Source organism: Triplophysa dalaica, chromosome 3 (assembly GCF_015846415.1).
Source record: "Triplophysa dalaica isolate WHDGS20190420 chromosome 3, ASM1584641v1, whole genome shotgun sequence".
NCBI lineage: Eukaryota > Metazoa > Chordata > Actinopteri > Cypriniformes > Nemacheilidae > Triplophysa > Triplophysa dalaica.
The window spans coordinates 24967875-25091292 of record NC_079544.1 but is presented as its reverse complement, the minus strand read 5'-3'; the positions used below and the strand labels follow the sequence as shown (position 1 = coordinate 25091292).

At 39.2% G+C, this 123418-nt stretch overlaps 3 protein-coding genes and 1 long non-coding RNA gene across 7 annotated transcripts; 1 reads left to right on the top strand and 3 right to left on the bottom strand.

The window, feature by feature from the left end:
• Window positions 1-24829: 24829 nt before the first annotated feature.
• Window positions 24830-27289, bottom strand: LOC130418157 (cortexin-1). Of its 2 annotated transcripts, none has more exons than XM_056744136.1 (2): window positions 27231-27289; window positions 24830-25616 (listed from the first exon to the last, which is right to left on the bottom strand). In XM_056744136.1, the coding sequence occupies exon 2, from the start codon at window positions 25301-25303 to the stop codon at window positions 25052-25054; it is 252 nt and encodes an 83-aa protein (XP_056600114.1). In that variant the 5' UTR covers window positions 25304-25616; window positions 27231-27289; the 3' UTR covers window positions 24830-25051. The 2 variants fall into 2 exon arrangements, with proteins under 2 accessions (XP_056600114.1, XP_056600115.1); XM_056744137.1 differs by lacking the exon at window positions 27231-27289 and adding an exon at window positions 25944-26079.
• Window positions 27290-31426: 4137 nt separating this feature from the next.
• Window positions 31427-45095, bottom strand: LOC130417853 (uncharacterized). Its single transcript, XR_008906227.1, has 4 exons — window positions 45007-45095; window positions 32914-33083; window positions 32527-32594; window positions 31427-32007 (listed from the first exon to the last, which is right to left on the bottom strand). It is a non-coding gene; the product is annotated as an uncharacterized LOC130417853 (long non-coding RNA).
• rab11bb (RAB11B, member RAS oncogene family, b) lies at window positions 33481-45347 on the top strand. Its single transcript, XM_056743684.1, has 5 exons — window positions 33481-33756; window positions 34813-35008; window positions 42319-42512; window positions 43613-43693; window positions 44999-45347. The coding sequence occupies exons 1-5, from the start codon at window positions 33717-33719 to the stop codon at window positions 45142-45144; spliced, it is 657 nt and encodes a 218-aa protein (XP_056599662.1). The 5' UTR covers window positions 33481-33716; the 3' UTR covers window positions 45145-45347.
• Window positions 45348-52489: 7142 nt separating this feature from the next.
• Window positions 52490-116607, bottom strand: pip5k1cb (phosphatidylinositol-4-phosphate 5-kinase, type I, gamma b). 3 transcript variants are annotated; one of them, XM_056742816.1, is made up of 17 exons: window positions 116267-116607; window positions 101178-101209; window positions 100206-100298; window positions 99624-99754; window positions 99192-99309; window positions 95696-95848; window positions 94134-94433; window positions 93844-94049; window positions 75613-75696; window positions 73379-73427; window positions 70439-70523; window positions 70190-70351; window positions 69574-69706; window positions 64777-64815; window positions 64525-64638; window positions 57966-58242; window positions 52490-54182 (listed from the first exon to the last, which is right to left on the bottom strand). In XM_056742816.1, exons 1-17 carry the CDS (start codon window positions 116355-116357, stop codon window positions 54180-54182), a joined length of 2070 nt encoding a protein of 689 aa, XP_056598794.1. In that variant the 5' UTR covers window positions 116358-116607; the 3' UTR covers window positions 52490-54179. The 3 variants fall into 3 exon arrangements, with proteins under 3 accessions (XP_056598794.1, XP_056598796.1, XP_056598795.1); XM_056742818.1 differs by having other exon boundaries at window positions 116234-116345; XM_056742817.1 differs by lacking the exon at window positions 52490-54182 and adding an exon at window positions 60098-60291 and having other exon boundaries at window positions 58105-58242.
• Between the last annotated feature and the right edge of the window lie 6811 nt (window positions 116608-123418).

The following is a 123418-nucleotide window of genomic DNA, read 5'->3' as shown; positions in this document are numbered from 1 at the left end:
GTTTGGGCACCTCTGTGTTAGATCTTACTTTTCTCTTCACTTTAACAGACACACACAGCAGTAGAGACCAGTAGAAGCCATGTTCAAGCATATAGTACCAGTAATGTCCGTCCTGCACTGGCTGGAGGAGAGAACACAAACACAGGACCTTAATGAAACCAGTTCATGACCGCTCATGACCGAAGAACATGACATCACTTTTGAAACACTACACACGACCCATGTGTATGGACAGAGACTGAACTGAGAGAAATAAATTATGAGCTTGATAATGAGTTCCGTGTTGTGTTTATTGTTAGATAAGGTGAGATCACCTGTTTAGGATATCCCCTCCAACAGTCTCTCTGATCCCACAACCAGGACGTCTAGAAGGAAGAGGAACATGTGATCGGTTATTCGCAATGAAACCGTCAGATCGCATTAACAAGAAAAATGACTTCTTAAAGATGCACAACAACAGAAGAGAACTGAGACCCAATGTTGAGTTTCACGCATTTAAATCACTAAACCTCATGCTTGTTCAAACGCTATGGGATCTAAAGCGCTTTTTATAATTTTGCATTGTAGGAAAGCAGCTTTATTAAAGCAGTTAAAGCATACTTTCTTATTTGTAGTTTAAAAGAAGTATATAAATAGCACAATTGAATAAACTTTTTTCATAAGGGCAAAGAGACTGCTCTCATCGTGTTGAATTGTTTGAAAAGTTACAGACTTGGTTTAACTACAGCGGACACAGCACAAAAACTAGGCCAACTGACTCTCATTGACCGCCAATGTCCTGCTTGCAGTGACACAACATTAAAACCTCCTCAGGATACTGCATTACTAAATAATTTCTCAGTAGGAGTAAAATCTTTCCGTGACGGGTAGAGCTGTCATTGGACCTGTCACTCCTGCCTCGCGACCTGCCACTGTTTTATGTGCTTGCCTCGCGACCTGCCACTATAATATTGTGTAGTCTAGCGACTCGTCACAGTTATATTTTCAAGTTTTGGGACCCGTTTTTCCCGCAATGGTATGAACCGCGCGTAAAAGGGGACGCAGAGAATGAAGTCCTGTCAGTAAAGTTATATGTCGTACTGCAACAAGAGGCATCCATTATTCATTAAAGCAAAAACACTGTTCTTAAAATCTTTTAATCATGATTTTTAATGTTATCATGTTTTTATTTTACTTAACTGTATTAGTTGGCTGTACTTGTATTATTATTGTTTTAATAAAACACCTGAACTGCAGCTTCAATTATATAAATTAGAATTCACATTATTATCAAAATATTATCATACATGATTTTAGAAAATGTATCAATTTGTAAAAACAAATGAAAGCATCATAATGACCAAATACTAATTATAATAATGAATGAAATAATATAACAAAGAGATGACACCAACAATTTGAACTCTTTTTTTATTTTGACACTTAACCCTCTTTCTGTCGCCGTCCCGAATACGGGACACCTGTGTTTACTTCAATATTGTCCATGTTAATTCTAATCAAATCGTGACAAACTATATACCGTCTGAAAGGTCTAAGAGTCTAGATTACAGATATAAGCAGTGTTTGACAAATTAAATTATGAAGGAGTCATTTATTTTTTTATGAAAAAAGGGCACATAAAAACTGTATTTTTATATTTTTGTTTTCATTCACGTTTCAATTAAAATTTGCATCAAAAAGTGAAAATATTAGTTTATATTATATTTTTTTATATAATATAAAGTTTGGAAAAAGTAAAAAACAAATGTGTGTGTGTATATGTTTGTATTTGGTCTGTGGTGTCAGGTGTCATTTCAAGCAACCTAGTGACCTTTGGGAATCAACCTATAGATCGGGTTTTGAAAATGTCTCCTAGTGGCCATTTGTCATATTTCACCTAAAATAATTACAGAAACCAGATTACGTCTCGGGTTACTTGGCTGTAACCCTGTTCCCTGAAAAAGCGGGAACGAGATGCTGCGTTTCAAACGCTATGGGAGAACAGTCTTTGTTCGACGAAGCACGTGTGTCAAACACGCCAAAAATTATTTTGGCTTTAAATAACCTCGGCAGGTGACGTGGCTAATTACACCCGCACCTGCCGGTTATAAATACGCGTGAATGTGGACGCGTCATCAGGTTCCAACTTTGTCTGAAAGGACGTCCGGGCACGCCTACAGTGCGGCATTGAGGCGCAGCATCTCGTTCCCGCTTTTTCAGGGAACAGGGTTACAGCCAAGTAACCCGAGACGTTCCCTATCAAAAGCTACACTCGATGCTGCGTTTCAAACGCTATGGGAACGAGAATACCAACGCCGCCGCACTGGAAGTGTCTGGACCCCCCAGGTTGTGTGACGTGTGTGCACAATCCGAGAGGAGGTCTCAGATACGACTCTGGGATGTAGACTCCAGGACACGTGATCCAGGCATGGACATCCAGACTATAAAATCTAACAAATGTGTGCGGAGAGGACCAGCCCGCCGCATCACACACTTGCTGCAAGGGGACACCTCTTGCTAAGGCCATAGAAGATGAAACCCCCTTTTTGGAATGAGCTCTGACTCCTAGAGGTGAAGCTTGACTGCGCGCCTCATAGGATAGAGCAATAGCATCCCTCACCCAATGTAATATTGTTTGCTTGGTTGCAGCCGCCCCTTTGTTGCGGCCCCCATAGCATATAAAAAGTTGCTCTGATTTACGCCACTAGCTAGTGCGGTGGACGTAAGTCTGAAGAGCACGTACTGGACACAGTAGGTGTAATTGTTCCTGCCCCGACGTCGTGAATGGCGGAGGGCATAAAGGCCTCAAGCATAACCGGATGCACGGTGGAGAACGGAACTTTAGGTAAATAACTCGGGTGAGGATGCAGAATAGCTTTGACCATCCCAGGGGCAAAAAAAAAACAGGACGGCGAGGTTGAAAGCGCCTGCAAATCTCCGATTCTCTTAAGAGAGGTGATTGCCATTAGAAAAACCCTTTTAAAGGTCAGAAGCCTGACAGGCGCTGACTCCAAAGGTTCGAAGGGGGCGCTAACTAGACCCTCGAGCACTGTCGTTAAGTCCCATGGAAGGAATGTCCCTCTAGAAGGAGGCATGAGCCGCCTCGCTCCACAAATAAAGCGGGTGACTAAAGGGTGTTTACCACAGAAACCCCCTCAATCAGGGCGTGGCAGGCCGAAATGGCGGCCACATAAACCTTGAGTACCGGGGCTTGTCCCTGAGGACAGTTTATCTTGCAGAAACTCCAACACTGAAATGATCTGGCAGTAATTGGGTCTAGATGGTTTGCCAATAACCATTTGTCAACATCGCTCCGTGTTGGGGCATAGCTCCTTCTAGTGGAGGAAGGCCTAGCACTTAGAATAGTCTCTACTACATCAGGCTGAAGCTCGACATCTCTCAGCTGGTGCCCTTCAGGGGCCAGGCATGGAGGGTCCAGAGCTCAGGATGGGGATCAAACACTGTCCCCTTCGCCTGAGAGAATACGTCTCTCCTGACTGGCATCGCCCATGGCGAGTCGTCAAGGAGGGATACTAGGTCTGAGAACCAGATTCTGGTTCGCCAACGGGGAGCCAACACTAAGAGGTGCGAGCCCTGTTGACAGACCTTTGCCAGGACTCCAGGGAGCAGAGCTATTGGAGGAAATGCGTAAAGACGCAGTCTGGGCAACGTATTGACCATCGCGTCCAGACCCAGGGGAGCTGGATGAGTCATAGAAGTAGAGGGAACTGTGTTACGTCTCCTGCATAGCAAAGAGTTCCATATCCGCTTCATAAAATATTTCCGGATTTGTTTGACTATTTCGGGGTGGAGTTTCCATTCCCCGTTTGTCACAGCTTGTCTGGACAGCAAGTCTGCTCTCTCATTCCTATGCCCCAGGATGTGAATCGCTCTGAGACAAGAATTTGCCCTCTTCCCAGGGCAGGATTTGCGGGCCAAGTTTGTTCAGGTGGCGCAACCGCAGCCTGCCCTGTTGATTTATGTACGAGACTACTGAAGGGTTGTCCCCCCGCACTAGGACATGGTAGCCTCGTAACTACCGGAGGAAGTATTTCAGGGCCAGAAATACAGCCATCATTTCGAGGCAATTGATGTGCCAATCGAGAAGATGACCTCTCCAGATCCCTTGGGCTGGACAGTCATTTAAGACCGCACCCCAACCCATAAGGGATGCGTCTGTCGTTAGCACCTTGCGACGACAACACGGACTGAGAGTGGGACCTAAAGTCTGAAACCGAGGTCTGTACCACATAGTAAGGGTGAGAAGCCCCTGGCGCATCACCCTTGTCTGCCTCTGGGGGTTGGCCCTTGAATAAAACCCCCTGGCTTTGAGCCACAACTGAAACGGTCTCTTGTGCAGGCATCCCAGAGGTATCACCGTGGAAGCCGCCACCATGAGACCTAAAACTCTTTGAAAGTGATGAGTAGCTTTCTGGCCTAGCCTGATGCTTCTCGGGGTGCTCAGGATGGATTCAACACGTGCAGGAGATAGTTGTGCCTGCATCGCGGTCAAGTCCCATATTGTCCCTAAATACATTGTATTTTACGGGGAGAGAACGCTCTTTGTGGCGTTGAGTCTTAACCCGAGAGTTTTGAGATGAGATAGGACGACATCCTGATGTCGAAGCGCTAACTCGCAAGACTGAGCTAAAATTCAGCCAGTCGTCTATGTAATTCAAATGCAGATGCCCTGGAGTTGCAGGGTGCATTTTGTGTATGTGCGGGGTGACAAGGCAAGGCCGAATGGAAGAACCCGATATTGGTAAGCTTCGCCCCCGAAAGCGAACCTCAGGAATTTCCTGTGTTGTGGCAGGATCTCTTTATGAAAGTATGCATCTTTCAGATCGTTCTTCACGAACCAGTCGTGGGACTGAATGTAAGACATAATCATTTTGTTTGTCAACATTTTGAACATGTGCGTCTTCGGACGCAATCCCCCATCCCTTTTTGGGATCTAAAATATACCAGCTTTAGTAGCCTAATTCTGTCTAGTAGGGGAACACATTCTGTGGCCCCTTTAACCAGCAGAGTTTGTAATTCTTGTGCCAACAGATTCTTCGCTCCGGTTGCATGGACGTGAAGACCACGCCGTTCGCGGAGGGCGATATGCAAATTTTATCCTGTAGCCCTGGTCTACAGTACTTTCAACCCATGGAGAGATACCTGGCAGTGGTTTCCACGCTGCCAGCTTTTCTCCGAAAGGGGTATCAATTCTGGCACTTCTCATTGGGGGGGATGCCGGATGTATGGCGGCCTGAGATATGGCAGGAGACACCCAAACATCTAGCATTCTTTTTGAGCCCGCTAATCCCCGAAACGCCCGATGGCGGCGGTGATTGCAAAGCGGCCCTATGACGGTGCCGAAGGGGAGCCTCCAATTACTCTTGGAATTTTAAGAACCCCTCCTCGGGGGGCAAACACCCCCAGAGTCCCGGGCACACATCTCAGGATCTCTTCTTAGAAGAGATGAGGCACCTCAGGTCCGACCCTCCCGAGGTGGCCTGAGGGGCACGGTGGGCCGCCCCCCTGCCTCTGCGAGGGGGGGGCGCGACTCGCCACACTCTGCCGGAGGACCTTGTGCCTCAGGTAGACTGGACCCACCTGAAACTGTGTGCCTGGTTGGGACTGGGGAACTTGTCCGGAGTGGGTGGCAGACACTCCAGACACTTGGGCACTGCAGGGCAGATATTTGACAACGCTGTTTCGTCAATCAACCCGCCAGTGCTGACATCATCCAGTAGGTCAGCCTGGTACGCCTGCAAAACCGCCATGTTGTGCAGGGCAGCACCAGCCTGACCCGCTGCCTGAAAAGCCTTTCCCACCAGCGCAGATGAGACTCTGCAAGGCTAGGTGGGAAGAGAAGGCTTTTCCAGGGACGACGATGTCCCAGGGGAGAGATAGCTAGCCAGCGTCTCTTCCACCCTGGGCATCGCAGTGTATCCCCGTGTCCCTGCGCCAACGACGGTCGAATAAATCAATGTTGATGGCACGAAAACACGGGAGGAATGAGGTTTCTGCCATGAGCGAGACAGCTCGCCGTGGAGATCCTCAAAGAATGAGAGAGCCCGATTTTGGGGCTCATCCTTCCAGCCACCCGGCAGATATCTGTTGTTGAGCTTTGAACTCTTGGGAGCCTCTTGTTCCCGCGGCCAGTCGAGCTTTAACCTGTCGACTGACTTGGTTACCACCCCGAGTAGATCCTCAACCGCTTTAATATCGCGAGAGGAACGCCCCGAGGCGGAGCTATCTAACCCCGCAGAAACAAGGGAAACCTCGTCCTCCGCCGGCTCAGAAGAAGTGCCGGGGCACGCTTCAGAAGCGGACGCGAGGACGCCGCGGTTCGGCGAATGCACGAGAGAAGCGGACGTATCCGTCTCCCGTGCCTCAGGAAAAACAAACCGCGAACCACAGGGTGAGGAAGAGGTGCTTCGGTCTCGTTTAAAAAAGGCGAGCCGAACACGCAGAACTCTGAATTCAAAAACATCACAGAGTTCACACTCTCCCTCAAGTCCCTGGGCGGCATGGTCAACCCCCAAGCATTCAAAGCAAAATTCATTCTTATCGAAATCGGAGAGGATCCTCTCACAGGGAGGAACACATCTTCGATCCGAGTAAGTCATGGTTTTATTTTCCTTCTCTTTACACTAGGCTAAGTAACTCCGAGAGTGCTTGGTCACTAGTGTAAGAATCTTGGTTATATCTTTTTTTTATTTTTTTATATTAAAGATTTTGAAAACAACAAAGAGGGAGACTTCTCCCTCACAACACACGCACACACAAAGCGGTCCTTGAAGACAAAAGAACCTGATGACGCGTCCGCATTCACGCGTATTTATAACCGGCAGGTGCGGGTGTAATTAGCCACGTCACCTGCCGAGGTTATTTAAAGCCAAAATAATTTTTGGCGTGTTTGACACACGTGCTTCACAACCGGTCGAACAAAGACTGTTCTCCCATAGCGTTTGAAACGCAGCATCGAGTGTAGCTTTTGATAGGGAACAGCAGATATCAAGATGAACATTTGAAGACTACTTGTTTAGACCTATGGCTTTTACTTTTTATATTTTTTTGGCCACATTTTTTTATTTTTATATTTCATAAAATAAAATTAATATACAGCTCATTTTCATAACAATACATTTAAAATACAATACTTTTTAGACACATAATTATAGTTTTATTTTTTAACTTCGACAATAATGCTCCTAGTATCTTTTTTTTAAAAGAGACCAACCATATGTCCCTACTCCAAAGCATTCAATAGTTACAGCTGTTTAAGTATGCATAGTGCATTTTTTTGTCTTTGCTCAAAATATGGACCGACAGTTAAACTTGCACAGATGAGATGCGACGCGCGCTCCATTCGTGGAAAAACTGGCGGAATAAACTAAACAAACAAGTAAATAAAAGCATGGTTGGGCTGTTTGTTTGCTCTCGTATGCATCGGAGTTTCAGGCACCTTAACAGCGAGAGATCTTGTGGCAGGCGTGACGCTAAGTTGAGGCAGACGCGACGCTTAATAGCTGACTGGACGCGCGGTTCATACCATTGCGGGAAAACTGCAATTCAATTCAATTCAAGTTTATTTATATAGCGCTTTTCACAATGTGTATTGTTTCAAAGCAGCTTTACAGGGGCAAACAGGAAAAATAGAAAAATTAAAACACAGCACAGTGCATGGTATTTATACAACGAGTAAGATCATTCTAATAAATATCTAATTTCTAATTAAATAAATAAATGAATGAATGCAGTCTCCCGGTGAGCAGGCCAACACTGCCCTGCTGTGGCGAGGAACCCAAACTCCAATGATTGATTAATGGAGAAAAAAAACACGGGAGAAACCAGGCTCAACCGGGAGGGCCAGATCCCCTCTGACGTGTCATAGCTGCACTCAAACTGGTGACATGTGATTTTAGTTTAGCATTTAATACCAAATATTGTAACTTCAGCATTAATAATACAAATAGTCCGTCTTTTGCTCTTGGTTGGGGATGTAGTGGTCTGAGCTGGGATGGTCCGATGGTCATATTTCTCTTGGCTGGTGGTGGAATTGCCTTAGATGGAACTGGGACGGTCAGTCAGTCTGCAGCTGTAGCTGGCGTAATCTCAAATTGGGGATGGGCATCTGTCGGTCGTCTGGACATGGTGGAACTTCTTCCTACCTCGGGATGGGCATCCCGAGGCAGAGGCGGAAAGAGAATAAAGAGAATAATTAGCGTAGCTGCTGTTCATTAACTATGCATTAAGTGAAAGCTTGGCTGAAAAGATGTGTCTTTAATCTAGATTTAAATTGGGAGAGTGTGTCTGACCCTCGAATAGTATCAGGAAGGCTATTCCAGAGTTTAGGTGCTACGTATGAAAAAACTTGTCCCCCTTTGGTGGATTTTGTTATTCTAGGTGTTGTCAAAAGTCCTAAGTTTTGAGATCTTAGAGAGCGTGATGGGTTGTAACGTGATAAAAGCTCGGTTAAGTAAGTAGGTGCTAAACCGTTCAGGGCTTTGTAAGTAATTAAAAGAATTTTAAAATCTATACGATACTTAATGGGTAGCCAGTGGAGCGATGATAAAACTGGGGTTATGTGATCGTATTTTCTTGACCTAGTAAGAACTCTGGCAGCTGCATTCTGAACTAACTGTAGTTTGTTTATCGATGATACAGGACAACCACTAAGTAGAGCATTACAATAGTCGAGCCGTGAGGTCACAAATGCATGAATAAGGTTTTCTGCGTCTGCAACACATAACCTATTTCGTAATTTGGCAACATTTCTAAGGTGGAAGAAGGCTGTTTTTGTGATATTTGAGATGTGATTTTTAAATGACAGGTTGCCGTCTAATATAACGCCTAGGTCTTTAACTGTATTTGTTGGAGAAACAGTGCAGCTTTCAATTTGCAGGCTGTAGTCGGAGATATTCTGTTTACTTGATTTTGGTGCTATAAGTAATATTTCTGTTTTGCTAGAGTTTAAAAGGAGGAAATTACTAGTCATCCAATGTTTTATGTCCTCGATGCACTCTGCCAGTTTGGATAGCTTAAAGGAATCATCTGGTCTTGATGAGATATATAGCTGAGTATCATCTGCATAACAGTGGAAGCTAATTCCATGTTTTCTAATAATGTTGCCGAGGGGCAGCATGTATATGGAGAGAAGCAAGGGTCCTAAAACTGATCCCTGAGGTAATCAATAATTTACTTGCGTAAGATTTGACGATTTCCCATTTAAATGGACGTTCTGATATCTGTCTGTTAAGTAAGATCTGAACCATTGCAGTGCCTGTCCCTGAATACAGATATAATTGTGTAAACGATCTAGTAGTATTTTATGGTCTACAGTATCGAAAGCACTTAGTCAAGCAGGACTAAGAGTGAGATGTTACCTTTATCTGAAGCAATAAGGAGGTCATTTGTAATTTTAAGTAGCGCAGTTTCAGTGCTGTGATGCGGTCTAAAGCCAGACTGAAACTTTTCGTTCATGTCATTATTTTGTAGGAAGGTACACAGTTGAGTTGACACTACTTTTTCTAGTATTTTAGTGAAGTAAGGGAGATTTGAAATCGGTCTATAGCTTCCAAGTTCATTGGGGTCTAAGTTTGTTTTTTGATAAGAGGCTTAATTACAGCCATCTTAAAGGCTTAATTGACGAGTTGATTATGTTACAAATGGGCTCAATTACAGCAGGTAGTAACTCTTTTAGTAAAGTAGTCGGAATGGGGTCTAATAAGCATGTCGTCGGTTTGGATGTTGCAATTATTTTAATTAAATCTTCCTGATTTATAGGAGAAAAACACTCTAGCTTTTCTTTTTGGATGACGGATGAAACTAATTCTTCCGACACACTTGGAGGTTTGGTTTTAACTATGTTGTCTAATATTATTTCGATTTTCTCAGTAAAAAACTTCATGAATTCATTGCTACCAAGGTGCGGCGGAATACCCATGTCAGGTGGAGTCTGTTTGTTTGTTAGTTTAGCAATTGTACTAAATAAAAACCTAGGATTGTTTTTGTTATTTTCTATGAGGTTACGGAAGTGCTCGTCTTTTGCCGCTTTTAGTGCCTTTTTGTAACAGCTTGCACTCTCTTTCCATGCAATTTTAAAGACCTCTAATTGGGTTTGTTTCCATTTGCGCTCCAGTTTACGCGTTTCTCTTTTTAAGGCGCGAGTGGTGTTATTATATCATGGTGCTTTGATCTTTTCATTTATCCTTTTTGACTTCATAGGTGCGACCGCTTCTAATGCATTAGAGAAAATGGTGCCCATGTTGCTGGTCATGTCATCGAGTGATTCTATATTAGTTGGAAAGGTTATTAGAGGAGTCAGATCTGGCAAGTTCTTTACGAAACTATCTTTAGTAGTTGAGGTGATTGTTCTACCCTGTCGATAACGAGATATACAACTGATTTCTGCAGTGCGCAGTGTACATGTTATAAGATGGTGATCGGAAACATTGTCGCTTTGAGGTATAATATCGATATTGGTTAGATCGGCTCCGTGAGATATAATCAAGTCTAGGGTATGATTAAGGCGATGAGTAGGACTATTGATGTATTGTGTTACACCACAAGAGTCTAGTAGTTCTTTAAACGCCACAGCTAATGGATCGTTAGCAATATCTACGTGGATATTAAAATCTCCAACAATCAGTACTTTATCGACGTTAACCAATAGATCCGATAAGAAGTCTGCGAACTCTATCAGAAAATTAGTGTAAGGCCCAGTAACCAATGTAAGAGAGACCAATGGTTTTTTACTTTTATTTGGAACAGTTATGTTCAACGCAAGCACTTCAAATGATTTAAATGTATGCATTGTTCTCCGAGTAACGGTGAGAAAGTCTCTAAAGATTGTTGCGACACCACCACCTCGACCAACCGGACGTGGCTCATGAATATAACCGTAACTTGGTGGAGTAGACTCATTTAGACCGAAGTAATCATTTGGCTTAAGCCAGGTTTCAGTAAGGCAAAGTATATCAGAACTGTTGTCTGTGATCATTTCATTTACAATAACTGCCTTTGGATTTAGTGATCTAATATTAAGTAGCCCAAACTTTAGGCGTTGGTTTTGCTCATTAAATATATTGTCTTTTGGTTTAATCATGATAAGATTTTTTCTCATACTTTTAAATAAATTATTATTTGGTTGTATTATTCGGGGGACAGACACAGTCTCTATGCATTTGAAAAAAGTTACATTCTTAACTGTAACATTCTTAACAGTTGGGTGAGAAGAACACAGACTATGGTTAAAATTTGTACTTACTAGTCACATGGTGCGTAGCGTCTTTGAGATGTTGTCAGACAGAATTTCCGCTCCAATGCTGCTGGGGTGCAGCCCGTCGGGGCGGAAGAGCCTTGGTCGCTCCCAGAACAGATCAAAATTATTTACAAAGAGCAGCTTCTGTTCAATACACCATGACATTAACCAGTTATTAAGCGTAAATAGTCTACTGAACTTTTCGTTCCCTCGTCGGTAAGTAGGAAGCGGCCCTGATACGATGATCCTCGCCGTGGGCGATGCGTTGCGAACAGTATCGACCAGACTCCTGAAATCCCTCTTCAGGATCTCCGACTGCCGCATTCTCACATCATTCACCCCCGCGTGCAGAACTACGGCTCCCACTCTTGCATCCTCCTTCAGAATCACAGTTACCTGCGCAGAGACATCGAGAACACGGGCGCCAGGAAAACAGGAAGGAGGCACGTAGGTTCCGGACGATTGAGTCTCCGATGACCAGTGTTGGATTTCGTCTTGCAGAGGGCAGCGTAGCGATTTCTCGTAGAAATCTCGAAGACCGGTGGCGGCGGTGGGGGAGGGGTCATCGCTCCGGTCCTGGATTTCGCCTCTCGCCGTGTGTGTGCAGGTGTGAAGTTCATTTCGGCTCGCCGTGCTCTTGAAGCCTGGGATCTGTGCATAGAAACACACAGAGTAGAAGTGATAGGAGTATTACAATCACGTCGAACACTTACCGCAGCTTTGCGAGCTTCAGCCCGGGATGTTTCCAGCGCTGTTTTACGTTCTCGCAGACGTGTTTGCCTCTCGAGTAGATTGTGGATCTGCTTCTCCAATGCTTCCAGTTCTGACTGAAGTGCGAAGAAAGATTCATCATCTGCACTCAAAGGTAACGTTAAACACATATCTGAATCATTAGCCATTAGTGATGTCATTATGACAGGCTTGCACACTGCAACTGCTTTCTTTAAGTCCCACCAGAGGTTCTCAATCGGATTTAAGTCTGGTGACTGCGATGGCCACTTCAAAATGTTCCAGCCTTTAATCTGCAACCATGCTCTAGTGGACTTGGAGGTATGCTTGGGATCATTGTCCTGTTGAAAGGTCCAACGTTTTCCAAGCCTCAGGTTTGTGACGGACTGCATCACATTGTCATCCAATATCTCCTGGAGAGATATCTCCAATATCCTACTGAAGAGAATTCATGGTACCTTGCACAAGCTGAAGCTTCACAGTACCTGCAGAAGCAAAACAGCCCCAAAGCATGATTGACCCCCCGCCATGCTTCACAGTAGGCAAGGTGTTCTTTTCTTCATAGGCCTTGTTCAAACATAGCGTTGATCCATGGGCCCAAACAGTTCTAATTTTGTTTCATCAGTCCACAGAACACTCTCCCAAAACTTCTGTGGTTTGTCCACATGACTTTTGGCATACTGCAGTCGACTCTTCTTAATCTTTGGGGACAGCAAGGGGGTGCGCCTGGGAGTTCTGGCATGGAGGCCTTCATTACGCAGGGTGCGCCGTATTGTCTGAGCAGAAACTTCATTACCCACATCTGACAAATCTTTTCTCAGTTTCTCAGCAGTCACACGGGGACTTTTCTCGACCAGGCCACGACCAGGTAGCGTTTCAACAGTGCCCTTTGCCTTGAATTTGCGAATGATGCTTCCTATGGTGTCTCTTGGTATGTTTAACATCTTTGCAATCTTCTTATAGCCATTGCCCTTCCTGTGAAGAGTAATCACCTGTTCTCTTGTCTTCCTGGACCATTCTCTTGACCTCACCATGTTTGTAACCACACCAGTAAATGTCTAGAAGGAGCTGAGTATCACAGTCATTTTAAAGCTGCCTAATTGGTGCTTATTAGGCTTTATTGCTGCTCCCTGATATCCACAGGTGTTTTCAATACCTGATTGAAAACACTTCATTGAACCTCTGTTCTTCAGAGTGGTAGTCTTTAAGGGGTTGAATAATTATGTCAATGAAGAATTCACAAAAGAAACATTTACTACTGTATTACAAAACTAATTGATGTCATTTTAGTTGCATATGGTTCTTTAAGAAGTCCTTCTAGGATTTCATTCTGAATACAGTTACAAATGTACACTAAATTCCCTAAAACCATTTACAGCATTGGGGGTTAAATAATTTTGAACACAACTGTAGGGGACGTAGCCTATAGCCGACTCAACCCCTGAATAAGAGAGGTGTTGTATGCACCCTGCAAAAGTCCACCGCTATCCAAGTCGTGTTAAGGCTACAAATACACTACAAGACTTTTGCTCAGATTTTGCCCAGATTTTCAGTCTGGACTTGTTGCAGAAGGTCTGCTTCAGTCTGCAGATTTGATCAGTAAGTGTGTTTCTATCTGACACTTTCCGAAAGTCTTCAAGTGTATGATGTCTAAATTTTCTCAGATTTTAAAAGTCTTAGTGTATTCTGGCCATTAGTCTCATTCATAGATCATATGTTTAACGTCGACAATAATGTTATGGCCCATCAAACAATCACTATTAATTGCTTCATGTGGATTTTTAATAAATTAGACGTTCATTCACTGTGGGAAGTTAAAAAATTGCAATTTACATAGAGCAGATTTAATGCCAATTGCAATAAAATGAGAATAAATTACCTGCATGAAATTTTGTGGCATTTATCCATAAAGTCCCAGTGAAATTGAAAATGACAATGCCTATTTTTCTCATGAAATATTCCAGCGTTTATTGTAAACAGTTTATCAATATGGGTCATTAATCAATGTGCCCTCGTAATCTTCAGTTAATATATGAAAATGCACTTCCTTCCTATATTGACTATCCATCTTAAATGATGTTAGACGGCTTGGGCGGAGCATCCGTTAACTTCTCCCCTTCAACTGTCAGGCTGCCAGGTCGATTTATAAAAGCAACGGCTGTTTTTATACATCCAATCATATCGCACAGAAAGACGAAAGCCACGCCCACTACCTTTCTCATTAGAAATTCCATTTCACTGGGAAATGCGTTTAAATACGAAATCAAAAAGATCGCAACTTCCGGTTCACGGGTAATTATAAAGGCCTATATACAGGGATGCACATAAGTGGTGCGCAGGTGCGCGTGCGTACCCAAAATAAAAAATGTGCTTTGTAAATAAATTTACACCGCTCATTTGCGTACTGACATGGTTGAAAGTTTTAATGCACAAGTACAATCACAATCCCAGTTTTAGACTTTAGTTAAATGGACCCTGGGTCTAAATGATGAAAAAAACCAGAGTATCTGTAACTGCGCCTTTATCGGTCCTGCTCTCATTCCTAGAGAAGCACGCGTATGGGATTAGAATCCCGCCACAAGTATTGCAGGCATATTTAAAAGTATAATAAGCGTAAATCAAAAAATTGAAACCGTGAAACAGAACTTTAAACATATTTTAAATGATATTGGACAAAATTAATATATAAAGACAAAGTTGTTCAAATCGCAACCAAAATAATGTTCTCCTTGGTTGTTTTTTCTCATTTTCGTGTCCTTTGATATTTTCTGCTAATATTTAAACTTTTTCTACGCTTACGTTATTTTTTCCCTCGCTTGGTTTTCCACGTTCTGCGCTTGCATTTCCAAAAACTGCAGTTCTAGTTTCATGGTAATTAGGGCGGGCTTTTGCGTCACCATTGGTCCACTAGTTCTAGATTGACAGCTCCTCCTCTAGCCAATCAGTCGAAGATGGTGTTGACGTCACTTCATACGCGACTCAAGGCATATCCTTGGAGGTGGATTATAACTGTTATCTGCAAATCCCGGACAAGGTCCACAGGTAATTGAACATAATAATATGGTTACTGAGTGTCAGATACACTTCTGTTATGAATATGCTCTGCCCGGTTTACCAAGTAATTTGATATCCGATTCCACCATATAGTCCGATAAATTAACATACATGTGTCCCGTTAGCTGGGTTTATAGTTTAATAAATATAGTTTATAGTTGCTATAGTTTACAGTTACTTTATTAAGTTATTTAATATTATTGGCTTTGTATTTAGTAATGAATACTGCATTGTTGTAAATGTGATGATGTTGCTAGCTCGTGACAGTGATAATGACATGCGAATCTTAACTCATTTAGACGAGCGCATGATTCAGCGTCTTTTCTCACAGTAGTGCATTAAATCAGTAATAAGTGCTAATTGAACGTAGTGTCACCGGGGAACAGATGTGTTTTGTCAGTTTTGTGAATTTTGCTCCAATGCAAGGAATTATATCAACTAGTGTGTACATAGGAAACGATTTAAACATTTATGAACACAATTGAACTTAATTATATCATTATTGAGTGTCAGACACACTTCTTATATCTGTTATAAGTACTCTGAGTGAAGACTGAATTTGTGTAAATGTGTGTGCTGCTACCTCATAACTATGATTATGCCATTCGCAGCTTAACTCATTTAGACGAGCACATCGTGTAACGTTAGCGTCTTTTCTCACGCTTTTCTGGGTGAAGGTAACATTAGTTGACTACTGTTGAGACATTCTGGCTGCTAACCATTTATCGGTAATAAACGTTATCCAGGGTAACTGCCATTTAAATGTTATTGCAATGGTTTCATAATTAGACCCATTTTAATTTAAGTTGCAGTCTTGTGCTCAAATTGTTTACAACACTTGTTAAAACTAAAACACATTCAAAAGATATTTATTATTAGTTTTGCTTTGTATGATTCATGTCACTTGTTTTTCTCTAGGAGAGCAGTAGTTCCCCATGTAACATTTTGAGTTGCATCAGTGCTAGGCCTCTTGCATCAAGACATCCACGGTTTGCTGGATATGTTAATACAGGGGTGTCCAATGTTGGTCCTGGAGGGCCTCAGTCCTGCAGAGTTTAGCTCCAACTTGGTTTAACAAACCTGTTTTGAAGTTTCTAGTATGTTTTGTGAGACCTTGATTGGCTGTTCAGGTGTGTTTGATTAGAGTTGAAGTGAAACTTTGCAGGACACAGGCCCTCCAGGACTGACTTTGGACACCCCTTAATGGAAAGGATCTCTGCAAGAGACAACACAGTAAGTTACATTTCTTTACCAGCATTGTCTTTTTTGAACACGTTTGTAATTCTGTCGACTTGCTTTTTGCATTTTTTCCAGCACGATGTTGACTACGCCCTCAGCCACGTTATCCTGAAATTAGTGCAAGAGTGAGTTCCACAGCTTTTGAAAAACGGAAGATCATAAGCTACTTAAATATTTCCTTCAAGAAACATGGAGATGGACTTTGCAACGTATACTGCATCTAAAAAGACTAGAAGGCTATCCAAGATATGACTTTCCTCATCAGAACAGCATGAATGGCGCCATCTAATACAAGTGCATGACCATCAATTTAAGATTGTCAATAACTCATTTCAACATTTATTGAGTGGATAGGATCAGTGAATCTATACATATCAGTAAAAACAACCTGCTAACTAAAACTTGAACTCGGATCAATGTTGTTGTGTCATGACCAACAGTTTCAGAAAGCTAACAGACAAAGTTGAAACTTTTTTACAAACATTGATTGATTAAACTTGTCTGGATAACTTGAATGGACAAATGTGAACTTTTGAACCACCAAAAAAGACAATTATGTCGCGGCTGTAATAATTTTTCTAATTTTATTATTGTTTTAAGTATATTGAATTAAAGTACTCTATTAAACCAGTCTCATTACGTTCCTGTAGTGATGTTTGCTTTTTTAATCACCTTTATAATGGTGTTAAATTACATAAAAATAACACAAATTACATTAATAATAGTCTGATGCTGTAAGATTCAAGTTGCAACGGACTGCGTCACAAAATTGAAATAAGTAAATATCTCTGAAATGTAAGATTGGTTGTCATGAACTGAGCCATATCATGATAACGTACACTCCATCCACATGAGGGACTGTTACTCTAGTGTTTTTCCTGTTCCAATAAGTCCTCAAGCGCTGTCTTGCTCCAAAAGGTCCTAGGATAAAAAATATACAAGTTGAAGTTTGCATTGTTCTGTGCATTTTTAATCATAACATGAACACCTGGTTTCAAAGCTGATTGGGTTAAGATTCTGCTTTAAACAATGTCCATCTCTTTTACACACTTTGTCTATTAAGAAAGACTGTTTTAAATGTTTAAATCGTTTCCTATGTACACACTAGTTGATATAATTCCTTGCATTGGAGCAAAATTCACAAAACTGACAAAACACATCTGTTCCCCGGTGACACTACGTTCAATTAGCACTTATTACTGATTTAATACACTACTGTGAGATAAGACGCTGCATCACTAAACCCAGCTAACGGAACACATGTATGTTAATTTATCGGACTATATGGTGGAATCGGATATCAAATTACTTGGTAAACCGGGCAGAGCATATTCATAACAGAAGTGTATCTGACACTCAGTAATGATATTATTATGTTCAATTACCTGTGGACCTTGTCCGGGATTTACAGATGACGGTTATAGTCCACCTCCAAGGATATGCCTTGAGTCGCGTATGAAGTGACGTCAACACCATCTTCGACTGATTGGCTAGAGGAGCTGTCAATCTAGAACTAGTGGACCAATGGTGACGCAAAAGCCCGCCCTAATTACCATGAAACTAGAACTGCAGTATTTGGAAATGCAAGCGCAGAACGTGGAAAACCAAGCGAGGGAAAAAATAACGTAAGCGTAGAAAAAGTTTAAATATTAGCAGAAAATATCAAAGGACACGAAAATGAGTAAAACAACCAAGGAGAACATTATTTTGGTTGCGATTTGAACAACTTTGTCTTTATATATTAATTTTGTCCAATATCATTTAAAATATGTTTAAAGTTCTGTTTCACGGTTTCAATTTTTTGATTTAAGCTTATTATACTTTTAAATATGCCTGCAATACTTGTGGCGGGATTCTAATCCCATACACGCGGTACTCGCAGACTCTGTGAATGTCGATTTGCACTGCACTGCTCTGCACTGCACCTCGAAAAAAACACCACTTCTCTTAAACTTTCAAAAAGGTCAAGCTGTTTAAACTTGACACTTGCACGCAGCCCGTGTTTATCAATGTTATACTCGATCCTAGATCCGCACCGCAAGTTTCCATGTGCGCTCGCAAATGCTCTCAAACTTACTTCTCAGCAACCCTTCAAAAAATATAAAAGGTTGTCGTTTTAGTTTTTAAAATTGGTGTTGAATATTAATATGAACTTATGTAAGAACTAATACATTTTCATTGTATTTTTAGGTTTAATTTAAAATAATATAAACATAGTTGGGGGGCACGGTGGCTTAGTGGTTAGCACGTTCGCCTCACACCTCCAGGGTTGGGGGTTCGAATCCCCCCCCAAAAATGCATGAATTTCCCCGATTTGATTACATGGTGAAGGAGCCCCGCCTCCACTCTTGCGGGAGGGCCACCGCAGTTTGCGTTACGCCACTGAGTGACATTGACTGTGTCAGACAGTAAACATTTAGTGTAAAATATTAAAGTGTAATACCTACTTCTCTTAATGGATCCTCCTGAAGGCTTGTGATAATCTTTGTATGTTAATAATGTGTTAGAGTACATTATTGTGCTATGTTAAGGATGTGTGTGACGTCATTTCTATATTTATATAACAGTGATGAATTTATGAACTCCTTCACTAGTAAAATCCAAGATATTAGAGAAAAAAATATAACAATGCAACCAGAAGTGAAACCCGCTGAACAAACTAACTACAGCAACCCTAAGGAGAAATTGCAATTATTTTCTACCGTAGATCACGATGAACTGTCTAAAATCATTAGATTATCTAAATCAACAACATGCATGCTAGATCCTATACCTACAAAACTACTGAAAGAAATGCTCCCAGAAATTATAGATCCTCTTCTTAGTATTATTAACTCATCTCTGACATAAGGACATGTGCCTAAAGCATTTAAGGTGGCTGTTATAATAAGGCCCCTTGTCAAAAAACCCAAACTCGACCCTAGAGAACTAGGGAAATACAGGCCTATATCTAATTTACCTTTTATATAAAAAAAACTAGTTTCAACTCAATTATGCTCCTTCCTCCAAAGGAATGACATTAATGAAGAGTTCCAGTCTGGATTTAGAGCATGTCACAGTACAGAGACTGCTTTGATCAGAGTTACAAATTATCTGCTTTTTGCGTCTGACCGTGGCTGTATTTCGTTATTGGTGCTGCTAGACCTTGGTGCTGCATTTGACACCAATGACAACAGCACACTTACAAAAAAGTATGAGCATATAACCCCGGTTTTGTCAACCTTGCACTGGTTACCTATAAAAGATCGCATTAACTTTAAGATCTTGCTTATTACCTATAAAGCCCTACATGGTCTGGCGCCGCAGTATTTGAGTGAATTTCTATTGTATTACAGTCCTCCACGTGGATTACACTCTCAGGCATCCTGTCAGTTGGTAATGACTAATTTCAAAATTAAGTGCAGGTGGTAGATCGTTTTCTTATCTAGCACCTAAACTTTGGAATATTCTTTTCTGCACTGTCCGGAAGGCAGACACACCCTGTCAGTTAAAATCTAGACTTCAGACGCATCTTTTTAATCTTGCATACACTACACTTCCATAATATTAATCCTCAAAGGATTTAGGCTGCATTATTTAGATCATCCGGAAACAGGAACACATCCAACAACAAATGATGTACTTGTTGCATCAAAGAGTGCAGAACAGTACTCTACTCTCAGCCAGTCTTGTCTCTTTGTTCCAAGGTTACCGCAGGATGCAGTTCATGCCCAGACCTGATGGCAGAGCTGAGAATGGGAAGCGGTGACCTGACAAGAGCTGAGATGATAGAGCTGGATAAAGGACGGGGCGACTTGACACGATTTCACTACAACATTTCAAATGCTATTAGATTGTTAATGATAATCTTATTGATATATTATTGACCGTATTAATAAGTTAATTTTTTTTAATTAGCCTTGTTGTGCAAACACTGTTGAGCTTGTGCATAGGCAGCAGCTTTTGCCAGAGGGGAACTGGAATCCTCTCGTTGGGCCTGGGTTCTCCTGAGTTTTTTTTCACGATTGGAGTTTAGGGTACCTCGCCACCGTTTGCATACTGTTTTGCACTATTTGCCTGGCCGGGGGGGCTGCTTTAGAATTCAGAAGTTTTACATAATTAATATTGCATATAGGAATTTATAGTCCGTTTAATATTTGACCTGTGGTTCTCTCTCCTTTATCTCAAATGTGTGCTTTTACTGTGCGTGTGTGCGAGTGTGTTTGCATGTGTGCGTCTATGTCAATGTGTGTAAGTATGTATGCATATTGTGTGTGTGGAGCATTTGTCTTTTGTGTTTTCACCTTTTCTCGTTTTTACAGGTATATGACCTTAGTTGATTTACTTATATTCAATGTGTCTCATGTACAGCTGCTTTGTAACAATGAAAATTGTAAAAAGCGCTATATAAATAGAGTTGAGTTGAGTTATTTGGTGTGTGTTGTTTAGGCTATTGTGGTAATGTTGTTCAATGTGTAATTATGTATAATTCGTGATGGTGTCTGTTGCTGAGTATTACAGCGTATGGATGTGTATGAAGGTGTGTGGTGTTGTATTATGGATGTGTAAGTGTGTATGATGTGTCGGTAATAATGCGCAGTCCTGTTCACTAAGCGACACTAAACGTCTTGAGAGAATCCACCAAACGCCTTTGATTAGCTACGTTGAGGTCAATAATTCATAAATAAATAAATACAAAATACCTTCCCTTTGCGTCGCTGGATTTGTCTTCAGATAAACGTGCCGAATAAACGCTGAGATATCTTTCTCTGTCTCCAGTGATGGCTGTGGGTGTGTCGCAACGTTTATTGGTCCAGCAGAAAACGTTAAGAGAATCGACTCATTCAAACAGTTTTTTTTTATGAATTTGTTTAAAACGAAACAGCACTTAGTGATTCAGTCAATGAAAACGTGTGTTGTTTTCTTCTTCTTTCTAGTTGTTACTAGTACGAATACAATACACGTCTACATTTCGAACATACGATCCTACAACAATTAAATACATTAAATATTACCAAGAAATTATTTAAATGAGCAATTATTTTGTGAGTCTGAAGCTTGAGGTGTGTGGAGACTTCACAGGTAGTTCCTTTGATGAACAAATGATATCAGAATACACAGCAGACAACAAACATGATGTGTTTAAACCACCAAAATATGTTTTTGTGTTATATTTAAATTGTTATACCGCAACATTTTTAAAGTAGCCTATATAGTTTACAATGGAAATGAATTTGATCGTGCAGTGCTGAAAAATGTAATTACCAATTTACTACGAACACCATAAAAACCATTACGAAATTCCTAGCATGTTTGGGGTCTTAATCCATAATGCTATAATGGTTTCCACCAAAAGAACCCAACCCATGATCACTGAAGACCCACAGAGACCAATACAATTTCCATGAAAAGAATACAATTCCAATTATAACCATAAAACACATTTCTGTGATGGTTTCGAGGTGAGCCTAAATGAAAGTAAAATGTGAAAGTGTATTACGGTTCAACTGCAATGCATGTCTTACACTTGAAGCTTGCACCCATGTGACACGTGTGACGTGAAGCATTCACCTGTGAATTTTCGGTGTGTGTGCCAGATGTGACCCTGTGATTAGACAGACAGTAACCTGATACAATAACATCTTCACCATTGATAACATGTTCTGCATTCTCCTCTGCATATGTGATGTTAAATTACACACACAAACGCTGACACTGAACACAGGACAGGTGCTGCTGAGTGTAACCCAATTTGTCTCTTTCACTGCACACATAACATCTTACTGTGTCACCCATCTTCCAAGATCAACTTGAATGTTAAAGAGTCAGTAAAACTGAAATCACGCATGTACACACGCACGCACTCACGCAGAAACACAATGCCTAAAATTATGCTCAGAAACTATGATGTCTTATTTAAGTTGTTAAATTGGATTGAAATGTGAAAGGTACCTGCAAGTGTTATTTATATTTTTCATGAGATTTACCTGCAAATGAAGAGAAGGTAAGAGAAGGTAATATGCAATGTGATATTCTGCACTTGCTCTGCAGAAAACAGATCTTGCTCATTAATATATATTCACAGCAAACAGAAATGAGTTGAAGTTCATTTTGTTAAAGAAGGAACTTGTTCTGGTGAAGTCAAGCAGAACTCTTTTGAAAGTCTAAAGTGATGAAGGTCAAACAGAAACATGTTTGCTGGATGGTTCACTTTATCTCTGGAGTCCATTTTTTAAACATTTTTTTTAAATGAATTATCATAACATATATGTGTACTTAACAACATTATTACCAAATGAAAATGAAGATAAAACACAAAACAATTGAAATACTTTAAGACAGTAACATTTTACAGCCTGTGGGAGTTATGTGACACATGCCGTATTGCATGTTTTAAGGTTTTACAGAGCTCATTTTGACCGCTAGATGGCGCTAGTTGGACAGTAATGCAAAAGTACATTATGTCAAATGGAAGCGAATTCATGCAATGTGGAATTTTATTCAGCTGTCATGTCAAAGAAATTGACACCATCCATTTAAATTAATGTTACATTAGTACTTATTCTTTTTATTATTGTTATTATAAGTATAGTTATAATAATATTGCTGCTGATATTACTAAAAGGGACAGTTGACTCCATAAAAAATCGGTCATCATTTACCGATTTGAGTTCCTTCTTGAGTTGTCCCAAATCTGTTTAATTATTTTGGGTCTAATGAACACAGAGAAAGATATTTTGAATATTTTTTGTAACCAATCAGTTCTTGGCCACCATTGACTACCATTGAAGGAAAAATTACGATGGTACTCAAAAGTGCCCCAGAACTGTTTGCTGTCCTAAATTCTTCAAAATATCTTCTTTAACAGAACAAAGAAATGCTTAAAGAATACTTTCCTACTATGGTCATGGTGGCCAAGAACTGTTTGGTTTCAAGCACTCTTCCAAGAATCTTTCTGTGTTCATCAGAACAAAGACATTTAAACAGATTTTGGACAACTCCAGGGTGAGTAAATGATAACAGAATTTTCATTTTTGGGCGCTTTACTAAAAAAAAGTTAAACAAAAATAAAAAAATAAAATAAGTTTTGCATAAGAATTCATGTCAATAGTCAAAAGTCAGACTTTTGTTGGATATAAACAAATAATAAATAAATATACCAAACCCCTTATGCCATACTCACAATAAAGTGATGGATAAGGATTACATACAATATAACTCTAGCGCTACAGCCAGCACAACATTTGTAAACACTCACTAATGAAGCATTTTTTCTATCCATGTGTGACATACAGGAAGCAGGATTGGAGCATCTGAAGAGGTTTATGGAAGCGAGCTGGTTAATTCATATCCTCCGAGCCATGAGGAACAGTCAATACCTCTGTGATTTAAAGCATACCTGAATCAATTATACAATCAATTGTGTCTTCTAATCAGAGCTGCTGTACCCTCATTTACTGAGACCAAAGCATCTCTGTTTTCACATACAACAGAAAATGATTTACTACCTTCCTGTAATGAATGAAGCAGTGAAAGAGATAGCAGCAAATTACCTTTCACCCCGTCAGACTGATGTTTGTGCAGGTTCATAAAAACACAGCACATCAAGCTCACCCGGATCATTTTGATCATATATGACAGGCCTGTATATAAATGCAAAGGGGCAATATTGTTTTCTATATTTACCATGAAAATGATTCTGGTGTTCCAGATGTTAAGAACAGAAATTCTGCTCATAGGGACTATTGGAAATGTTTGGCTTTGTTCATTTAACAAACGCATTCTGGATCTCTTAAGGAGCACAGAGACTTTGCTTCCCCCGGGAAGCATCCAAAGATGTGCCTGATTAGTCCAGTGGGAGAAAAACATGCAACACACACACAACACGAGTAAAAACACACACACACACCAAGACTGACCAGCAACTCAATTATTGAGCACACCGTACATAAGGGTATAAAAGGAAGCTGGCGGCGGTCATTCAATCATCCTTTGGGCTGAGGAACCTGAGTGGTATCTCCCGGTCGTTACAGCGGACCGCCAAATTGCTTGTGGCATGAAGACACAACGTCTCGTTCCCTACATCAGGGAACGGAGATTACAGACGTAACCAGGACGTTCCCCTTCAGTCGGTCTCTCGGACGTTGTGTTGAGAGACAGATTGGGGACCTTTCTTTACACGCCATGGCACTGAGCCGTATCACAACTTTAAGCGGAGCGACACTGACTAGCTTGGCGAGTCACAAGTGAGTGCTACAGCAAGACGTTGTCTTCCAGTGGAACAGTAGTGGTCATACTGAGAAGCCTGTACTAACAGTCATCACAGACAGAAGCGTTCGCCTAGTGGTGGGGGCTCTAGCCTGCAGGACGGTCTCTGACCGCCGGTGGTAAGCCACTCAAGGTCTCCTCGCCCCTATGTATAAAACGTCATATATTTCTGTCAAAGTTGTATATTTCTTAAAATTCTTCGCTTACAAAAGTGAGCAGTTTCACAACAAATGAAACCAAGCAGAATCATTGTATTCATAAATGTACCATGTTTTTTTAACAGTAACTTTAGTTTAATCATGATATTTGAATAATAAAATGATTTACAGGACAATCATGCCGAAAAAAACATGGTTTGAATTCATTCATGCCATCCAAACAGAATTGTGACTGCAATACATTATAATAAAAACTTACAGCTTATACCTCATTGAAACAGTTTACATCTGAATTTACTGTTATATCTCGGTTAAAAGAATGGTACTGTGTAGTTTTTGAACAAATCGTTAAAATCAAAGCTCTGAAAGGTTAGAATCTTCCTTTTATCTACACCAGCGCGTGATCGAACTGTCCTCTCTCCAAACCATCTTTATGATCAGACCAGGATGAGGATGGCATGCTGCTGTAAGGGTCCAGAAGAATCCGGAAACAGCGCACCAGCAAAAAGACCAAAAACACCACAAGGAGTCCCACAAAACACATGGCTGTATTCTGCTCCGTGTCAGGGGCCCGCAGGAGTCCCGCTGAGACCGGAGACAGAGACTGTAACTCAAACTCCATAAGAGAACTTTCACTCATCTTCTCCAAATGAAAAGTGTCCGGAAACGATAATGTTCTGCTGGGATTACCTGTTCAGGTAGAAATCTGAGGATGTAACTGAAGAAGAATCACACTGAAGGTTTTCAGGGCACATCCAACATCTCATATGTGCTAAATCAGACACATCATGTCTGCTTTATACAAAACATGCTGTGACACGCTCTCCTGCGGCTAATTGCACCCGCTCCATCATATTCAGGTGTCCTTACACACCGTCCGAGATAATTGTTGGCAGGGGTAAATAGAGCTCGCTCAGAGAAAATCCAGCATGAACGTGACAGGAACCAGCGCTCTGTGAATGAATAGAAAGGAAAGTCCTGTAAATGTGGGTTGATACAGATCTAAAAACATTGTTTTAAGATCAATAACTGCCAAATAAAAGAGAAGTAAATCAGGTCGCCTCTCCAACACATCATCACACATCTGTGCTGAATATAACATCCTGAAACCTCTCTCACACATCAACACTGATGTGTAACAATGGTCATTAGAGTTTCAGAAGAGATGTTAGTCAAAGTGAGCTCAAATTGGTCAAGTCTCCAATCAAAGGTTTCAATATTATTGAAGATATGAACTCAAACATTTCTCATCAAATTAACCCAAATCCGGATTATCTGACCTCGACAAGCTACATTCATTTTACACTTCCATATTCTTCACGTGTTGCTTCTCTGAGACTTAGCTGAGAACTCCATCAAATCTTTTGAGCCGTGAAAGAGTATGTGAGTGATAACATTTTCCAGGGCAGGGCTTTATTACGACAGGGTCCGTGTGCTGACAGCTGATTTCTGTGAATAAAACAGCTGAGCTTTAGCACAAAGATGACTGTAGGGTTCAGGGAAGGTCAAAGGTCGACTATAAATACAGTTTAGGAAAGATGAGATCAGACAAAAATACCTTGAGTGATCAGACAGCATCACATTATTATCTGCACTTTATCAAGAGGAACATCCATTATCATCACTTTGACCATGGTATTGTTACCATATTTTTACTTGGGAAGGCGTTTTAATTGTTGTGTTAGATCCTATAAAAATATCATGGGACTGGGAGTGTCCAAAAAAACTGTGGACTGTCAGGTCACCTAAAGTACAGTATGATTTACAGTATGTGATAAATGGTCTTATAAAACTTATTGAGCTGCTTACACCAAAAAAACAATTTGTGGTCAGATAAAGTAAACCCTTCACTGTGCATTTCATATTTGAAAAGCATATTTATTTAACATAAAATGTCACCATGTGTTCATCATTCTGGGGAGGAATCATTCACTTTTAAAAGAGACAAATATCTGGCTGAATTGTATCATCACATGACAAATGGCAGTAACCTATTACAGAAGATTATAAAGGTGTCTAAGAAGTGAAAATAATTCAATGCAAGTCGATGCACCTCGAGAAGAAGAAATCCTGCTGAGCCGAAATAAACACAGATCAATACTCATCGACCCGATCACAATCATCAGATAAATCAGACTTTTGTGTCTGTGCACTTTACAAATAATGCAAACATCACTTTTGCCGTCCAAATTATATTATGTTCTTGCTTGTTTCTACAATAATATAAAACGTTATGTTTTATGTTATTTAACGTCATGTGCGCCGCTTAATTTAATATAATGCATTATTATTAAACTCGAGAAATGTTTGGTATTAAATGTTTTGCATGTATTTTACATGATGTGCTGCATTATAAAGTAACTGTGGTAACACTTGTTTGTATTTTTAATGCATTCTAGTGTCATCGTAACAATCGTAGAAAGTTTCCGTTTGACGTTGAAGAAACTCTTTGGAAAGGAACCTACGCTCAATGTTTTGTGTTTCATTCACGCGTGTGTTCTTTCATTAATACACTATTCAACAGTCTTCATTACACTTCAAATGAATAGAGAATGAAAACAACCTACCAGTGTAGCGGATCCGGGAGCGCGCATGGCTCGTGGTGGACTGTTGGCATCTGTCTTGCGCACTATCATCCCCCTACGCACGCTCGAGTTCTATTGGCTGATGGATTGCGCGCGGGGCGGTCAGCGCGAGCTCGGTCCAAATATTGAAGACCGAGGCTCCACTTACTTTTGGCCCATACACTGCATAAAGATGACTTGCTAAAATTGTTTAGAGATATATGAAATAACCTTTTTTTCTTGAACTTCGTCATATTCTCCTGGACTTTTGTAGTTAAAACTTCAAAACATTTACATTTGCATTTATTTATTCATTTGGCAGACGCTTTTATCCAAAGCAACTTTAATCCAAAACAGTTTGAAACATTGTTTTGACTTCTTGACTTCTGAGTGACAAGGTTGGCAAGTGTCGAAGTCAATGCGCCTAGTCAGAAAAAGAACTTTTATTCAAGAAGAATCACTTGAAAAATTGAAGTGTGCTATTAGTGTATTCAATTAAAAATATAGGTACTTCCCGTGTACTTTAGGTTACTTTTCAGAAATATACCAAACATTACACAAGTACATTTGACGTATACCGACAGAAAAGTAAGTTTGTAAACTTGTACTATTATTTGTACTATTTACTATTAAACTAATTCACACATTTTTAACTGTTATACTAGTTTACTTTTATACTAATTCACTATGTATATTGAAAGTACATTTTATATGTATTATATAGATATTTCTTATTTAATATAATTATTATTATGCAATCTAATTTTCAAATTAAACTGAGACTATTGTTGCAAAACAAGTATGCAGTATAACATAGAAAAAGTATCCCATTACAAATTAATTGAAACTGTAATTCCTAATGATTATTCAAATCTAGAATGAACCATGAAACTATAGTTAATAAGATATATTCTGAGAATTCTTTGGAAGTTTATCTGCACTGCGGTGCATCTCCTCTCTTCTGTCTTCAAATGTTTCTCCGAGCAATAATTCACTTATTGTGTATCTGTGTCTCGTGGGGCATCACTTTTACTATAGTAAAGAATGCACAGAGAAAGCACTGTCATAAACTGTCTTCAGCTCAGAGTGAAAGACCCTTGGGTATGTAGGTGAGAGCTTTGACTCTGTCCTGGTTTCATGTCGGCCCTAAAGAAGTACCAATAAACACAATGTGCAGATGCAATAACTTTTATCTATCATTTTTCCATCCCTCTCTCAGATCAGTTAAATCACATTTCCACCCTGTTTTCGTGCAAATTTGCTGTATTATTCTGAAATTTTATGTTTTTTACCGTATTTAAAAACAAATCCGTAAAAATAGCAGAAAATATTGTAAAATTACGTGTCAAAGTGTTCCAGTAATTTTGCCACAGCAGCCAGAAAACTTTAGTTTTTATTGAAGAAGATTTATTTTTTTACAGTTTATTTTTTAAATACGGTCTAAAACAGTAAAATTACAGAAAAAGAGAACAAATTTACAAAAATTGGGCAAAAATAATTTAATATACAAGCTTTTTGTTACGGTATATTTATTTTTCTCCAGCTTTCAGATTTTTTTTTTAACATATTTTTTTACAGTGTAGAACATACTGCAAAGGCCTTTTAATCTGAAAACCTTAAATATGTGTTTAGTTTCATTCATTTTTGTGAATTTTGTTGCAATAAGAAATACTTGCAGTAAATAAAAACTTGCATTTCCATGTGTTGTCAAACAAAGTTTTTAAATAAATTTAAAATCCATGTTGTGAAACACTAAACTGCTGCAAAGAATGTCATTTAGCATCTTGAGTTTCAGTATGACATAATGGCCATATAATTGATCATTCAATATACCTTTTTCTTATTTTTACATTTACATTTATGAATTTAGCAGATGCTTTTGTCCAAAGCGACTTACATTGCATGATACTATACATTTGTTTTCTAATCATTTGAACATTTCTCTGTAATATTATTTCTGTGCATTAACTCTCACTGTGAAATTTATAAACCATGTCTAAAGACAGAAAGACATGCTGTTGAAGCTCAGCATCTTAAAAACGATTCTCGCTCATCTTTTACATTTAGTCATAAGACAAAAGATACAGAAAAAAATAGAACACAGGAAGACCTACAAGAGAGATTGAATGAATATCACAATACAAATAAACAAGTATACTCATCTTTGAGTAGAGATGAGAACATTAGTGCCAGTATTTGCTCAGATGTGGGCAAAAGGCTTTTTAGGACTCAAAGCCCACGATGCGCTTTGACACAAAAAACATTTTCACACACACTTATCACGTCACATTTATGGATGAGAATAAACACAAATCCCAGAACACATCTTCAGAATACAAACAGTGTTACTGTTTTCCCCCTTTATTTTAAATATTATAATAACATTTACATTTTTACCACGAAACAGATCTAAACATGTCCAATCAGATGACACTTTCTGTGTTAGTTTCATGGATAATAGTGATTTCTTATTATTGTTTGACATATCCAGGATCCAGCATTGAAGCTTAAAGTCCCAGGGCAATGTCGTGATGTATGAGGTGTCTTAACCATCAGTACAGAACACAGAGGTGTGACTGAGGAAGAACACAAATTGATGCTTATAGTCCCCTCAGGATCACAGTCCCATGATGACCTCCTGACAGAGAGAGATATGACTTATGTCTTTCTGATACAAGCCCTCTTAATAATTCAATTATGTTGGTAATTAAAACGATGACTGACCTCATTTTCCAAAGACAGAAAATGATGTCAAGATGACTTCATGTTCTAGATTTTTCTAGGAGTTAATACACACGGGATCTGAGGAGTATCGCCGAAATAATGTCATTCACACATGTGTTAAATGTCCTATCTTAAGCAAAGATATGTAATGTGTCAAAATATTATTCAAACAGCCAAGAGATTGAAAGATTATTTTTCTACTCAATTATTTATAAGTACATGCTTTTCTTTCTCAACTTCTGAAATCAGCCAGAAATTGATAGATATCTGTCAAATAATGGATTTGATCAATTCTCTGATAGTTCTTCCTCAAATTATTCTGTCCTGTATGATAAAAATTACAAAATATCAATATGATATTTACTGAGCAAATTCAAAGTTTAGCTACTCATTAACAGTATGTTTATGTTCATGATAATGTGTCAAAAATATATGATTCCAAAAATTTCAGTTCCTGTTGACCAGATCATATTTTGTAAAAGACAGGAAACTGTCCGACAGGAAAACGGCATTTCCATCTAAAATAATTGAAATAAATAAACGGCGACTTACACAATATTTCTAAATGATGACTGTTTTGGGTGAAAAAATATCAATGTATTGATATCAATATGAAATGATATTTGTGAAACTGCTGAACATGTAGGCTACAGGTGCCTCAGCACACTTAAGAACTTTTTAAGCATGCGCACTGCGCTCTCTGGTGTCTAGAAGAAGTGCAGCTTTGCACATAAATACAACAAGAAATACGAACTTATTAGATATTATCCTTTGAAATCTGGTATTATTATTGACTTTTATCTAAAATAACTTCTCTTTAAAATCAGATTACTATTATACACACAATATCCCCAAAAATTTAAGGACACTCACTCTTTAAATACACATAAACTATACCCTGTATCGCAAGCTGGCCTCTCTCTGAAACCCCGCCCTCCAAAGACACGGCAGCCAACCTGATGTCAGCAAACGCACACAGGGACAATCATTGACAGGCAGAGGTGATTTTCTGATGAAGGGAAGGTCACTCACCTCACTCCTCCTGCACATCATCTCTGGTGCGTTACCGTACGACCCTGTCTGAATAATCTATTGCTATACATGCTAAATTTTGGGTACGGGCAAGAATTCAATGATAAATGTTGGCGTTTAAAATGAAGTGTTTATAATAAAGAGATCTCATTTTGTAACAGTCAACATTTTGTAAAAAATGAGGAGTGTTTTGCATGTTACTCATGTAAGTGAATCTAAATGTGTATTTGTATGTTACCATGAGACGACTGTGTGACTCAATAGTCTGTCCTCAGATGGTCTCACTGTTCAAGATTTCAAGATTCAAAAGAAGCTTTATTGGCATAATAAAACAAATTTTACATTCCCAAAGGACAGGAAAATTCAATATAAACATTCTGCACACATACAGATTAAGATGAAAATTAAATAAAAGTATAACGTATCTATATACACTGTGACGGCTCAGTGAGTGGTTGTATTGTTCACGAGTTACAGGCTGATTGCTGGAGGGCGTGGCTTTACACCTTAACGTAATCATGGCACTTTAAAAGACACCGGTTTAAACGGAGACGGCAGAGAGAGTGTTACTCGCTGGTGGTGCTGCTCATTGAGACTACAGGAGAGCTGACGGGATGTGTGGGTTATGGGAGACGCACAGCCTCGTTGGGGTCATCATCATGTGATCCATTTTTTCTATAATGTTTTGATTTGGGCCTTTAGTTGTTTATGTTTTGTTGAACTGATGTCATTTGAACTTGCTATTTACATTTACACTGATCACTTGACATTTCATATTTCTTATTTAAGTTAAATAAATCTCATTATTTATGCAGTGGTTGTGTGGCGTCTCCCTTACTTTGTTGTGATCTAATAATTAGATCGTAACAACACATATCAACATAAAGACAAAAAGAGCAAAGTATTAATGACAGTTCTCAGTGAGGATGACAGGATCCTGTCATATAGTGTCAGTTTGTGTGTGTTGCGTCAGTGTTTTGATGGCAGGTAGGTTGGATCTTACTGTTCATCTCTTAATGTGTCTCTAAAGATAGAAAAACATAAAATAATTATGTAGAAACAAACATCACAGATTACATAATATCACGTGAACGATGTCATTCGCTCGGTGACTTGACAAAAACATTTCAACAAGCTTGAAAAAATTGGTTTGTTTTAGTTTGTGGATCAAAGCTTTCTACATCTTGGAACACTAATTATTCATCAATTTAATTTATTTGTACAAAATAAGTACAAAAATCCAAATAATGTATTTCCAAATCACAATAAAAAATCTTAAAATAAAACAATGTGACAATGTTTTTTTTAAAGTAGTGTTTCTCCTTAATTTTTGCCGTTTCTTTATGAAGTACAAATATTTTCACACATCACACATTCGGTATTATTACTCGTACGCAGAAATGACAAGGTCCTGGCATAACATCGAGCTAAAAACAACAGTTTAATATAACAGTTAGTAAAAATGACTCGTCCCAAACTTGAAGTGTACATTTGATCATTTTTTTATTTCTAATGCTAATACCAATAATATGTTCTCACGAACCAAGTTCTAGTCGTAGTCATCCCTCGTCGCTTTATCCACCTTCCCTGTGCAACAGACTCTAGAATATTCTGAAAGTGACGAATAGAAAATATTTTTTAATGTGAAAATGAGCACGGTTTTTGTTTATTTCAATATACCGAAACATCGTGATGAATGATATAAGCTCACAATAATTAGCAGCACAGAATTGTACAAGAACTATATTATGGTCGGGCGAAACAACATTGTAAAAGGGGACAAATAATAACCACAACTCTGCCCAAAAAATGTTTTTGTTTATCCTGCAGGATATTATTTGATACATTTAAGACCACTGTGTAATCTGTATTTAATGTTTTTTTTTTATTTGTTTGTTTGATGGATAAATACTCTGAAAATGTGTCTTACTCAGCAGCTCATTTCCCGTCCGTTAGAGGAATGGTGGTTTCTGGAATGGTATTATCACATGTTTTCCTCCTAACCTCTGATTCCTCCAGCGCTTCACATCCTCTCTAAACTTCCTGATGTTCTAGCCTTTAACACAGATTCTCCCAGAAATCTGATGCAGCATCCTCGATCTGACAGAAAAAAGAACAAAGAAATCAGCCTTAGAAATAGCATCACAGATCCATGTTCATACTGTGTTAATATGTATATAGAAACTACTATCACTGTACCGTGCTCTAACCACAGTAGTTTACTGAATAAACTTTCAATAAAATGGATTAGCCTTAAACAAGATATTTAATGTATTTACAGTTCTCGCGTTGAAATTGAACATCTCGTAAAACAATCAAAAAGGCGTCTTTTATTAGGAAAGACTACTATTCTGTGATGATGATAATGGAGATCATGATTGATGCTGATAGGTTGATGAGGATAGTGATGAAGATGATAGTTATGCTCTTGAAGAGAAGGATGATGATACTGATGGGAATGCATGGCCCTGCTCATAAGTGCTGTAGTGTGCACTTTGATGGCAGCGGCAGCGCGCCCTCTGCTGCGCGGTATGGAGATGAAGATCGGGACTCCTCCCCTGCTGCAGACCCGAGCACATCTACAGCTCTTCCTGCGGTGTGACAGCGCATTGTGTTTCTCTCTTTCCCCTTCACTTCATTTCTTTCTGCATTGAGCCATTGATCAGAAATATCTGCAACTTCCCTGTCTCCATCATCAGGACGGACTTAGGGTCGGAGCGCCTTTCTCTTACAATGGGAAACAGAGACGATGAATACGATTTCTTGTTCAAAGGTAATGCTGCATTCCCCCATACACAGGGGTCAATCGCGTCATTGTTCCTCACACGCTGATGTTACGTGGATGTCAAAGCTTACTGCGTACTCAAGTGCGCCGATCCTTCGCTCGAGCTCAAATCTGTCCACATACAACGCAAGAAACGGCCGCAGTGGGAATTGAATATGAATTGAATCAGTAACACATATCTGTTTGTGTCGATCAGATATGAACATGAAATTCAGAAAAACTCATTACGATCATACGATGTAGGCTACATGCCAAAGCAATTAGAAGACTGAGATGTTGGTGTAGCATTGCCTTCATTTCTTCTTTGATGTCTTGAAGTGATTTGAAACAGAAACTCACACTGTCATAATTATGGTGATAACAGTAAAATGGTTTGTGAATTAGGATCACGTGCTTTAAAACAATCGTGCAGAGATTGTTCATAGTATGATGTTTGTAATAATTGTAAGTGATGTCTGATATTATATTTCTGTAGCTTGTTGAGGTGAGACAGGCCTACAACAGACCCTTTACGAAAATTCACCATTGTTTTATTATAGTAAAAGTAAAGTAACAATGTTTTTTTACCAATTGTATACCCACAGTTTTACAACAAGTACCATGGTAAACTATGATTCCTGCGTGATTAGTTTGTGGTTGCAAGGGTTGAACTATATCGTGTTGTTTTGATTTCATCTGTTGTAGAACCATATTAATTTTAGGAAGAGATGTGCCCGCGTTCCCGCGGCATCCGCGAGTGTTACATTGTAACAGTTTTATTTTGTATGTGTCGCGTTAACCCGAAAAATGTCAAATTCGCCAAGACGGTTACATTTCAATATATCCTTTATAATTCTGAGCACACATTTCGCAGTTTACTTTTAGTGTGACAGTTTAAACGCACACACAACCTCCTCCTGACAACTGACTTCAGCGAGAGCTTATGGAAATCAATGCAAACAGCATTGTCTTCTCTGCTCTAATACTCAATGTAGGTCAGAGCGTACTGCACATATCATTATCGGTGTTCATAGGCACGGGATCTGATGTCTGCTTGCTTCTCAGTTGTTCTGATCGGAGATTCTGGAGTGGGGAAGAGTAACCTGCTTTCGCGCTTTACGCGCAATGAGTTTAACCTGGAGAGCAAGAGCACCATCGGGGTCGAGTTCGCCACCAGGAGCATTCAAGTGGACGGGAAGACCATCAAAGCGCAGATCTGGGACACTGCGGGCCAGGAGAGATACCGGGCCATTACATCTGCGTGAGTACACAAACCGTACACGATAGTAAATGTTTTGACTAACAATGACACTTGTTCATTGGTTTACACGTTTATAATGCTTGTTTTGACAGTGGAAGCCACAAGTGGTGCGTTTATAGCAGAGGTCCACAGCCCCTGGGTCGCGACCCAGTACCGGGCCGTGACAGAGCCGTTGCTGGGTCGCAAGAATGTGCTAAAAATCCATGTACACCACTGTATATTTTAATTATGCCTTCGCCCTTTGAGAGCGACCATTCACATGTACAAAGAGGGTGCGTTTTTAAGCAAAGATTACACTTTCCATGGTCAGCCAGATTTAAAATGAATGCCAAACAAACATCGCTCGAGGGATTCTTTAGTGGAGGAAGTAAGAAAAGACCAAGTGATGTTGATTCAGAGACAGCTAACGTTACTTACGAGAAAAATGTCAAAAAGAAAGCCACCTTTAGCCGAAAATACGACAATTCATATCTAAATTATGGGTTATATTACCGGCAGCTCACAAGCTCCAAGCCCTATGTGTGTAATATGTGGAGATAAATTAGCGAATGAATCAATGAAGCCCTCAAAATTGCTTTGACATCTTCATGCTAAGCACCCAGCACTGTAAAACAAACCCTTTAATTACTTTGAATGAAAAAAAATGTGAACAAATAGGGCAACAGCAACTTATGAAAGCCAGTGCATCGAAAAAACGTTTCTGCACTGAGAGCTTGGTGGACTTACACTGAGAGCACTTGGTGGCGGACCGATTTGCTAAAGCTAAAAAGCTTTTCACTATTGGGGAGGAATTGATATTGCCAGCTGCCAAAGACATTTGCCGTGAGATGTTTGGAGAAACTGCAGCTAACAAAATAGGCTAGATTCCTCTTTCAGCTACCACTGTCACAAGGAGATATCCCATCCCACATGACTTTGAAGATCAATTGTTAGAATTAACGAGTCACCGTGGTATGTACTGCAAGTCGACGAATCGACTGATGTTGACAACAAGGCAATACTACTTGTTTTTGTGCAATATATATTTCAAGACGATGTGCAGGAAGACATATTGTGTGTTCGCTCTTTGCCAACTAACACAACTGGAGCAGAAAAGTTCAGCGTTGACCTGGTATCCCGACGGTTCTTGTAGGTGTTTTTGGACGCCAGTAGGGGTGGGAGGGACCTGCCCAACCGCACCACATCCAGGAGAGTCCATCCGCTTTTCTGTTTGAAGCCCCAGCTCGAAGTCGCACCGTGAAGTGGAAGTCCTGGAGCGCGAGGAACCAACGGGTCACCCGAGCGTTGGTGTCTTTCGCCCGGGCCATCCACTGTAATGGAGCGTGGTCTGTAACTAGTGTGAAGCTTCGACCCAGCAGATAGTAGCACAGCTCCAGGACTGCCCACTTCACGGCCAGGGCCTCCTTCTCAACTGCTGCATATTTGGTTTCGGCGGTGTCAGTTTACGGCTTATGTAGGTGACAGGGTGTTCCTCTTCTCCCTGGACTTGGGATAGAACGGCTCCCAGTCCGGTGTCGGAGGCGTCTGTCTGCAGGATGAATGGGCAGTTGAAATCCGGGGAGTACAGGACTGGCGATGAGGTGAGGGCCTGCTTCAATGACTGGAAAGCGTTTTCCGCCTTGGCCGTCCAGATCAAGACCTCTGGTTGCCCTTTTTTTGTCAGGTCTGTCAGGGGGCTGGCTATCGAAGAAAAATGGGGGATGAAGCAACGATAGTAGCCCGCCAACCCGAGAAATGCATGTACCTCGGATTTGGTGGTTGGTCGTGCCACCGTCCGCACAGCTTCAATCTTCTTCTCCTGGGGTTTTATGAGTCCCCGACCTATCTGATACCCCAGGTATTTAGCTTCTGTCAATCCCAGTTGGCACTTCTTAGGGTTGGCTGTGAGTCCAGCCCGGCGTAGCTCGTCCAGCACCCTCTGGAGTCGGCTCAAGTATTCCTCCCAGCTCTCGGAGTGTACCACCACTGATTGGAAAATAAAATTGACTTTGTAATGTTTTATTAAGTTGTATTCATTTGGAATGACGCCGAAGTTTGACGATTTAATGGAAATAAAACTTTGACGAATGAAGGTAAATAAAATTGACTTTGTAATGTTTTATTAAGTTGTATGAATTTGGAATGACGTTGAAGTTGGACGATTTAATGGAAATTAAATTGACTTTGTAATGTTTTATTAAGTTGTATGAAGTTGGAATGAGCCGAAGTTTGACCATTTAATGGAAATAAATTGAGTTTGTTTGAAAGTAAATGTTATATAAATTAATAAATAAAAAAGTATGTAATAAGTTATTTATTCACAGTAATAGATTATTACTTTCATTGTACTTCCCTGCATCCCCACCGACCAGTCCATGTAAATATTTTTAAAACAAAACTGGTCCGTGGTTTAAAAAAGGTTGGAGACCACTGGTTTATAGCATGTAGAAAGTTTCAAACATACTTACATGTAAATCCAATCAACTTTAACAATCAACATTACAATTTCAAGGGGACTAATATCGTTTTTTGACATAATCATACACAGCCCATTATGTTTTTTTAAATTACAGTTAAGCTTAGGGTCCTGCCCAGTCCCAACAGCCCACTTAAAGGAAGTTTTCCTCCCCCTCTGGGAGTTTTTTACAGCCGCTCTCACCCTCTTCAAGACAGTGTTCGGCAACCCAACGCAACATCGAGTATATTCAGCAGCCCTCAGGACTCTAAAATCAACGGTACGTTGAGCTGCATCGCCAGGCAGGTAAGTCAGCAGCAGTACTACGGTGCCGAGGTCGCCACCCTGTTGGCGAAGGCAATCGAGCCCGTCCCTCTAGCCGAGATGTTCAACGGGTTTTACCATCCTGTACTTCATCATCCCCAAATAAGGCGGGGGGCTAAGGCAGCACAGCTGCAATAGTGTACATCAATCAGGGTGGCATAAACTCACGGCAACTAACACGACTCGCCCGACGCCTCCTCCTGTGGAGTCACAAGGTGATCCGCTCCCCGAGAGCCTCATATATCCCAGGTGACCTGAACCAGACAGCTGACACGCTCTCTCATCAGTCGACGCCTCCACCCCCGCGTAATCCAGCTCATATGGTTGCAGTTCGGGCAGGCTCAGGTAGACCAGTTCGCCTCCCTGGACACAACCGTTTCCCTGCTATGGTACTCCCTGTCCGAGGCCCCCCTTAGCACGGATGCTCTGGTGCACAGCTGGCCGCGGGACAAGCGGAAGTACGCCTTCCCCGAGTGAGCCTCTCTGCAAAGACCCTGTGCAAAGTCAAAAAAGAGGAGTGTCAAGTGCTACTAGCCGTACTGGCCCAACTGGACTTAGTTCTCAGAGCTAACTCTTCTGACGACAACTCCCCCCTGGCTGATTCCCCTGATGGAACCTCCATGTCTGGCCCTTGGACAGGGCGAGGAGATCCTGAGTGGCCTACCCCCAGAGGCAGTTAATAACAATACTTAGGCTAGGGCCCCTCCCACTAGGCGGCTATACGCCTATAAGTGGCGCCTCTTCTAGTCCTGGTGTTCTTCTCGCAGAGAAGACCCATGGAGTTGATAGATCCGGAACGTGTAGTCCTTTCTACAGGAGAGACTCGAGACTAACCTCTCCCCTTCCACACTGAAAGTGTATGTAGCCGCTATTGCCGCTCATCACGACTCAGTTGCTAGAAAGTCTCTGGGACAGCACGACCTGATCATCAGGTTCCTAAGGAGCGCAAGAAGGAGGAATCCACCTCGTCTGCGCTCCATACCCTCTTGGGACCTTGACGTGGTCCTGGCGGACCTTAAGAGGCCCCCCTTCGAGCCCCTCAGAGACGCCGCTCTTCCCCAATTAACGAGGAAGACCGTTCTCCTGATAACGCTCACTTCCATCAAGAGGGAAGCATTCTCTGTGTTCCCTGTTTGCCTAGAATTTGGGCCCGGCGATTCTCAAGTGATCATGAGACCCCGCCCTGGCTACTTGCCCAAAGTTCCCACCACTACCTTTCGGGACCAGGTGGTGAACTTGCAGGTGCTCCCCACTGGGGAGGAAGTCCCAACCCCATCCGTGTTGTGTCCAGTATACGCACTGCGCCTCTACCTAAACCGCACGCAGAGCTTCAAGAGCTCTGATCAAATCTTTGTCGGTTTTTGAGGTCAGCAGAAGGGGAGGGCTGTCTCCAAACAGCGAGTACCGCACTGGATTATGAATGCCATCACGACGGCGTACCAATCTCAGAATCCCCTGTGTCCACTATCAGTGAGAGCTCACTCCACCCGGGGTATAGCCTCCCTGTGGGCACTGGCGCAGGTTGCCTCTTTGGCAGAGATGCGCAGAGCTGCGGGTTGGGCTACGCCCAACACCTTCGCAAGGTTTTACAACCTCCATGTAGAACCGGTGTAAGCCCATGTCTCACTTGGCAACATGTAGGACCGGCAGCCAGTGGGGTGTATTCCTGCGAAAGCACCTTCCCCCCCTTTCCATAGGTGGGTCAGTGTGCTACTTAGCCTCCATTTTTAGGCATTCCATTCATCACTAAGCAAGCGGGCTGGGTAAAGCAGCCCTGCCCCTTAGGCCGGGTACCTTTTTAGTTATGAAATTGGCGAATGAACTTTGCATGCCCGGCTCCGCCTCCAGATGTCCGGTTGTAAAAGGAACCCGGCGTGCTTCATTCATTCACCATTTGTTCTTCAGAGCCTTCACTCCAAGACTGCTCGTATCTACATCGCCGGATTCTCACGACGTGGTGCAAATCTTTCTAGAAGAGCATATTTCCTTCTAAAAGAGCATATTTCTCCAGCTTGGCATGTCCCACTGTTCTCTCGGGTGCAACATGAGGGTTATTGCCAGAGGGCTTATCCGCCAGCCGCTGGCTCACGGACCATTCACACCTCGCTTGTTTGATCGTTCCCCAAAAAGGCGGTCCTACTGTCTTTTTCCTCAATCACCTGTTCTTAAACGGCGCGTGATGAGATGTCCCTTGCAACATTGGAGGGTGACTGACTGGCAATTTTGACCCCAATAATTCCGTGAAGCTCCCTCCTTCGGGGGGTCGAGATCGGGAAAAATCGGACATCGAAAATGCAGGCCATGCTTTGCCGGGCCGCCGTGAGCATGGGGCGGCGATGGACGCACTGCCCTCCCCTCGTGGCTGAATACTCGGTACCCCGGGGCTCCAAGCCGCGCCTACCCATCAGTGCCGTGTATACTGGAAGTGCATGAGGAACTCTGTAAGACTTGGAAACGCCCCCTTCTCGCCGCGTACAAGTCAAACTAGTTCAGTCAACCTTTCTTTCCCTGTTGGTGGGTCAGCTAGAGGATATGTCGATTTCCCCCAGAGGGAATGTGCCGCTACGGTCCATTCTGCAGTTGGCTGCCACCTGGAGGCTCGATCTGGACTCCTGTCCAAAGCATGTGGGCTTTCCGGTGTCTCTGATGCCAGGAGCTTACACTGCTGCGAGCAGAGCTGCCCCTCTCCTTACACCGTGGTCCAGGCTACGGCGTTGAGAGAGTACCAACACGGAAAGACCAACCTAGCACTCATGCAGGAGTTCCGCGCTGCCACCAAACCGCTTACGGGCTACTAGGTGACCACGTGGGCCCTGGGTCGGACAATGTCCACACTTGTGGTCCGGGAGAGACACCTCTGGCTGAACCTTGCATAGATGAGTGACACCGAGAAGGTACGCCTTCTCAACTCACCCACCTAGCAAGGGGGCTGTTTGGTGATTCTGGCTACCTCGACAGTAAAAAGCAGACAGAGGATATCAATCATATCCTCCCCTGCCACGACTCGACCGGCTGTCGAGATTTCGTGCACCGTCTGCTCCCCAGCAGCCTGGTCCTCTTCGATGTTCCCTGAAAAAAAATATGGGTCGTAAAAGGATAACCAAAAATCTTAGCACACTATTTATAAAAAAGAATCAATTACTCCCAACGATCTCAACATCCATCTTGGCAATACCACAATCACTTCTTCCAAAACAGCCAGGAACCTCGGAGTCATATTTGATGAACAGCTGTTATTCAATGATCCAACAGCCCAAAAGGGCTCATGTGACACCCCTTTTCATCTCTCTCCACTGGCTACCGGTCGAAGCCCTTATCAGATTCAAGTCCCTAACTCTTGCCTACAAGACTATAACTGGATCTGCACCGGCTTACTTTCACACCCTCCTGCACCCCATCAAGATCCCTGCGTTTAGCAAACCAGCGGCGTCTTGTATTGCCTTCTCATAAGGACAGTAAATTGCGTTCCCGCTCATTCTGCTTCACAACTTCTTCCTGGTGGAACATTCTTCCTAGACTCTGTCCGGTCAACCAAATCTCTCACAACATTCAAAAAACTACTTAAAACCAAACTCTTCTGTGAATACCTGACAGACAAATAGAGAAAGAAAAAAAACACTAACCCTTTCTCTCTACAGGTAATGGTCTATCTTTTGTGGAAACCAGTAACTTTGTATTGGCATCTAATGTATTATGGCTCCTGTATGACATATCGCTTGTTGCTCCCTAACTCTATGTAAGTCGCTTTGGATAAAATCATCTGCTAAATGAGTAAATGTAAATGTACTCTCCCTACATAAATTATTTTAAAAAACACCAAAGAAATCTGTTTTCTAGAGTCTTAGACCTTTCCAATGATGTATAGTTTGTCATGATTTGATTAGAAATTACATGCACAATATTGACGCAAACTTAGGTGTCCCGTATACGGAAGGAGTTAACAGGCTACAAGAGGTGAATAGTAGGTACAAAAGCTTAATATTTATATTCTTTGTTGATGGATTTTGGTTTCAGGGATTCCCCATTGTTCTAGAGCACGTAGGCCTAGGTGCATGTGCACATTTAAAAAAACAACGGTTCTATTTTCTTGACAAAAGAATGCACTGCGTGTTGCTTGTTTACCTTGCTCAAAAGCACGATGCACTGAACCTGTATAGTTAACCCCTGGATAGTTGACAGACATATGCAAATTTGTCCTGTGGTTTGAAGACAAATATTTAGTAAAAAGACTAACAATAAATCTCTGTCATGCTATTTTATATGATAAATATCAATAATACCAAAAAAAGTGTAATATAAACAGTTTTTTTTATTTTATTTTGCTACATCACGCCACAGGACACAGGTACGATTTATTTGTCAACTATCAATCTGCATCTGCGATTAAGTTTACAGATGTGTGTTTGGTTGAACCTCATGATGAGAAGCAAAGAAGTTTTTATTTACCAAAATGTCCAAGATCTGAATTTACGTCTGCAAACTCACTGGCAGTAACAAATGCATGTTATTTTCACTGTAAGTATCAGTGTGCGTTGTGTTTGCATGTGTACAGGTATTATCGTGGAGCCGTGGGTGCGCTGCTGGTGTATGACATTGCCAAACATCTGACATATGAGAATGTAGAACGCTGGCTGAAAGAGCTGCGAGATCACGCCGACAACAACATCGTCATCATGCTGGTGGGGAATAAGAGTGACCTGCGGCACTTGAGGGCAGTGCCCACCGATGAGGCTTTCGCTTTCGCAGGTACACTGATCCCAAAAGATGCGTGGCAGAGAGTGCTGATGTTAACTGGCTGCTGTATATCTTTAAACATGCTTTTATGTTGCAGTATAGACACACTTTTTTTTAGCTTTTACAATGGCATCATCTGTTTCAATTAAAGCAATAGTTCAGCAAAATACATGTCCTACTTTCACTGTTTGTGAAATTTGGTCTGGATTCATTTTTATTGGATTTTAGATAATTTTGGTAGTATCTATGATAGTTTTACAACAGAAAGATCAAGAGTTGTATTGTGTAAGAAGTGAATTTGTACGATTGGATATTGTCAGAATCCATTTATAATGATAATAATAATCCATCTGTAATTGATGTGTGTTGGCTTTGTGATGCTAGCATGTATTTTTACTAGGACTGTCAAACGATTAATCGCGATTTATCGCATCCAGAATAAAAGTTTGTGTTTATAAAATATATGTCGGTGATCTGTGCATAATAATTTTGTATTTATGAACATGTACACATGAATGCATATATTTAAGAAAAATATAACAATTAATAAACTTTTATTTAGAATTTCAATTATTGGTAATATAAATTAATACATTTACCTATTCCCTAAATATATAACCAACCATGTGTATGTTTGGTGTTTATAAATAGAAAATGAATATGCAACGTACACAGATATATATTATGTAAACACAAACTTTTATTCTGGATGTGATTTATCATGATTAATCGTTTGACAGCCCTTATTTTTACACACCTACCCGGCAAAAACTCAATCGTGGTGATTCTTGACTTTTCGTTCCATTGACTTCCATGCATGCAAATGCGTCAGACCGCAAACGCAAGCCCCTCCGAAGATATTTCGCATTTCTGGAACTAGCAAAGTTCAAGTTTGGTGAAGTCTGACCTGCAAATTCACGTCACATGAGTGTTTGACACCAATAGAAAATTGCAACATCACAGCTTGACCTCTCGGTACAGAAATGCAATAGATGGAGGAAATGCGCCATTTTCGCAGCACCGTCCACACCAATTTCAAACTTTAGATGAGAATGTATATGGGTTATATTTTAAGAGCAGGTGATAATAAATGCGTCTCATCTTGTTTCCAGAGAAAAATCGCCTTTCATTTATTGAGACGTCTGCCCTGGATTCAACCAATGTGGAGGAGGCGTTCAAGAACATTCTAACAGGTACGCCACGGGAGTCTGATTCACAAAACACATGAAAGTGTGTTTTACTATGAATTTACAACAGTTAAAGCTTTTGTTCCAGGGATCTTAAAGTAGAGTACCTTTACCGTGCGACATCAGTGTGATCAAAGACAAAAATGTTCAATAAGATATACATGTATCAATAATAATAACGGAGTAAGGATGTATAAAATTAAAGTAGATTGTTGAGGTCTTAAAGCAGAGTACCTTTACCGTGCGACATCAGTGTGATCAAAGACAAAAATGTTCAATAAGATATACATGTATCAATAATAATAACGGAGTACGGAGGTATAAAATTAAAGTAGATTGTTGAGGTCAGATAATCTGGATTTAAGTAAATTTGATGAGAAATGTTTGAATTGATATGGAAATCTTCAATAATATTGACTAAGTGCAGACTGAGTGCAGACTTGACAAAAGCTCAGTTTGACGCATTTTTGACATCTCTTCTCAAACTCTCATGACATTTCTGACTTTACCAACTCTTTTTCTCAGGAGAAACATGTGATGAGACTTAAGCAAAGTTTTCCATTTTGTCTCCGAGGGAGGCTCAGAGATGACGAGTTTATGTACGCAAAACCCGGAAGCGAGTTAGCATTTTAGCACTTCCTGTAAGTCTATAGGTTTTTGGAGTTGCCTGAAATAAGGCTGTGGTAAACAGAATAAAACGTGAAAATATTTGGAGGTTTTATGACATAAAACACACCAATAATAACCTGCTTGAGATTTTGTTTAAACCTTATTGTGTCTTAAAAACGGCGGTTGCTAACAAGTTTCTTAAAGTGGCTACTTCCTTTAGCAGGGACGTTAAGACGTCATCAAGCATATAAAGCTCACAAATAATGCAACATGGGCATAAATCTCCTAAAATATAGATGCGGATTCATCAACAGAGTTATTACCTATAAGGGAACATATTTTTAATAAAAACATTGACATAGTGTTGTCAGAGGCTTGGTGGTGGTGACGTTATTATCAAGCGACCATAAGTGTAGTCTGTTTATAGCATCGATTTAGCTTTTTACTTCTGCCGATTGTATTTCGGATTCAAAAGTAACATATAGGGTGTCAACTTGTAAAGATTATCTTGATAGAAGAAAACACGTAAACATTATATACCTTTGTTAATCACAGAGCTTATTTTTTGCTATCTTCCAATAGACTATGGGTCTATCGGTCGAGGGAACCAGCGCAGCACTTACTTCCAGATTAGTCTACAAAAATACGTCATCTCTTAGGTGCTGGATTGAATCTCATCGATTCTTTCTGTTGTTTTTGTAGAAATTTACCGTATCGTATCACAGAAGCAGATCGCCGATCGATCGGCCCACGACGAGTCGCCGGGAAACAACGTGGTGGACATCAGTGTCCCGCCGACCACAGACGGACAGAAGGGCAACAAACTGCAGTGCTGTCAAAACCTGTAACCATGAAAACCAGCCCCAACCAGCTGTCACTCATTTCTGATTTACTCTACACGTTGTTGCTCTGTTCTCAGCTTTATTTGTGTAATGTATATATATTTCTCTTTTTGATAGCTCGTCAGCTCACATGTTACTGCCATGAAGTAAAATTTTACAGAACCTGTTTATTGTCTTCCGGAGTGTGATTAAACAAACAAACAAACATAGCTTTGCTTTATTAGCATAAATATCATTTTTTTATATTTTATTGAGATCCAGTCGTAACCTGTTATAAACTCGGGTGTTATATTTTACACAATTAAAGTGGGTGTGTCTCAAAACAAATCTCACGAAACACGTCAAGAACGTGTGCATGTCATATTTCACTCCTTAATCTTAATTTTTTTTTTTATTTTAAATAGAGAAACCAATAATATTATTCTCACGTCAATTATACATATATCTTATTATTGTGATGATACATTTTCCTTACTGTGATGTGTTAGAAATTATGCAAAATTTCTGGTCCTAAAACCAGTTTCAACCAAAACATAATTTCTTCTTTCTTTTTATTATTTTAGGGTTCACAATGATGTTCTTTAAACAGTAAAGAGGTCAAATCACACTAAAGGTTATGTTTTCTAAGTGTTTATATGTGAATAAGCTACTACTGTAGTTATTGAGTCTCATATATTTTAGCAAAAAATGACATGACAGCTAAAAGTGATGCATACAACATAGAGGACGCCCCATCCTCCAAAAAAACAAATCTGTTTCCTTTCATTAAATAACAAATACACCTACATGAAAAAAAGGGTTTAGACTAAGAGAGACATCACGGAATACTGATCTTATTACCGAAAAAAAACTGCTTAAATACGGGAATACGTTTATTTTAAAACAACAAACATGTATGCACTTTTCTTTGAAATTGTAGATCTATTATTGATTTACCTCATTAATTCACTCTTGAAATCCCTTCTGAAGGTTTTCATATTCACACAAACACAATAATCTATTTGTAATGATGATTATTTTCAAATAAAATTAATTATATTGTAAAAACAAGCATACTGCAGCAATTATGGACCAAATAAATATATACACATTAAATAATCCCATAGGACAACACAATGCATTAAAGTCTCAAAATGTTCTCAAGTCTGCAATTTGGAAAAATACAAAGTCTCAAAAGGCAATGATCTCATAATTCAAACACTTCTCTGTCAATTCACAGAAAAACAAATGATCTGCGCTATGCACTTCGTTTTAAAATGCTGTACGTCTCTTTCAATTATTGTTATTCCTTTAAAGAAATTCAGAAACATTTGACCCATTCCTGTGAAACAAACACAAGTCTTCTGAGCAATAATGAACATGTGAGTGTTATAATGGATGTAAATTATGTTACCACAGTGAGCGGCTACAGGAAACCTGCTCACAGCTGATAACAAATGCATGCTGTTTCTGATCTGAGATCATTCAGCAGGGCTGCTGCTGGGGTTACCACCACAGTCATAACTAAAGCTTTCAGGAGACGACAAAAACAACAAAACACACAACCTCGACAAACGTTCATTACAAAAACATCACCAGAGTTACAACATTATATACGTCTTTGTACCTGTTAGATTAGAGAAAAAGACTACATAATAGATAAAAAAATATTATTTTAAGTATGCTTATAAATTATGTTTATCTCAAGTATATTTTCAGTTTATGTAGTATTTATACTAATATCAATAGTTGTGTGTGTTTGCTATTTTAATACTACTTGGGATTAAATTGGACCCCTTTTTATTTCACAAAAGTGTAGTTTTAAGTGTACTTCAAGCATAACCATGAAGTAAACCTATGAATATTGTTTACAATTGCATATATTGTTTGTACTGCAACTACTACAAGTGAATTTATACTGAAGATATACTGATAGTTTACTAGTTCAGTCTTGGGACTGTAGTGCATTGTACATTTGTGAATGTGCATTTGTACACACTCTCACTAAACCACTAGTGAATCAGAATTTGGCAATTAGAAAAGAACAGGATCCAGGAAAAATATGTTTGACTTAGTATATCTTGATCAAATGACTAGTATAAAGTACAAGTCCGAGGATAAACCAAATATACTTGTATACAGTATGAGTCGAGTACATTTCGAGTCGAGAGGGACATAAAAATGAGTGTGTATTTGTACTGCAGGTAGGGGTGAAGTCGAGTTCACATTTGGGTTTGAACTAAAACATCTGTACATTATTACAGATGAAAGATTCAAACCAAAACACAAATAAAAAACAACACCACACTGTAAAAAAATGTTCCCCTAACAAAATTAATCAGAATTAAGTATCTTGAACAAAGATTTTTTTTTAGTAGAATAAGAATTTTATTATTTTGTGTAAACTGAACAAAATTAGACAAAATTAATTGCAGACAAAGATCATTTTGTACTGGATTTAGATATTGAAGTTTCTATTCAAAATGTGGCAAAAAGTTTGCCCAGTTTAACAAACTATTCCATCTGAACAAACTGAAAGTTCCAAGCATGCATTGGAAGTTCATGTTCAATTCGTTTTTAACATTTTCTAAAAAAATATTACTGTTTTTGTCACAGTTCACTGATGACAGATGAATCCATGAGGAACAGGAGGTGAGTGAAAAAGGTTTAATAACAAAAAGGTGTAAAAATCCACAAAAACAAAGTAGTCCAAACGGGTAAACATCCAAGGAAACAAACAGGTTATTCCAAGGAACAGGGTAATCTCACGAACAGGGTAATCCAACGAACAGAGTAATCTCACGAACAGGGTAATCTCACGAACAGAGTAATCTCACGAACAGGGTAATCTCACGAACAGGGTAATCTCACGAACAGGGTAATCTCACGAACAGGGTAATCTCACAAATAGGGTAATCTCATGAACAGAAACATCCACAGAACTGTATATACCAAATTGACTTTACATTAATATTCGAGAATTTAAATAAGATAGATAATAAGGGCTAAACAGGGGAAGGGAATGAACTAGATGAGGAACAGGTGAAAAAAGTCAATGATGAGGGAGCGTGGGAAAAGTAATGTCCTTGGGGCAAAAACTGAGAAAACTAGGGACCAACGGGAGGGCCACAGTTTTAGTGTTTCAGACATTAATTATGCTGCTGTTATTAAAATGCTAGTTGCTCGGGCCGTTTCAGAAAGGAGTTTTAGTGAAAACTCTGAGTATATTAACCCTGAAATGAGGGAAACTTTGGGTTTTCCGTTTCAGTATGCAAGGTATGTCAAACCCGAGGAAGCGGGTTAACTCAAGCTTCTAAAAGAGAGGTAATTTATACTCAGAGTCAGTAACCATAGTAATTTACTCTGGGAACCTAACCTGGTCGAGAGCAGAGCTTCTTTCGATCTCCTCCCCCTTTTAAAGCGCAAGTGGTGAACCTCGTTCATTCGTTCATTCATTCAATAAATACAGTCATTCATGGCACACGTTTTCATCACACAGAGACCATCTCAATGACAAAAATATCATATGTGCTTTTATAGAGGATCCTGTATGTGAAGAGGCTGCATTAATTCATAGAGATGTACTTTGATTTCAGGAGTGCAATTTAGGACCCGAGTGGGATTTTGTCATTTCCCTGTGCATTTTTATTAAAACTGTACCATTTTTCTGTACAGTGAATTAGATATATCAAAATATATCTCATCCATCATTACATCAATAACATCAGCCATCGTGTATTACATCACTGCATAGTTTTCTATGGGCGATGAGAAATGACTTAACAAAGTGTATAAATAAAGTGCATGAATAAGGAAATTAATAAATACAAAATAAAAAGGAAAAAATGAAGCGATAAAGGTAAATAACAATTAATTTAGACTTGCAGCTATTCCTACCCAAATCTGCTCCGAGCAGGGTTTGAACTGGTAATCAGTTTAACTTTGATACGAGTCTGATGCTCTACAGGTGTCCTATATACCATGAAGTTTCATGCAATAACATAGAGCACTGATGGGTTGTAGAAACGTAACATTGTTTTATTTTTTCTGTCTTATTTCTATTGTTTCATTCATTTAATGATTAATTCATTTGTTTATTGGTAGGCTACATTTATCTATTAAATATTTGAATTTAAGTCATTTTCAGCACATAAGTAAATCCACTGTATGCAGAGCGGATAGTGTGCCTCGCCCTCAAGCGCTTTCTGCCGCCATGTTGCTTTTTTTGCTGACGTGGATGAATCATAATATTAGAGCTTCATTGTTCATGGCATGTTGTAGTTGTGGTGCAAGCGCTTAACTAACTCAAATGCATACCGTTGTAAATCTACTCAAGAGTTCACATTTTGTTAAACCTCCTTATTTAAATGGGCCCCTGATGTGCATGGATTAGATTTGTACTAAATTATGTTTTTTTTTAATGGTCACCATGATCGAGGTTTGTGTGTGAAGTGTTGAGGGGTCCCTGATGGAGGGAACGAGACATTGTCTCGAACCGACAGATGGGGTTCTTCCTTGTGGCAACAAAACTGAGGTAACATCCATAACCAAGACATTCCCTTTTTGTCGATCTCTCGACGTTGTGTCGCACCGACAGGTGGTGTTCCTATTGAAAACGCCACAATGCTGATTCGTATCACAATCTCTAGTGAAGTGACCGTGACTGGCCTTCGGTGTCAGACGTGAGCGCTTTCTTGAAATTGTAATCTTCCAGTGGATAGGTAGGAAGGGGGTCCCAGAGCTTTTGAAAGGTGGGAAGCTACTACCTTGGGTCCTCATGGGTGGCGGCCTTAGTTTCTCTAACAGCGAGAACTGTGCCATAAGGCCACTGGGTAAGTGCACTTCCTCGAATACATAGGATAAATTAAAAGGAACAACCGACTGGGGGAGTTACAACGTGCGGTAGCACTAGGTCCGGTTAGAGCTATATGTGGATAACTCCGAAGGTACCCTCCTAAGGGTGCTTACTTGGTGATGGATGGGATGCCTGTTCTTCACCCCGTGGGGGAAGAAGGGAGGCTAAATAGCACACTGACCCGCCTATGGAAGGGGAGAAGGTGCTTTCGCAGGCAGACTTTAAGAAACTTATTTGGAAGTGGTTGTAAATCTAAACATTTACATCTAAAGTTTTTGAAGTGCTTGTTTTGAACCCATGATTCATCGATAACCAAGAGCAGAAGAAAACCATTCTAAAAAATCACAGAGAGTTTAATTTCATTGTATTCGCTTTTATTTTCATGTTTTATTTTACATCATTTTATTTGTACACACACTGGTTCTTTGACAAATGAACAGTTTCTTCAGGTGTTGGACACATGCAGTGAATTTTATGAAAACATCCGAAAATGATGGTTAGAAGTACAGCACACATTTGTGATTTCATATGCTTTCATACACAAAGACTCACACATCATCAGAAACGTCTGAAGACCGGACACAGTCACATGCGTGATTAGGACAATAATATTTCACTACACATTCTTTTAGCGTGTTTTTTTACTATGTAACATGTGCAGTCCAAAAAATAAAACTCTTATTACTTCATTATGACTTTAAAACATACTGTACATTATACTACAGAGCCTCGCCGCATGACAAACACACAGGGCGTGATGAAAGATTTTAATAGCAATGACAGTTTTCATGATCTGTTTTACTGTTCAAATAAGGCAAATTTATTCTGTCAAATCTAAGTGAATATTCAAAAATGTATCAGGTTCACTAAAAATTCAGCTCTGCCATGACTGATTATGTTCACATTTGCCTTCGGTACTCAGAATAAAATTCCTTGTAGGCCTACTTTAGTTTTATTGTAGTTTCTTTTTATAGTTTGAATTAATTTTTAATTTGATTGTAAATAGTAGCTTTATTTTGGACAATTTGGCGATGCGCTTTTCTCATATAATTAACCATATAGGTTTAATTTTATTTCAGTTTTAGTTTAGTTATTTATTTACACTCTAAAAAATGCTGGGTTATTTGTTTATCCCAAAAGCTGGGTTGAGCCTGTTGGGTCATTTTGTTGGGTAATTTTCTTAGTGTTGGGTCGTTTTTTGAGTAACCCAAACACTAGGTTACCTGTCTGGTCCAATTGAGTGACAATTGACAGAGTAAACCCCTGCCTCTCCTCGACGCCTCAGACAAACTTTAACTTCGCGGGTATTTCGATCCATCTCATCTCGGAAAGCTGTTATTCGGAGAATAAAAGGTATGTTTTACGAGTCTTTAATGTATAAAACTATTACTGTACATCAAAAAAATGCAAAAGTATGCCAAATTCGGCTGTTAGCATTAGGTTTGAAAAGTAACGTTACAATCTAGCTTTGTTAGTTTTGAATAGCTAGTCTGTAACGTTATGCCCACGTTGTTCTAATTTACAGTTTTTTTATCATTTAAACTTCCTTTTTGGTCAACATTTCCCTTTGAAAATTCTGACTCGTGTGAGTAATTTAGTTCAGTAACTCACGCATCTTGATATTAGTTTAAGAGAGCGTCGTGTCAAAAAGCAAACATCCATCTAATTTTTTTATATATACCACTAATGTTCGCTGACGGAACGTAGTTTTAAGAGTCTTTTAGACGAGAATGTAGTTGTTAAGAACTCAAATACGTGATTTATATATAAACATAACGCCTCTTTGAGATTTTGTTAAGACGCTGTCGGAGGTGTGAGGTTCCGGCTGTCAGCGGTCGTGGCTCCGCTGAGAGCAGCTCTATGGCTTCGGGAACAGCCGCTGACTCTTATAACGTTAGTGGTTAACCGTGCGATATGATTAATTTTGGGTATATGAGACGAACAATTGTTGGTCTTTTTATTCTTTTACGTATTCCTGAGTGTGTGGAATTATTTAAGAGTTGTGTTAACGTTTATAATATTATTTTTTTAAGAGTGTATTTCACTTTCTACTACTGTATATCCCACTCTTCTCCCACAAAATCATTAAATGACCTTGTCTGTGTAACAGCATAAATGATAAATTCCATTACAATAAAATGATTTTCTGTGGTCACAGATAAAGCTTAATGGGGTGTTCACAACAAACGCGAATTAAACGATTTGCACAAACAAATTACTTTCAAAGTCAATGCAAAGACGCAAATATACGCAAACTCGCGTCGTCTTCCGAGCAAGTTGAAAATATTTGTCAGCTCGCATCCCTCGCTAGAAAATAACACATTTTTGTGAACCCAGCATAAGTTGTATTGAAACCGTAACATTTCTGTACGATACAGATTGCTCATGTACATACAAATTTCTACGTGTTCTCTAAAACTTATAAACACAATAGATACAGCGCAAACAAAATCTTACCACAAAAAATATAAAACAACAAAGCCATCACAGACATCCATTCAATGTGTACACACAAGATGACAATATATAAAACATTTTATTAAAAGAAAAAGTATATCAGCAACTTTCCTCAAATTGAAAACAACTTAAAGTCAAATGGAAAGGTTTTAAAGTGCCGCTCTGTGTTTAGACGAGAGATGGAATGTTCAGAGTATTTTACAGTAAACCACGTCAGCCTGTCACGATTAAGTAAAACACAGATTTCAGAAATTAAAGCATTTATAATCTCACTTCATTATGTGAACGAATCAGAATATTTAACGAGACAAAAAACCAGGACGGGACTTTGGTCAAGAAAAAGAGTGTGCTTGCAGTGAATCGTTGATGGTCAAGCTCCTGTCCATGTATTGATTTATTTTAAATGATTTGCTATTATTGCCTTGTAGTTTATTGCATTAAAGTTAAACGTTACAGTTTGGCAACAAACTACTGCATTAACTCTTGGCAAGATTTTAAAACCCCTTATTAAAAAAACTCGTTTACTATAGTTAAATCACTGTAACCGCAAATAAACCCTTATTTTACTACAGTAATCATAGTGTAACCATTTTTTGTTAAACTGTGGTATTAATTACAAATGGTAATAAATATGTCTAAAATAACCACGGTTATTGCACTTTTACTATGATAAAGTAAAAGATGATTGCATTACTTAAAATGCCCAAAAGAACGACTAAACTGAGCAAGTTATTTTGTTTGCTGGAATAATTTGCAATGATTATTCATGCACAATAAAAACCAGCAACGTGTTTAAAAAGTACATTTTATATAGAATTTAAAAACACACAATTTTGTACGAATTTTATATGTTTTCAGACATATGAACTCAAAAGTCAGGTCGATCCATTCAGTCAGGTCGATTCATTTGATGATGAACCCAAGTTATTAAAAGTGTTTCAAAGCTTAACAACAGACTAAAAGATTTTAAACAGTATTAATTTAAAGTGTAACGTTTCCTGTTATATATTTATTGTATATATATTTATATATTAGCTTTATATGCATATATCAGTCATCATTTCACCACTGACCCCAATAAAACCAATTTCAGTCCAGCAATCCTCATGAATTAAAAGATATTTACAAAATGCAGAAATTATTTAATGACTAATAGAAAAACACACCACAACATGATTCACTCATTTATACATCCATTCAGCCTCAAATGTTATTTAGATGTGCCGGAATATTCATTTCAGCAGGTTTGATAATGTCTTGATATGTTATTTCACACATGAAGGGATGGTTTCTTAGATTTTTCTATCACACGAACCCGAATTTACGAAATGCATTCTGCTTTAAACATCTTACAACATAAAAATACGTCATGTCATTACTGCACATGCAATGACGTATGATCTGCTCAGACGCACAGGTTTCAACACTACAGACTGAATACACGCAAGTCTGGTCGCAGTGCATTATGGGTTATCCGCACACGTGTGGACAGCCGGTTTAACTCATGAGATCGAGTCTAAGATGATCTGACACATGAAAACACACATACTGGAGATGTGAAGGGTAAAGATGAGAGGTGAAACCCAAACAAGGAGTTTTCTTTTTTTTCCAGAAGTGTCTTTTGTTTCTCTCCATCACTCTCAGAAGAGAAGAATTCATCCTGGACACAGCGATCATCATAACCACATCCGTCTGAGAGGACACATCACATCACCGCAATAGACTTCAGCTGTCCTACCGTACATCAGGCTTACTGTAAATAGACAGAGACAGAGGATTCATGAAATATTGGCATCTGAAAATGCCAGCTGTGAGCACTTAGCAGCTTTGGTTGCTGTAAGAAATAAAGTGTTTCTAGTATTCTGCAAACAGATTGGTTGATCAAGAAATATTAATTCTTTGGTAAACCAGGATAGAACAAACAAGAGTAATCCCTTTCTTTTTCAAAGGGGAAAAAGTAATTAAATTACAGTAACTAATTACAACCAGAGCCATTAAGGTTGAGAGTTGCGTCAACTTCGTTGAGTCAAATGGAACAGTTTTTTTTTTGCAGCAATGGCTGTTCATGGAGCTTCTCAATAATTCCCGGAAGTTAATAGTAACGCATGGAGCTGCGGATAAACAGATAAATTGGGGTAAATGTTTAAAGATTAAACACGTTTAAAGTTGTAAGTTATTTAATGAATAAAAAACTGAAATAAATAAAGTATTTAAAGAGAAAACATAACTTCCTGGAACTATCTGAAGGCTCCATGAATCATGTGACACACATTTTTTTTTTACTTCTGTTGGACCACTCTCAATGGCTCTGTTTACAACCAACAACTGTTGTACAAATAAATTGTTCCGATTGGTCAGTGTCTGTCCTGCAAATGGCAAAGAAAATGTGCCAGCTCCAATTGCAAACCAATTGTAATATCCCCAAAAACATGATGCACAGATGCATGCTTTGGTAATTCACCAGATATAACCCCATCCATGCTTTTGCATACTATTTGCATCATACAGTACTTGAGGATGCTTCAGTCTAATTTTGCATTCTATGTAGTATGGATTCGGATGCAATCCGCACTAAAGCACGCACACATGCGACTCAATGGGACATCAACACCTGCCGCATGTCCTGCTGTGCATGTTAATGAAATGCACATGCCAACATCACGGGTGTAACAAACTCCAGCGGTGTGAATGTGTTTAAAGGAACAGCTCACCAAAATATCTTTATATTTTTATATTTCCACACCTTCATATAATCAAAGTAAAGAATAAATCCTAAAGAACCTTCCTTTTGTAATGCTCCTCTCACATGACCACATCGACTAGTGTAATTATATTAAAAGATAAAAGATAAATTCCTGTTGGTTTTTTTGTCGTGTTTCTACTGGAACACACACACACTTACTGTGTCTCTTTCCTCATCGGACACATGATGAGACTCTGAATCATAATGCAGAGGGGAACAAACCCAGCTCCTGTCCTCTGGTGGATGCTGCTGAGACACACCACACCAGCAGAGGGCAACAGACATATGCGTGTGTACCAACAGCACAGAGAGACAGACACGACAGGAGATGTGTGGAGGTCATGAAAACAGAAACAGACACAGAAAGAGCAAACGCATGAGGTGCCTTTGAAACATTCAGTGAAAATAAACAGACCAGATGATCAAACCTGTTGCGGTGTCTGAAATGATATCCTCTCATACTAATTACACTGTTTCACAAGCATGCAGTATGCATACTGTGTACAGAAGCACACAGATGAAAAACTACATCAGTCAAAGGGCATTTTCCTCCATCCCTCAGGTCAAATAACTCTGCGATAGAGTCATGTTTACTCAAACACATTTCCGAATGAATTATCTAAGTAAATTATTTGTGCTTCTGTATTTAACATCTCAAATCTGCAACAAAAGTGACGGTTTACACTGCTAATTGTTTTCAAAGGAGCGGTTTCTTCTTTGGCTCTTGTCTTGATTATACAAGCAACACGCGCGGTGACAATGACACCTAGTGGTCATTGCCTGTCTAAGCGGACAACGACCTGACAATGACGTAGAAGTTTAGATGAAAACCGACACATAGCCTACAACGTTGAGGCTATGGCGTAGGTGCGACGCAGAAGTAAAGATCGGAGCGTAGTGTTCAGTATTCAGAACAGACAACCACATTTATATAGTATTGTATAGTTACTAAGTTACAAACACTACTCAGCAGTGTACACCTCTACACACCACTAACCCTATGTAGTGAGCACTAAATCACAAAGGATCTATTTGATGGTTAAAGGGAATCTACCTTGATCTTGAAGAAAACATTCAAATCAATAATAAAAACCTCATGTTGAACTCTAAAACTAAAGTTTAACACAGAGTATCCCAACCCGAGATGTAATGGAAAAGATTATCCTTACCAAAGAAAATATATATTCTTCTATATTATAAGAATATAATATAACAATTTATTGACAAATACATAATTACAAAAATACACACAAGGAATAATGTTTTTCATATATTAAAATCTATGAGCACTTGGTTCCAAAATATGGAAATGTATTATTTAATATAATCAATTATTGTTAAAAAAAAATTGGTAACACTAAACAATAAGGTGCTATTAATATTAGTAATATAACGTTATCTGATGATTAACAATTTTGTTCTGTAAGGTACAATACATTTAAAGTTTACAATTAAAGTGTGCAATTCTTTCGAACCAAATATAAAATTCCTAAACAATCACACATTGATTCGGATATAATTTACAAAATAAGTCCTATTTGTAAAAGAGAGCTCAGAGTCGGAAAGACGCCAGTCTGCATTTAAAAGTGTCAGTGTAAACTACACTTGACAGTGTAAAGTGTCAGCTTCTTCAGTTAAGCATAATGGAGACCAGCAGTGTCAATGCAGCTCATCTGTGAATGTGAAGTAAGGTTGGGAGACTCTGCAGTGAAGAACCCAGAAAACAGAGAGAGAGAGGGAGACACACACACACTCCACTTACAACACTGCAGGAGCTCAGCACTCTCCTCTGAAGAACAGGAGAATAGAGCCAATATCTGCCTTCAGCATACTGAGACACATGCCAAACGCACACATTCACACACAGAACAGAAGGGAAAGGAACAGAAAAACAGTGTGATTATACATAATGAAAGTAAATCAAGAGAGAAGATGAGCAAAAAGAGAACGTTTGTTTGTGATTTTTTTTACTCCACCATCACCAGTTCTTCTTATATTCAGATTCTACCACAGCATTGACCAATTAACATCAAGAATCACGACTGTTTCATCATCAGAAATGTGTCACATTATGGGGTTTAAATACAACATTTTATGTTGATGCTAAAGCTTTAAAGATGTAATAAAATGATTGTTTACAGAAGATGATCCTAAAGAACATATATTATAAACCCTTTATTTTAAACATGTTATACTGTATGTAAACAAAAGAGAGAGAGAGAACAAATGTACATTTTGTTTATATTTAAGTCAACTTGTTTATTTACATATGCTAAATTTTATAATTCATTATATATGTTATCTTTTACTAAGCACCTTATTTTAATTACAGTGTAATGTTTGAACTGATTTTATGTCTATTTGTTATATGTTTAACGTTTTGGCAATATTGTAAGCACACACAATAAAAGTGATGAGTCAGCTTTTCTCCAGCAGTGAGGACATGACAGAATGAGATGAACAGAGGAGAACATCACATATACACACTCACGCATGCACATGTAAATGTGTGTGTGAGTCTCTGTGTGTACTTAATGTTTTTATCACTATGAGTGGGTGTATAAATGGTAAAACTTTTAAAAAGATTGAGATTCCTTTTTTTTCATTTTTATAAAGTGTGACTTGAGATGATTTTGCTCATTGAAACACAAGGCTGTTAGTCCTCCTATGCATGTGTGAAGATAACTGACGTAAATAATCACAATCACATAATCCTGTCCATCATCCACTTAAATAACCAAAACAAAGAATGAAAAACAAAGCACACGTCTCTCAGTTCAGTCTTAGACTTACGAAGCAGATGTCAGATGAGTGTACGAGTTCCTCCTCCAGTGATTCACAGCTGTGAGACTGTGAGATCTGTGCCGTCCGGTCTGGACGGGTGCAGGACTGCACTGACGTCTGATCCTGAGGTGCAGTCATGTTGACGGGAGCTGTCGATCGGGTTGATGCGTCCTCAGGAAGTGTTGTCTGGGTGACTGATGCTGATGGTTTGTGTGTTGGAGGAGTTGTTTCTGGTCGGAGATTGTCAGTAACATCAGTCTCTGGTGCTGTAGTCAGGACATCCACTCTGAAAAAAATATAAAAAAATGTTCAAGCTCAAGATGTTATCTAAGTAGAGAACATTTTCAAGGTCCATGAAGAACTTTTGTGTTTTAAAGAACAACATATATGTGTAACTAAAACTCAAGAGGGAGAATCTCTGACATTAGGACATGTGCCTTTTAAGGTGGCTGTCATAAGGCCCCTTGTCAAAAAACCCAAACTCGACTCTAGATAACTAGGGAATTACAGGCCTATATCGAATTAACCTTCTATATCTAAAGTTCTGGAAAAAGTAGTTTCAACTCAATTATGCTCCTTCCTCCAAAGGAATGACATTAATGAAGAATTTCAGTCTGGATTTCGAGCATGTCACAGTACAGAGCCTGCTTTGATCAGAGATCTGCTTTATGCGTCTGACCGTGGCTGTATTTTGTTATTGGTGCTGCTAGACCTAAGTGCTGCATTTGACACCATTGACCACGATACTCCTACATAGACTCGAAAATTACATCAGCATTAACGGAAAAGCATTGAAATGGTTTAAGTCTTATTTATCTGACCGTTTTCAATTTGTAGCAATAAACAATGAGGTGTCCCGCAAATCGCAAGTCCAGTACGGTATACCACAGGGCTCAGTCTTAGGGCCTCTGCTCTTCGTATTATACATGCTACCTCTAGGACATATAATAAAGCGACACAGAATTAGCTTTCACTGTTATGCTGATGATACTCAACTTTATATTTCCTCGAAGCTTCATGAAACACAGCAGTTTCATCGAATAATGGACTGCATAGTCGATTAAAAAAACTGGATGAGTGACAATTTTTTACTACTGAACTTGGACAAGACAGAAGTGTTACTTATTGGACCGAAAACCGCCATATGTAACAACCAAGAATACTTCTTAACTATTGAAGGATGCTCCTTAAAATCCTCATCGTCAGCTAAGAATCTTGGCGTTGTATTCGATAGTACTCTGTCATTTGAGAGCCATGTCCCCAACAACTGTAAAATTGCATTTTTCCATTTTAAGAATATATCTAAACTACGTCATATATGAATTTCTCTGCATCCGACAGTGACAGCATATTTTCATACATTCATGACATCAAGACTAGACTACTGTAGTCTTGCCCTGCAGGCCTATTAGAAAATCTCCAACTGGTTCAAAACGTGGCTGCTCGAGTTGTTACATGTACAAAAATGTGTGAGCATATAACCCCGGTTCTGTCAACCTTGCAATGTTACCTATAAAGCAACGCATTAACTTTAAGATCTTGCTTATTACCTATAAAGCCCTACATGGTCTGGCGCCGCAGTATTTGAATGAACTTCTATTGTATTACAGACCTCCACGTACATTACGCTCTCAGGCGTCCTGTCAGTTGGTTATACCTAGAGTTTCAAAATCAAGTGCAGATGGTAGATCCTTTTCTTATCTAGCGCCTAAACTTTGGAATATTCTTCCCTGCACGGTCCGGGAAGCAGACACACTCTGTCAGTTTAAATCTAGACTAAAGACTCATCTTTTTAATCTTGCATACACTACACCTCCATAATATTGATCCTCAGAGGATTTAGGCTGCATTATTTAGATCAACCGGAACCAGGTACACATCCAACAACAAATGATGTACTTGCTGCATCAAACAGTGCAGAACAGTACTCTACTCTCAGCCAGTCTTGTCTCTTTGTTCTAAGGTTACTGCAGGATGCAGTTCGTGCCCAGACCTGTAGCAGAGCTGAGAATGGGAACCGGTGACCTGACAAGAGCTGAGATGATAGAGCTGGATAAAGGACGCGGCGACTTGACACGATTTCACTACAAAATATCAAATGCTATTAGCTTGTTAATGATAATCTTAAATCTATAATTTACCTTATTAGTAAGTTTATTTATTTTTTATTTAGCCTTGTTGTGCAAGCACTGTTGAGCTTGTGCAGAGGCAGCAGCTTTTGCCAGGAACTGGAATCCCCTGGTTGGGCCTTGGTTCTCCGGAGTTTTTTTCTCGATTGGAGTTTTGGGTTCCTCGCCACCGTTTGCATATTGTTTTGCACTGGCCGGGGGGGCTGCTTTAGAAATCAGAAGTTTTACATAATTAATATTGCATACAGGAATTTATAGTCGGTTTATTATTTGACCTGTGGTTCTCTCTGCTTTATCGCAAATGTGTGCTTTCACTGTGCGTGTGTGCGAGTGTGTTTGCAATGTCGAAGTGTGTAAGTATGTAAGTATGTATGCATATTTAAGTGTTGAGCAATTGTATGTTTGCCTTTTGTGTTTTCACCTGTTTCTTGTTTTACAGGTGTATGACTTTAGTTGTTTTACTTGTAGAGCAGAGGACATGAGAACAATCCCTGATACAGTCAAGCACCCTCCTCATATTTCTAATAAACTTTTATCACTATTAAATCAAGAAAGAAAAACCCTTGTGTTGTAATGTATGATGATCAGGGATGTAACAAATCACTCAGAACACGATTTGATGTTATTCACGATTCTAATCTCAAGATGCGATTTTATTCACTATTTTTTTACAGAATGATTTGAGGCAAATTAAAAATGTATAACCACCCTTTCATTATTTCTCGAATGCTGCACAATTCTTTGTAAAATAAAAATATCTTTTATGTTAAATAACAAAACTAAATTGCAGTTTTAAACAACTTCAATATCAAAAGAAACGTGAATAATACAAAAACAAACTTTTACTTGTTCAAAGAGTAAGCAGCTTAGATCATGAAAATTACATTTCATGGAGTCTGTTATGTTGCCTTGTTTGAAAGTAAGCAGTCTGCCAAGTTGTACGGTGAATAAATAAAGTAATTGGCTTGTGAAAAAGGGAGTCGACATAGACCCCGCCTACGTTTTGCTGGGACTGCGTTGAAAACGTCACTCTCCTCCTCCAAACACTGTCGCACGTTTGTGATGCGTGTGCCGTCTAAAACCTGTGTTCTACGTTGTGAAACTAAGTGAGTCTTATTTAAACTACCAAAGGAAGAATTTCTGAGGCAATAATGGTTACAATTCATTTTCAAATGACACCAAAGGATTATAACCTCAGGGTTTAACTGTGCGCACGTCATTTCACCGAAGATTGGATGCAGGAAATTTTTAAAGTCTATCATTGAAAGAGGGGAAATACCAACTTTATTTGGACCTGTTAGCTCCACTGAATCACAACCTGTAAGTGTGATTATTTATTTTTGTATGAAATTCAAGAAATACAGCGGGGAAAATAAGTATTTGACACATCAGCATTTTTATCAGTAAGGAGATTTCTAAGTGGGTTATTGACACAAAATTTCCACCAGTAGTAGCCATCAAGCCAAATATTGAAAACATACAAAGAGATCAGAACATTTAAGTATACAAGTTCAGTAATAATAAATAAAGTGAAATGACACATGGAAAAAGTATTGAACACACTTTATTTAATAGTTTGTAGAAAAGCCTTTTTTGGTGATTACAGCTTCTAGACGCCTCTTGTATGGAGAGACAAGTCGTCTGCATTGCTCAGGAGTGATTCTGGCCCATTCTTCCACACAAATGTTTATTAAATCTTGAAGGTTCTTTGGGCCTATTTTATGAACTTTAATCTTCAGTTCTCTCCATAGATTTTCTATGGGATTTAGGTCAGGTGATTGACTGGGCCATTCAAGCAACTTGATTTTCTTTCTTTGAAACCACTTCATTGTGTCCTTGGCCTTGTGTTTGGGATCATTGTCTTGCTGAAATGTCCACCCTCTTTTCATTTTCAGCCTTCTGGTAGATGGCAGCAGATTTTTATCCAGAATGTCTCTGTATATTTCTCCATTCATCCTGCCTTCAATAATATGAAGTCTGCCAGCACCCCTTGCTGAAAAGCAGCCCCAAACCATGATGCTTCCACCACCAAACTTAACTGTTGGTATGGTGTTCTTGGGGATGTGGGCAGTGCCATTTCTTCTCCAAACATGGTGTTCAATTTTGCTTTCATCTGACCATACTATAGTCTCCCAATAATCCACAGGCTTCTCCAAATGCTCTTTCGCAAACTTTTACCGAGACTCAACATGCTTTTTGTTCAGCAATGGAGTCTTGCCTGGTGAGTGTGCATGGATGCCACGGCGGTTCAGTGCATTGCTAATAGTTTTCTTTGAAACAACAGTGCCTGCTGATGCAAGGTCTTGATAAAGTTCTGCACGTGTGGTTCTTGGCTCTTGGAGAACGCTCCTGATTATTCTTTGGAATCCTCGGACAGGGATCTTACGTGGAGAACCTGATCGTGGTCGGTTTATGGTGAACTGATGCTCTTTCCATTTCCGGATAATGGCCCCCACAGTGTTCACAGGAACATTCAGCATTCTGGAAATGCGCCTATAACCATTCCCATCAAAATGCTTTTCAACGATAAGATTATGAAGATCTACAGAGCGTTCTTTGCTATTACCCATCATGAAGTCTTTCCTGTGTGCCTCCTAGGTAAGGAGAAGCCTTTATAGGCCATCAATTAGGACTAAAGCAGCTGATATCAATTAGTACTGATAGGGGGCAGGGTTTCTCTCTCAATACTGACAGATTGCAGGTGATCTCCTGGCTTTCTATGCCATTTTGCACCTTGTTACCTTCATGTGTTCAATACTTTTTCCCTGTGTCATTTCACTATTTATTATGACTGAACTTGTATACTTAAATGTTCTGATTACTTTGTATGAATTCAATATTTGGCTTGATGGCTACATCTGGTGGAAATTTTGTGTCAATAGCCCACTTACTGATTACTCAATTCCCTTACTGATAAAAATGCTGATGTGTCAAATACTTATTTTCCCTGCTGTATTTGTCTACCATATGTCTGTGTATAGCTATTGCATATAATCCTAACGTTAACATGTACCGTTATATCAGGGGTATTACAGTTTGTTTATCTATCTATATGAACCCAGCTAATTTAAGTGTTCAATCTATTATCGTCTATCTATTATCTACTATCGTTTTAGGATGTTTCTTCGTCAGACTCGGGCTCAAACTGGTAAGGGGAAATCCCCGCCATCTCTATCTTTACACTGTATATAATATTCACTCACCTAAAGGATTATTAGGAACACCATACTAATACTGTGTTTGACCCCCTTTCGCCTTCAGAACTGCCTTATTTCTGCGTGGCATTGATTCAACAAGGTGCTGAAAGCATTCTTTAGAAATGTTGACCCATATTGATAGGATAGCATCTTGCAGTTGACGGAGATTTGTGTGATGCACGAAGCTCCCATTCAACCACATCCCAAAGATGCTCTACTGGGTTGAGATCTGGTGACTGTGGGGGCCATTTTAGTACAGTGAACTCATTGTCAAGAAACAAATTTAAAATGATTCGAGCTTTGTGACATGGTGCATTATCCTGCTGGAAGTAGCCATCAGAGGATGGATACATAGTGGTCATAAAGGGATGGACATGGTTATACAATAATAAACAATGCTCAGGTAGGCTGTGGCATTTAAACGATGCCCAATTGGCACTAAGGGGCCTAAAGTGTGCCAAGTGAACATCCCCCACACCATTACACCACCTCCCTTAATTGCATTAATGAGAAATTGAACAGGTGTTCCTAATAATCCTTTAGGTGAGTGTATAACCTGTAAACCGTAATCCAGCAATAATGGTAGGCGTTCCATTTGCGACACATGATGAACGCTGTAACAAATTCAAGGAATGGGAAGGAGGCAGTCACCGGCGCACGTTCAACAACTTTTAATAAAATATAAACAAACCACAAAACGAAAGTAAAATTCCCGCAAATTCACGGTCGACTCCCGTATGCAATACCCGTGCAATGCGCAGCTGACACTCATTATCATAACTCGCTCTCCTCCCGCTTTGCTCGTTACAAACGCGTTTGACCAATCTCATGACACTAGGCTAACAGATAGAAGGGGATTAGACGGATGAATTGCAGAACTAATCATTTTAGAGTCAGTCAAGAAGTAAGGTAAGAATATTTCATTATTGAAAATTATGACATAATAGTGTTTTTACACCTATGTACATAAACTTGTCGGACAATCCATAAACCAAAGTAGAAAATTAAAAATCATATGCTACTTAGTCTTTAAGAAATAACAGCACATGTCCACGTTTACCAAGTTTGCATAAAAACAGCGGCTCCTGCTGTTCAAACTTCTTCTGCGATTCTTTTAACATCTCAACCAACTGGTGGTGAAGCTTCCTTACATCCCTAATACTGCTAAGAGGCATTTTCTGCTGGCCATACAATACTGTACACAAACCGTTGAGATTTCATAGAGAAGAATTAAGTATGTACTTGGTTTCTGAAGATTCGTCCTCCGGTTCCTCGATGTCTCTCTCTATCTTCACCTCCACCTGTACAGTGATGGTCTGTTGATCCTCCTCATGAACATCAACTACCTCCTGTGTCCTAAAGAATACACAACACCAGCAGATCAACACCAAGTGCTAATGCATTCACAGACACGTTCAGAAAAACACAAACATTCATGTTCCAAATCGACTCTACAGTTTGTATAGATACATAAGACACGAAAGACAAACTCACCTTCCCTCAGTGTCTTTCACAGAAGACATTGTGTGCCTCCTGTGCAGTTGAAAGAAAGAGTTTATATACAGTATACAAGGTTTTTTTCTCCATTAATCAATCATTGGAGTTTGGGTTCCTCGCCACAGCAGGGCAGTGTTGGCCTGCTCACGGGGAGACTGCATTCATTCATTTATTTATTTATTAATTAGATATTATTTATTACAATGATCTTACTCGTTCTATAAATACCATGCACTGTGCTGTGTTTTAACTTTTCTGTTTTTCTTGTTTGCCCCTGTAAAGCTGCTTTGAAACAATACACATTGTGAAAAGCGCTATATAAATAAACTTGAATTGAATTGAAGTATGTGATCATGCTCTTGTGAAGAATGAGATTTTTCCATAACTTAAAGTAACAGTTCACCCAATAATGACAATTCTGTCATCATTAGGCGCTTTCCGACCGGATAAGTTCAGAAAGAAAGTTTTCCCTTCGGATCGCATTCGCACCGGCAAAAGGAACTATTCAGCGACGTAAGCCGGTCGACAGCGAACAACCAAACAACAGAAGTTCAGCCAATCAGTTTTTGCTTGCATCACGTAACGTTCCTATCCTGCTGGTTTAGTATGGAAGTAAAATAGTGACTAATGTGTTTGAAGCAAAGAGACGTGCTGAAAAGCACTAACTGAAAAAAAATGCATTGTATTAACAGTTCTTGCATTTTAAGGTTCTGCAATTCAATATGGTTGTACATTTAAGCTGTGAATATTTCAAATAGAAAAATTTCACACTCGGTTTCACTGTCTAAAAATTAAAAAATCTAAATTCACCTTTTAAATTTCATTTAAAAAATTGAACTTGTTTTTAAATACAACCTTTAATATTCGACGGATAATCTTCAGTCCATATTATTTCGATTTAAAAATTCGCTTCCACAAATTCAGCGGTTCAAATTCGGCTTGAAATTCAAAGTTTCACATCCGGGAATCCCAGGAAAAGCAATAGAGCGCAGATTCTACAAATGCATGATCTCTTCCTGCTGCCTGAGGGCTTCAGCAGCAGGTGGTGTAAGTCGGTTCTGACGTAGATCAAATCAAGAAATGCAGATACTCTTTAAATGTTTGCCACAGAGTCCACTCATCTGCTCGATTAAGTGAATTTAGTTCTCATATATAGCTTCTTAAACATCATCAACATTTTCAGTAATTTAACTGACGCTTGCACTGCTAGTAGTTTGCACAGACACACTCTAGGCCTATTATGCTCAGACTATGAATCTCCTCCTGTTCTGGCTAAAATTAATTAGGTTATGTTATACTTTAACACATCATGTTCACATAAATATTATGCATCATCAGCATTTACAGGACATTTATTGTGTTTAATTGTCGGTCAAATACTGAGATCTCAACCAGCATCCCACTGATAACCGCTCCGATTTTAACAAGTCTGCAACTCTCTCAGTGCTTCTGTTTATATGACATAGAAGCAATCTCTACAGACTTTCTTTTAGTTTTCCTCACATGATCTTTTTTAATTTGCGATACTCAGAAAATGCTGGATGTTGTGGAATTGTGGAAACGTTCGTCGTTTTTTAATTTTGTTAATATAAAATAGAAAAATCGATCTTTTAGCCAAGCGAACTTCTTGAGCAGGCCAAATAAAATTGACCAGATACAAATAGACATCACGTTCTTTAGAGCCAGAATAGACCCGAAATGTATTGTCGAAGCCAAGAAAGAGACCTCGCGGCGTTATGGATCTAACAGCTGTAAGATGGTGTTTCCTAAAATGTGCGACAAACTGCTTGACTTGCTATCTGTTAATAAAATGCAAAAATGTCAATTACGGTATTAATCTAATTATGTATTGGAAATTTTGGTATATCAAATATTTGTTGTTTCCATAACAATTAAACTGATTCAATTTTTGTCTTTCAAGTCGATTCGGTAAAAGTAAATTCATTTTAAATTACTAGAGACGCAATGCCATATCGGACACGATCTTTGTCAACGTTTTAGACCCGAAGCCGCTGGGACCCATAAGGATCTAACAGACCTTTACACCTCATCGCAAAGTGTCTAAAATGTACGTGTACAGTTCAGATAAACGATCAAGTTTACCCTCTTTAAACTTATTATGACTGAATGAGATGCGTAGGTCGGTGTCTTTATTATTGCAGTATTTCAGTTTGTTTTTTATTCATTCATTCATTTAGCCTATAGACTATACTTGGCTATATTTTTCGTTCTGACCTCAGAGATTTCAGATGAAAAACAGGCATAATTATTTCCATTGATATTTCTCTTCTAAGTGGTTATTAGTTTGTTTAAGTTTAAGCATTTATATCCTACATTTAAAAATATTTTACAATTACGTTTTGAAGAAAATAATTTACTTTTAATTGGCTATTTATATTGTAGATTATTTTACGTTGTGATAAAATAGTTCATGGCTTGTTCTTATATCTGTTTGCACTACTCTTTCATTTCCTACTGTAGTCAGTTTTAAATGGATATTTATTGTTTTTTTCCTATTTAGTTTTATACCAAAATAGAAAGTTTCATTTGAATCGTTAAGTTTATTGTGATCGTGTTATGAAACTAATGTTGCTTTAAAATCTTATTGTATTGTTTTCTGGCACATTTAATCATATACCATCGCATGTGTCATTCAAATAGCTTATTTTATTTTAAAAACTCAATACACAGTATGGTTTAGTAAAGCTCTGTTATATATCCATTTTTTCTCATCCCCGAAACTCAAACCATTATTTGATGACTTAAGATGGTGCTTATCAATATCACGATTTTATGTTTGCATGTGGCAAGATACAGAGATTTGCGTGCATTTGATACGCAGGTGTAATTTACCCATACCATCTTAACCAATATTGTTTTGCTCCTTTATGACATATCGCTTTATTGCTCCCTGACCTCTTTTGAAGTTAATTTGGATAAAAATGCTAAATGCTGCTAAATGACTTAATGTTAATATATCATATGCACGCAAAAAAGTAATGAATGGGTATAAATAGCAAGCCAAATACAAACGTAAACTCGTACTCTAGATAGACAGTACAAGGAGATCGGGTAGAATATTAAATAATTAAATTAAAATGTATGACTAGTCCAATGATTCCAGGCCACCTAGAATTGTCCCCGTGCTCCATGTCCTTTCTAGGGCTTATAGTGGTGAGCTAAGCTGCCAGTACAAACGTCAACTTTTTTTTTTTCTTGATGATGCATAAGAAGCTATCTATGAGAACAACTAAATTCACTTAATCGAGCAGATGAAAGGACTCCGTGGCAAACATTTAAAGAGTATCTGTTTTTCTTGCTTTGATCTACGTCAGAACCGACTTACAACACCTGCTGGTGAAGCGGTCAGGCAGCAGGAAGAGATCATGCATTTGTAGAATTGGCGCTCTATTGCTCTTCCTTGGATTCCCGGATGTGAAACTTTGAATTTCAAGCCGAATTTGAACTGCTGAATTTGTGGAAGCGAATTTTTAAATCGAAATAATATGGACTGAAAATTATCCGTCGAATATTAAAGGTTGTATTTAAAAACAAGTTACATTTTTTAAATGAAATTTAAAAGTTGAATTTTGATTTTTTAATTTTTAGACAGTGAAACCGAGTGTGAAATTTTTCAATTTGAAATATTCACAGCTTAAATGTACAACCATATTGAATTGCAGAACCTTAAAATGCAAGAACTGTAAATTCAATGCATTTTTTTTCAGTTAGTGCTATTCAGCACGTCTCTTTGCTTCAAACACATTAGTCACTATTTTACTTCCATACGGTCAGGCAGCAGGAAGAGATCATGCATTTGTAGAATCGGCGCTCTATTGCTTTTCCTGGGATTCCCGGATGTGAAACTTTGAATTTCAAGCCGAATTTGAACCGCTGAATTTGTGGAAGCGAATTTTTAAATCGAAATAATATGGACTGAAAATTATCCGTCGAATATTAAAGGTTGTATTTAAAAACAAGTTCAATTTTTTAAATGAAATTTAAAAGGTGAATTTAGATTTTTTTATTTTTAGACAGTGAAACAGGGTGTGAAATTTTTCAATTTTAAATATTCACGGCTTAAATGTACAACCATATTGAATTGCAGAACCTTAAAATGCAAGAACTGTTAATACAATGCATTTTTTTTCAGTTAGTGCTTTTCAGCACGTCTCTTTGCTTCAAAAACATTAGTCACTATTTTACTTCCATAGTTTAGACCCTGCCTCGTAGAAAGAGCTAAAGGTAAACCTCAAAAAAGGTTTCCCGGAACAAAAATTTCGGCCGGTTTCTGTGGTGCGAACACAACAGAAAGTACTTCCGTCAAATTGTCCAGGTACTACGAAATCGTTCATACGGTGTGAAAGCCCCTATTTACTCACTCTTGAGTTGTTCCAAATCTGTTTAAATGTCTTTGTTCTGATGAACACCGAGAAGGATATTTAGAAGAAAGCTTACAACCAAAAATTTCTTGGCCACCATTGACAACCAAAGTAGGAAAAATTGCTAAATACACTTCTTTGTTCTGTTGAACACAAAAGAAGATATTTTGAAGAATGTAGGACAGCAAATAGTTCTGGGGCACTTTGACTAGCATTGTAATTTTTCCTATAATGTTAGTCAATTGGTTACAAGCATTCTTCCAAACATCTTTCTTTGTGTTTAACAGTACAAAGAAATGTAAACAGATTTGGAACAACTCGAGGTTGAGTAAAGGATGACATTCTTCATTTTTGGGTGAACTGTCCCTTTAAGAACAAAACGCATCATGAACAGGTGTGTAATGCGTGTCACCTGTAGCGGGGGTGCTCTGTGGTGTCTGATGGAGAGCGCTCAGGTATAGATATAGAGTTGTTAGAGGACAGTGTGGTGGCTACAGACACTGTGGTCGCTTCTTCAAATGATGCAGGGGTGCAAGACGGTAGACCTGAGCGACGGCCCCAACAAAAAATTAGGTTAATTTGATTAAACACACTTAAGCAAAGTTCAAGTATATTTCAACGTATGCGTTATAAAGTATGTACTAGTATTCTTGCATGAGTACTTTTTACATGTAAAGATGTTTCATATCATACTAACTGACAAATTAGAAATGTTATTCATCAGATACTATTATAGTTTTCACAATCTTTCTACGAGAAAAAATAAATTTGCAATATTGGCATGTATTCAAGATTCAATATTCTACGTTTGCTATTCCCTTAATGGAATAATTGTTCTGTAAATATAGAACATATTCACATTTCGCGTCTTTTGCGTGCGCATATTCGTTATTGTAAATGTGGACACACGGCAGGCTCACGCAAATAGGGAGCGATGCGCATGCGACTATACTCTTCAAATATACACTGTGCCGAAAAGAAATTATAATGAAAAACGTTATATCAGTATCGTGAGGGTCTTTCTTCACCATCGTTTTCCAGCACAGGAAAGCTTCGAGCTCCTCTCAGATCATACGTGTTCTCATCTCTCTCTGACGGCAGCTGACTGGCAGACCAGGCCGGACCTGGACTGCTGAATTTGGGCACCGTCAGTGCCGTGCGGCCCTTCTTAGCAGGAGATGCTTTCAGTGCTGAAGAAAACAAAGGTTTACAATCAAATTTAATTTGTATCCATCAGCTGATCATTTTACGTTTCGATAACACTATCAGTTACTCACATGTGCTCTTCTTAAACACAGTGCTGCTCATGAATCTAAAGAAACGATCAGCATAGAAGTTCGGCCGGTGAACAGAAACCGTGTCCTGACACATGAGAGAACATAAAAATGAGTATGATGATTGTGGAAAAATTATCCCAACTCATAAGAAAGAAAAATCACAAATAAGATCTCATTTATTCCTCTTGGACATCAAAGAGATTAAATGTAGAGTAAATGAAAATGTTTTCTTAAATCTCAGATGTTTTTCCTGCAAAAAAGGGTCTCACAAATGTGTCTTGTCATTAGAGTTTGAGAAGAGGTGTCAACAACAATGTGTCAAACTGAGCTCAGATTTGTCAAGTCTGCAACTAGAAGTCAATATTGTTGAACATCTCAATATGAACAATATTTCACATCACATTTTATAAAATCCAGATTATTTTACATCTACGATCTACATTCATTTACACCTCCATACTCTTTAATGTGGATTTACAAAAATTCTCATTTGGTTCTCTTAAGCAACTTTGGGAGAAACATCTGAGACTAAATTGATACCTAAAGTAAGCGCAACCGATAACTCAAATTATCAACATCAAATATGCAATATCAAGTTATGATTTTTTTTAAATAATTTTCCGGGAAGAAACAATCTTTGTCTAAAAACAAAACAAAAAGAAAAACAGTTAGCAGACAACATCTGCTGACCCAAAAGAGAACAAAAAAGAAAAATACAGTTGAAAGAAAAAGTATGTGAACCCTTTGGGCTTACTTGGATTTCTTCATAAATTGGTCATAAAATGTGTTCTGATCTTCATCTAAGTCACAACAATAGAGAAACACAGTCTGCTTAAACTAATACCGCACAAACATTATACGTTTTCATGTTTTTATTGAGCACAACATGTAAACATTCATAGTGCAGGGTGGAAAAAGTATGTGAAACCCTAGGCTAATGACTTCTCCAAGAGCTAATTGGAGCCAGGAGTCAGCCAACCTGGGGTCCAATCAATCTGATGAGATTGGATGTGTTGATTAAAGCTGGCCTGTCCAATAAAAAACACACACCAGTTTTGAGTTTGCTGTTCTGAAGAAGCGTTGTCTGATGTGAACCATGCCTCGCACAAAAGAGCTCTCAGAAGACCTACGATCAAGAATTGTTGACTTACATAAAGCTGTAAAGGGCTACAAAAGTATATCTAAAAGCCTTGATGTCCATGTGTCCACGGTAAAACAGATTGTCTACAAATGGAGAAAGTTCAGCACTGTTGCTACACTCCCTAGGCGTGGTCGTCCTGTAAAGATGACTGCAAGAGCACAGCGCAGAATGCTCAATGAGGTGAAGAAGAATCCTAGAGTGTCAGCTAAACACTTACAGAAATCTATGGCACATGCTAACATTTTTGTTGACAAATCTACAATAAGGAAAACATTAAACAAGAATCGACTTCATGGGAGGACACCACGGAGGAAGCCACTGCTGTCCAAAAAAAACATTGAAGCACGTTTGAAGTTTGCAAAAGAGCACCTGGATGTTCCACAGCACTACTGGCAAAACATTCTGTGGACAGATGAAACCAAAATTGAGTTGTTTGGAAAGAACACACAACGCTATGTGTGGAGAACAAAAGGCACAGCACACCAACATCAAAACCTCATCCCAACTGTGAAATATGGTGGAGGGGGCATCATGGTTTGGGGCTGCTTTGCTGCCTCAGGCCCTGGACGGATTGCTGTCATCGATGGAAAAATGAATTCCAAAGTTTATCAAGACATTTTGCAGGAAAACTTAAGACCATCTGTCCGCCAACTGAAGCTTAACAGAGGATGAAGAAAATACGCCTTCTGGATTGGCCCAGTCAGAGTCCTGACCTCAACCCGATTGAGATGCTGTGGCATGACCTCAAGAGAGCGATTCACACCAGACATCCCAAGAATATTGCTGAACTGAAACACTTTTGTAAAGAGGAATGGTCCAAAATTTCTCCTGACCGTTGTGCAGATCTGATCTGCAACTATAGGAAACGTTTGGTTGAGGTTATTGCTGCCAAAGGAGGGTCAACCAGTTATTAACTCAACTCTCAACTCAACTTTATTTATATAGCGCTTTTTACAATTTTCATTGTTACAAAGCAGCTGTACATGAGACACATTGAATACAAGTATGAATTCTAAAGCAGCCCCCCCGGCCAGGCAGATAGTGCAAAACAATATGCAAACGGTGGTGTGGAACCCAAAACTCCCATTGAGAAAAAAAACCTCAGGGGAACCCAGGCCCAACCAGGGGATTCCAGTTCCCTTCTGGCAAAAGCTGCTGCCTCTGCACAAGCTCAACAGTGCTTGCACAACAAGGCTTATAAAAATATAAAAATTAAGAATTTAAGATTATCATTAACAATCTAATAGCGTTTGAAATGTTGTTGAAAAAACAAAGTTGTCGCGTCCTTTATCCAGCTCTATCCTCTTAGCTCTTGTCAGGTCACCGCTTCCCATTCTCAGCTCTGCCATCAGGCAAGAACTCGAGCTGCCGCGTTTTGAACCAGTTGCAGTTTTTATAATAGGCCCGCAGGGCAACCACCTAGAAGTGCATTAAACCCAAAGGTTCACATACTTTTTCCACCCTGCACTATGAATGTTTACATGTTGTGTTCAATAAAAACATGAAAACGTATAATGTTTGTGCGGTATTAATTTAAGCAGACTGTGTTTCTCTATTGTTGTGACTTAGATGAAGATCAGAACACATTTTATGACCAATTTATGAAGAAATCCAAGTAAGCCCAAAGGGTTCACATACTTTTTCTTTCAACTGTAGAGAAGATCAAAGAAGAGAAGATATGACAAAACAGGGGATTAGGAATGAAAAGTGATGTGAACGGTGCTCAAGATATCTACAGACTGAACACAACTCCACATGTAAACACTGACACTGGAGTTAAGATGAATGTTCACACTCACCCCATCATGAACCAGAGCTTTCCATGTGTGCTCAAACTTCTTGATCAATCTTAAAGAGAAAGAGACAGCACATTACACATATATATACCCTCATGTGTGTGTGTCACGTGAGTCTCATAGTGAGAACAGCCAATGTCAGTGCTTCCAGCTACCGCAAAGCCCTGTTTGAATGTCTGCCGATGGAGCTGGAAATTAAAATAATTATGTTATTTAAGATATAACTATTTTTGACTGCATTATCTTGGTTTTTATAGAATGGTTAGTGGAACATTTTATGCAACTTAATTTAACCTCAATGTATGTCAGCTCCCGCGCCCTTCATGTGAACTCTGGCGCAACCCTAAGGGAGTCGGGGACCCCAGGTTGGGAACCACTGGTTTAGTGAGTTGGATTTGTGTTCAAATAAAGAAATGTTACACATCTAAGAGTAAAACTAACCAAAGCATCAGAGTAAATTAATTTAATACTATTGCAGTCAAGGGCTGGACGATATACAGTTTGGGCCCTATAATTTTATTAATAATTAATTTATTAATTTAAATATTTTTCTAGATTCCATGTCTTTTACTGTACAATTTTTTATATTTATTTTGCCCACATGAAAAAACAATTCAGTAAACTATATCACTACTAAACTATTCACTTATAAAGTATATTTAAAAACCTACAATGGATACTGTGACGAGCAAGGCGGGATGAGAGCCATGAGAGAGTGACGCGAGTGATAATGAGTGTCAGCTGCACGTTGCACCGGCTCCGTATCTCTCACGGTGGAGATCGGATGCATAAAAGAACGAGCGGCAGAGTGTACGACGAGAGAGGACCAGGCCCGGACATGTGTTACGTTTGGTCCCGAAACCCGGGAGGAAGGAGAGATATGCTGTCGGAGAGCCCTCGCTGCTGAGGGGCATCGTGGTGCTGAGGAGTTCACTCAAGTTTTAAATGTATCTGAAAACGGCAACTGTGGGCACTCGACAATGCGATGAGGCGCTTTGTTTGCTTTGATACAGAATGTCCGCCTAAGTACATTTAAGCATTTGGCAGACGCTTTTATCCAAAGCAACTTACATTGCATTATCCTATACATCCCCTGGGATCGAACCCACAACTGTTGCATTGTTAACGAAATGCTCTTACCACTGAGCTACAGGTTAGTATTGTCAAACTAGTATCAGGGATATTATCTGATACAGACATTAACACTCTAATCCTAAAATAGGAATTCCAGCATTGTTTTTAGGCATTGTAGACAGACATTCGGTTGTAGCCTACATGTGTGCCGATTGGTTGATGCTGTACTTGTCCCGCCCCTCCTGCACTGTAATTGGACGGTCGAGTTAACAATGATTGGCACAGTCATTATGCACTAACACATCGTCCCCCACTGGATGTATAATGAGCAACAATAAACTATATTTTAGCATTTTAGAATGCATACACTGCTGAAAAATCTTTAGATGCCAACACAAACTACTGGATATACTGGATATAGTGGTTGTGATGGGAATCTTATTTCTGGTAATGGAAACAAAAGTCTCAATTGGAAGGTGTTGGTTTCTATTGATAACACAATTATATAAAACTCAAATAATCCCCAAAACACATTATGTAATGTATTTTAAAAAACTAACGGTTTCCAGTGGAGTTTTAATGGAAACCATTAGAATTTCTGTGGTTATTTTTTTCAGCAGGATATACATACTATTGTGGATATTTTGATAAAATTAACTCAAAAGTAACGCAAAGAAAGTAATATTACTAATCACGTTTAAATCACAGTGACTAGTAATAATATATTTTTTAAGAAACATCTCAAGCGTCATCTACATGTGTTCATAAAAAGTAGTCTGTACTCATAAACTCAACATTTTGAATGTTGTGTCCAAATCAGAGGGGAATAAAGGAACTAATTTTACAGAGAAAGCAAAAGCTTTTTCTCCTACATTACTTTCAGCAATACCCGATGTTTCAGAACGGTCAGAGTGAGCTATTTATCAGGTTTTATAGCTAAACATACATAAATTTTTTCGGTTATATATTACATTTTATATATATTGCACAGCCCTAGTGCAGTCAGATAATAAAGTGAAGTTATAAGACCGGGGAGTTCAGAATAACATCAGTGTGCTGTATACATAAAAGAGCTGTGCGATAAAAGTTATGCATTTAATTCCCAGAGAATAATTAAGAGAGAAGTTTGTGTGTGTGTGTATTTTTAGGTATTCTACTGTCACCTGTAGGACTGTAGGATGTCAATTATGCCAATGAAAAGCAGAAGTCTCTCTCCTTTACCACTCACAGCAGGAATGCCACCCATTCTAGAGAGAGAGAGAGAGAGAGAGAGAGAGAGAGAGAGAGAGAGAGAGAGAGAGAGAGAGAGAGAGAGAGAGAGAGAGAGAGAGAGAGAGAGAGAGAGAGAGAGAGAGAGAGAGAGAGAGAGAGAGAGAGAGAGAGAGAGACTTTTGACTTTTAAGAGTCCATTTATTACAAAAAATTAAAAATACATTAGTCCAACATCATATTAATAAAAAATAAAGAAAATAAAAAAAGGAATAAATAGTAATAATAACAGTTAACACCTAGACATACATTTCCAGAACACCATCCTTATTCACATCACACAGACACCGGTTTACCGCCCATTTAAGTTTAAACATTTTCAAGTCATTGATCAGTTTATAGTACGTGAACTCAATATTGATGCGAGATTTTAGTAAGCCCTTTAAAATTGACACGTTATCTGTTGACCCAGAACCATTCAAGTGATTTTTCCTTGACAGCCATATAGCCAACTTTGCTTGCCCAAAAAGAAAGTTAACTAATATGTGAATTTCCTTCCTACTTCTACAATACTTTGGCCCATAAATGAAAAGGACTGGTGTAAAAACTGTTCCTAATGTATGACACCACTCTTCTAATATGTAAAACATTGGCTGAAGTCTTTCACATTTTAAAAACAAATGAAAAACAGTTTCCTCTTCACTACAAAAAGAACACCCCTCCCCTAATTGTGGATCAATGCGTGTTCTGTATCTGTTTGTAGCTATAATCCCATGTACAATTCTCCACTGAAGATCTCCAGATCTTTTTTCAATAGGTGGTTTATACAGGGTCCTCCAGCTTCCTTTGGGGGAGACACCTGGCCCAAAAAAAACCTGCCATTTGGACTCTCGGACACTCTCTAATGCATTAAGATGACTTAATTTCAAGCACATGATATAAATAGCCTTCTTGTCAGCATCAAGAAAAGAGTTCAGGTGCGGCGTCTTAAAAGTTAATAGGCATCCTTCGTTTTCTTCCCAAAGTCCACTCCCAGCTGAAAAAAACAACTCTGGAAAATCTTTTTTTCCTGCCTCTTCATCAGAGGTTTCTAATGGACGTCTATATTCCTGGGGCAGAGATTCTATCATCCGTGTCATCATGGTCTGTACCACCCGGATTGATTTTGTTCCCAATTTTCCAGCAAGAATATCAGGGTTTATCCATTCTTTTTTGTTTCTTAAATGTCCAATCTTTGTAATATTTGCTGCCAACATGGCTTTTCTGAGAGTGTCCGATTTTAAAACATCCAAATTTAGAGCAGGGTTGAAAAATAATGGCTCTTCATTCATCCACAGTTTGAGGGTGTTGCTTGCATCTCGAGAAAAATTAAAAAGTGTCCATGCGCTTAAAAGTGATCTATAAAAAGGGCTCAGTCCACTCAAATCCAGTTTCTTAATGTCCATGAGGAAGAGGTGGCGGTCCAGACCCATTTTTCCTGCTCTTCTAAGGAGGGCGCAGGCCACTTCAGTCCAGCACACATTCACTCCGTATAGCAGTCTCTTTGCCGTCTGAATCCTGAAGGCCTTTACTCGCGATCTGATGTCAATCAGCCCCTGGCCTCCTTCTTGTCTGGGTAAGTACAACACCGCCGCCTTCAACCAATGATGTCCCGACCAAAAAAAATTGACTAATCGCTGTTGTATTCCTCTCACCAGATCCTCTGGTGGTTCGATTATTGTCATTTTGTGCCATAATGAAGATGCAACCAGGTTATTACAAATCAGAACTCTCCCCCTATAGGACAAGTGGGGTAGCAACCAGTTCCAGCGAGACAACCGAGCACACACTTTCTCCACAAGGCCCTCCCAATTTTTCTTCCTATACTCTTCTGTCCCTATAAAAGCACCCAAGTATTTAAAACCTGTTTTTCCCCACTGGAGCCCACCAGGAAGTATTGGAACTTTAGGATCTCTTCCACACCATAAAGCATCACTTTTGCCCCAGTTAACTGCTGCTGAGGCGGCTTTTCCATAACACTGTAAAGCCTCTGTTAGTAACTGAATATCACTTTGCTTCCGGATTATAATTGTGACATCATCTGCATACGCAGATAATTTGATCAAAGAGTTAAAAGTGTTTATATGCAGTCCAGTAAGCTCTCGCCTCAATTTGCACAGCAAGGGTTCAATTGCAATGCTATACAGTTGACCTGAAATTGGGCAGCCTTGTCTTATCCCTCGATTTATGTTTATGGGGATACTTAAACCTCCAGCCATTTTAATCATGCATGTAGCTTGAGTATACAGAAGTCTTATCTTAGAAATAAATTTCTCCCCAAACCCAAAAGCTTTTAAAGTATCAAAAAGAAACTCATGATCAACCCTGTCAAAGGCCTTTTCCTGATCCAATGAAACCAACCCCATGTTGACATCATTATAATGAGCAAAATCAACAACATCCCTCATTAAATGAAGATTGTCTGTAATTGATCTATTTTTTATGCAATATGTCTGGTCCTTATGTACAATCTCATTCAATACATTGTTTAGTCTGTTGGCTAAAATCATTGATAAAATTTTGTATTCGGAACACAGAATTGCTACGGGTCTCCAATTTTTTAACAGTGTTAAATCGCCCTTTTTTGGGAGCAGAGACAAAACAGCACGTTGACAACTGGTTGGGAGAATTCCTTCACTGCAACATTTTTGTAAAACTTTAAAATAATCATTTCCAATGGTAGTCCACAATGTCTTGTAAAACTCAGATGGTAGTCCATCCAATCCAGGACTACTACCTAGTGAAAGTCCCTTAACAGCCAAGGTAACTTCTTCAAACGAGATGTCAGCCTCTAAACAGTTTTTTTTTTCTTCAGATATAACAGGTAAGTCCTTTAGAAGCTCATTTCGACAAAGTTCATCAGAAATTTCAGTAGCGTATAAATTAGAATAAAATCCAACGGCAAGTCTTCTCATCTCCAGTGGATCTGTTGTAACGTGTCCACTATTGTCCTTCAAGGAAAACTTTTTGCTTCTTTAGACCCACTTTCCGCTCCAGGTTAAAAAAAAACGCCGTAGGAGCATCCATATCCTTCAGAGACGAAAAGCGGCTTCTTATCAGGGCTCCTTTGACTCTTTCATTTAGAATAAAGCTCAGGTGACTTTTCTTCTCCGTCCAGATCTCTTTCAAGTTAGCAGAGTCATTACCAGTCATATTCAATTCAATGTTAGTAATCTCTTTTTCCAGCCACTTTAAAGTATTTTTTAAACGTACAGAGGAGTGTGCAGCATATTTCTGAGAAAAATCCCTTATATGTGCTTTGCCCACTTCCCACCACTGAATAATACTTTCAAAACGACTTTGTTCTTTTTGCCATGTCTCCCAAAAGGACTTAAAAGCGTCACAAAAAAATGTATCTTCTAAAAGTTTGGTGTTAAAATGCCAGTAACAACTTTTATGTGTGCTTTGACACAGGGTAAAACCAACTGTAATAAGTTTGTGATCAGAAAGAGCATTGGGAATAATTTCTGTACTATAAACTCTATTTCTTAAATTACAAGATATATAAAAACGGTCCAAACGTGCAGCAGATATCCTTTCATTGCAAACTTTCACCCATGTGTATTGCCTAACAGAGGGATTATGTTCTCGCCATACATCTAAGAGACTTAGTTTTTTTAAAACACCAGCTAAAACTGAGGCTGATTGTGCATGAGGTTCTTCTCCATTCCTGTCTATTGTAAAGTCAAGAGTGCAGTTCCAGTCCCCCCCTACAACAATAAACACATCTTCCTTTTCTTCTTTAACTATACTCTCCAGTTTAGTAAAAAATACTTTTCTTTCTGCTCCAACATTAGGGGCATAAATATTTACAAACAAGAATTTAATGTTATTTATTTCGGCCTTTACAGCTAAAAACCTTCCTGGCTCTACTTCAGTTTTAGATAAAATATTCACTTTTAAAGAAGGAGAAAAAAGAACAGCTACACCAGCACTTAAATTGGACCCATGACTCAGAACATACTCTCCTTTCCACCATAATCCCCAGTTTACTTCATTACTACAAGTACTGTGAGTTTCTTGTAAAAAAGTGACATTCAAATCTTTTAAATCTATAATTTCTGATAAAAGTACATTCTTTCTCCCATCCCTCATTCCGTTGATATTAAGAGAACCTAACCTCAAAAACTCCATGAGAAAGAGAGAAAGAAGCAGAAAAGAAAGTCGACCCAGACAAGAAGAGTAAACAGCCATTATTTTTTATTAGATTTTCCCCTCGCCTTACTTATCTTTCTACCTGTTCTGAGTACAGTTAGATATTTATTTAGACGAAATCTTTTTTGTTGATTAAGTTCATCATTACTGGTTATTTTCTTCGCTCGAATCACAGAGGCAATAAACTTTTCAATATCAGGGAAGTGATCACTGACTTCTACACCTGATTTTCCTTTAGTTTTATCGAGGAATGAATTGATCTGATCAATAGTGTACAGCTCAGTCTCAACCCTGTTAGACACATCAGACCATTGCTCATCATCAGTGTATTGTGATAGACTCTCAGTCTCATCAGCCATATTCTCCTCAGAAACACCTGACTGAGCGACTTCACTGTCAGCACACACATCTTCAGCATCTCTCTGATCATTAACGTTATCAACACTCACAACAGCTTTATCAGGCACACTAGTGCATTCAGGTTTCTCCACACTGCCAGTATTAACATTAATAACTCTCACGTCTTGCTGCCCCTTCACTTCCTGTGTAACTGTTCGATCCTGTTCTTCAGCTCTCTGAGATTCTGACTTATTGCTCTGATCGATATTGTCTCCATCAGCACGAGGTGTTGACGCGCTTTTTCCATTTTTATGTGGACACGCAAAGCGCTTGTGTCCAAAATCACCGCAATCAAAACATCTCATATTCTCAGTGCTTGCATACACCATGAAAGAATCCTTACCGTGATTAACACGGAAAGAAACCTCCAAAGTTCGCTCAGGAGAATTGAGAAACATGTAAACATGTCGCCTAAAAGATGTCACATGCTTTAGGGCGGCATTCTTACATCCGAGGGGCACAGTTTTGACAGGGCTAGCGATCTTACCAAATCTCATCAACTCTTTAACGATAACTTCATTAGAAACAAAAGGTGGAATGTTCGAAACTGTGACTTTAGTTGCTGGCGCGGATAGCGGGGTCACTGGGACGAAGGTCTCCTTCACCCATATTCCGCTAACAGTCAACTCATTCACCAACGCTTCCGATTTTAAAAACACAACTACTGCTTTGTTCATCCGCGAGGCCGAGATAATGTTTTCAAACGCGAGTTTTTCACCTATTATCACGAGCAGTTCCTCCACTGTCACTCCAGGCTCAGGGACACACCTGCAGCCATTTCTGAGTGACAGAGTTGGTGAACCTTGCGCCTGAGAAGACGCCATTCCGGCGGCTAAGGGCCGCAAACACACACAAAAAACTCCCTTCTTACGCTAAACTAATCCAACGTACGAGGGGAACACCAATTAAATGGAAAAAAAAGAAAAAAAGAAAGAAAGAAAGATATTCAGTGAAAAAGTTCACGGTCGCTCTCAACACGCGCTCAGCACCTCCACACACTCCCAGCATGCACCAGTGAGAGAGAGAGAGAGAGAGAGAGAGAGAGAGAGAGAGAGAGAGAGAGAGAGAGAGAGAGAGAGAGAGAGAGACTTTGACTTTTAACACACTTTATTATAACACTTCCTTGAAAACAGGCATTAAATTTTCCCCCAGACAAATACAACATAATGTCAAGGAAAAATTAAAAACAATTTTTTTTTTTTTTATTTTAATAATTGACAAAAAATGAATGAATATAAAAGATAAAAAGGATCCCATCCTCACACATATCACCAGTTAAACAATATATCCCCCTCTTCACTGAGAGACAATAATGCTCCATTTATACACCATTTGAGCTCAAATTCAAGAATGTTCTCTGTCATTTGAAAAAATCTGTGTTCTACTCTAATTCTGGATTCAACTAGAGCAGTGAACAGTTGAAGAACATTGATATTTCGCCCTTCAGCAGCCAGCCTGCAAGACTTCCAAATGGCTAGCTTGGCCTGGCCAATTACAAAATTTGCAACAGTACTCTGCTGTTTGTACGTTTTTGAGTATTTACAGCCATAAACAAAAAGTATCCTGTTAAACAGAAAACCCAATTGCCCAAGTATTCTTTCCAGCAATGTAAACAGAGAATCCAATCTAGAACATTCAGTAAAAGCATGGTAAACCGTTTCTGGCGCAGAACAGAAAAAACAAGCTGCTGAACCATTAGGATTAAACTTGTTAACATGATTATTTGTGGGCAAAGCACAATGCAGTATTCTCCATTGTAAATCTCCAGATCTTTTGGGAAGTGGGCCTTTATAAAAAAGCCTCCAGGAAGGAGAAATATCAGCAGAAACAGTTAAAAAATCCCTCCATTTTGTATCACATCTGTCCTTAATGCTCTCAAAATAATCTACTTTAACACATGTCAAGTAAAGTTCTTTTTTTCCTGCTGTCTGAAAATCAAAGTCTTGCAGCATTTTAAATGTTAACAGTTTCCCTTTGCGCTCATCTTCTAAACAACAGACTCTTGGGGACACAACCAATTTGGGAAAAGAGTAATTGGAGGAACCTCCTGACAGAAAGCAGTTTACAAACTGGAGGAGTGAGGGGGGAAAGGCTGCTTTCAACCCCTCTATGAACCGCTCTACTGTTCTCACTGATCTGAAACCCACTTGACCGCAGATGTCCACTATTGACCTCCAAGTTCTGGAGGAAAAGTCAACCAAATGTGCCACTTTGGACAATCCACTATTCAAAAAAGATTGCACCATATTGTTAGATGCACAAAAATCATCTCCTAAAAAGGAATTATAAAACAGTGGCTCATTTAGGCCATAATGTTGATTTTCTTGCCTGAAGATCTTAAAAAGTGCCCAAGATTTTATCACTGAATCATAAAAGGTCACCTCAGACAAAAAACTTGCTCCTTGACAAGACATTAAGAACAGTTGCATATCAAGACGAAACCCGCCAACAGTTTTGAGCAAATCCAGACCAAAAGACACCCATGGCCTGAATTCAACAGGGTACAGTAAGTTTTGGACAGTCTTTAACCTCATGGCTTTGACCTTAGCTGTTAAATCAATTAACCCTTGACCCCCTTCATTGACTGATAGATACAGAACTGCTGGAGGGAGCCAATGATAACCATCCCAAAAGAAGTCCACAAAGTTCTTCTGCAAGCGTTGCAACAGTTCTTTTGGAGGGTCCAACACATTTAAGCGATGCCACATCATGGAAGCTGCTAAATTATTCACAATGAGCACTCTTCCCCTGTATGACAACTGAGGCAATATCCATCTCCATCTCTGCAAACGTCCACACACTTTTCAAAGACGCCATCCCAGTTCTTTTGCATAAACTGGTTAGTTCCGAGGAAGACACCCAACACCTTAAAGCCATCCATACTCCAGGAACATTGCTGAGGAAGTTCAGGAGGACCCCCATCTTCCCATTCCCCCAGTAAAAAAGAAGCACTCTTTTGCCAATTCATTCGTGAGGATGAGGCTTTCTGGTAAGCCTCAAGAGATTCACTTAAATACTTAATGTCTTTAACCGACCTAACAATAACGGTAACGTCATCAGCATAAGCACTAAGTTTAACAGTTGCCAGATCTGTGGTGAATGGGCACACTGTTGAAATACCACCCAGCTTAATCCTCAAAGCTACCAGTAGTGGTTCAATAGCAACAGCATAAAGGATCCCTGAAAGCCCACACCCTTGTCGTATACCTCTGCTTACTTTAAAAGGTCTTCTATGACAACCATTGATTTTTAACATGCTATACACATCAGTATACAACAGTTTCACACAGGATATAAGAAAATCTCCAAAACCAAAGGCCTTAAGGCATTTAAAAAGGAACCCATGATCAACCCGATCGAATGCCTTCTCCTGGTCTAAAGAAAGGAAACCGATGTCAAGTTTATGAACTCGAGCAAAAGAAATCAGATCTCGAATCAGAAAAATGTTATCGAAAATAGACCGGTCTGGGATGCAATACGACTGATCCGGATGAATTACGGAAGAGATGTGAAGCTTGATCCTGTTTGTTAAAGTCTTAGAGAGTATCTTGTAGTCAACTCCAAGTGAGACGGGACGCCAGCATCTGATGTCCTCGAGATCACCTTTCTTGGGGAGTAGAGTGATCACAGCTCTTCGTAGACTCAGTGGTAGTGTGCCTTGTTTTAGACTCTCCATAAAAACAAAAAACAAATCTTTTCCAATAACCGACCAAAACCGTTTATAAAATTCTGAGTTTAATCCATCTAGACCTGGAGCTTTGCCGGAGGACAATTCCTGAACCGCTACAGACAAGTCATCAAAAGTAAACAGATTTTCAAGGCTCGCTTTTTCCTCTTCTGAAAACTGTGGTAGGTCCTGAAGGAGTAGGTCAGCCATGTCCTCATCACAGGGTTCTGCCCTATAAAGATCTTCGTAAAAAGTCAGTGCATGGGAAATAATCTCATGACTATCAGTAATTGTTCCACCGTCAGAACGTTTCAAGCAGCATAAGACTTTTTTCTCCACAGTCCTCTTCTCCAAATTGAAGAAAAATGAAGTTGGGGCATCCATATTGTTAAAAGTTAAAAACCGGGCACGGACCAACGTCTCTTGGGCCCTCTCCTCCAGCAAATTCCGCAAAAGGAATTTTTTACGTTCCAATGCCTCTGTAACCTCCACCAAGTCACTTTCATGACTAAGACAAAGGATTTCCTGCTCGAGCTGTGCCAACTTGTTGTCCAGGATACTCTTGTTATAAGCAGAATAATTTTGACAAAACAGTTTTATTTGAACTTTCCCGATGTCCCACCACTGGCTCAGGGACTTATACTGTGTTTTTCTCTCTCTCCAGACCTCCCAGAAGTGAGTAAAAGAGTGCACAAAAGTGTGGTCCTGCAACAACCTGCTATTGAATTTCCAATAGGGATGCCTAAAAGTGCTCTGTGCAGTGGTGACATTAACAGACATCAAATGATGATCAGATAAGGCAGTAGGAGAAATGCAGCAATTAAAGAATTTATCTCTTGCACTTTTTTGAATATAAATCCTATCCAGCCTGGCCCCAGATACCCTATTTGAATTTATTTTTAACCAGGTGCACTGTCTATCCAGGGGGAAAGATTCTCTCCAAACATCTATAAGATTATGATATGTGATCAAAGACCTAAGCACATCAGCTGATTTATTGTGGGGTTCATCATGATTCCTGTCTAGAGTGTGATTTAGAGTACAGTTAAAATCTCCAGCCAGAACAATAATACTATCAGGTGAAACATCGCTTAGAACCGTCTTAAGTTTTTCAAAAAAGCAGATTCGTTCTGAACCAACGTTGGGAGCATAAACATTAACAAATGAAAAATTTACACCACGAATTGTTGCATCAACTCTTAACAAGCGACCAGAAACCAGCTCAAAAACACTCGAGGTAGGTCTTTAAACTCAGGTGCCAGCAGTATAGCGACTCCTGCACTCACACTGGAGCCATGACTCAGTATAGCCTGCCCTTTCCATTCAGTCATCCACTGAATCTGATTATTAGCATCAGTGTGTGTTTCCTGCAGAAAAACTACACTGGCGCTCTTTAACATTATGTAATCAAAGAAACAAGCCCGTTTTACCGCATCACGACACCCATTGATATTAAAAGAACTGAGTCTCAACGGAGTCATAAAAGTGGAAATAAAGTAAGCACTCAATAATAACAGTCCGTTAAAATACATCAGAAGTAATCGGGCCATATTCATTTTTTACTGCGTGAATGCAGGATACTTCAGACAGTGCTGAGCAGCTTCTTAAGCCGGTACCGTTTAGGTTTATCAAGCTCATCAAACGTAGTCTTTCTCATAGCCACAGCACAAGACACTAAAAACAGTTTCAAGTCAGGAAAATAAGACTCTATTTTGGGTTTACGCAACCCCTTCGTGGCATCAAGAAAATGATTTATTTGCTGAACAGTGTAATATTTGATCTTACCTTCAGAGGCAGGTTTTAAATCCATCGCGTTATTTCCACTGAACTCAATATCCTCGTATTCATTTTCAGAATCATGCAATTGAGACTCTGAATCCATGAGGTCTTGAGATAAGATGTCATTTTGACTGAATTCTGAGTTATCTGTGATTTGAATCTCAGTTTTCTCAGGTTGCATTTGTTTCTCGAGAAGCGTAACGGTCTCAGGTACAGACTGCGGGAACACCCTTTCAGTGCTCGTCTCTGCTGCCGCAGCGGCAGGTTTATGACTCGGCTCGGCCGCCTCTTCAACCGCCTTCTCCGGGCCGACTTTAGAGGCAACCAGCACCAGTCTCACCTCGGGCGAGTCAGCCGGCGCAGAAATCGCTCCGTTCGGCTGGGGTTGCGAAGCCACAGCGGCCGCAGTAACTCCCGCGCCCGTCACCCGCTCAATGTTCACCGCATCTGCATCTGAGGCCACATCAGGCCTCGCTGGTCTGTCCCTATTCGGGCAAGTTTGCCTGATATGTCCAAATTCGCCACAAACGAAACACCTCATGGACTCAGAGCTGATGAATATTGTACAATCTTTCCCTTCTATGTTTAACTTCACTGACAGGCTTAAGGGATCGCTCTGAGAGTTCAAAATCATAAAAGCCTGCCGCCGAAAAGACATTACGTGCTTAATTTCAGGGTTTTTGCATCCGAGCGCGATCATTTTTATGGGACTGACTATTTTACCATGCCTCTGAAGTATCTGCTCTAGACATTCATTTTTAACAAACGGGGGTACGTTCGATAGAACCACTTTCTTCGATGGGCTTGACAACGGTAAAACGGGTACAAAGGTCTCATTAATCACTAGTCCTGTCTCAATTAAATCATCTACCATTTGGCTTTGACTCAAGAAAATCACAATGGCCTTATTCATACGGGAAGCAGATCTTATATTAGCGCCTCCGACCACCGCACTCACGGCTATCAGACACACCTCCACCGACACCGCGGCATCAGGCATGCATTTGCAGCCATGCCCGATTGTCAGCCGCGAGAAATCTCTTACATCCGACCCCATTACCCCCACACGCTGACAACAGCCAGCAAAGGCTATGTTCGTAACCCTACACTAACACTCAAAAAAAAAGTAAAAAAAAGGTTTAAACTTAAAGAAAAAGAAAGATAGCTCTCACTTCAACAGAGAGGTTCTCACTCACGCCAACCTTCACTCGCTCCCAGCATGCACTCGCAGAGAGAGAGAGAGAGAGAGAGAGAGAGTGAGAGAGTGAGAGAGTGAGAGTGAGAGTGAGAGAGAGAGAGAGAGAATTTTTTTTTTTTTTTTCAACACATACATTTATTAAATCAGTTTCATTCACGATAATACCAATAACATCACAGAAAACAGAGAAAGATCATTCACATCAACAGAGCAAAAGATTAAAACTTACATTTTCTTCCAAAACAGCACGAAATGCTTCATTACAACACCACTTTAATACAAACATTTCTAAATCTTTCATCCCTTTATAGTATTTAAACTCAACTGATATTCAGAATTTCATAAGGCATTTGAACAAAAAAAGAACATCTGTGCCATGTAAATTATTCATCCTATTTTTCCTTGAGATATAAATTGCCATCTTTGCTTGTCCGACCATAAAGTTGATATACATTTGTAACCAGCTCCCAAAATAAAGGCAGTGGGTCTAAGATTCACCCAAAAACCTAAAAACAACTGTCCCAATACATTAAACACTGGTTCAAGCCTTCTACATTCCAGAAAACAATGAAAAATGGTTTCCCTTAATCCACAAAAAACACAAAAATCACTGGTGTTGGGATTAATAATAGAAACAAAAGAGTTTACACCAACAGCACCCTTCAGGATTTTCCACAGTAAGTCTCCAGTTTTCATTATCAATGGTGGTTTGTAAAAGACTTTCCAATAAGGTTTTATCACCCAATCCAAGTTTATCCCTCCATACATTGTCCGTTTTATCACACAGTGATTTGTGCTTTAATTTAACAAAGCATTTGTACATAGTCTTTCCATTTAATTCATTTAAATTCAAATCCTTAAAAACATCAACATCTAGCAAATGACCGGACATCTACTTTAAAGTGTAGGTAACATATGTTTTTTTAGGCCCTACTTTGGGTAATCGAGTGTCAGACAACAAGTTTATCTACATACAATGTGTAAAAACACTTTAATCTCGTAATTATATGCAGTTATTCGTACCGTACTTCTTGACTGACTCTCAAATGATTCGTTCCGCGATTCACCCGTCTAGGCCCCTCCTACCCGGTAACCTCGTGTCATGTGATTGGTCAGATGGTTTAGTCTGTTGTGATTGGTCAGACGCGTTCATTTGTCGCAAAGTGAACGCCTACCATCACTACAGGATTACGGTTTACATGTGGTTGGATCTCTTCATATATATGTGTAGATAGAGATGGCGGCGATTTTACCGTACCAGTTTGAGCCCGCGTCTGACGAGGAAGACGCTAATCCTCCACAAACTCCACCATAATTGGAGCAGGATGTTTGTCAGTGTCAAGTGACAACTCTTGTCATAAAAACTCTCAGTGTGAAAACATGCATGTTGTGTTTTGCTTATCAATTAAGTAAATTATCATTTTTCTTAAAATACGTTAGTAATACTATTATTTCGTCTAATTGTGCGTTGTCATGGTACATAGAGCATTTCAAAAAGTCGACGTTATGAAAAATTATTGTAGTTTCACCCAAAGATATCTATATAGGTGCACATGCGTCAAAATGCAAAGCGAGGATGAATATATTTGCTGCCAGGAAGTGCAACAGGTTGTTTACAAATTATTATGAATCAATTTGTTATGAAAACTATTTTCTATCGTTTGTTGCCATCACAACAAAATAATTTCATAAAACATTCAATTAGGTTCATAACGGTTTAAAGTATTTAGAGAATTAATTAATCCTTCTGCAGATCCCAGTAAGAAAAAGAACATTTACAATTCTCTTGTAACAGTATTATACATGGACTAGTTGACACGGCATACAGTGTACCGTGTTCGTATCTTCAGATGATATTACAATACAGATAGTACTCGACTTAGTTCTTGAAACAAATATTTTGAGAATTCATGGATTGAACAATTAAATCAGCCGAGTAAATAGCAAGATAAACAAACTGTAACACAGCAGAAATAACGCTACATGCTAATGTTAGCGTTATATGCATTAGCTAAACACAGACATAAGGTACGAAAATATTTCTTGAAGTTCAGACAAATATCAAAAGTCACACTTACAGGTTGGGACTCGGTGGAGCTAAAAGGTCCAAATAGAGTTGGTATTGCCCCCTCTCTCAAGGATAGTCGTTTCACATATCCTGCACTGAACGCGCTAAGATTATCAAAGCAATCATCTGTGAAATGACGCGCACACAGTACAACCCTTGTGTTATACTCCTTCGGTATTCTTTGAAAAATGAATTGTAACCATTTTCACTCAGACGTTCTTGCTTTGGTAGCTGAAATAAGACGGACTTAATTTCACACCGTAGAACACAGACACGAGACATGATACACACACATCACGAACGAGCGACAGTGTTTGGGGGAGGAGACATACATTTTCCCGGCAGTCTCAGCAACACGTTTATGTATAGTGACGTAGATATGCATCCACGGCTCGTTTGTGTAATTCAGAGTCGACTCTCATTTTTATAAGCAAATAACTTCGTTATTTATTCACCTTCGAACTTACAACTTGGCAGACAGCTTACTTTCAAACACGGCAATATAACAGACTGCATGAAACGTCATTTTCATGATGTCATGTTACGTACTCTTTAAGACTAGTGTTATCCAATGTCTGGGAAGAGGGTCCTTTATGTTTGGAACCAAGATTCCTTCTTTGTATCTTTTAAGTATTGTCAGATCATCAGTAGTCAGCTTTTTTGACCAAAGTTCCATCATTTTTGAAGAACAACGCCATGACTTTAGGCCTAACAAGGAAGCCACAGGAGATACATCATTCAGCTCGGGACCAGCATTTTTTATTATATGTTCTAGTTTCACAGTCTTGGTGTCACACAATCTCTGAGATAGGCCTGATACTTCTTCCGTTATGTCCAGGCGACCTCCCCTGACTAGAGGCTACTCCAACAACCAAAACAGTGAGTCAGTGTTTTCTGGTCCTCTGGTATCAAAAGAAACCCAGATCTTAAGCAGTTTCTTGTAAAAAATAGAAAGTACATACATATGTACCTTGTTTGTGTCCACAAGAAATAAGGGCAGTATCCAGTCTAATTCCATCCACACGCTGAAGTATGATATGTCCCTCCATATCAAATATGCTAGTCCTGTTAGGAGTCTCTGAATAAACTGGAGTGGAAAGGTTTCATGCCTGCTCAGCAAGGACACCAGGCCTTGTCCACCTTCCTCCACTGGCAAAAATAAAACACCTTGGGGAACCCAGTGCAATTTGTCCCAAAAGAAATCAACTAGTGCTGCCTGCAATTTTGATAACAGTCCAGTTGGGGGGTCCTCACACCAAAGCTTATGCCATAAGGCTGATGCGATCAAGTTATATATTATTAAAACTCTACCTCTTAAAGACAATTGAGGATGCATCCACTTCCATTTTTGAGGTCTACCCTCCATTTTTTCCACTATCCCATCCCAATTTTTATGCTGTATGCAGGCATCCCCGAGGTACACTCCCAAATGTTTAATTCCTTCCTTTTTCCTGATTAGACCACCAGGTAAGGTTGGAACAACATTTATCCATGGTCACGAATCAAAGCATCACTTTTCCCCCAGTTCACCTTAGCAGAGGAAATTACACCAAAATCATGAACAGTGGATATCAAATTATTAACATAATTTTGACTATTTATAAAGACCACAACATCATCTGAATAAGCAGATATTTGATGTTGAACATTATCAGAGCCTAATTTAAAACCTTCAATGTTTGAGCGAAGCATGTTCAACATGGGCTCGATGGCCAAAGAATATAGCATCCCAGATATAGTGCACCCCTGCCTTATACCTCTTCCTATCTTAAAGGGGGCACTCAAACCACCATTGATTTTCAGTAAGCTTTCAATGTCTTGATACATCACTTTAATTATACAGGAAAAAATTGAGCCAAAACCAAAGCTTCCAGAGTATCCCATAGATATTGATGTTCTATTTTATCAAACTATTTTTCCTGGTCAATAGAAACAAGACCAAAATCCAAATCGCTATAGGTAGAAACATCCAAGATATCTCGAACAAGGGATAATAAGTAATAGCCCTGACAGGCACGCAATAGGTCTGATCAAAATGAATAATCTGCCCCATCACATCTATTAGTCTGGTGGCCAAGACTTTCGAGAATATTTTTAACTCAGAGCAGAGTAAACTTACTTTTTATTTCCTGCAAGTCACCTTTTTTAGGTAACAATGTAACTACAGCTCTCCTGGAACTTGGAGGGAGTGAGCCCTCAACCAGACTCTCATTGAGAACATCCAAGAAATCATCGCCCAGCACTCCCCAAAACTTTTTGAAGAACTCTACAGGAAGACCATCAATACTGGGTGATTTTCCAGGATTAACAGTTAACAGATGTTAGCAGTTCCTGTCCAGAGAGAGGCTTATCGAGTTTTTTCTTGGAGTCTTTTGAGATATTAAATAAATCTTTGCACAGCTCTCCTCTTTATGTCAGCAGGTTCATTCAATTCCTGCCCAGATTCAGAATGCATCTACTCTGACCATTCTTTCTTTCCAGGCCAAAAAATAATCTAGACGGGGCATCCATTTGCGTTAACATCTGAAAACGTGACCTAACCAATGCTCCTTGTGTCCTTGTGCCAAGCAGATCTACTAAAGCAGATTTTTTGCATTTGATGTCATCAATGAATCTCTGTTCTCTATTGGTTTCCACCAAGTTTTGTAAATTACTAATTTCCACTTCAAGCTCTCTGATTGAGCGTGTGATGTCTCTAGAAACATTGAAAGCGTACTGTTGACATAATGATTTTTATTTGAAGTTTTCCACAGTCACACCACTGACTTCTTCTTAAGCTTAAAATTTCCCAGAATTTGGAAAACACATCTTAAAATTCATATCTTCCAAAAAGGAAACATTAAAATGCTAATATGCACTTTTGATTTTTACATTTGCAAAGAACACTTCACATAACACCAAACAATTATCCGAAAAGCCAACTGGAGAGATTGCACATTTCTTTACAATGTTAAAATGATGTCCTAAACAATAAAACCTATCAAGTCGAGCTAATGAAATGACATTTTCCCTGGTATGTGTCTATGTATAATGTCTATCATTCCCATTTATTCCCCTCCATACATCACTTAAGCTATGAGTTTGCATTAATTCTCTTATAACGCGACTTGGAGCATTGTGAGGCTCTAAGTGATTACTATCTAATACATAATTCTCCGTACAGTTAAAATCACCCTCCAAAAAAAGGAAATCATCAGACTCACAACTTTGTAAGAAAATATAAACGTTTCTCAAAAATAGCACTCTTTCTTGTCCATTTACAGGAGCATATAAATTCAGAAAAATAAAATTAAACTTCTCAAATATGGCTCTTAGGGCTAAAAGCCTACCAGGTATGACTTGCTTTATTTCACATGAAATCGGCAAGAAATTCTTTGCAAATAATATAGCTACGTGCAGATATTTTTGCAAATATCTCACCCACCTGAGCTAAGGTGGGTGAGATACACTTCGCCCTGCCATTCTTTCCTCCATTCAATTTCATTTAGACTATCAGTGTAAGTTTCTTGAACAAAAGGCACATTAATGTCTTTTTGTCGAATTAATTCAAACAATGAATTGTCTTCTGCAGAAAGAGTCTCACTTTTTCAAAAGTATAACAATGTTTTTTATCTTCTACATCTTTCAGGAGTTATAGCTTCATTATCAGATTCCTCTTGTGTACTATACACCTCATCTTTCTCAACACCTTCTACCACATCGTCATCACTCACTTTTTTCCAGACTTCTTAGAACGTTTTCTCTTAGTAACAGGGGTTTTGAAAATGGTCTCATCCTTCTCAAAATCAGTATTCATGTCTTCCTCAGCCACAATAAACTCTACTGCGGCTAAGGCCTAGTCCATGCCCACATTGCTTTCTTTTTCTTTCTCATGAACACTTCCTGAAATGGACTTTCATCAGCTGTAACCTGTTCTAGTATATCCATTTCAGCATTAACTTCCTCAACTTGTATCAAATCGTTGCCGTTTAAAATTGCATCAGGAATAGCGCCACCTGCCTGCAGAGGACATGCATGTTTCAAAACATTTCATAGATTCAGACGATGCAAAAACAAAACAAAGTCAAAACCATCCACTCGGAATTTTAAAGCCTCATTCAGTTCCTCAACTCCATTGTACAAAATCATGTGTATCTGTCGTCTAAAACACACAACGTGTCTAAGCAAAGGCGACTTGCACCCAAACGGTAACTTTTTCATTTGGGACATGATCTTACCATGTCTAGACAACTCTTTTGTCAACAAATCATCTTTTATAAAAGGGGAACATTGCACAAAATTATCTTTCTTGCGGGTAGCATTAATGGCATAACAGGAGTAAAAGCGTGCCCAATAACAACTCCATTCTGAACCACATCGTTTACTTTTTCAACGGAATCCAAGAAAACCACAGTGCTATTCATTCAGGATGCCGACAATATACTAGCATACCCAACTACCTTCCCTACCACCAGAGCACAATCTTCTGCGGAACATTCACTGCAGGCACAATTCTAATACCGTGCTTGTGTGAAAGTTGCTCCATGCTCTGAGGTAACGCCGGCATTACCAACCAGCAAAAAGCCGGTTGATGGCGTTCCTTCACTATACAAACTACAATACACCCGAAAACCAGAAAATTCAACACAATGACACTTGTAATAAATATTAATAGACTAAAAGTGTAGAAAATATATATATATAAAAGTGAGTGAAAAAAGAAAACTCACTCTTAGCACAATAGCGTTCTCACTCACAAGCACATCTCCTCATTCACTCAACACATGCGCACGAGAGAGAGAAAGAGAGAGAGAGAAAGAGAGAGAGAGAGAGAGAGAGAGAGAGAGAGAGAGATGATGTATCACACTTTTAGCATGTATTCATCAGAAGGACACACATACGTGTCATCGGTGTCTATGGAGTCTCCGCACGCAGCTGCTCCAAGTATAGACTCCATAGCTGTGGAGTAAAGTGCTCGCTGAGCGACGGGTCGCTTCTCATCACCGCTGCTCTGCGATCCCTCAACCTGCCGCTCATGATCCGCCTGGTCCAGATTATGAACCCCCAACAGCAAACTGTAATCCATGATCTTAAAACTCTCCAAAACCTAAAGCGTCACAAAAGAAATTCATGAAGAACCAATGGAGGACACACTGACGACTGTAGCTACTGTGTAACGAACAACACTCACCAGACAGTCTCTCTGTAGTGTTTTCACCAGGGCGTTACACGTGTCCACGTCCAGCAGAAGACCGTCCTGAACCTCCTGCATGAAGTCAAGATCTTTGAATGTGGGTTTGGATTTTTCGCGTTCTTTCTTAGAAGCTCGCCGCTTGTGTGTGGAGCCCTTTAGATCAAACTTAAGGTGCATGCGGAAGACACGAGGCAGAACATTGTTCATCACCACTATACGAATGTTCTTCCCGCCCGACTGAACGCAGTACAAACCAAAGAATTTAGGCAGCAGGGTGCGAGGATTCTGGTTCAGGTTCTGTCAGTGAGAATGAGAGAGAGGAAACGTGAGGTTATACTTAATTCTGTATCACACGTAACTTGAGTTTGTCTTTGTTTGATGGGAGACTTTTGATTGCATCGTGAGGTTTAACATGGTAGAATGTTGTCATCTATTAGAAAGTCCTGCATAAAACAAGCATATCCCTGCTGTTTTTCTGAAACCTCGTATCTCCATATTTTGTGATTTTCATTTGTAGCCATAAAACATTATTATTTGTCATCCTTTATGCTTGTTACGGGGTTTTGCAAAAATCTAACCAATAAAAAGTAGTGCTTTTTCAATTTCCTAATAAACAGCAAATTTAGACATACAAGGTTTTGGAAGAACTGCAATGAAATTATCCAGGATACCTTATAAGTTGCCTTAACAATCACCTTAATAATGATTTTTTTAAAGACTTTAAAAATTCTGTATCCAACAAATATTTATTAAACTAAGGGGCCGATCAGACAGAAAGCGTTTTCTGCTGTTAGACTCTATTAGAAATGCATAGTCGCATAATATGACGTTTACCTTCAACAGTGCAAAAACTGCCATTAAATTTGTAAGAAAAGTTGTGTTGAAATGTTGTGAAGTTCAAAACGTTCTTGATTTAAACTAATTTTACCTTATTTAATAACGGTAAAAAATATTTTTTTATAAATAGAATACTACAATTATGAATATCATAAAAGGTATTTTATTAAACATTTAAAATTACAATAACAAATGCTTATTAAAAACATTTCAGCCCAAAAAATCATAATAAATTACATATAATATGGGTGATTTCATTTTAGTGCCAACCGGCAATAAAATAAAATGATGATTTTATTTTGATGTGCACAATACAGGCAGATACACACACAGAGGTGCGCTATATGGGGTCTTGTTAGAGCCGCTAATAATGGATACATAATGTTCTCTATACTTTAAAAGGTAAGTGAATGTAAATGTCAGCATCATACTATGTATAAAGCATTGAAGAATGTCGAGTAGAACGAAAGCTTTTTCAGTTAGTTCAGCTAGTCTATTTTATTCCTACAGTCACTCCTGACAGAAGGCTTCCGTAAATATTTAGTTTATATGTAACATTATGCTTAAACTAAGTTGAATGGTGCAACTCAATAATAGTTTGTCACTGCTGGTGCAACCGGCCATGTTTTGAAGTTTCTGCTAATATGACAGTTAACAGCAAGCAACTAGATGCAATAATCAGGGTCAAGATGTTCACAACTCAGGAACATCATGAGACTCACCATGTAGTATCCAGGCAGCAGTTTCTGCAGAAATTCAGCTTCTTTATGCATGACGGTTTTCAGGATAAACTCATCGTCCCGTGTGACGTAAAAAATAGAGCCGCTGGCACCAGGGTTTGAAAGCTCGATCAGAGGTTCATTACACAGAGAATACTGCAATAAACACATACACAAAGAGACAATGAGATTTATGTTTTTCTAATATATAGTATACGTTACAATGACATACATTTAATTACATACAATGATTATACTGTACATTGATATAACATAGTATCATTGGATATAAATGAACAAATTATCTTTATGGAACGAAGCGAACGGCTGCTTCACTTCCCAGAATTCTGTTAACTGCTCATTTTCACTTCAGTCTGTTTTAGTTTCTGTATAAGATTCCATTTAAGCTCACACTGATGAATTGAAGCCGATTCTCAAATTCTGAATGTTACCTAATTTAAACACTGTTACAGAATATTATTATTACACATGAATCTTTCAGATTAATTTCCTTGTAAAGTGATACTTCACCCCAAAATGAAAAGTCTGTCATCATTTACATTCGAGTTGTTCCAAATCTTTATAAATGTCTCTGTTCTGATGAACACAAAGAAAGATATTCTGAAGAATGCTTATAACCAGACCGATTTCCCCCCCCCTACATTTGAAGAATGTAGGACAGCAAACAGTTGCAGGGCACTTTTTTTCCTACTATGGGGTCAATGGGGAGCTAGATCTGTTTGGTTATAAGCATTCTATCAATTATCTTTCTCTGTGTTCATCAAGTAAAGACATTTAAACAGATTTGGAACAACAATTTTCATTTTTGGGGTGAATTATTACTTTAAGGAATTTCAAACATCTTTGAAACATCTTTTTTAAACTTGAACTAGATGAATCACTACACAATTATAATAATGCTTTCAAATAAATAACAGATGAACGAAAAAAACATCCCATAAACCATTACACAACACCTAACCTGCAAATGCACACACATCATCATTCCTGTTTCTCTGACCTCATTTTAAACAAATTGAATTGACACTGATTTGTGGCAGCTACAGTTGTGTTCAAAATTATTCAACCCCCACTGAAATTGATTGTTTTGGTCGGTTTGACATTGATTATGATCATTCAGTCATCCTGCTTACAATTAAATCAAAGAGGCACGTGTAGGTCAGACAAATATAACATAACATTTATAATGAAATAACCACAAATGTATTTTCTGAGCTCACATCATTATCAGTTTTATTCAACCCCCAAGTGACATTCAATCTTAGTACTTAGTACAACATCCTTTTACAGTTATAACAGCTTTTAAACGTGAAGCATAGCTTGACACAAGTGTCTTGGAGCGATCTACGGGTATCCCTCGCCCATTCATCATGGGCAAAAGCCTCCAGTTCAGTCACATTCTTAGGCTTGCGCACTGCAACTGCTTTCTTTAAGTCCCACCAGAGGTTCTCAATCAGATTTAAGTCTGGTGACTGCGATGGCCACTTCAAAATGTTCCAGCCTTTAATCTGCAACCATGCTCTAGTGGACTTGGAGGTATGCTTGGGATCATTGTCCTGTTGAAAGGTCCAACGTCTTCCAAGCCTCAGGTTTGTGACGGACTGCATCACATTGTCATCCAATATCTCCTGGTACTGAAGAGAATTCATGGTACCTTGCACAAGCTGAAGCTTCACAGTACCTGCAGAAGCAAAACAGCCCCAAAGCATGATTGACCCCCCGCCATGCTTCACAGTAGGCAAGGTGTTCTTTTCTTCATAGGCCTTGTTCTTCCTCCTCCAAACATAGCATTGATCCATGGGCCCAAACAGTTCTAATTTTGTTTCATCAGTCCACAGAACACTATCCCAAAACTTCTGTGGTTTGTCCACATGACTTTTGGCATACTGCAGTCGACTCTTCTTATTCTTTGGGGACAGCAAGGGGGTGCGCCTGGGAGTTCTGGCATGGAGGCCTTAATTACGCAGGCTGCGCCGTATTGTCTGAGCAGAAACTTCAGTACCCACATCTGACAAATCTTTTCTCAGTTCCTCAGCAGTCACACGGGGACTTTTCTCCACTCTACGCTTCAGGTAGCGCACAGCAGTCGAAGTCAGCATCTTCTTTCTGCCATGACCAGGTAGCGTTTCAACAGTGCCCTTTGCCTTGAATTTGCGAATGATGCTTCCTATGGTGTCTCTTGGTATGTTTAACATCTTTGCAATCTTCTTATAGCCATTGCCCTTCCTGTGAAGAGTAATCACCTGTTCTCTTGTCTTCCTGGACCATTCTCTTGACCTCATCATGTTTGTAACCACACCAGTAAATGTCTAGAAGGAGCTGAGTATCACAGTCTTTTTAAAGCTGCCTAATTTGTGCTTATTAGGCTTTATTGCTGCTCCCTGATATCCACAGGTGTTTTCAATACCTGATTGAAAACACTTCATTGAACCTCTGTTCTTCAGAGTGGTAGTCTTTAAGGGGTTGAATAATTATGTCAATGAAGAATTCACAAAAGAAACATTTACTACTGTATTACAAAACTAATTGATTTCATTTTAGTTGCATATGGTTCTTTAAGAAGTCTTGTTGGATTTCATTCTGAATACAATTACAAATGTACGCTAAATTCCCTAAAACCATTTACAGCATTGGGGGTTGAATAATTTTGAACACAACTGTAAAAGCATTTGCCATTATCTAATCTGAGAGGGTTCTAAACTGAATAATTGATAACATGTTATTGATAAATTGATCACTGTTCAGTTTTATTAAGAATATAACATATATGTTACATTTAAAATTCAGTGAGTCTCTTAATACACACTTCACATTTCTAATTTTGTGCACAACATCAAATCATGAGTCAAAGAAATGTAAAAATTGCCCGATGGAATAGTAAGGACGGATCTCAATAAATGTGCATAGTAGTAGTACACCATTCCAAACATACTCTGTTTGCGTGGTAATCTGATAGCCTGAAGCTGACCAATCAGAAAGAAGAATAAAACACGAATAGAACATGAAGCTGTGACTTCATACAGGACAACATCGGAGCTTTAATAAACATATACGGAGACATCGAAGCAAATCTCATAATTAAACATGAAACACCTACACCGATGACTGCCCTACCCCAAAAACATCACACGCACACACACACACACAACAAGCGCAAACACACACACCCACACAATAACAAAAAAAATGTGAACACACGTAAACACACGCGCGCACACACACGTGAACACACACACATGTGCACACATACACGTGAACCCACACATGTGCAACACATGTGAACACACACACCACTTGGTTCAGAGGAGATCTCAGTAATCTCAGTTTGATACCATTATATTCTTACTGTAATTGTTGGTCAACAATTGATTTCTGTGTCTTTAACATTTTGCCCTGAAATACATTTTGGGTGAATCATCTCAGAGAAGAGCCCTGACACAACATTTTGATCTTGTGTCTTTGACAATCAACGTCTCACCAGATAGTCATCCGGTCGAATCCCGAAGAGTTCTCTGAAGTATCGGAATGCCACCGGAGCATACGTCTTAAATCTGAAGTCTGGATAGTGATGCGCTGGGGTTAGATTACTGCCCTCACTGAGCGAGAGAGAGAGAGAGTTCTGGCCTCAGATGAAAAAATTTACTGATATTTGCAAGTCATTGTAAGTTGCTTTGGATAAAAAAAGGAATATGTCTTGTCTTATTATCAATCAGCTTATTGATAAGCTTTTTATTAATTAAATGTCATTCATTTTTAAAACATTTTTGAAAAATAAATTAACATATAGAACATTTATAGATTTCTCCACATCACTCATTTTATACATTAAGCAATAAGCCTTCTGACAATTTTTTTTTTTAGATCATTTCAGTCATATATGTTGAAGAATAAATTTGACACACAAACAGACCTCGGGAAGAAAATGCTCTCCACCACGTAGAAATCCTGCATGAGAACATCTCTCTCAGGTTTGGAGCTCAGGTTTCCCACGGTGTAGCCAATGCCGAGCTGAATGGCTCCTTTCAGAGCAGACGAGGTCGTCTGTGGACACACAAATCTCACATCACTCCTCAATCCTTCCCATTCAACACATGGATAACAACATACAAACAGCAAACTCTTCTGGAAGTCTTATAGAGATTTTTATTTGTTATAGACGAAAATATGAGTTGACATCTGATAAACAGACATCATATTCTCCTGATAGTCTTCATAAAAGACAATGCACAATTTTTAACTTTTGCGATTAAAATCTACTTTAAAGATATATTTTTATGTCCTATTTGCTGTCATTAAATTGTATGATATTATAAATGTGTGTATATATACAGGGATCCAAAAGTGTGAGAAACACTTATAAAAATACTTTCGAGTGTTCTTAATAATAAACATTTATAAAAAAAATGTAATCTGTGTATTGAAAAATGTGTGAAAATATGACTTGATAATAAATTTTCTATGAAGATATTCATGAAGTTAACCTCACACGCACCTTTTTGTAAGTGGTCTCACCGGTCGCATCTACTCTCCTGTGACCAATCTTCTTCTCTGGACCAGAACCGAGATGGGAGGATGATGACGGCATCTGAACAAACACGAATGATGGGACAAATGATGCGCATCATAAATTTCTTTCATATCTCGACTGGCATGACAGAAATGAGATCAAAAGACTCGGTCTTCTCAGATATTCCTCGCAAGAAAAATAACCATCCTGTTTGTTTCTACTTCTATTCCTGCTACAATTTTGAGAGAATTATCTGAGATGAATGAATGCTTTATAAACTTCAAAAGAGCAACTTCGTAGAAAAAATAATTCATCCGCTATGAACATGAGAACATTAACACGTAAAGGGCTGGGTATCGATTCTGATGCTCTTATTCGATTCAGATGCGCAAGCTCTCAGTTCGTTTAGTCATTTTTAGCATTCTTGATTCGAGTCAATGATATTAGATTTAAATCCTATAGATATTTCTAAAAAAGATCAGAAAACATCAGGTTACAAAGGTGAATTAAAAAAAGAAATGAAGAGCCACAAACCTGTATATTAAACATTCTTTTTGGGTACACTTGGTTATATTGAAACAGAAGCCTTGATCAAACAGGGTCAGGTTATTTTACATTTAAGATATAACAAACAAAATTTCACAAAATCAGCTGTAAAGAGAGGCTGCAATCATATGAACCACTGCCTTTTATGTGAAGGTGATGTTAAATCAGATGACACAAAGATCTGGCATGTCAATGAAGAAATAAATGAATGATATGCTCCCTGTTATAAAAAAAAATAAAAGTGACATCTAGTGGATAGTAGTAGCAATAACATTCACATTTATGAATGTTCAGTGCTTGCAGAAATTTAAAAGAAATTCCCAGCTTTTGAGAATCGATATCGAATCGACCGCATTTAAAAAAAAAGAAGAATATTTTGTTATTACAGAAATAAACAATATTTTTTATTACCTCTGTTATGTAGGTCTTCTTTAAACCATCGTCTGAAATGACACAGAGAGAAACAGATATTGTGACCAATCTTTCAGACAAAAAAATGTGGATCACTGCCTAAACAAATATCATACATGAATTGAATCTGCAACGAAAAGTGTGTGAATCTGCAGCTTTGTTATTCTGGGGAAGGGGCAGAGCTAAACATATGTAAACCTCTCAATCATTACTCCTGCACGTTTCGCTGCGGAATGAAGTCAAGATGACCTGACCCGCTTTACACCCGAGAGGAACAAATTAATAGCCGAGAATTAGAGCAGCGACAAACCTTTTTACACATCGATTCATCCTGCTACACGGATGAATGTCACGAAAACACGTCCAGCTCACATCTGACCACAAAAGATTACAAATTAACATGTAAAAATCATATTTTGTGGAAAGAATGCACCATAATGTGTAAGCACCTTAAATATTTATGATCAAAATTAGGTCATAAAAGTAGGACAAAATTGCATTGGTTTCTATTATTTTTGGGTTGATTTCTGTTTTAAATATGACTGTGAGATGTTTGTTAGATTGAGTCACATCAGTGTGTCGGAACCAAACAGAAATGTTTTCATCGTGAATGTTCACTATGTAAAGCTTTTTAGCATCTCATTTAGTCATTTGGCAGACGCTTTTATCCAAAAATCTCTGTGTGTGCACGCGTGTGTGTGTGTGTTTTATGATTTGTTGACAGTGTCTTGTGGATGTCCATGTGCTCGGGAGCCAGGTAATAAGAGCAGAAGAAGAGAGCGAGAGAGACATGTTCAAGTGCAGTTTGACTGCAAGAGATATACTGAAACATGCACGATTTTATCTTTTGAAAGATTTAAAATTATTTTCTGAATCATATGCTCTCTGACAGCTCTGCTGGCTAAAAAGAGCCAAAATCAATACTAATAATATTTGTGTGTCAGACTCAGACTGACCTGCTATGGTCTGAGCTGACACCGCTCACAGGCACGCTCAAATATCTCAGACCTGAGAGAAAACTCAATGAGAAACAGAGCAAAACAAAATGTGAGGAGAACTGAACATACTTTGAGGCAACAATTGCCATCTTAGATCTGTCTGATGAAAACCACCACAAGCAAATACTGCTACAGGGAATAAATTATGTTTATAATATGTATATATACAGTTAGGTCCAAAAATATTTGGACAGAATCACATTTTTTGTTATTTTAGCTCTGTATCAAATGTATTCGAGTTACAGTTTAAAAGGAATATTGTCTTAATATGCACACTCTTGGCTTTATTTAGAGTGTATTCAGATCCAGATTAGCTGAATGCTTTAGGAATTACAGCTCCTCAATATGAAGCACCCCCCTTTTTTAAGGGACCAAAAGTTATTGGACAGTTTAATCAAAAGCTGTTTTATTTACAGTTATGGGCTTTTCCTTAAATAATTTATCCATAAATGAAGCATGTTAAAGGTTTGAGGTACAAGAGGAACGATAACTCAAGACCACCCCGGAACAAGGTTTGGGGGCCAAGCATGAGCAGGGAAGCCCTGCCGAGCAGACAGGGCCAAGCTAAGAGGTGGCCCTATCCGTAGTCCCAATGACAGTGTGCGTAGTACTGGCAACCTAGTGTTAGTCCTCAAGCAGAGAGGACCCGAGCCTGTAAGGGCGGGACATCCAGACTATAGAATCTTGTAAATGTGGTAGGTGAAGCCCAACAGTCCGCCGCACAAATCTCTACTATAGACGCACCTATAGACCAAGCCCAGGACCAGGCGATGACTCTAGTAAAGTGGGCTCTACCTCACTTGGGGTATTGAAGGCCGAAGGAAGAATATGCTAGTGACCGGGACCCCTTGGTGCTGTCAATGAAACAAAGAAAGAGCTGTTCTGAGCGCCTGAAGGGGGCGGTACATTTGATGTAAACCTTCAGTGCTCTGACGGGGCAGAGCAGGTTAAGCTCCGGGTCCTGCTCAGAGGAGGGGAGCGCAGAAAGCATCACTAACTCCGCCCTAAAAGGACTAGAGAGCACCTTCGTTACGTAGCCATGTCTCGGTTTGAGGACCACCCTAGAGTAGTCCAGCCCAAATTCAAGACCGGCAAGGCTCAATGCCCATGAGTTTAATGAATGCCAGCTCTAGCAGCAGAGCAGTCTTTAGCGTCAGGGAACAAAAGTACACAGACTGCAAAGGGAGAGCTCTTCAGATCCCATACAGGGATAATAGAGGGGCGAGGAGGACAGGGCTGCCCTCTTGTGGACGGCACTCTAGCTTGAGAGATAGTATTCGTGACACTCTCCGGGAGGACCGTTCGCTCCCTTCGAGAGGCCAGAGGGTGCAGAGCCCACAGCTCGGGCTGAGGGTGCCAAATCTTGTTGCTTGCCTGAGAAAGGAGGTCTTGTCTCAGGGGAATCGGCCACGGGGCTGCCACAAGCAGCTGAGACAGGTCCTTGATCTAAGGCTGGTTCGCCCAGAGCACTTCTAAGGCTGTGCGCCTGGTCTCTGATCCTTCTGTTTGTCTGCGATATCAGAGTGATCGGGGGGAAAGCATAGAGGAGCCTATTGGGCCAAGAGTGGGCCAAGGTGTCCCTGTTCTTCGAAAAGGAGGTTGGACAATGATAATTGTCTTCTGAGGCAAATAGGTCGACCTCTGCCTTGCCGAAAATCTCCCAGAAGTTCTGAACCGTCAGAGGGTGGTGTGTCCATTCTTCTTTATGGGCGTTGCTCCGAGATAACATGTCCTCTCCCCAGTTCAGTTTGCCCGCACATGTGTTCCCAGATTGAACTGGGCCCATTCAAAGAGGCAAAGAACCAGGGAGAAAAGGTGCCTTTAGGAGAGGCCCCCTGGTGATTTATGTAAGACACCACCATCATACTGTCCGACCGGACTAAGACGTGGCATCCCCATATAACCAGCAGGAAGTTGTGAATGGCCAGCAGTACTGCCTGCATCTCCAGGCAGTTGATTTGCAGGCCTCTTTCCCAATCCGGCCTGTGGGCGAAAGCCGGCATGCCATCACACAGAGCCCCAGAACCTGTGTTGGTGGCATCTGTCGTGACAACCATGTGGAAATTTGCTCAGCAAATAAGATATTTTAGCGTTGAAAAGACTGGCACTGCTGGATAGCGAATCCGCTGAGCAGGAGGTCGAATCCGCTGCAGGCGCTTTTCAACGGCGAGCAATCAGTCCCCTGTATTGAAGGTAGAGTCGTCGCTGAAGGAGAAGAGATCCCACGATGGGGTGTAACAGCACAAACAGGATAATAACTGGATGTAGACTAACTAACACTAAACTGAGATAAACAACAATAGACATAAAGTAAACTGAACACTTACTAGACTTGACAGGAGCTTCAACAACAGGAACAAGTGACACAAGGGTGGTACACTGAAAACATCCGATTAAGCAGAATACAGGATACATGAAATACTAGTGAATAGGACTAGGCACATGCAAGTGAGTACACACAGCTAAACACAATGGCCGAGCAAAGGACAATGAAACATGAGGACTATTTAAAGAGGTGGAAAATAAGAAGGGACAGGTGCGGGGCATGAACAAATTAACAATGAAACTAAAGAGACGAAAGGGCGGGAACAGAGAGGAGACCTGGAGAGAGCATGTGGAAGGTCAAAAGGGACCAAGATGCCTCTCTACACATAAAACAGGGAATCCTGCCATGATTCTGCCACAAGACCAAGAAATACATGACGGGAAACAATTTTGTGAGCTGTTATGTGGTTCAAAGTAAAATAAATCCAGGTGACATATGTCTCAATGTCTATATACTCAATATTACTGTTGTACAATGAATTTTTTTGTATGGATGTGTGGAGGGCCTCAGGTCTTGGCTGGGGGCCCTCAAAAGGGTAAACACATACCTGTTTACTATACATACTAAATCTACACTAAACTAAATGTGTAAAACTCTGTAAAAATCTGCTACACCGACGCAGCTGTATCATTAAAGATGAGAGATATCTACCATAACAACAGTGTCAGCATCAGTTCAGACTGTGGGTGAAGCCAAAATCTGTCCAAACACATTACAGTCAATGCAGCGTGAAAGCCCGAGGACGTCTGACTCCATATTCATAAAAAACACAAACTAGAGAATGTCACAAATATGCTTCCATCAATTAAAGAAATGTTTTGTGAACACATAATGAGTGCCTCAAGCTTAACAAAACCTCAGATATGACCCGAACAAATGCCCAAAGATCCTCCAGAACACTACAACCAGCTGAAGGCTAACGTCACTTGTGTGCATTTGTACATTTAACAGCTTAGACACATAACATGCTGTATTTATATAAATGGAAAAAATATATATTCTTACGAAGCATTTTTTTCTTGTTTTTGGTAAAAATATCTAAAACTTCCCAAATCAATATACACTCACTTGACAAGAAAAGTGACCTATGATAGTTAGTCTTATTTTATGACAAATAATATGCTGTAAGAATTAAATAACTTTATGGTAAAATCAAGCAAAACAAAAACGGGGTGAGGAAAATTATCTTAAATTAAGATTGCCTTTTTTCTCAAGTAACTAATTCAAGTTTTTTTTCTCACCCCAATGGCAGATTTTTTTGCTTGCTTTTAACATAAAAGACTCTAATCCTTTGTTTGTCTTTCGTAAAGAAAGACTAAATATCTTGGGTCACTTTTCTTGTCAAGAAAGTGTCTCTTAATTTAAGAATGTTTAGATATTAGACGAGAAAAATGCTTAGTGAGAATATCATTTGCAGTGTATAAATGCACTTAAGAATGCAAAAGAACCATGATTTCCTTGAAGAGCACTTAAAAGCAAAATTGCTTAAATTAATACGTTTAGGCGACTTCAAGAATATATGTTTTCCTGCTTATTATTTTTTATCAAATTGATCCTTAAAACCAGAGCAATATGGTAATAAATCATGTTGATTGAAGATTTTTTTGGCACAGGAAACAATGCATGAGAAATTTATCAACAATACCTGTTATACAAAAGTATTAAAGTTAGAAACGCACACTCACGCCTCAGATGAATCCTCACGGTTTGTGTCGCTGGTGTATATATGGAGACGGATCAGTCTATGAGATGTTGAAGCTCAATTGGATTGACAGGAGAAACTAATCTGCTGTAATAACAAACTGGACAATCTCTGACAGCCAATTGAGACCAGAGTTTAAGACCTGAATCCGCCCACTGAAGGATAAGACCAGGAAAGCATCAGCGTGCCAAGAACGAGGGCACATCAGACCGTCGGGTTACGACCAGAAGCTTCTTACAATTTCACTCATAAATACCAGCACATTCATGAACTGAACAAGTTTAACATTAAATGTTTTCTGATGTAGATATAATAATATATTGAACAGACACACAAAACAAAGGGCAATAATATTTCGGTGCGTCAAATAAATGTAACACCAGAACATGTATTAGTCTGAGGATTGAGACTGGAATGTTCTCTGGTAATCTACAGTAACAGTGTGTGTTAGGATAAGGATCAGGACACACCGTGCACACACACACAGACGTGCACACACAAAATCACTTCTACACACACTCACCTAAGCACACAAGTATTAACTATAGATAAAACCGGGTAAAACGTGAGATTCAACAGTTGCTAAAAGTCAAACATGATGAAATGTCTATTAAGTTATGAAACCAGAATAAAAATTCATGTTCTAAATGTCGTACTCGGGGTAATTGGGAAAATGTGCTATTTGTATTATTCAGGGATGAGCGTTTTCTCCACCGACTAATAAAAGTTTGACGACATTTTTGGTCTTTAACATTAGATCTTTACATCTTACATTTTCTTTTAACAAACTTATGCTCAAAATGTTTGCTCGTTTTTATTTCTAACAAACAATCCATAAATAATAAAAGAGTATATGACAAACCCACTTATATTTAACATAGAATTCAAACTAGTAAGATGGATATTACATAATATAAACGTTACAAAACAAAATAAAAATACCTGTATTTTAAAAAATACAGGATGACAATAAAACAAAGACAAATTCTCTGATATTAAAGGAACAAAATACTACTAACACAGCTTCTCTTGCTCATTTTCTCCTGACGTGCCTGAATTTAAAGCGGTCATATGGCGCGAATAGATGTTTTTCCGTGTCTTTGGTGTTTTATAAATTGCATGTATTAGACACGTAAAATTGCTAAAATTAAAGTGTCAGAAGAAAAGATGCATGCTCACACAGACCTGCCTGAAACGCCTCGTGTAACCACACCCCCACGTATCTACATCATTTCGTGGTATGACGACTAAGACCGCCCAAATCTATACCCATGTAAGGTGCGCAAACTTGTAAATCTCATTGAATCATCGCTGCCGCAGCCATGTCGTGGAGAAGCTTTGTGTTTCGTTTGCAAAAAGAAAGCCTCTTTGTTTGCCCTTCCAAAAGATGACACAAATAAAATTTATTGGTTACATTTTAAATACTGTTCCAGAACAATACAATCCGAATATTCAAGTGTGTACAGCGCATTTCAGAGATGATTACTTCATGAACCTGAGAGAGATCAAGGCGGGCTGTGCACGAAAGCTTTGGTTAAAAAGTGGGGCAATTTCAACCATTACAACTTCGCAAGGACAGTAGACTGTAAGTATATTTTTTAATATAAAATTTTTTTTTTTTACGTGCGCGCAGCACTAAAAGTGTTTAAGTCTTTATAATGTGGTTTATAGTATTTATTGAGTCGCGACCAGACATGGCGTAACACTGGTTGATCACTAACGATAAATCTTTATAACGTCATTTATAAAAGGTAAAAGAAGTTAGCTAATAGCTTTTGTTTTTAAATATTTAACATAATATATTTTTAAAAACATTACCAATCCTTCACATCCTGCTCAAGTCACGCTGGCGAAATTGTTGTATCGGCTTTATCATCTTAATTTTCCCACCAAGATTCCGCCTCGAATGGATAAGGAAAGTACCGATGATATCTGTCTGGGAACATGATGTTCTGAATATGGTGAGAGGCGTTACATTTCCATCACACACTAGCAGTATTCGATCAATCACTACGCACTGGTTAACTGGCCAATCATAGCACACCTCGCTTTTCAGAGCGATGAGCTTTGTAAAAAAATCTGCGCGTTTCAGAGAGGCGGGGCAAATTTGCAAAATACAGAGCATATTTTCTTTCATTTTCGCCTGTTTCTACTGTTTTCATTTTCAGCAAATATACGTAAAAAATAAACAATACTTTTTTTGGATTTTTTTTTTTTTATATTGTTAGTAGTTCACAGAATAAAACAAGATGATCATTTTACCTAAACACATACCTCTAAATAGTAAATTCAGCTATAATTTTTGAAATTGTATCTTTTACCCAGTCATAGTTTATATATGCAACGTGTAGACTTTAGCAGCATCTAGTGATGAGGCTGCGAATCGCAATGATGATTACAAATAAATATGTTCAGATCGAATTAATAACGTACTTTTCATTTAAAAACTACTCACTATTTTTGTTCTCTTTTGTTTTATTTCACGATTTTAAATTCATTCATAAGTTTCCTCCTACGTCACTTCGCCAAGGGATTCACCAGGGTCCTAGGTTCACTTTTTAAAAACAGCCCTTGTATTTTCTTGACAAACTTAAAGATGTAAACTTGAATTTATATATACTTAAAAGTATGGATATAGAAGGAAAGTGACCTATTTGTCAGTTATGGTTAGCCATAACCTAAATGTGACCTCTGCATTTAACCCATCCAGTGAGTATAGTGACCACACGCACTGCAAGACCGAAACACACACACCCGGAGCAGTGGGCAGCTATCACTACAGCTCCCGGGGAGCACACGATGGGTTAGGTGCCTTGATCAAGGGCACGTCAGTCGCTACCTGCTGGTGCAGAGAATCAAACCTGTGACCTTCTGGTTACGAGTCTAACTACTAGGCCTCAATGCCACAACATGTTGCTTGCTTATTGTGCTCAAAAGCATGATGTAGTTCCAACTGCGCAACTTTGCCATGCTGTTTAGGGTTGATCGTTGGAACGATGGTTTCGAGAAACACTTGAATCGTTGAACTATGCTGAATTGATAAAACTTGCGACCACGGTTGGCTAACGATGCTTTTGGGAAATGCACCCCTGCTCAATATTACTGTAATGTTTCAAAATCAGGCACATCATCACTCAGCCAGTCGCGCAACTGCATGCGAACTGCAAAGAAATTATGTTTTCTCAGATCTGTGTGCCAACGCGACACGTGTGCTTTAAATAACAGAAAACCCATTTCAGACATCACTAATCTTCAAACTAAGAACTTTCCAGTGAATCTAAATAACACAGAGTGACTGAATATTCACATAATCTGTATAAGACACTTTCTTTGGTGCAACACAAAATAAGTTATTTTGAGAAATGTCTAAGCTGTTTTGTGTTCCTAAAATGGAAGTTAATGGGGTTCAGTGTTGTTTGATAATCAACATTCTTCAAAAGATCTTCTTTTGTGTCATTTTTGATAGAACTCATTAATGGAGGTCTAAGGTTAATTTAATTGAAGTACAAGCCTTGCGTTTTGTAACCTCAAGTATCACTGCAGGTTTTTGGCTGAGAGTTTATCTGATCATCTGATCTCAGGCACATGGATGGCTTTCTCCTTATCGGCTCGATTAAACTCAAGCATTTAGTTACAAAAGCCTTATGTAAAGCACGACTGCAGCCTGTGGCATCAGCACATGCTGTTTGTGTTTCATCCTGAAGAAGCTGTGAACATGTCAGAACATCATACAAATATCAGAGAAAAAAACTAATGAGATCTTCTCCTCAGAGAGTCAGAAATGTCACAATTGTCTCTTTCATTACAATTTGAGAAGATATGTCAACAATGTGTCAAACTGGGCTTAGATTTGTCAAGTCTACAATCAAAAGTCAACATTATTGAAGATCTCAATATCAACTCAAACATGTCTCATCAAATTTACTCAAATCCAGATTATTTGGCCCCAAACAAACTACAGTCATTCACACCGCTACACTCTTCATGTGTTTTAACAATTACACAAGTTTGATTCTTGTTTTACCTGTATTTGTATGAGAGTCATCTGAGAATAGGCTGAGACTTAAATAAAACACAACTTCTAGCGGCTTCACCAAAACCAGATGTAGAAAATAATGACACTGCTTAAAGAAACAAATCGTACAAATAAAAAACAAAATGTTCTTTTTAGTGTCCTTTGTTTGCTAAACTCATGTATTAATTTAGATCTCTCCGTCTCCCGGTTAACAGAGTTTGCTCAAGCAAGAATAAGTATTTTATGTCTAGTTAATGATTTAAATAGGCTGCCAAAAAATTCCATTAAGTACATTTACTTCAGGACACTTAGCTGTGCCATAGCAACCACTCAGAACACCCTAGCGACGGACCAGTATTGGGTCTTCAGCACTGTACATTTGTAAGTTTTCTAATTTAACACGTTTGTGATCATCAGTCAAACAAGCACAAAAAAGTATCCAGATTAAGAGCACAATAGCAACTGTGTAACAATGACATGGCAACCACCCACAACACCCTCGCAACCACATAAGACAGCAGGCATTCAGAATCAAGAACCGTGATGTTGTGTGTTCTGACACAGAACCTGGTCGCCGTGGACGCCATGGAAACGCGAAGATCACATTACGGTCATATAAACCTGAAGAAGTGTCAGTGACATGGACGTCTTGCAAAGGCCAACAATACAGACTCGACATAAATGCATGTTTAGATATAAAAAACGTTCATATGTTCACATGAGCTCAGTTATGTTTCATTTATGTATCAGCATTGTCTCTCCCAAAACTACCAATAAAAAATCTAAAGAAACTGTTGACATACAGTATGACAAACTCTGACATTTCTCAAAAGAAACATCTGCGAAGCTGGTGCCGGATTCACAAAACTGTTCTTAAGACAAAATATAAGATTGTTCTAAAAGTTCCTGTGAACCAGAGGTTGCAATCGTTTTTAATTTCGTGTTTTGACGCATTTTCGAGTGAAAGGGAATTTCAAATGATAAATGTATAAAATTTCATTGGATTGGATGTATAAAAAACTGTTGCATTTTGAAATGGAACTGGTGGCAGCAGACTGACAGTTGAAGGGGAGGATTTAATCGATGCTCCGCCAAAGCCGTCTAACATACGTCTGTTAAGATGGATAGTCATTACAGTAAGGAAGTGCATTTTCAGATTTTAACAGATTCTCTTTTACTCACAGAGACGATGAATGACAAAACATTGACAGCCAATTAAAATCTTATGGTCAAGCAGTGAAGGAGAAATGAAAGACTTTTGATGCTCACTGCCGCAGCAAATGTGTTAATCATGCGACGCTGCAATGGAGAGCAAACATGACAGACTCCTGTCGTGTGCCAACACATCTACTGTGCAGGTGAAGTGTGACATTATTAACTTTAACCTGCTTGAACATATCTTCTCTGTTTGTAAACACATTCAACAACAAATCTCTTGATCTCCATCACGCTCTCCAGACTTTGAATCAAATAAGATCATATAAGATCAGATCAAACATCACTGAACAAAAACCCCAATAGATGTGTTTTTGTATTGTGCACACAAGAAAGTCTGTCGTTTCCTAAAGTCTTCTGACATTCAGAGGGCTTAAACATGACAGCACATCAGCTGCACCGTCTCAACATTTACAAAACAAACCCTTTCTCTCATCCTGATGTTAAAACATTGGCCAGAACGCAGACCACACAAATGAGTTTGCTCTATCTATTTCCATCAAATTCTAGCAAGATTTTAATGTATGTTACACTATAACGCTAAATTCTGTGTCTTTTTGTACTGACTGATCCTTCAAAATTTTAGGGTAATATGAAAGAAAGGTGATAAATAAGCTCAATTACAGAAGCCTCCTGAGCTCTATAAGAGAAACCTCTGAGCAGTGAAAGTCAAGGTACCATCTGAAAGCGTTCAGGTGAAAACGGTGGCACAAGAACATATCGCTAAGAGCTGCAACGTCAGGGCACTTTAAGGACATTTTACAGGAGGGACGCAGGAATGCTTGGAAAAGACTGATCATTTGTTAAGTAATAGAGACTGAATATCAAAACAATATCAAGCAGCTGCACTGTTACAGTATAAACGCCATCAGGATGCTGGATGGATGTGCGTCAATCGTCAGTCAATCAAATGTTAATTTACACAGTTTTCAAAACGCACGTAACACTTACAACTACAGTTGATTTATATTATAAATTCAGAAATGTTGAAGAGTCTGTTCAAAGACATCTGTACTGAAACCTTTAGATGAGAGTTTATGCTGTCATAATGAAATTGAATTAACTTTAAAAATATCTGCTTTTGTGTTCTACGGAAGGAAGGAAGTCATACAGGTATGAAATGACAAGAGGGAAACAACTAATAGGATTTAGTTTATTTTTGTGTTATTTCGCAAGATTTTGCAAGTAAATTATACTTTTAAAAACTGTTTGCACAATATAGACATATAGACATCATGAGTACAACACAGAATTTAATCATCTGTCACTGTTACTGAGTTTTTGGGTACAAGAACATGAACATAGTACATCTATGCCCATAGTTTATTACATATAGAGCGGTAACTACAAAATAACTATTTAATAATTTGTGATTAGTTAGAAAACGTTATTTCTTTTATATATCTTATTCACAATAACAGTCATTGCACAAAAGTCACCTAATTCGGTAAAGGAGTGATGAATTAAAATCACAATTTTAACCCAAGCTTTTGTTATATAAGAGGGAACCATATTCACACGAACATCATGTAAGTGTTAGAACTGAAAACCCCCTTGTTACTGAGATTACATCTGTTATTGACACAAGGCCCAGCGAACGCCAGGTTCTGGAATACACCTATCTATGACGACATTGTTAGGCTGAACACTGTCTCCATAGAAAAATATCAACGACTACTTGTCTAGCCCCACCCACTGGTTCGCGCATGACAATTCTGAAGTGGCACGGAACTAGATAGAGCGAGCAAGCAATAAACAAACATGCAGTTAAAGATAGCTAAATATTGTGCCACCCCTGGTTGTGGAAGAATACAGTCGCTGCATAATCTTCCTTCAGATTCCGACATTTATAATGCGGGGTTAAAGATTATTTTTAAAGACGTTCCAGCTCATGTGGGAAAAACATGAAGCGTTTGTTCGTTTCATTTCTCAGAGGATTCCTTTGTGAACAAGGCAGAGATCGACACTGGATTTGTGGAATGACTAAAATTTAAAAGTAGTGCTGTGTCCTGAATTTTGGATCCGATAGGAATGGTGCAGCAATCTTATTTGAGTAAATCATTTTTGTACTATAAGTCACTATGCTTTGTTAGAGATCGCTTGATGTGCCCTGAGCACTATCTCCTGGGGACCTCAGTCATTTGTAATACTTGCAGAGGTTGTCCGGGAGTCTCCCGTTTGTTTATTTATCATGGAAACTTGTAACATTTGAGACCCGCGATCACAGTGATCTTTTTTCCGGTTCGCGATCACAGATTTCAAATGCAGACAGGTACGATCATATATCATTCAACAAAATACAACTATAGGCTAAACAAACTCTATGCAAAGCCTTGCCATCACATCACAAATAAGTCAGTAAATTTGAGTAAAATCATGCAGTGCGATTACGTCACATGAAATACTGATGTGGGGAGGTAATTTACAAATCACAAGAGGTCTCCAGATAATACTGATGCTGTGCGAAAACTGTGAATGGTGCTAATTTGGAACCTAACGTTACATCTCTCACCATATTCACAGAAGGCTCCAACTACGCAAACTGCTATCCAATCAAAGCAGTGGGTGTCTACTTAAAATTTCCAATGCCCATTAAAACCGACCGTTTTATTTATTACAGAGCTGGCCTCAAACCAGTGTAGAAAAGTTAAAACGTCATTGTTTGTTGATGGCTTCACTGTAAACAACTTAAAAAAATTGCACTAAATAGTTTTGAATAAAAAACTGCTTTTTCATTGAACCAGAGAGAAACTTCAAAAAGAACCAGTAACAATAATGATAGTAGCAAGGCTTTCCTCTGTGTTCATATATCTTTATAAGTACATTTTTTATTTTGTATTACTCCTGTCACCTTCAAAAATTGCTCTTGAGAAATGTTATGTTTATTGCCCCTCTTTCCTGTTAAATGAAATTTACGCCCATGAGTGTAGGTGTGTTTTTTAATACAAAGTTGTCATACAGGTTCAAGCACGTCCGTTGGTAAAAGACTCGCATAGTTCAGGTTTCTACAAACATGCCTCATGGCACACAAGAAGATCTGAAGCAAATGACACATAGTCTTGTTTTTATACAGCACATGCACTGTTAACATGACAAAAAGACTATGAAGAACATGCAGAATATGACACAGAAACACGTTGTATGTCATTTCCTTCCTAAAGACCAGCCTAAAATACTAAAGATTCCTCTGTGTCCTGATATGCTTCTTTGGAGTTGACATGGAATTATCTGTCCTAATCTGAGTTCGATCTTTAAGAGAAAGACAGGACGTCTACTTGGACTTTCTAAAATCATCGTACTGTACATAAACTTGGAGTAAAACATTTGCTCCTGAAATGTGTTAACAGCTAGATTACATTTATATAGAAAGTCTGTATAAAGGTGAAAAACTGACACACACACAAATACTTCACATTTTAAATTAACCTTCGACAGAAAAATTATAAAAAGTATTATGATACGTTTCAAGTTTTTTTGGAAATCACCCATCTTCGATATCTCAATTTCTTTTCCAAGACATCAATGATATTAACAGAGATCAAATGGAGACTTCTCAGGTATTTCTTCATAGAAAAAGAGTCTGAATGTCAACAATGTCTCAAACTGTGCTCAGATTTGTCAAGTCTGCAATCAAAAGTAAATATTGTTGAAGATCTCAATATGAACTGAAACATTTTGCTTCAAATTGACTCAAATCCAGATTATTTGACCTCTAGAATGTGTTTGATTCATTGATTTACAACTCCATATTCTTTATGAGTTTCAACAATTGTCTCATTCGTCACATCTCCTAAACTATAAAATAGCAACATCTGAGAAATAACAATTTCATCAGGGCGTCTTTGAACTCAGAAAAGCTTTACATGTTCCAGCTCAAGCACACATCTGACAATTCTACAATCTAACATCTAAACATTTATGTCTCATAAGAACAGTGTAGCTCAACTGAAATCAAACCGCTTCTTGATGAAAAAAGACGGTTTCCTAAAGCGTTCAGAGTAAATAAAAACTCTAACAATCAATTCATGATTCATGACCTAAAAATGTATAACTGTTCCAATTCACCTGCAGCAATGACATGCAAAACATCAAAACACCATGATATTAAAGCAAAGATGTTCAGACGGGAATGGTCTACGGTTTAAATACATGATGTCTCTGTGATGAACAGGAATGCTGAGTGTGGAAAAGCGTAGCTAAAAAAACAGGATTAGCAGCCAGCAAACACAGCGTCTGCTACACAACGCAGTCCAGAAGAGCCCTGCAGGAGAACACAGGACCTGAAAGAGACAGTCCACGTATTCTCGATGGGATGTTCTGCTTGGACAGCTGTCAACGCATGGCATGTTTGGATGGAGTAAAGATTCTGATACGCAGAGTTTAAAAAATCCACTTGGACCGTATGATACACGTAATGATTTGTTATCAGTTTTCTTAAAGCAACTCTACTGTTTACAATTTTAATACGGTATATACCGACTACCATATTTAAATACCACAATTCTTTATCTCACTGTAGCTAATATAGTACCCTATGGACGAGTATTGTCCAATGTGCTAGTGATTCTCTTGCATAATTGTTATGGCTCCAATTCACTTACAATAGAGTGCACTGCATCAGTACCTTGATTCTGTGATTTGGTAATGCCACGGTATTTGAATATATACAGTACAATGTTACTTCTTAATAATCATATTCATATACCACAGCCATTTATTTTAAAGAACGGTATACAGTAGGCTACTGCAGGTGTTATCAATGCATCAACTATAAAAATGAACGATTCATCCATCACTCACGTCAAATGAACGCATGAATTTCAAGGGTCATACCGAGATCTGCAGCCTCGGAGCCGAAGCCAGCGCCGAGCACCGAGTCCGAGTCCTCCGACAGCGCGGACGAGCTTGCCGCGGCTCCCTCCATCAGATCCTTCGAGCTTGACAACGATCACGATAGCGAAGCGCGCGTCATGATCCGTGAAACGATCCGATGCGGTGCCGAGCGTTCTCCTGCTCCGCGCTCCCTTCAGCTGCAGCAACGCGCGAGAGATACGTCACTGTCCCCGGACAGGTCTGCAACGTCATCCGAATATCGTCTTTCGAGTGACGTCAGCGGCGATTTAGCACAAAACCACAGAGACTGAATATGACGCTCGGATTGTTTCTTTTGCGAACGAGACTGGCAAGCGCGACATATAATATGGAAAGCCAAGAGGGTCAAAAACGTGCGAATTTTAATACCTCAACAACGCGTAGAGTACGTGTATTTCTACATGTACTTAACGTGTACTTTTATCGAAAGCCAAAGTATCAGCCTAAATATGCTTAAAACATGTCGTTAGCAAATGTTCAGCAACAATCACAGACATTAGGTAGGCTTATTCATATTGGCACGTGTAATGCAGCACTAATCTTAGTATAACAGACCGTTGTCATGAAAAACAGAGCGTTGCCATGGATGCAGGATTCTAACCGTAGAGACCGAACGGACTTTTCTTTAGCCGAAGCAATATAAATTATTTTTAAATCAATAAACTCCCTTTTAAATCAATATGTTGTGTCAAATTATTTATTTATTTGGTAGGTAGCCATGTAATAAGCGGGATAATGTATAGCGAGGAGGTTGTTATAGCGAATACAACCCTTTCAGGCTGATTTAAGATCCCTCCGCTTCACGCCGGGCTCCTAAACAGCGGAGGGCATATTCCATTAATATGGAGGACTTTGTAAAACATTTTGCTTCATCTCACCAGAACTGCAGAATTATGCTGTTCTGAATCTGAATGTTTGTATTTGTGAACTTGGTGGTGCCATACCATGGGTAGATGCAGGTTATACCTGGTACAACTATTGAAGTGTATCATTAGAGTCAGTGTTAAAGGGCTCTATGTCTTTGTATTGTTGTTCTACTATTATTCTTGTATTCTTGAATGTGTACAACTGCCTAGTCCTGCCTTGTTTTGACAGGTCCAAGTTTACCTCAGTTTTTTTCTCTTGGACTTGATTAGTCCAAGGAGCACTTTGAATACTTGTTGTTCTATATTTGCTGTATACTTAATACATATATAATTGTGTACATTTTGGAAAATAAACAACTTTAATTTAATCTATATAGATTTTGTGGAAAATAATTTATTTTTACCTTGACACCCCTTTGCCACCCCTGTTTTTAAAGTGTAGCTCCGCCACTGGTTAAATAGCCTAAGCCCCGTCTGGTGCTAAATTAACGTCATACGCCGCCACGCATTTAAGTAACCAGATTTTCAATATAAGCCATTGCTAGTCTAGAGGTTATCTCAGTTAGCTTTCTTTCGCATGCTGTGTCTTTGACTGGTTCGAGTCCCGCTTGGATCAGTTGCTGATTTTACATTGTTTGTCTTGTTATGTTTATCTGTGACACAGGGATTTTTTTATTTAAATTTGAGCAATTTATTTCATGGTTAATTTAGAAAGAAAGTCAGGAATAAGAGCTCGTTTTCCACAACAAATTTACAGTATATTCTCAATCGCTCCCGACACCGTCCAGACAGCCTCGCCAACATCCTTTCAATAATCACCTTAATGCGCATCACCTGCCCACTTACATTTCATTAGCACGCTCACATTATCTACATATTTCCCTTTACCTCCGTGAAGAGATTGACACTATACCATATGTGGAACTGACTTTCAGCTGAGTTTTTAGATATAATTAATTTTACTCGACATAGAATATGAAACAATATCATTGAAGGTGATTATTGAAAGGCTGTTGGGGTTGCTGTCTGGACGGTGTCGGCAGCTTGTTGTGGAAAAAGAGCTCTTATTCCTGACTTTATATATATTAACCACAAATTAAATGCTGAAATTTAAATAAACAACCCCTGTGTCACATATAAACATAAGACCAACAATGTAAAAATCTGCAAGTGGTCGAAGTGGAAGAAACTGTGGAAGAAGTGGAAGAAACTGAGTGAGTGTGTCTGCCTCCCGGACAGTGCAGGGAAGAATATTCCAAAGTTTAGGCGCTAGATAAGAAAAGGATCTACCATCTGCACTTGATTTTGAAACTCTAGGTATAACCAACTGACAGGACGCCTGAGAGCGTAAAGCACGTGGAGGATTGTAATACAATAGAAGTTCATTCAAATACTGCGGCGCTAGATCATGTAGGGATTTATAGGTAATGTCAAGTTCTCAGGGTTCTTTGCCTCAATGTCTGCCCAAACTTGAACAAAAGGCTTCAATCAACTCTGGAGGGTGCATGGAATAACTCAAAACATCTGATTCTTCATCAAAGCAATTTATTGGAAATTTCTCAAGAATGATTTGGTCTTGTACTTGTTTCAATGATTATTTCAGATGGTTAGCTTAATAACCTATACAGAAATAAATAAATATATATATATATATATATAAATGTATGAGTCACTAAACACAGTACTGAGAGCAACGTACATTCAATTATATTAAAGTACAAACAACCTTGTTAAGATATTAACAGTTTACATATCAATGTAAAAGCAGATGCACATGTCCAATTAGCATGTTGGATGCTAAAACTGCTAGGATCAACAAACAACTTCCAAACATACACAACATTCGTAGTCACTTGGTAAATTAATCTTTGTCCTACCAGTAGCATCTCAGAATTGATGAACACATTGTGGCCTTTCCCAGCAGTCTTTCTCTCTTTTGGCTTTACAACCACCAAACCCACCAACTTGGGTGGAAGAAGCTATCCACTGTTGCCAAAAGATCTCTCTGCTCCCTGGTAATCACACACACCTGCATATATGTGCCATGTGCAGCTTCAATGGCCAATCAGCTTCCTTGTCCTTCCAGGTTGCACTTTGTGCTCACAACCAATAGGCTGCACTCATTTTGATCTGAAATCTCTTTATTTAACAATGATGAATATATAATAGTCCTTTTTGTTCTTCAATTTCAAATTCAGCTCAACACCTCCCACTTGAGCTCCTGGTCAACTGACCCAAGGAGGTCACACACACTTCTGGGCTGGAATCTCTTTATTGTTCTTCAATGGGAATCAGAACAACCAAACGTCTCACATCCCGATGCAGAATCGTAGCTGGGATCTTGTCACATAGCTTTTTTGCTGGTTTGACATTCTTGGCTGTTTTTGCTTGGTTTGGTTTAACAATCGAGACAGGATAGCTGGGGAATACTCGGACCATTACATCTCTTACAGTTCCTTTCTTGTCTGCACTTACATTGACGACATGTGAAGATCTTCAAGTACAGGCTTGGCCCCTATGAAATTTGATCCTGAGTCTGACCACAGTTTCCTTGGATGTCCCCTTAAAGCTGTAAATCTCTGGTATGCCAACAGAAATCCTTCTGTTGATTGGTCACTGACAATATCACTATGGATAGCTCTTGATGCCATACAACAGAAGACAACTCCCCAAACTTTGAGTGCCACCCTCTTTTTTACCTCATCTTTTACCAGAAAAGGTCCAAACAAATCCAGGGTTGTGAACTCAAATGGTGCAGCTGGTTCAGACCGCTCTGGTGGAAGGCCAACAATGCCAACAGTCCACTTTGTTGGCATTGTTTCAACCTTGCCTTTCTGCAAGTCACACAGCGGTCTACAGATTTCTTAGCTAGTCTGCTGCCTTTTACAACCCAAGCTTTTCTTCTCATTCTCAACAAAGTTCCAGCCACTCCTTCATGGTTTACTTGATGAGCTTCCTGAGCCAAAAGTGTAGACACATATGCATTATACGGTAAGATTGGAACTGCGGTTTTGTCCTCATTGAAGATTTGAATTCTTCCTCCACAAACAAACAGTCCAGAATTTTCATCCTTGTACACTGCCAACCTACTGAGGTATCAGGAAAGACCACGTTCTCTTGGGCTGCTAGAAAGAGATCTTCAAGAGCATCCTCCTGTTCACTTACTGTCAAGATAGCTTCATTGACTCTTCCATCCAAAGACTTTACCTCCCACTTTGATTAACCCGATGTCTTAGTTCTTATCTTCAGCCACTTCTTAACAGCTTGACGCACCCAAGCAGTAACTCTGACTAGCCTGGACAATTTGCTGAATTTTTCAACATCCTTCCCTTCTCTCCATCCTTATGAACTTTCACTTTAGTTTTCTGCAGGAGGTCTGAGTCTTGCTCTTTCTTAGCCAGACTTCGGGTTAGTACAGCAGAGAATGCCTTTCTCTGAAGTTTGTTAATAGCTTCTCTTGCAGCAGTTGCAACCTCAGCAGCTGACTTAATTGGCCAATCCTCTACTGGCAACTTCAAGAACACAGGCCCTCTCTGCCATGCAGAATCTTCTTTTAGTCCTTCTGGACTACCTCCCCTTGTGATAATATCCGCTACGTTTAAGTCACCTGGGATCCACCACCAATCCTTAACAAGTGTAGTTCTCTGGATCTCTCCAATTCTGTTTGCGAAGAAGGACTGGTAGCCATAGCTAGCCCGCTGAATAGTTCCCAACACTGTTTGGCTGTCCACCAGATGGAACCATTGGTCAATCTCTACTTGGCAATGTTTCCCAATATACTTTCTAAATCTGGCTGCATAAACTGCACCACACATTTCAGCCTTGACTGCTTCCCCTTTTTGATCCAAAGGAGTCAATTTGGCCTTGGATTCAACTAGCCTCACTTCAATGCCTTGGTCTGTTTCCCACCTGAAATATGTTACAGCTCCATAGGTCTTATCGCTTCCATCAGAGAACGTTATTCCCAACTGTTTTCCTCTCCAGCCTCTAGGTGTTAATCCTCTGGGAAACGTTATCTTGCTCAGCTGAACATACTCCTCAAACACTTTAATGGCTTCTTCTCTGAGGTTTTCTGACAGTGGTATATCCCATGTATCTTTGGTCAAATTCCCACGTCCTGCCTCCTGAAATGCCCTTCGTACAAGGATGGCCACTTTCTGCTTAACCGGTGTGACCAGGCCAATCGGATCATACAGTCCTGCCACCTAACTCAGTAGCACTCTTCTAGTCAAAGGATCAGGAGTCTTGGCCCTGACCTCCTCTTTGAGGAGGTTTTGTCCCATTCTCATGTTCTTTTTCCGCTTGGAAAAGTTAATTGATGTCATGATGTAAAGTTTGTCCTCTTCTACCAGATACCCAACTCCGAGGGCCTTGTTGTCTTTATCCCTCAACTGGTTTGGAAGTTTTAGGATTCGATTCAAGAAAAACCCTCCAGCTCTTAGGATCTCCTCAACACCTTCGGTTATTTTATCCAGTTTTTCCTGATCATTGTGGGACGTTAGAATATCATCTACATAACTGTCCTCTTCGATGACTTTCCGCTCTTCATGTAGATGAGAACTTTGTCAGCTTTGCAGTTTCACGCATGGCTAACTGCGCAATACACCCTGCTGGTCGGTCGCCGATGTTAACTCTGGTGATTGCATATTCTCCTATCATCTCGCTCGGATCACCTCTCCACAGAAACCTATGTAGATGCATTTCTCTCTCCTCCAGCCAAACAGAGTTGTTCATCTTCCGGATATATCCTAGGACAGCATAAACTCCTCTCCTAAACCTTAGAAGGACAGCTCTAATCGGATTAAGAAAATCGGGGCCTTTCAGAAGATGATCATTCATACTCTCTCCTTTAAATTTCTGACTGCTGTTCCATACCAAGCTCACTGGAGTCGTAACTGAGTGAGGATTTGGTGCAATCAGATGACTCACATACCATACTGGTTCATTCCAGGAAGTAATCACATCTTCAGTGAGCTTGATTGCTGCTTCGCGTTCCACCATTTCATTAATTTGAGCTGTATAAGCAATTTTCCACTCTGGCTCCCTCTTGAGCTGCTTTTCTGTTCTCAGAAATGTTGCCTCTACTCCACTTCTATTATTGGGAAGGGAAGCTGGATTTTCAGTCCAGGGATATTTTGCATGCCAATGAGGAGACTTGCTGTGAACATCATTTTCTAGATAGGTAAGACACTCTTTTATAATCTCAAGCTCTCTTTCCTCTGCCAAGGTCATCTCCTTACCACCTGGCTGACAGTTCCCACAGCGACAAGCTCCACACATCGGTTCACAAGCTGCTCCAATACTGTCCCACTTCCACCATTCCAAGAACTCACTGTTGCTTACAGCTGCCATGTTTGTCTCAGCTCTGGTGTCTTGAAGTAGTTGGACTGACTTGGACATCACTTGCATTTCTTCTGGTCCTCCCACTTTCTCTTCATATTTTGCTGCGACTGTTCTCATGGAGCGAGCAAAATGTATTTTGGACTCATATGCAGCTACATTAATTTCCTCAAATAAGTCTGGATGAGCTCCGCCTACGGTCTTTCCCAAAGGACTATCCCATAAGACAAGATCCCCCACAACCGTCACTCTTTGTGGGGCTAATCTCCCTTCACGATGGCTAATCAGAAGTTCAATCTCTTTAGGTCTTACCAACTCTTCAAGCTTGACTTCTGGGAAGAACCTTTGCAATTGCTTAGGTTTTATGACTCTATGCACTTTAGCAATTTCATCCAAGCCATAACAGAGAAGCTTGTGTGCTCTTTCTTTGTACTCATCAGTCTTAACTCTGACTCGAAGAAGATATCGCTTGGTTTTCACCTTGATGGTCATTCCAGCAACTCCATGCACTATCAGTGTGACATCTTCACTCCTTAACCTCAAACGTTCTGCAGCCTTGTGGGTTATATAGTTGGTATCTGATGCAAGATCCAATAAAGTTCCAACCTTCTGCCCCGCATTGGCAGTTACTTCCATGAGCATCATAATGACAGGTAGTTCTTGAACCCCACTTTCCTTTAGAAGTCCCACTTGGGTTTTTCCAGTGCAAGTCACGGTGGCAGCTTTGTTGGTGAAGGCATTTCTACATCGCTCAGCGAGCTCTGGGGAAAGTTCAGCTAAAAGTTCCTCTTGCTCTGCTGTTAGCACCTTTACCTTTCTACTATCCTTCAAAAACCTTTTCTCACTGCCACTCGTAGATTCTCTTCTTGGACAGAGGAAATAATGATGATCTGGGGCATTCTCTTTC

Bases quoted from the DNA above. Each gene is read 5' to 3' on its own strand.
- rab11bb (XM_056743684.1), top strand. From the start codon at position 33,717: ATGGGAAACAGAGACGATGAATACGATTTCTTGTTCAAAG. The intron at 42,513-43,612 runs GTACACTGATCC...TCTTGTTTCCAG, and splicing joins TGAGGCTTTCGCTTTCGCAG to AGAAAAATCGCCTTTCATTT. The intron at 43,694-44,998 runs GTACGCCACGGG...TTGTTTTTGTAG, and splicing joins GTTCAAGAACATTCTAACAG to AAATTTACCGTATCGTATCA.
- LOC130418157 (XM_056744136.1), bottom strand. From the start codon at position 25,303: ATGAGTGAAAGTTCTCTTATGGAGTTTGAGTTACAGTCTCTGTCTCCG.
- pip5k1cb (XM_056742816.1), bottom strand. From the start codon at position 116,357: ATGGAGGGAGCCGCGGCAAGCTCGTCCGCGCTGTCGGAGGACTCGGAC. The intron at 100,299-101,177 runs GTAATAAAAAAT...GTGTTTGTTCAG, and splicing joins AGAAGACCTACATAACAGAG to ATGCCGTCATCATCCTCCCA. The intron at 69,707-70,189 runs GTGAAGAAAGAC...GCCGTCGCTCAG, and splicing joins TCCTGTGCTGGAAAACGATG to GTCTACCGTCTTGCACCCCT.